At 39.8% G+C, this 144,179-nt stretch overlaps 3 protein-coding genes across 25 annotated transcripts; 1 reads left to right on the forward strand and 2 right to left on the reverse strand.

Annotated features, from left to right (window-relative positions):
* Window positions 1–3,451: 3,451 nt before the first annotated feature.
* PAAF1 (proteasomal ATPase associated factor 1) lies at window positions 3,452–43,222 on the reverse strand. Of its 5 annotated transcripts, XR_009249692.1 has the most exons (13): window positions 43,126–43,219; window positions 39,578–39,618; window positions 36,011–36,114; window positions 31,517–31,606; window positions 23,913–24,011; window positions 23,115–23,265; window positions 21,435–21,629; window positions 18,998–19,089; window positions 17,066–17,181; window positions 16,882–16,937; window positions 15,489–15,571; window positions 13,230–13,312; window positions 8,688–8,742 (listed from the first exon to the last, which is right to left on the reverse strand). XR_009249692.1 is itself a non-coding variant. In XM_058687798.1 (12 exons), exons 1-12 carry the CDS (start codon window positions 43,170–43,172, stop codon window positions 4,945–4,947), a joined length of 1,119 nt encoding a protein of 372 aa, XP_058543781.1. In that variant the 5' UTR covers window positions 43,173–43,218; the 3' UTR covers window positions 3,452–4,944. The 5 variants fall into 5 exon arrangements, 4 of the variants coding, with proteins under 4 accessions (XP_058543781.1, XP_058543780.1, XP_058543779.1 ...); XM_058687798.1 differs by lacking the exons at window positions 8,688–8,742; window positions 16,882–16,937 and adding an exon at window positions 3,452–4,962 and having other exon boundaries at window positions 43,126–43,218; XM_058687797.1 differs by lacking the exon at window positions 18,998–19,089 and having other exon boundaries at window positions 8,309–8,742; window positions 43,126–43,222.
* A 59-nt stretch (window positions 43,223–43,281) lies between these two features.
* On the forward strand, window positions 43,282–46,561 carry LOC131487273 (cytochrome c oxidase assembly factor 4 homolog, mitochondrial). 3 transcript variants are annotated; one of them, XM_058687807.1, is made up of 2 exons: window positions 43,282–43,449; window positions 45,715–46,561. In XM_058687807.1, exons 1-2 carry the CDS (start codon window positions 43,291–43,293, stop codon window positions 45,979–45,981), a joined length of 426 nt encoding a protein of 141 aa, XP_058543790.1. In that variant the 5' UTR covers window positions 43,282–43,290; the 3' UTR covers window positions 45,982–46,561. The 3 variants fall into 3 exon arrangements, with proteins under 3 accessions (XP_058543790.1, XP_058543792.1, XP_058543791.1); XM_058687809.1 differs by lacking the exon at window positions 43,282–43,449 and adding an exon at window positions 43,777–43,824; XM_058687808.1 differs by lacking the exon at window positions 43,282–43,449 and adding an exon at window positions 43,839–44,001.
* An 8,285-nt stretch (window positions 46,562–54,846) lies between these two features.
* On the reverse strand, window positions 54,847–109,680 carry MRPL48 (mitochondrial ribosomal protein L48). Of its 17 annotated transcripts, none has more exons than XM_058687810.1 (12): window positions 108,799–108,815; window positions 103,071–103,152; window positions 102,227–102,413; window positions 99,902–99,954; window positions 96,507–96,544; window positions 92,545–92,598; window positions 83,820–83,908; window positions 73,376–73,435; window positions 69,192–69,361; window positions 58,539–58,641; window positions 56,340–56,429; window positions 54,847–55,169 (listed from the first exon to the last, which is right to left on the reverse strand). In XM_058687810.1, the coding sequence occupies exons 3-12, from the start codon at window positions 102,317–102,319 to the stop codon at window positions 55,095–55,097; spliced, it is 825 nt and encodes a 274-aa protein (XP_058543793.1). In that variant the 5' UTR covers window positions 102,320–102,413; window positions 103,071–103,152; window positions 108,799–108,815; the 3' UTR covers window positions 54,847–55,094. The 17 variants fall into 17 exon arrangements, with proteins under 17 accessions (XP_058543793.1, XP_058543794.1, XP_058543796.1 ...); XM_058687811.1 differs by lacking the exon at window positions 108,799–108,815 and adding an exon at window positions 108,597–108,736; XM_058687813.1 differs by lacking the exons at window positions 102,227–102,413; window positions 108,799–108,815 and adding an exon at window positions 109,314–109,680.
* Between the last annotated feature and the right edge of the window lie 34,499 nt (window positions 109,681–144,179).

Below are 144,179 nucleotides of genomic sequence, written 5' to 3' on the forward strand. Positions count from 1 at the left end.
CAATACAGTGATTCACCGATTCCATACATCCCCCAGTGCTCATCACAAGTACACTACTTAATCCCCTTACCTATTTCACCCATCTACCTACCACCTCCTCTCTGATAACAATCAGTTTCTTCTCTATAGTTAAGAGTCTGTTATGGAGCCTGGGCTCAGTTGGTTAAGTGTCTGACTTCGGCTCAGATCATGATCTCCTGGTTTGTGGGTTCAAGCACTGCATTGGGCTCTGTGCTGACATGACAACTTGGAGCCTGTTTTGGATTCTGTGATCTCTTCTGTCTCTGCCTCCTGCCGGCTCTATCTCAAAAATAAACATTAAAAAAAATTTTTTTAATAAAAAAAAATTAAAAAAAAAAAGTCTGTTTCTTGGTTTGTCGCTTTTTCCTTTGTTCATTTGTTTCTTAAATTCCGCACGAGTGAAATCATACAGTATTTGTCTTTGACTTATTTTGCTTAGCATTATATGCTCTAGTTCCATCCATGTTGTTGCAAATGACAAGATTTTGTTCTTTTTATGGCTGAATAATATTCCATTGTATATATATGCCACCTCTTCTTTATTCATTTATTTACAATGGGCACTTGGGCTGCTTCCATAATTTGCCTATTGTAAATGAAGTTGCTAAAAACATAGGGGTGCATGTATACTTTTGAATTAGTGTTTTTGTATATTTTTGATAGATACCCAGTAGTGCAATTATTGGGATTGTAAGGGAGTTGTATTTTTAACTTTTTGAGCAACCTCCAAACTGTTTTCCACAGTGGCTACACCAGTTTGCACTCCCACCACAGAGCAAAAGTGTTCCTTTTCCTCCACATCCTGGCCAATACTTATTTCTTGTGTTTTTTATTTTAGTTATTCTGACAGATATAAGGTGATATCTCATTGTAGTTTTGATTTGCATTTCCCTGATGATAAATGACACTGAACCATCTCTTCATGTGTCTGTTGGCCATCTGAATGCCTTCTTTGGAGAAATGTCCATGTCTTCTGCCCAATTTTAATTGGATTATTTTGGGGGGGGGTTGACTTGTATCATTCTTTATATATTTCAGATACTGTCCCTTTATCAAATACGTCATTTGAAAATATCTTCTCCCATTTAGTAGGTTGCCTTTTAGTTTTGTTGTTTCTTTTGGTTACAATGTTTATAATGAAAGTCCATACTTTATTCACATTTCCTAGTTTTCAACCTTATGTCTTTTTTTCTGTTCCAGGATCCCACCCAGGATACCACGTTACATTTAGCTGTCATGTTTCTTTAGGCTCCTCCTGGCTAAAACTGTTTCTCAAACTTTTCTTGTATTTTGATGACTTTGATAGTTTAAGGAGTACTGCTCAGGTATTTTGTACAAAGTCTCTTAATGGGATTTGTTTGATGTTTTTCTTATTCTTTTTTTCTTTTTTTAAGTTTATTTATTTTGAGAGAGAGGGAAAGAGAGAGACAGCGCAAGTGGGGGCGGGGCAGAGAGAAAGGGAGAGAGAATCCCAAGCAGGCTCCACACTGTCAGCGTGGAGCCCGATGCAGGGCTCAAACCCACAAACCATTAGATCATGACCTGAGCTGGGGCGCCTGGGTGGCGCAGTCGGTTAAGCGTCCGACTTCAGCCAGGTCACGATCTCGCGGTCCGTGAGTTCGAGCCCCGCGTCAGGCTCTGGGCTGATGGCTCGGAGCCTGGAGCCTGTTTCCGGTTCTGTGTCTCCCTCTCTCTCTGCCCCTCCCCCGTTCATGCTATGTCTCTCTCTGTCCCAAAAATAAATAAAAAACGTTGAAAAAAAAAAATTTAAAAAAAAAGATCATGACCTGAGCTGAAACCAAGAGTTGGATGCTTAACTAAGCCACCCGGGCGCCCTAATTTGATATTTTTCTTATGATTAGACTGAGGCTGGGGGCTTCTGAAAGGAAGACCACAGAAGTGAAGTGCCATTCTCATCCCATCATATCAAAGGTACCTACTATCAACATGACATCACTGGGCATGCTGACCTTCATCTGCTAAGGTAGTATATATCCGGTTTCTCTCCGCGGTAAAGTTACTTTTGTTCGCTCCTTTCTGGATTGTACTCCTTGGAAGTCATTTCACAGTCTGCCCTTAAAGATTGGGGAATTCTGCTCTAGAGGAGGAGAAAAGGAAGGGATATAGTGTGTCACTGGCCTAGGGAAAGACCACTGGAACAATCGTCCAGCTACAAACCCATGCATATATGAAAACTTTATACATAACACAGCAATCAATACAGATTGGTGCAGAAAACAAAAGGACTGTTAAATAAGTGGTTATGGGACAGTAGGATATCTAAAAGGAAAAAATGATACTACCTTATACCATATACCAAAAAAAAAAAAAAAGGTGGATTAAAGATTTAAGAGTGAAATGAGGGGCACCTGGGTGGCTCAGTTGGTTGAGCATCCGACTTCAGCTCAGGTCACGATCTCACAGTCCGTGAGTTCGAGCCCCGCATCGGGCTCTGGGCTGACGGCTCAGAGCCTGGAGCCTGCTTCTGATTCTGTGTCACCCTCTCTCTCTGCCCCTCCCCCGTTCATGCTCTGTCTCTCTCGGTCTCAAAAATAAATAAATGTTAAAAAAAAAAAAAAAAAAAGAGTGAAATGAACTCTTAGAAGAAAGTATAGGTGAAGATCTTTATGACCCGTACAGAGAGTATTTCTTAAACTAGACACAAAAAGCATAACCAAAAAGGAAAAGATTGCTAGGTTCTACCCCACTAAGAAAAATGGTAAAAAGACAAGCTCCAAAGTGAAAGGGATTTGTACTTTATATTTTCTTTTATTTTCGATTTTTAAAAAATGTTTATTTATTTTTGAGAGAGGGGGGCAGAGGGGCAGGGGGAGAGGGAGACAGAGAATCTGAAGTGGGCTCTGTGCTGACAGCAGAAAGCTGGATGCAGGGCTAGAACTCATGAACTGTGAGATCACAACCTGAGCCAAAGTCAGAAGCTTAACCAACTAAGCAACCCAGATGCCCCTGTATTTTATATTTTAAACAAAGAAACATAAAAGAAAACCTGAAAAGTCACACACACAAAAAGCCCCAAAAGAAAAATGGGCAAAAGGCATAAATACGCATTTTACAATGAAAAACAAATAGCCAGTAAATATAAAAAGATGGTCACACAAAAAAATGCAAATTAAAGTTCACAATGAGATGCTATTTCACATCTATACTGGCAAACATTTAAAAACTTGACCTCAGTGGTGCCTGGCTGGTTCAGTGGGTAGAGCATGTGACTCTTGATCTCAGGGTTGTGAGTTCAAGCCCCATGTTGGGCATAGAGCCTAAATGAAATGAAATGAAATGAAATGAAATGAAATAAAAATACACACACACACACACACACACACACACACACACGTACCTTAAAAGAAAATTGAGGGGAGCCTGGGTGGCTCAGTTAGTTAAGTATCAGACTTTGGATCAGGTCATGATCTCAAGGTTCACGGTTCACGAGTTTTAATGTTTAAATAAACATTAAAAAAATTAAAAAAAGAAGAAATTTAAAAGAAAATTGAAATAAAATAAAAACTTGACATCAAGAATTGGTGAGTATGTAAAAGAAAAAGGAACTCTCAGACACTGCTATTTTGTCAGTGTAAATTAGAATAACCACATCAGAAAACTTGCAAAGTTGATGCGCATACCCAAATGTTCAGCATTAACAGTGAATACTATACAGCCTTTGTGCAAATAAGTCACACACACAAATACATACCATTTGCATAAAAGATGCCACTTATATAATGTTCAAAAACATGAAAAGATAAATATGTTGTTAGGAATACATGTAGTGATTGCTCTGCTGGAGCTGGTTGTAACAGCTTGGAACAAACTGGCAAATGCTATCAGGGCCATTTTTTTCCTTCTGGTGAGCTAGTTAAATATTAACAAGTACATGCATAGTAGTGAGTAAGTAAAATAATAAATAAAAGCAAGAGAATACTAAACAGAGAGGGGCACACAGGGGCAACATTCCTTCAATAAAGAATATTCCTTTTTTTTTTTTTTTTTAACATGTTTTATTTATTTTTGAGAGAGAGAGAGAAACAAAGTATGAGCAGGGGAGGGGCAGGGAGAGAGGGAGACACAGAATGGGAAGCAGGCTCCAGGTTCTGAGCTGTCAGCACAGAGCCTGATGCGGGGCTCAAACTCATGAACCATGAGATCATGACCTGAACTGAAGTCGGACACTTAACCAGCTGAGCCACCCAGGCGCCCCTTTAAACTGATTTCTTAGCCACAGTTGCTTCTTTGTAAAGTAAAAATATGGCATTATTTTTTATTTTTTGCATTTCTGAGCTTTCTTGTGGATTTTAATTTCCATTTATTTAACCACTGAAGTTGAGCATCTTTTCATGTGATTGGCCATATTTTACTCTTATTACCAGAAAAAAAGATGTTATTAAAAATTAAACCCAGAGGGTTGGGTGAGAACCTTGCTCAGCCTGGGACTGGCTGAGGTGAATGCAGGGGACTCCATGTAAGGGGCACCAAGTGTGCAGGGGCTGGAGTGAAAGGGGAGGTGGTTTGTGTAGTTGTCAGATTGGTTACTCACAGAAGTATTGAGCAAATAAGTGACATATTGAGGATTATGAGAGCCAAGTTTCTCACTTTTGGAGGAAGGAGGTACGTATGCAGACTAGAATAATCCCAGTGGAGTTGGACTGGAATTGGGAGACATCAATGTGAACTCATGAACTTTAGTGTATATCTAGAATGCTGGATGTAGAAATATAGACATATATATGTACTGTCCACTGGTAGGGACTAGAAGCAATACCCCCAAAACAAAGAATATCCATATAGTGCCCAGACTTGATTTCCAAATCCATTCTCCACTAAAAAGAACTGAAGCCATCTAGACAAATGACTGATTCCAGGACTGGGGTGGGGAAGTATAAGATGAAGCTTGAATATCTTGTAGTATCAGAAAATATGGAAGTGCTAAAAGAAAGATAGAAACATGTCAAAAGGACATAGGATCCAGCTTGAAGGAGCTACCACTGGCTCAGCTGGGACAATTTAACTACCACAAGAAATCATAGTAATAATGGATTATAATCCATAGAATAAAATATGAATCCATGTGTAGTCCACACTAATAGATCTATGATGAATGAGTGAATTAGTAATTAAATAAGTGGGGGAGAAGGGAAAGCTCTACTTTATAGTAGAAAGCAAATTATAAATGAAAAAGAATGATGAAATTATAAAATCACCTTTTGGCAATTGTAGTAGGAATAACTGGCTCAGACAGAAATCAACAAAGGCTGAAACTAAATGATGCAAGTTGTATGAGGAATAGGATATTTATAGTCTCAAAGTAGCTCTCCACAAAATACTAACTTTGCCATGGACAAACCTGGTAGACACCATTTTAACCAACTGATTATAATAAAAAAGATGGACAAACCAAGTGTTGGCAGTGTTGGCAAGGACGTGGAGAAAATAAGAACCTGTATACACCACTGCTGAGAACGTAAAATGGTGCAGCCACTTGGAAAACAGGTGGCGGTCTTAAAATGCTAAACATAGAGTTACTATATCCTTGCAATTTTTCTGAAGGTGTGAAATTACTTCAAAGTGAAAAGTAAATTAGAAAAAAATGTATCCACAAAGAGACGTGTTCAAGAAAAAGAAACCTTTACGGGGCACCCGGGTGGCTCAGTTGGTTAAGCATCCAACTCTTGATCGCGGTTCAGGTCATGATTTCATGGTTTGTGGGACCAAGTCCAGCACTGGGCTCTGCATGGACAGTGCAGAGCCTGCTTGGGATTCTCTCTCTCCCTCTCTCTGTCCTTCCCCAATTGCACTCTCTCTCTCTCTCAAAGTAAATAAATAAAATTTTAAAAAAGAAAAAAGAAAAAGAAACCTTTACTTTGCAAGGCTATTGTGAAGACTGTGCCTGGCACCGAATATACGCTCGGTAGCTGATGCCACTGACAGCTTTCCAGATCTCAGAAAGAGGCACTTCTCACAATTAGTCACAAGGGGGCATCTGAAAGCCAGGAAACAAGATGGTGCTTCCCTGGGCCATCACAGCTGCAGAAGGGAGTTGTCCATCCTTCCTTACCCAGAATGCACTCTTCAACCCAAAAGGGAAAAAAAAAAAAAAAAAAAAAAGCTTTGTCTGCTGCATACTGGGGATATTCCATTCAGAGAAGACAAGGCTTTTGGCACCTGAGAGCTGGCCTCTGCTCTTTCTGTTTGAATCTGGATTTTAGGGCAGCTATCAAGGATCGCTGCATCCATCACAACCAGGATATCAACTCTGGAGACCTATGAAAAGGGGCTTATGGATGTGATGGCAGTGGAAAAGAGTGAATCTTGGAACAGGAACTCAGACACACCTGCTATGTGAACTCAGCCATATCCTCCCTCATCCTGTCTTCTTCATCTGACTTCTTAGAGGTTCCCTTTGAACTTCTTTGGATCCAATGTTTCTGAGCTCCGGAACAGGTCCCTTTGGGTCTACCTGACCTTATCACAAATCACTCCTTAAATGAAACTGGTCTAGTCCCAGAGGTCTTGTGACCATGTGGTATAGTAGAAGGAGCACAGGCCTTGGAGACAGACCAAGCAAGGTCCAAAACAAGGGTTTGGTACTTAATTTTTCTTTATTTCTTTTTTTAAAATGTTTGTTTATTTTTGAGAGAGAGAGACAGAATGTGAGTGAGGAAGGGGCAGAGAGAGAGAGGGAGACAAAGAATCCAAAGCAGGCTCCAGGCTTCAAGCTGTCAGCACAGAGCCCAATGCAGGGCTTGAACTCAAGAACTGTGAGATCATGACCTGAGCTGAAGTTGGACACTTAACTGACTGAGCCACCCAGGTGCCCCAGTACTTAATTTCTTGACTCTCAGTTTCCTTGTCTATATATAAAAAAAAACAATACCATTTCCTTTTTAAGAGTGTTATGAGGATTAAATATATAAATATAGTCCCCAAAATAGAGTAGATACCCAATTATACTCAACAAATAACAGTATTTTATCTTCACAATTTAGGCATACACAACAGGTAGAAAAAAATGGATTTAAAGATAAAACATGTTCAAGTTCCTGTTCTCTATGACTCTTGGCAAATCAATTCATCGGAGTCTCACTACCTTCATGTCACAGTGAAGTTATAAAGATTACATGCTGTGAGCCATACTATTATTCCAGCCAGGAATTGGCTTTTTCCCCTTAAATAAATCCAGATCTTAGCCTACACTGCCCAGCTCAAGTGTCTCTCTTTTTTTTTTTTTTTTTAATTTTTTTTAACGTTTATTGATTTTTGAGACAGAGAGAGACAGAGCATGAACGGGGGAGGGTCAGAGAGAGGGAGACACAGAATCGGAAACAGGCTCCAGGCTCCGAGCTGTCAGCACAGAGCCCGACGCAGGGCTCGAATTCACGGACCGCGAGATTATGACCTGAGCCGAAGTCGGCCGCTTAACCGACTGAGCCACCCAGGCGCCCCAAGTGTCTAATTTCTGAAGCGTAAATGATAAGGTATTCATACTCTGGAAAGTGTTAAAAAGTACAAAGGTCTAAATGTACTAAGTTAAAAAGAACTCAGAGATTCTAAGTGAAAATAAAACATGGAATATATACATTATGACTCCATTTTTATATTTAGGAAAAAAATAAAAAGAGGTGACCATGTTATACCCTTGCTTAAAACTTTTCCATGGGCTTCTCGTGAACCAAATGAAATTAAAGCTTCTTACCTGGCACTCAAGCCCTTTCAATCTGGGTCCTGTCAACCTCTGCAGCCTCATCTCCTAAAGACCAGCCTCACCATCCTACGAGCACCGTGTTCCAGCTATGCCTAAAGTGCCCTTCACTATCTCTTCCTCTACGTTCCAAACTTTAGCATGCATCAGAATCACCTGGCTGGCTCTACCCACAGAATTTCTGATTTAGGGCCGAGGTGGGGCTTAGGAATTTCTATTTCTAACATACTTCCAGATGATACGGATGCAGCTGTTCCAGGGACCACACTTGGACAGCCACTGGCTTTACAATGATAGGATTCAACTTTTATCACCTGTATTTGGGATGATCAACCATGTCAATTTGCCTAGGACTGAAAGTCACATGTAGCAGAAAATCCCTGCCCAAACTGAGACAGTTTCCCTACCTGTGTAAGAATCTTTCCCAGATTGCTGCTTATAGGATATTTACTGCTAACAAGCAGTCTTTCTCTATGGTCAGGTCCACAGGAAGTGCCCAAGACAGGTACTCAATCAACTTGAATGACTCTCTACTGGAGAAAGAATATTTAACCAAGTTTTTCAAATTCAGACTCCTTCAAACACATTCTCTTTATTTCCTTCAGAGAACAGGCTTTAGTCCTCTGGTCACTGTAAACAATTAACACAAATGGTGTTAAGAGCAAACTGTAAGCATCCATACCCTTGCCCTGTGTTGTTGGGGGTGAGTTTATATATGGAGCATATGTGAGCTTCTTACTTAGTTCCCAGTTGGTTTTATCATGGAATGATATTCCATATTCCATGGGCCAATGTAGCTGACTTTCTGTGACTTCCCAAGGGTGCCCAAGACAATAAAGGTCCATGGTCCTTGAGAAGGACTAATGATTATTCTCTTTGTCAACTAGGGCCAATCGTTTTCATTAACTGGGACTCCTCTTTCCAAGGAGTCAGAGGTCAGAGAGCTGATAGCGTCGCACAAGACCATCTCGACAGCATGTGTAGATCTGCTTCTCCCATGTGGCTACCTGGAACACAAGAGTTCAAAGCTCAGAAGAAGCCTGGGATTCTTCCATTTCAAAAACAAAGAACCCTGGGGCACCTGGGTGGCTCAGTCGGTTGAGCATCCGACCTCGGCTCGGGTCATGATCTCGCAGTTCGTGAGTTTGAGCCCCGCGTCGGGCTCTGTGCTAACAGCTCAAAGCCTGGGGCCTGCTTCGGATTCTGTGTCTCCCTCTCTCTGACCCTTCCACGCTCGTGCTCTGTCTCTCTCAAAGATAAATAAATGTTAAAAAAAAATTTTTTTTTAAACTTATTAAAAAATAAAGAGCCCTGTCATTGACCCCCTTTAGTACAAGTGAGTCTAAGAAGCTCTACCAACTCCAAAGACAAGAGGAGAATTATATCCATGATAGGTATTTTAAAAATAGCTGGTGAAGGTTCAGGGTACTTATGACTACAGAACAGAGAAATGAATTATCCAAGTAGAGAGCAAACCTATTAGTGTGGTACATATTTGAGGGCAGAGGGTCTGTACTTGGGAAAGGAGATGATCCATAGGTAGGCCAGGGTATCCCTGAACCTTGTACAACTATATTCAAAGAAGTTCTCAATATGTGTCTGAGGAGGAGTGAGGCACTGCTGGGGCTGTGCAGTGGTACTGGGGGCTATGGTGAGTGCCGCTCAGGCTGTGCAGCTCCCAGTGGGGAGGCTCGGCTGCCCCTGCCACCTCGCTTGGTGTGCGCATGGTGCCAGTAGGCTGCCGGCACCACGGATCGGCCAGTGCAGCATCATCTCCTCCAAGATTTCGGAGCTGCTCATCCTCCTCCAGGACTGGTGTTTCTCAGCCTCATCTTCAGGGGGAGCTGGCATTTTGCGCTATGTGGAAGCCCATGTCTTCATCACTTATGATGACTCTGACCACTACTTTGTTTTTTTTTTTTTTATTTATTTTTGGGACAGAGAGAGACAGAGCATGAACGGGGGAGGGGCAGAGAGAGAGGGAGACACAGAATCGGAAGCAGGCTCCAGGCTCCGAGCCATCAGCCCAGAGCCTGACACGGGGCTCGAACTCACGGACCGCGAGATCGTGACCTGGCTGAAGTCGGACGCTTAACCGACTGCGCCACCCAGGCGCCCCTCTGACCACTACTTTGAAGATGTATATCCTCTCTTCCCTGCGGCAGTGATCACAGCTGTGGAGCCCGACTTTTCATTTTTGGGCTGATTGGCTGCTGCGTCACAATCTAGGAAAGCTGCTGCAGACTTGCCATGTCTGTCATCATCCTACTCTTGGGTTTTTGTCGTAGCAGTTGTAGCAGTTTCGGGATACGATTACAGAGCTAAGGTGGAAAGTGAGGTTGATCACAGGATTCAGTGGAACCCTACAATGGAACAAACCAATCATACTGGAGAAATAGAGACTGGTACAAATAAACCAAAAGACAGCCAGCAGCTATAACGGCAGGTTGGCCCACTCCTCCAACCTCCATGCTGAGGGATGTGAGGCTCCTGCTGTGAAAAAGCTGCAAGAAATCATGGTGCATGTTATCTGGGCAGTGCTGGCACTTCCAGCGATTCAGCTGCTAGGCAGGCTGTGTGCACGCATCATATTGTGCAGGAGTAGAGATCTGGCTTATGAGGTCCTCGTCACTGGTGGAATTATGCACAGCAGGGATCACAAGCCTGAGCTTTTAGTCTTATTTTTCAGATTTGGAAGGTGAATCAAGCAGGTCTACTGCTGTTGGCCTCCTGTGTTCATTTAGTTAAACCACACGTAACACAGGTGTTGGGACACAGAAGCTTGTATGCCGACCTATGACTTTCTTTTCCCTTGTTCTATCTGACTCTCCACATTCCTACATTTTTTTTAAGGTTTTAAAAAATTTGTTTATCTTGAGAGAGAGAGAGCATGTTGGCACATGTGCCTGTAAGCAGGGGAGGGGCAGAGAGAGAGAGGAGAGAGAGAATCCCAAGCAGACTCTGAGCTGACAGCATGGAGCCCCAAGTGGGGCTCAGTCCCACAAACAATGAGATCATGACCTGAGCTGAAATCAAGAGTTGGATGATTGGGGCGCCTGGGTGGCTCAGTTGGTTAAGCATCCAAATTTGGCTCAGGTCATGATCTCAGGTTTGTGAGCCTGAGCCCCGCATTAGGTGAGCTGGAGCCCCACTTCAGGCTCTGCACTCTCACTCTCTCTCTCTCTCTCTGCCCCCTCATGGGTTCTCTCTCTCTTCCTCTATCTCTGCCCCTTGCTCACTCACGGTCTCTCGCTCAAAAATAACAAAATATATAAAATAAAATAGACACTTAACTGTCTGAGCCACCCAGGTGCCCCCCACATCCCTAAGTTTTTAAGTACAACACTGAAGGTTCTAATTTCAGAACCATTTGTGAGCTGAACAGTATGGGAAAATTAAAGGAGGACCTGGGCCTTATGTATTTTTTAGAAAGAAAGAGAATGTGAGTGGGAGAGGGGCAGAGGGGAAGAGAGAGAATCTTAAGCAAGCTCCACACTCTGCATGGAGCCCGATGCAGGGCTCAATCCCACGACCTGAGCCAAAATCAAGAGTCAGATGTTCAACTGACTAAGCCACCCAGGTGCCCCCAGCGTCCTTTTAAAACAACATATATTGTAGTCCAATAAAACAGCAACTGTACAAAATGGCTAAACTAGATTTTAGGATCATACAGTGTGTATCTTGGTTCATCTTCAAAATCAGACTAGGCTTTGAAACCAGTGTTTATTAATGAAAACTGGCCTTATAGGAGGAGCATAACATATGTGCTCTTTTAAAACAACGTGTGTGTCTTTTTTGTTGTATAACTGAGTCCACTCATCATAAATCTAAACTCATTAGGATTAATGTACCCATGCAGACTAGCAAAATAGTTCGTAGATGGGATCTCAGTTGTAAATAGAAAAATATAATCCAAGATGTATCACCCTTCAAAAAAAAAAAGAAGCCTGAAACTCAAAGGTCAAGAACCACTAATTTAGTGGAAATAGCAAGAATTCTGGAGGGAACTTAATCTCAGATTTGCAGATCCATAGCTACAGGACCTAAGGCAACTTTTCAACTACTCTGAATCTCACTTTTCTCACTTGTATAGTATGTTAAATCACAATATAGAACACTACATAGAAATTTTTAAATATGAAGCAGATCTAGGGGCGCTTGGGAGGCCCAGCTGGCTAAATGTCCAACTTCAGCCCAGGTCATGATCTTTCATTTCATGAGTTTGAGCCCCGCATTGGGCTCTGTGCTGACAGCTCAGAGCCCAGAGCCTGCTTTGGATTCTGTGTCTCCCTCTCTCTCCGCCCCCATTCTGCTCATGCTCTGTTTCTGTCTCAAAAATAAATAATAAAACATTAAAAAAAAAAAGGAAGTGGATCTATACGCACTTATCTGAAAAGAGCTCCAAGATGTTAAGTAAAAAAAAAAAGTTACAGAACAATACATATAGAATGATCCCAATTATGTACAAACTAAAAATAAAACTGTATTATTTACATAAATACATAAACACAAGATGTAAGTGCAGATTGTCCAAAAATAGTCTGAAAGAGGGGCGCCTGGGTGGCGCAGTTGGTTAAGCGTCCGACTTCAGCCAGGTCACGATCTTGCGGTCCGTGAGTTCGAGCCCCGCGTCGGGCTCTGGGCTGATGGCTCGGAGCCTGGAGCCTGTTTCCGGTTCTGTGTTTCCCTCTCTCTCTGCCCCTCCCCGTTCATGCTCTGTCTCTCTCTGTCCCAAAAATAAAAAAAATAAAAATAAAAAAATAAAAAAATAAAAATAGTCTGAAAGATACATGCCAAACTATTAACGCTACTTACTTCTGGAAAGAAGAGCGAAACTAAAAAGTTCTTATAAGGGACTTTTAAGTCTGTATAATTTTGTACTGTTTGAACTTTTACAGGTATGTATTAACTGTATAAAAACAAGAGAAATCATAATACCTATACTTTAAGAATAATAGCAACAAAACAAGATGATACACGTAAAACATCCAAACATCCAGCAGAATGTCTGGTCAATAGATATTTCCCCTTTTGTTTTTCTCTTTCTGCTCTAATCAAATGAGTGAACTTTATTATTTCTTTAAAAAACAATTTTTTTAACGTTTATTTATTATTGAGAAACAGAGAGAGACAGAGCATGAGCATGGGAGGGGCAGAGAGAGGAGGAAACACAGAATCCAAAGCAGGCTCCAGGCTCTGAGCTGTCAGCACAGAGCCCGACATGGGGCTCCAACTCACAAAATGCAACATCATGACCTTAGCCGAAGTCAGTCACTTAACCAACTGAGTCGCCCAGGTGCCCCTCAAATGAGTGAACTTTAAATAATAATAATGACAGTTAATATTTATAGATGTAAAACCACTTCTGACTCAAAACTCTTTCTGTGTTCTATCTCACCCCTAAGTATTTTATCATCTTGAATGCCCACCAAGTAGCTGGATTCAATCCCCTCACAAGCCTTAGATCCCAGGTGAGAATCACCCATGCCTGTACCTTGTACACAGGGTCACAGTCAGCCCCAGTGAGCTCAATGAGATAGTCTAGGTCTTGTTGGACAATGAAACAGCTTCCATCACCTAAAAGGCAAAAGAAAAAATCAGATAACTGAAGAGAAAGCTGCATGCAAAGGAGTTTAAGCTCCAGTATTTTAGTTTATTTCTGTACATCACTAGCCGAAAGAAGATTGTCCCAAGACTGAGAATGGCAAATAGATCTCATTATATGGGTCAAATATGAGGACCTACAGTGGTTGCCTAGAATGCTGAGCTAGAGGATTTGAAGGCCAAGTGCAAGCTCAGTGGGAAAAAGGGCCGTCTTTGATTAGCAATACCTGCCAAAGGCACAGAGCAAGCAACTGCAGGGTTATATGTCTGATTACAAACTTATCCTAGACAAGGATTTTTTAACAGAGAATTTGTCTACACAAATATTTTAAGAAAAATCTGTGCTCCCAAATTATTCTTCAATCTATAAATTTGACCACATAAAACTAGGCAAAGGAGCAAAGTTGTTATAACAAGAAAATAAAAGCATATCTAATTTTTAAACTTAATTTTCTCAAAAGAATGTGGACAAATGAGACTTGAGATGATCTATAAACTGCTGAATGAGGTAATTTTTGTTTTGTTTTTTTTTTACTTAATATAAAAATAGTACATGCTAATTGAAGAAAACTTTAAAAATGAAACAGAAGTTGGGGCGCCTGGGTGGCGCAGTCGGTTAAGCGTCCGACTTCAGCCAGGTCACGATCTCGCGGTCCGTGAGTTCGAGCCCCGCGTCAGGCTCTGGGCTGATGGCTCAGAGCCTGGAGCCTGTTTCCGATTCTGTGTCTCCCTCTCTCTCTGCCCCTCCCCCGTTCATGCTCAGTCTCTCTCTGTCCCAAAAATAAATTAAAAACGTTGAAAAAAAAAATTAAAAAAAAAAAAAAAAAAAAAGAAACAGAAGTAAAAAAAAAATCACCCATAATCTACCAAAGATAATCATTGCTAATATTTTAATGTTATTTTCCAATCTTTTCTGTGAAAATTTTTATTTTACATGGTTGAGAGCATATTGCATAAAAGAATACCTTTATGCATGAAGTTTTTCTGAGCAACACTGTGACTTTGTATAGAACCCGGGAAAAAATTTTTTTGATTTAATTAACCTTTTCAAGCTTTTTAAAATTTGAAAAACTGCTGTCCAAAACTATCTGTTAATCAATTTTATTTTAAGTTATTTGTTAATCAATCTATATCCCAACCAACAGCATACAGGAGACTGTATCCTTTCTTATGTTATTATTATAAATCATCTTTTTAATAAAAGAATTATCTTTTAGAGATAAATATCGACAGGTGAAATAATACAATGTTTGTGATACGTTTCAAAATATATTAAGGGTTGGAGATTGTATGGGAATGGGCAAAACAAGATGAAACAGGAATAGCCATAAATTGGTAATAGTTGAAGCTGGATAATCAGGTTCATTATTCTATTCCCTCTACCTTAGTATCTGTTTGACAATTTCTATAATAAAAATTGTTTAATCTGGCAGGAGATTCTAATAACTTTCTTTTATTAGCCTTAGTTTTGTCATCTGAAAACAGAGTTATGTTATGATGAATAAGGTATAGTCATTACTCTCAAGGAACCTGGACTAGAGGGGGATATAGACAATTATAATGTAGAGTGATAAACACTATATGATAAACAAAGTATGCCAAAGAATGGTGGAGGACCATGCCCCTAACCCTGCCATAGACCAGGCATTTAAACCTATATTTATTTATTAAAATTTTTTTTTAATGTTTATTCATTTTTGAATAGACAGAGCATGAGCAGGGGAAGGGCAGAGACAGAGGGAGACACAGAATCTGAAGCAGGCTCCAGGCTCTGAGCTGTTAGCACAGAGTTCAATATGGGGCTTGAACCCACAAACTGTGAGATCATGACCTGAGCCGAAATTGGACACTTAACCGACCAGGTCACCCAAGTGCCCCTATTTATTTATTTTTTAAATGTTTATTTATTTTGGGAGAGAGAGAGAAAGTATGCATGAGTGGGGTAAGGGCAGAGAGAGAGAGAGAATCCCAAGCAGGCTCCATGCTGTCAGCGCAGAGCCCAATGTGGGGCTGGATCCCACAAACATGATATCTTGACCTGAGCCAAAATCGAAGAGTCAGGCATTCAACTGAGGGAGCCACCCAAGTGCCCCTAAATCCATGTTTAAATAAACTACAGGAAACTCTCTCATCTGGCTACTGGACCCACCTTGACTAGCAATGAATCCATCTCTGAAACTTAGCAGGGACAGAACCGGTGCTCCTGACCTGTGGATGACTTGTACTGGAACCCTAGGATTCAAAACAAGGGGCGATTGCACTTTCTTTCTTCAAAAGCAATGCTCGACAGTATTCAACATATAGTACTAACCATACAAAAGCAAACAGGACGAATGTGGACAGAGATTAAACATTCACACAGTTTCTTTCTTGGCAAGATCCTTAAAGGTCATCCATGCAAAACTGCCTTGAAGCGAATCTAAATATGTCACTAACTAAACAAGTCATTGAGCCAAATGAACTAAGCCACCACCAATAACTCCAGTTTTTAGGGGAGCCCTGATAAGAGTTTAAGACAACAATGTTAACAACATGTTAATTATTTTGCTTAGAGACAGAATTAAGACAATTGCAAAATATTAAAAATGTCAGGACTCTTTAAAATGAAAGACAAAGGTGAGAATCAATTTAATATATATGTAAGGCTGATTTTCTAATAATGATCAGAGATTCCCTATCTCCACAGGGCAAAAACAAGTAAAAAAGTAAAGTAACTTAAATTATGGGAGAAAAGGTATAAGGTGATCACTCCTTCGTTGGAATTTCTTCACTACTCTTGGAATAAAGTCCAAACTCCTCTGGATGGCTTGCAAGTTCTTTCTAAACAAACTCCTGCTTTCCTGTCTGGCATCACTCCTCCCTCCTACCCAGTCTGTATCATACATATTTGTCATATTTTAGAGATCCCTGAAAGTGCCATACGTGTCTTCACTCTGCTCTATATGTTATTCTATCAAGGCAGGCCCCTTCTTCTTTATTTGTTAACTTCCTACTGGACAAAATCCAACAAAATCCTCATTTCCTTGGAGAAGAGGTGCTTTCTCAAATTCCTGTGTAGAGCACTGATCACACCTGCATCACAAGTCTTTTACCTGCCCATTTTTACTGCCAGACTCCAACTGCCTCAAAGGCAGAGTCTGTATCTTTTATTTCTGTTTTTCAGTGCCCACAAAAGCCATTCATTTAATGTCAACTGAACAAAGAAAAGAAATGAAAGGAAGAAAGGACAGAAATTGGAGAAACTGTTAAATCCTGGGGCAGAGGGGTTGCTTGATTTTCTCTGGGTATCTGTAAGACCAGAATAAGGCCTGTTTCAGACAGGTTATGATCCAAGCTAAACAAAGAAACACAGCTGGCTTGCATGAACTAAAAATGATCAATCTTAGGCCAACCCAGATTTAATACCACTGAGAAAAATACTGAGCTCCTTAAAATTACAAGTTCTACACAATCATTTAAGTGAAATGTTAGTTCATTATTTAAGCTTAGATTCCACAGTAATCACTACAATAGAACAATCATGACAGCATGAATCAAATTACCTTTTAATATGATTCCAGGAATAATAAGAACAATCAGACAACTCAAACCGGAAAACCTTTATAAATGGAAAAATACACCCTTGATTCAACAGTCATCTCCATGCTATCCTAAATCAATGTTAAAGCTAATAAAAATTTCCACTCTGTAAGAAGACCCGCATCATGCAAATGAGTGGTGACTCACCTCGGACTCCTCACGTCCAGCTGATAAATGTTTCCATCTTGTGTCCCAGCCAATAACAAGAAGCCAGAGAGAAAAGTGCAGCAGTTGAAGGCATCTGAGCCAACAAAGAGGAACACCTGGGAACAAGCAGGAGCCAAAACTGCTGTTTAAAGATTAATTTGTTTTCAGGAATAAACAGCCACCAAAAAAAGAAAATTCTCCTATTTTTAGAGAAATTTTCTTTCTTCTCCCTTTTAATATTCTCGATCTAAATTCACCAACAATGGAGGAGGAACAACTCTCGTGATTTCAGGAACCTGAGGCTCCCTGAGTACTTCAGCAGTTTATGTAATACCATACCCTAAGGTGGCAGTTTTCAAACTATTACCCCTCAATACATTGACTCATAGGATCCTCAATACCCCAAATCCTTCTTCTCCTGCTTTTCATTAGAACCTTCCATTTGAGAAACACTTGAAATTCACACATTTAAATTTTGCTTCGTGTCACTTCTAACAACCTTTTGAAGGGAGACACTATGTAGGAAAAGAAACAAGCTTAAATGAAGTGGCAACCTAAAGAATTACAGGGGCACGCGGGTGGCTCAGTTGGTTGGGTGTCCGATTCTTGGTTTTGGCTCAGGTCACGGTCTCACAGTTGTGGGATCGAGCCCCATGTTGGGCTCAGCACTGGGCATGGAGACTGCTTGAGATTCTCTCTCTCCCTATCTGCCCCTCCCCTGCTCACTCACTCACTCACTCTCTCTCTCAAAAAAATGCTAAAAAATAAAAATAAAAAATAAAAAATTATAATTCTCCCCATGTGCCTGAAAAAAGAAATTAAAAGATTTTTATGTATTCTGTACTATTAGTTCAATGTGATCATTTCTCCTTCAAATGTTCTAAAAAGGAAGAAAGAAACAAACCCAGCCAAGCAAACAAAACCTGTGATTTCTCATTGGAAGGAAAAGTCAACATGGAAATTCAGAGTGCAAAAGCAATATGATAAAAAAGAGTGATGTTCCTGGAACGTCATTTCTGAAAATGGAAACATCACTAGCACAATGAAGTAATGAGAAGAAATGAAATACAAAACCTGGGGGTGTCTGGGTGGCTCAGTCAGTTAGGTGTCTGACTTTGGCTCAGGTCTTGATCTCATGGTTCGTGAGTTCGAGCCCTGCATTAGGCTCTGTACCAACAGCTCTGAGCCTGGAGACCGCTTCTCTCTCTGCAACCCGCCCCCCTACCCCGCCACGCTCTGTTTCTTTTTCTCAAAAATAAATAAACATTAAAAACAAAAAACAAAAAAACCTGTGGCCAAACCAAATCATTAAAGTTGTTTGGGTGATGTTGATAGGAACTGGAAAGAAACTTTAAAAGTTGAATCCCAGGGAACTCAGAGCTTAATGAAGAGCAGTCCTGCCCAGCAAAACCTCAGAGCCTGAAGGAAGAAAACTAAACTAATTCTTCCATAAAAGACATTCTGGCCATTACTTGATCAAAAGCCCTGAACGTATGAGTCCTTTACTCAGAATTTCTTCACATTACTTTGGACACAGAAGGGAATCTACACAACCTCATCATTTTATATATAGCATACTAAGGCCCAGAGAGAAAGTGACTAAACAAAGCTCACAGTGCAGTAGAGCATTTAATCCTTATCACATAACCCTAGAAGGTGAGTACTACTATGCCTAGTTTGGTGACAAGGAAACTGAGGCTCAGTTAAGTAACCTGTTCAATGTCACAGCCATTGTGGAGGAGCTACGATGTGAATGTTGCCCTTAACCCAAAACCTCTGTTCTTAATCATTACACTTTACTGTTCCTTACTCCTGCAGCTTCCTCAAAAGGTGAACACAGGGAGCAAACAGAAATGTTTCCAAAACAGCCTTTCAAAAATCAGAGTGACCCAGGTTGCGCCAGAGTTCAAAAGTCTTAGAGGAACCACTTGCCGGCTGCCTGCTCTGCAGTCCCAAGCACTGAAGTTTCTTATCTTCCCGTGCCAACAGCAGCATTTTCGACTCTGTTCCAACCTCCCGTTCACCTGCATGACAGATGAGCCAAGTTAACAGTGGGCAAAGCTGATCAGTTGGCTGTGCCCAGAAAGCAGATACTGATGGCTGTCTACTGAATTACTGTTAGTGATTAACTTACTAACTTAAAAAAACAATTATGGGGGCGCCTGGGTGGCTTGGTTGGTTAAGCGTCCGACTTCGGCTCAGGTCATGATCTCACGGTCCGTGAGTTCGAGCCCCACGTCGGGCTCTGTGCTGACAGCTCAGAGCCTGGAGCCTGTTTCAGATTCTGTGTCTCCCTCTCTCTCTGACCCTCCCCTGTTCATGCTCTGTCTCTCTCTGTCTCAAAAATAAATAAATGTTAAAAAAAAAAATTAAAAAAAAAAACAATTATGTTCTGTATCTGGACTTTTGATATTGTTTATATGACTGTACACATATGTCAAAATTCACAGAACTGACATTTTAAAAAGAGTGACTTTTGGGGTGCCTGGCTGGCTCAGTCAGTAGCGCATGCAACTTTTGATCTTGGCCATATAAGTTGGAGCCCCATGTTGGGGGTAGAGATTACTTAATAAATAAATAAGTTAATCTGAACAAAATAGTCTCTGCCCTCAAGGCTCTTATGGTCTGTAGTCAATGAAATTTATTCATTCACTAAACAAATCTTTATTGAGGGTCTACTACATATCAGACACTATCCTAGTAATATACAAATAGCATACACAAATAATAACATAGTAACAGTAATATATAAACAGACAAGGTCCTTACTCTCAAGAATTCTAGTGGAAAGAGGAAATAGTGGAGTAGGTAAATAAACAAATAGGATATTTTCAGACAGTGATGAGTTCCACAAAGGAAACAAAACAGAAAAGTTGATCAAAAGTGAGTAGACAGTGGAAGGAGAGTGAGGAAGGTAACTTTAAATTTAAACTTCAACTTTAAAAAAACTCCAGGGAGGCCATTTTTCAACTGAGACCTGAATGGTAACCAAAAGGTAGTCATGCAAAGAACTTTTGGAAGTACATTCCAGACTAAGGGAAGAACAAGGCAGAGACCAAGAGGCTGGCAAAGTTTGTAGTGATGAAAGAACAGACAGAAGGCCTGTGGCTGGAACGTGGTGGGTCTGGCAGAGGGCAGTATGACATGAGGCTAGAGAGGAACGAGGTTAGAAAGTGTAAGGGTTTGTGATAAGTCAAAGAAGGGGCTAGGATTTTAATATATGTATAAAAGGAGGCTACTGGAGGAGAGTAGGAACAAAGGAGAGAGACATAACTTATGTTTTTTTAAATGACCACAAAAGTTGCTCTCAGGAGAATGGATTACAGGAGATGAGTACAGGCAACAGATGATGACAGACCAGAACACGATGCTAGGAGGAAGGGAGAAGAAGAGGGCAGGTGGAAAAATCAGAAACAATCTGTAGACTGTAGGTAGAGATGACAGAGTCTGCTAACATAGGACATGAGAAAAGGTGGGATGGATTGTGGATGATCATTCAAATAGGTAGATGGTAGTGCCATTTACTGAGACGGGACAAAATACAGATTTGGGGTGGAGGGAAATAAAATATTCCATGCTAGGTAAGGTTAAGTTTGAGCTGTCTATCAGACATCTAAAGAGTCTGAAACTCAGGAAAGAGGTCTATACATTAGACCTAGAGCTCAATCTCACAAACTGAACCATGAGATCATAACCTAAGCCTGTTTGGGATTCTTTGCCTTCCCCTCTCTGCCTCTCCCCTGAGCATGCTTGCTCTCTCTCTCTCTCTCAAAAATAAAAATAAAAACTTAAAAAAAATTAATTTTTAAGTAATCTCTACACCCAATGTGGAGCTTGAACCCACAACCCCAAGATCAAGAGTTGCACGTTCCACTAAGCCAGCCAGGCGCCCCTAAAGATTTTTTTAAGTAATCTCTACACCTAACATGGGGCTCGAACTTACAACTCTGAGGTCAAGAGTCACATGCTCTATCAACTGAGCCAGCCAGGGGCCCCCCACTACTACTACTCTTAATCAAACCTCTGCCCTGGCCATGCATATCTTTCTACCCAAGTCAATTTTACCTCCAAACCGTCTTAATGTGAACTGCCCCTATTCCTCCCCCCCATCTTGTTCTATTTTATAGGCATCAGTCTCGTCTGCTAAGCTAGACTGTACTCACTCAAATGTAGTTAACAATGACATATACTTCTTTTGTAGATTCCAAAGCAACAGGAACATAGTAGGTACGCAATAAATATTAACCTTATGGTGAGAATAATCAAATACCAGCCAAAGACCAGGAAAGGATGAGGAAGGAGGAACTAAGGCAAACACTGAAGGTGCCTAAGGTAACAAAATAAGCTCAACATATCATTATCAACTTACTGGGCATCTGCTCAGGGGAGCCAAGATTTATGGAGTTGTCAGCAGCACCCACAGCCACTCCATTGATGGAAGAACCACAGTCTGCGATGACTCCCAGACAGGCTGAGCGCCCACAATCCCAAAGTCGTGCTGTTCCGTCTCGAGAACCAGACACCACATTCCTGCCCCGATCAACAATGGCTGTATCCAGAATACCTGGCAAGGAAAAAAAAAAAAAAAATGACCCTGTGATGGAGTGGGTAGAAAAGGAATTACAGGGCAGAGAAGATGGATCTGCATAATGACTCCATTCCTTCACAAACACACACTGGATACGTACTACAGGCTGGGCAAGTTCAAGTGCTACAAAACAGAAATAAATAAAAGAGTCCCTGCTTCCCAGTGGTTCAAAGACTAGCCCTTAGAGACAGACATGGAAAAAGGTTTGGATTTAATTCTTAGTGTAGTATCCTAGAACAGTGGTTTTGAAGCTTCAAGTTTGGCTTTAAAACATGTGTTTTAAATAAAAATTAAGAAGACAGCTTAGTTCAGTTTGAAAATCACGGTCTTACCGCTTCCATTGAGAACTAACTGAAAGGATTAATCTCCCCATTTTACAAAAAGATGTGACTTCCAGTCTGGACAAGATAGAGTAGCCCCATCTCCCTCAGGTTGTTCCCCTTGTAAATGAAAAAAACCTGGACATAAGACAGAAAGTATAAGAAGACTGAAAGATGGGGGCACCTTGGTAGCTCAGTAAGTTGAGCGACTGACTTTTGATTTGGGCTCAAATCATGCACAATCTCATGGTTGTGAGACTGAACCCTCAGTGTGAAGCCTGCTTAAGATTTTCTCTTTCTCTCCCGATCTCTCTCTCTCTCTCTCTCTCTCTCTCTCTCTTTCCCCCTCCTTCCCTCCCTCCCTCCCTCCATCTCTCTCTGTACCCACCCCCATCACTCTCAAAACGAAAATAAAACAAAAAACCATACACAAATCTTACCTCTGCTTTTAAAAAAAAAATGTTTATTTTGAGAGCGAGAGCGAGAGAGAGAGAGAGGAGGGGAAGGGTATACAGAGACAGGGAGAGAGAGAATCCCAAGCAGGCTCTGCCCTGTCAGCACAGAGCCAGATGTGGGGCTTGATCCCATGAAGCTTTTTAACATTCTGATTAAGGATAAAACATTTCTAAATTATCATTTTTTCCAACAAACTAACCAGTTACAAGGGGAAAATGTTCTCACTCTGTCTCTATAACCTGATATCAACTGGCTGTATGGCTAATCCATTTTTAGTATCTGAACTGTGACTTAAATCCATGGGACCTGACAAGTACCACGCTCTATCTTTGTTGTCTAGTGATGCAGCCATTGCCACCCAGCTTTTATTATCACCTCAGCCAAAGGATTAATGAGAAAATGTTGGCACACATCTCTGTCTCTCCCAGCACACAAGCTGATGACCTCCTGGGGAGGATTTTTTTTCACTTGTCTATTGTGGAAAACAACTATCTGTGTAAGGCAGTTAGTAATAACAAGACTCAGTGTCAAAGTAATGTCTAATCCTTGAGGAAATAGCTCATTTAAATGGCCAGTTGGAGGAATTATTTGTGTTTCTGTAGATAACTAGCTTCTGTTTCTACCTTTTGGTGATTCGTCTCCAGGGATCATTAGAGAAGCCTTTTGGAGAAATTACCCTTCATACCTCCTTTGTGACCTTTGAAGGTCACCACACAGCTAGCATCTTCAGCTGACCAGATCTTCAACTGGGCATCCATTCCCCCACTCAGAACCACAAGGCCTGATGGGAAAAACCTGCAACAATTCACATCAAACACATGTCCTTCCAATACTCTCTGGAAAAACAAAAGAAAATTCCATGCTAGTTCTCTTGTCCATCCCCTGATTTTCTCTTACCTCTTATATCCTCGGTCCCGTTAATGAAATATCTACCTGCTATACCTACATGCTGGGTTTTAGAACTATGGGGGTCAAAAAGGAACCCTTTAGCTCATTTGTATACCAGGTAGTGTTCTAAGAGCTGCTGACTCCCTTTCCTGTAGCTCTGGCTACAGATGTTGTGGATTTGAAGTCCGAGGTTCTCACAGCCATCTTTAAGTCTACTTCTACATACATGGAGGCTTGAGGACTCTTACCTCTTCTTAAAATCCTCTGTATGGGTTAGAGGGGCTCAGCCATATAATTAGTAATAATAGTCTAGTTACTTTGTCTTAGAAACTGACCACTGAAGGAAGTTAATACCAAGGGACCACCCATTTAGACATTCACAGTGGCTCCTCCACTGTTATAGCCCCAATTTGTGCTGGAAAATCACCAAGATTGAGGATGGTTCCGAGATTAACATATGGGAGAACAAAGGTCAACTGAAGTGCAGTGGTCCTACAAATTTAGAATGTGCCACTCTTCCACCCATGACCCAGTCAAAGGTTTCTCAGACCACCCTTCAGGCATGAGACCCAAAAAGCATATTCAAAGCCTTTACTCTGAGCTCGCCATTGGAAGCCTGCCAGATCTTCATGCTCCCATCAGCACTAGAAGACACACCAAGGCCGCCTCCACTGGAAATGTCCAGGCACGTTATCTATTCAAAAAACAAAACAACTGGTGTTATAAATAATGAAATGCTCTTATTCTCTTGAAATATGTTAAAGATTTCCCTGTTTCACATTCCCCCAAGACTTCTTCAAGCCTACACTTCCCAGCACAAAGGACATCACCTGTCTCCTAACAAGGCTAGTGCCAATACCTTTTATTTCTCAAAACAAAAAGATGTTCTTCTAATCATCTATATAGTCTCCTGCTTCAGCTTTTTAAACAGTTTTTCCTATCTCCATACCATTTCCATCATTTGCTATTTTAGAATTAAGATACCTAATTCTTAGGAACCTATTTACACAAAATAAAGTCAACTAAAATGTACCAGAAGGATTCAAGGAAAAGCAAAGATGCTTCCAATTTACTATTTTACATTCTCTCTGTAAAATCCTAATTGTGTGTATATGTCTATTTCAGAATAAGTAACAAAAAATTCTGATTCATTTATGCAGTTTCAACATTAACAATGACTTCATGCATAAGCAATGACCATACACATGTATACATACATACCCTTTTTATTAAAAAACACCCAGGTGCAAACATTCCAGAAATGTAGGACTAAGATATATAATCCCAGATATATTCCCGGCAACAGTGATTCCCATGTGACCTAAATTATTAAGGAGAAAGTAGGGACTTTGGCTTTAAATTATCCAACCTTCCATTTTACTTTTTTCTATGCCATTCGAGCCATAATGAGTAAATCTGGCAAGAACTGAAGGGATACATCTATCAACTCTAACACAATCTAAGACTTTTCCTTCATGTTTTGAGAGAGAGACTTTGAGCATATGTGCAAGTGGGTGAGGGGCAGAGAGAGAGGGAGAGAGAATCTCAGGCAGTCTCCATGCTCAGTGTGGAGTCTAATGGGGCTCAATCACATGACCACAAAACCATGAATTGAGCCAAAATCAAGAGCTGGACGTTTAACTGACTGAGCCACCCAGGTGCCCTTTTCTTTACTTTGGTTCCTTGGAATAAAAGTACTGTTAACTTAATTGTGGATCCTTTAATTTTAAGGATTATGACAACAATTAACCTTTATATCATGTTTTATCATTTATAAAACATTTTCAAATACATTATACTATTTGATCTTCATAATAATCCCATTCTGCTCCTAGTTTCTTATTGCTGGTAATAGCAACACAGAGGTAAATCGGACAGCCCTGCCTTCACATTCTAGTGCAGGAGAACTATCTCCCAGATCTATCTTTCTTCTCCAAGACCACTGCTACCACCCTAATCTTGGGCCTTAAGCCCAACTACTGGTATTGCCAATTAACTTCTTTCAACTCCATGTCTGGCTCCCCAGCTACACAAGCTCTGTAAGTGTCAGAACAATGTCCAGCACTTTCTTTCTTTTTTTTACTTCCTTGAAAGATTTTTAAAAAATTTTTATAACTTTTCCAATTTTTTAATGTTTGTTAATTATTTATTTATTTATTTTTTATTTTTTATTTTTTTTGAGGGGCACCTAGGTGGCTCAGTCGGTTGAGTGTCTGCCAAGCTCAGCTCACGATCTCGCAGTCCATGAGTTCGAGCTCTGCATTGGGCTCTGTGCTGACAACTCAGAGCCTGAAACCTGCTTCAGATTCTGTCTCCCTCTCTCTCTGCCCCTTCCCCGCTCATGCTCGCTCTCTCTTTCTCTCCTTCTCTCTCTCAAAAGTAAATAAACATTAAAAAATTAACATAAGTGGAATCAATATTGTTAAAAAATAACTTATTAAAAAATTTTTACGTTTATTATTTTTCTGGTGGGGGAGAGAAAGACAGAATCCCATGAGGGGCAGAGAGAGATAGCCAGAGGGAGAGAGAGAGAAAAGCAGGGCTTACCTGAAGTGGGGCTCATGTTCACCTGAAGCGGGGCTTGAGCTCACCCAATGTGAGACTCAAACTCACAAACCATAAGATCATGACCTGGGCCAAAGTCAGATGCTTAACCAACTGAACCCCTCAGGTGCTCTTTTTATTTATTTATTTTGAGAGAGAGAGAGAGAGTGCGCACGCAGTTGGGGGGGGGGGGCAGAAAGCGAGGAAGAGAGAGATAGGGTCCGCACTGTCAGTGCAGAGCCCAACATGGGGCTCAATCACAAACCATGAGACCATGACCTGAGCCAAAATCAAGAGTCGGACACTCAACCAAATGAACCACTCAGGTGCCCCTGAAAGATTTTATTTTTAAGTAATCTCTGCACCCAATGTGGGGCTCCAAACTTACTTCCCTGAGATCAAGAATCACATGCTCTACCAACTGAGCCAGCCAGGCGTCCGTGTCCAGCACCTTCTTAACACAATCATAGACTATGTACATAGTAACAACTCAACAAATACCACCAACAGCAGTGTGGTAATAAGAGTGAAGTACCTCAGGGGCACCTGGGTGGCCCATTTGGTTAAGCATCTGACTTCGACTCAGGTCATGATCTCTTGGTTCGTGAGTTCAAGCCCCTGCATTAAGGCTCTGTGCTGACAGCTCAGAGCTTGGAGCCTGTTTCAAATTCTGTATGTCCCTCTCTTTCTCTGCCTTTCCCCCACTTGCACTCTGTCTCTCTCTCTCGAAAATAAACATTGAAAAAAAAAAAAAAAAAAAAAAGGAATGAAGTACCTAAACAACACTAGGTAGGCAAGTGAAGCCATCTGACCTATATCCATAAGAGCAACCACAGTCCTCATTTGTAGGCCCCAAGAAACAAAGACATTTAAACACTCTCCTACTCACTCTCTGAAATAGAATTAATCCCTAAAGCAACAAAGCGCAACCCCTTTCCTGACTCAGGTAGTCTATCCAACTGCCAGCTAGGCATCCGTCCACTTTTGGCTTTATAGTGGTCACCTCAAACTTAACATGTTCAGAACAGAACTCTCATTTCTCCCTGCTCCACACCAATACAACTACTTGACCTCATTAGTAAATGGCACCACTATTTACCCACTTCTTTGGAAATTTTTGGAAACTTCCCTTCTCCTCATTTTCTCTCACATCTCACACCCACATCATTAACAAATCATGTCTAGTTCTACACCCCAAGAAGGTAAGCTCTACATCACAGTTTTATTCACTGCTATAGTCTCAGTGCCCAGAGAAGTACCTGGAATATAGCAGGTGATTAATAATTGGATAAATTACCTACTGATGAACTCAAATAAGAGAAAAGGAGAGTAAGAAATAGAAAAAGAATAAGAAATAGCATAAGAAATAGAAAAATTAATAATTTTTTTAAATGACCTTCTTTCAACTATACTCAAATAAAAATAAGTAAATTTGGAGCACTTGGGTGGCTGAGTCAATACAGCACATGACCCTTGATCTCAGACTTGTGAGTTCAAGCCCCACATTGGACACAGAGCTTACTTTAAAAAAAAAAAAAGTAGGGGCGCCTGGGTGGCGCAGTCGGTTAAGCGTCCGACTTCAGCCAGGTCACGATCTCGCGGTCCGTGAGTTCGAGCCCCGCGTCAGGCTCTGGGCTGATGGCTCGGAGCCTGGAGCCTGTTTCTGATTCTGTGTCTCCCTCTCTCTCTGCCCCTCCCCCGTTCATGCTCTGTCTCTCTCTGTCCCAAAAATAAATAAAAAACGTTGAAAAAAAAATTTAAAAAAAAAAAAAAAAAAAAAAAAAAAAAAAAAAAAGTAGGGGCGCCTGGGTGGCTTGGTCGGTTAAGCGTCCGACTTCGGCTCAGGTCATGATCTCACGGTCCGTGGGTTCGAGCCCCGCGTCGGGCTCTGTGGTGACAGCTCAGAGCCTGGAGCCTGTTTCAGATTCTGTGTCTCCCTCTCTCTCTGCTCCTCCCCTGTTCATGCTCTGTCTCTCTCTGTCTCAAAAATAAATAAACGTTAAAAAAAAAAAAAAAATTGTCTCATAAAAAAAAAAAAGTAAATTTAATTTAATTACAAATATATATTTTTACAAATGTTTTATATTATATGTATTATACACTGTATTCTTACAATAACGTAAGCTAGAGAAAAGGAAAAAAAAAATTACCTACTTCTCAAAGGTTATCCCAACTCTGCCAAAAAGTTTATCACTTCCTCCTTTAGTAAGTCTGCAGCACTATGTTCGTATATTGTAGTGGTCAACCGTGGGCAAATTACCTCATCACATTTGATGATGTCTGGAAACATTTTTACTTGTCACATTTGGGGAATAGCTCACTACAATAAAGAATCATTGAGCTCAAAATGTCAATAGTGCCATGATTGAGAAACTTTGATATATTCTATTGTATCTTCTCAGTTAATATACTGTCCCTGGAAGGGACAGGGATATTGTTACCTTACGTGTGTTACATATCTCTGGGGACCTAGTTCCCTGATATAAAAACTAGTTGAATCTGAATTACTCAGTTCTTCCAAAGTGAGAGAACATTGAAGAGTCGATTATAGGTCATACCAACTGTCTCCTTTCTCCAAACTTTTGTTAAAGAGGAAAGGGAACTAACATTACTGAATAGCTATTATGTACCAGACATGTAACAGACACTACCCAAATCTAGTATGCTCAAAAATCTCTAAGATCGGTATTATTTGTATTTTTCAGCTGAGAAATCTGGGGTTTAAGAAGGGATTAAATAATATTGCCAAGGTGAAACAACAGAGCCAGGATGTAAACGTAGGTCCGGGTCTAAAGCTAAAGATCTATTTCTTAGTCATGGCAAAAAAACCCAGATGAATTGGATAATTCTAAATATTGGATAAATATGACAATTCAAGCGAGTGAGATAAAGGATGGATTACTTTATAGTGCTGTGATATGCTAATCACTTCAAAAAGAATTAAGTTAGATCCCTACTTTAAACTAAGTAACAGGAGCACCTGGCTGGCTCAATTGGTAGAGTCTGCAACTCTTGATCTCAGGGTCATGAGTTTGAGCCCCACGCTGGGCATGGAGCCTACTTAAAAAAAAATTTTTAATTAAATAACAAAAGTAAAGTTTGAAATGTAAAAAAATAAAACATTCAAAGAAAATACTATATAATTGTATTTAACACTTATATCGTGCTTGCTATGTTTCAGACCAAATTCTAACTGTTTCAATCCTCATAACACCCCTATGAGATATTACTTTTACCCCTATTTTACAAATAAAGCATCTGTGGCACACAGAGGTTAAGTACCTGGCCTAAGGTCACAGTTAGTAAGTGGCAGAACCAACATTCAATGCCAAAGAAGCAAATCAAATGAGTCTATCCCTAAAGTCGGTGCTCTTACCCATTATGCTTACCATTACACCCAAAGTGAATATATAAAAATCATGGACTACCATAAGCAGGACCCCAAAAGTGTTACCATAAAGGAATAAGTTGCTGGGTTTTATTATCTAGAGATATTAAATATCTGTATGTCAAAAGACACCATAAATAAACAATAATAAGAAGCAACTATCTGAAAAATATGTGGCAAAGGTCAATACCCTTAATATAAGAGCTCTTATCCTCAACATCATTATCAGGGAAATACAAATCAAAACCACAATGAGATACCACCTCACACCTGTCAGAATTGCTAAAATCTGTAACACAAGTAACAACAGGTACTGGAGAGGATGCGGAGAAAGGGCAACCCTCTTGCACCGCTGACTGGGACGAAAAGTGGTGCAGCCACTCTGAAAAACAGTATGGAGGTTCCTCAAAAAAAACTAAAAACAGAGGGTGCCTGGGTGGCTCAGTGGGTTAAGCATCCGACCTCAGCTCAGGTCATGACCTCACAGTTTGTGAGTTTGAGCCCCGAGTCGAGCTCTGTGCTGACAGCATGAAGACTTCTTGGGATCCACTGTCTCTCCTCTCTCTCTCTCTCTCTCCCCCTTTCTCTCTTGCTCTCAAAATAAATAAATTATAAAGAAAAAAAAATCTTTTCCCTAACACTTTGCATTTATTTTGCTTACACATATCATTACAGCAGTTTTTTAAAAATCCTCTCCTTTATCAAGTGTTTATAATGCAATCAACTTAGTTTCCAAAGTTTTCACACTTATATTACATTGGTTGGACATATTTAATTCATTAACATAATTTCAGAAACAATATAACTGGAATTATAACTGATCCTTGGTAAGCATTCAACTTAATCAGTAGTGTCAACAATATGCAGATCTCAGGAACGAGCTCATAAATCATGAATATGCTGTGAGCATCAGTCACTATGTTTTATATGGGAAATGCAGAGAAACAGTTAGCTCAATAAATTAGTTAAGTGGAAGTCAGTTAAAACATACCAAAAGCTTTATAATTTGCATTTCCTGTGACTCGACAAGTCTGTTTTACCAATGTATTCTAATTTCTTCCTATCTTTGTGAGTAAAGGGTTAGCTCTAAGTATACTATCAAAATATGAAATCAGGAAATCAAAGATACCTGAAAGTCCAGTAAGATTGGAAAAAATAAACTGTGGTAAAATCATACAGCAGAATACTATGCAGTTCTTAACAGAATATATAAAAAGGTGACGTACAATGACGTACATAACATATTATTAAGGAATATAAAGCAAGTTATAAAACAGCATATACTGTAAAAACCTATTTTGATAAAGTATTTAAAGAAAAGACAGGGAGAATCAAGTAAAATAATACATAAAGCTTAGCATGGTACAGACACATAGTAGGCAAATGTTGGCTATTACTACTAAAATTATTATTAATACAGGCTTTGTGCCAAAAGTTCGCATTAGTTATCTTTAAGTAGTAGAATGTGAGTGATTTTTCACCTTTTTTACATTTCCTAAATTTTCATTACTAAATCTATGTTCGTTTTATAATATGGGTAAAAACTAGCTATTTTTAAAATAAGAAATGGAAGGTTTTAATATAATCAGTTTATCCACATATTTCTCATTTATGCTTCCATGGTAGTTAGCATTATCACAACGACCTCTGAAAACTATCCCTCAATATGCTGTACTTGGAATTTTGAGAAAATGTCCCTGCCTTGTCGGCAATGAGACAGAAATATGAACAGTGACAAATTATACAAACACAGTTACCAGCATTACCCAAAAACCACTAAGCAGCTCTGCTAAAACATATATAAATAAACTTCAGACAATTCCTTTCTCTAAGATTAACAGTGAGTGGATTTATGTACATATTCTATGTGGACCCAAATACCGGTTTTGCCAAACATCACACTTCAGCTGTGTTATCTTAACAATGCACAATAAATGAAAGGCACATTAATTATGGATGTCTATAAGCACTCAAGCAGATAAAATGAAAAAATAACATGCCATTATATTTTCTCCTCATTGTTTAACTTTTTTTTTTTTTTTTACGTTTATTTATTTTTGAGACAGAGAGAGACAGAGCATGAACGGGGGAGGGTCAGAGAGAGGGAGACACAGAACCCGAAACAGGCTCTGAGCTGTCAGCACAGAGCCCGACGCGGGGCTCGAACTCACAGACCGTGAGATCATGACCTGAGCTGAAGTCGGCCGCTCAACTGACTGAGTCACCCAGGCGCCCCTATTTTCTCCTCATTTTATCAAAATACTTACACTCTTGGAATGAATTCTGGAAAAAGTAGTGTATGGTGCCAAAAACTTCGAGGATGCATTTTCCTCCGGACAAGAAATATGAATGCTTTTCTAAATAGAGAGGGAAAGATGAAATTCATCAATAAAGTTACTCCAGTGAAATTAAAGCCTCTTAAAGAAAACATCAGGATGATAGGAAATTTTCATCTTTTAAATGTACCTGCTCTTATCGCCCTTTCCCAGCTCACAACACAACCACTCCCCTATAGATCAGCAGCCCTTATACTGCAAAGGGGTGCAATGTAATTTTGTATTGCTTAGATGCCATTATCTTTTTATGGTGAAGTAAACTCCCACAGAAGACAAACCAACAGTAAGTACAAATGACAAACACGAGGGGTGTTTAGGTGGCTCAGTCACTCAAGCTTCTGACTCCTGCTTTTGGCTCAGGTCATGATCTCACGGTTCACGAGATCAATACCCGCGTGGGGCTCTACACAAGACAGCATAAGAGCCTGCTGGGGATTCTCTCTCTCCCTCTCTCTGCCCCTCCCCTGCTCCCAGGCATGTGTGTGCTCTCTCTCTCAAAATAAATAAACACTTAAAAACACTTTAAAAAAATGACAAACATGAAAGCATTAATTTTTATGAGAAAATCTAATACCAGTACTCTCAATTAGCAATGGGGCAAGGAACAGGATTAACAGGAGGAAACAGCACCAGATTCCAAGTCTAGGGCCTAAACAATCAGTCTAAAAGTAAACTTACCGCCTTTAAGAACTTTTAGATAAAATGTTAGACTACTGATATCTATAGTTACCAGAGAAAATTAGCAAATTATGGTATACTTATACAATGTGTATGCCTGGTCAGGACTTCAGCTCATTCCTACCTAGGACTTAAACTGACTACACATGTTCACTGACTGCTCATCGCCCCATAGCTGTATTAATTCCCCATGTATTTTTGCTTAGTCATTACCACATATCTTTCAGCTGTTGTAGCAAGAAAACTGGTGACATAGTGGGAAACCACACCTAGAACTAGATGTTAGATCCAGGTGACATAACTTGCAAAGGCAGCCTTTGTAACCATTTAAGATTTCAAGGTAGCATGTATACAGGTATAAAAGGCTTGGTAAACGTTTCAAGGATTCTTGCAAATAGGACAGCCCTTTATTCTAACTGCCAGAATACCAGCACCACCATCTAAGTGTGTATCTCCTACAGGGAAGCTGAGGAGCCACACTCACCCAATGGTTCCTAACCTGTTATCGCTTTTGCAGCAGTACTTCAAAGTTTCTGGAAATTCTGCTGAACAATGAAAATGTCTTCAAAAATCAAGATTTTCCAAACCTTTTTCTAAGGTTAATCTATATACAACAAACACAGGTCCTCACAGTTCATTAGAAAGAAGAGTTTCAGGGGTGCCTGGGGGGCTCATTCGGTTGAAAGCCCAACTCTTGATTTCAGCTCAGGGCATGATCCCAGGGTCGTGGGATCAAGCCCCGCATCAGACTCTGTGCTGCATGTGGAGCCTGCTTAAGATTCTTGCTCTCTCTCTTTCTCTCTGTCCCTCTCCCCTGCTTGTACACCCTCTCTCTCTCTCTCTCAAGTAAAAACAAAAAATTAAAATAGAAGGGATGAAAAATAAAATATTTTCTTAAAAAGTTTCAAAATTATAATATTCTCATCACTAAAAATCAAAATACTCTTGTTACAAGTATTCTACTCCTTTAAAAACACCATCAGAATATCTACCTATACAAACAGCACTTTCTTAGCCAGCATATCCATATGTGGTTGCCCGCAGGTTTTTCATTAAATTAGTTTTTGCTTCTAACCACATGACAAAGCCCATACGGCAGCAAGAGAGCTGACCTGGATTTGGAATTGCCTCCTGTATCCAAAATTAAAGCGTCAGCTAAACTCTCCTGGTTTAAACATTCCTATCAGCAAGGATTCAAGGAACTCCATGAACTCAGTGTTCAGGCATCTGTAAGAACTGGGTTTGCTCTCAGAAGACTTCACTTCTTTGAGACTAATTATATGAAAGATTTCACCAATCAGTGGTATTCTCTCACTTATCAATCAAGCAATTCAGCCTTTAATCCGTAAACAAACTATGGAGGAAAAGAAATGTTAAGCTACCTTCCAATATCAGCAGTAGAAAATCATGCTGTTAATGAAAATATTTTATTTATTTATTTATTTATTTATTTTTTTTTTTTTTTAACGTTTATTTATTTTTGAGACAGAGAGAGACAGAGCATGAACGGGGGAGGGGCAGAGAGAGAGGGAGACACAGAATCCGAGACAGGCTCCAGGCTCTGAGCCATCAGCCCAGAGCCTGACGCGGGGCTCGAACTCACGGACCGCGAGATCGTGACCTGGCTGAAGTCGGACGCCCAACCGACTGAGCCACCCAGGCGCCCCTAATGAAAATATTTTAACAAAAAGCTGCAGGATATCAAAACATAAAATTCAGGGCAAGGTTTGGGGGAAGAGTGTGAGCATTCCATGCTAAGATAAAATTCAAAGTCAAACTTTTTTATACTCCAGGATTATGTATTTAAGCATAATCTACCGTTTAATAGAATGATGTAGCAACTGCAAAAGTTGACTGCAAAGTGACTCAGGGCAATTAGGAAACAAATGAATGTTCAACTATAACCACTTACTGTCTTACCTAGCAGGTACACTGGCAGAAATTAGCAATGAGGTTGGAAGAGATAAGGATTGTATCAGGGCCTACGTATGAAGGGAAGAAAGGAAATCAGAACTGACGCTGTGGCTGGCAAAACACCTGGGAAAAATGTAGGCTTGCAAGCTGGTGTTCGTATTTGGAAGTTTATAGAACTGGTTTCAATTCTGGCATACAGTCTAACTAGATTTGATTACTAGGGTTAATTAACCTCTCAATCTGTTTGCTTATGTGCAAAATGGGAATTTAAAATATCAATCCCATGGGATTGTTATGACAAGCAAAAACTCACTTTTGTAATATTTTATAGTTTCATTCATATGCAGTCTCCCTCCCCATTAACCAGCCTATAGGTAGAATATCATCTCCATTTAATTACACATTAAAAGAAAGGCTGGTTTCCCCTTTGGGAATCAGGTTACCCACCAGAGCATACTGACTACAGCCATCAGAATGAGTAAGGAAAGTCAGATCTTAGGTTCTGCAATACAGTAAAACCCCAAGCATAACTCATTACAGAAACATGCTTTTAATCCAAAGCATTCATTTATCAAGGCAAATTTTAAGAACCATTGGCTCAGTTGTGATTATGTGATATTGGGCGTCATATTCTACTCGTATTGCAAGACATTGCTAGTTTAACAAGTTAAAATTTATTAGAAATGATTAATCATCTTGCAGAATACTCACAGAAAAGGTTACTCGCAATCCAAGGTTTTACTGTACTTAGTTTGGCCATCTACTCACTTCAAAGACCAATGTGAAAAACTATTAAGTACTATTAACGTAGGTCTTCATCAAAGCCTAGCCAGATAAATGCTATGCTGTCCAATATGGTAGATACTGGCCACATGAGGTTACTGAGCATTTGAAATACGGCCAGTGCAAATGAAGAGCTGCATTTTTATTTTATTTAAAATTTAATTTAGGGCGCCTGGGTGGCGCAGTCGGTTAAGCGTCCGACTTCAACCAGGTCACGATCTCGCGGTCCGTGAGTTCGAGCCCCGCGTCAGGCTCTGGGCTGATGGCTCAGAGCCTGGAGCCTGTTTCCGATTCTGTGTCTCCCTCTCTCTCTGCCCCTCCCCCGTTCATGCTCTGTCTCTCTCTGTCCCAAAAATAAATAAAAAACGTTGAAAAAAAAAATTTAAAAAAATAAATAAATAAATAAATAAAATAAAATTTAATTTAAAAACTAATACTTGACTCAGTTTTTGGAAAACTTTTTAAGTATATTTGGAACTACTTGGGTATGTGAATCTGTGTTCTCACCTGTAAATTTTATAGAACCTAAATACATTTATCAAGTATTTTCAGTAAAAAATTATAGAGTCTGAATTGAGATGTGTGGTAAATGTAAAATATACACAGGATCTCAAGAACTCAGTAAGAAAAACGGAATGTATAATATCTCATTAACAATTTCTTAATATTAATTATAAGTTGAAATAATATTTTAGATCTACTGGGTTAAATAAAATATATTATTAAAATTAATTTCACCTGTTTCTTTTTACCTTTTTTATGTGGTTCCTAGAAAGTTTTAAATTACATATGGGGTTTACATTATTTTACCTACTGAATAGCGCTGATACAAGGGAAGTAAGAATAAGTATATGTAACTAAAAGTATCTAAAAGTATATGTAACTACAAAAGAAAAAAAAAACTTTTGACATTCAAAGGCGTAAAAACTGTGATTATTATACAAGTAAAGATAACACAGATATACAAATAACAGTATAAATATTTACAGTAGATATATAGGTACTACCCAGTTTTGGACTCGGTGTCATCTAGAAGACATAAAAACCTACCTTATTTATTTCATTCACAATAAATCCTTCTGAAGCTGTAACTTCTGGGATGCCATCGAGGCCAATTCCTTGACAAGTCAGGCTACCATACAAAGTTGGTTTCCCTACATAGCACAAAAGAAGCATGTCTCAAGAAAATAATAAGAACTCAACATTGTTCTCCTTGAAGACCCAATTCAGGCATTTGTACTTATGGCAGGAAATTGGCTCATGGAAGAATAGAAGGTACTTGTGTTAAAGTGACGTGAAGTGGAAAGAGCACTGTCCTAAGTGAACCTAATTTGGGAGGGAGTACACTCACGAGCTAAAACCTAGGACAAAGATTTAAAGATGTGATACGGCATTTGTAAGAAAACTACTAGAGTGATCTCAAATTCAGTTTTACGGACTGTGAAATGGAATTCTTTCAGAATGAAAGATAAAGACCAACATGCACAGATGTATTTATCTACAGTATATATCTCTATATATATATATCTACATATATATATATGTAGATATATATATATAATACATAGCAAAGAATTAAGCTTCAGTAACCTAGAAAATTTGCCTAAGTAGACCACTGTTTTTGCAGTGATGAGGGCTAAATAAGACATCCTACACATAAACATAAGCAGATGGTAGAATGGAGTTAAAAACATTCTCTTCTATTCTTCTTCTGCACTTTATATATACACTTCTGTAAGAGCCCATAATACACTTTATATGTCTGACCTCCCTATTAGACTATAAACTCCTTGAGTTCAGAAATGATCAGGGTCTACAAATTATTCAGTAAATAATTATTGCACTAAACTGCAATTCTAGGAGTAAGAGGGGAGTAGAAAACATCAAGGATTCACACAGAGTAGGAGTGCTTCCTAGAGAGGGTGGGATTTAAGTAGAACCTTGAAAGATTACACCTAGACAGAGGATAGAAAGATAGGGCTAGGCAGAATATAAGGGAAAGAAAACTCCAAGTCAGGGAGGAGCATGTCAAGAATAAAAGAAAATTAGAAAGAACAAGATAGGGAGAAGGCATCAATTAATGTAACAGTTTGGTTAGGGACGCCTGGGTGGCTTAGTTGGCTAGGTCATGGAGTCAAGATTGTGAGATCAAGCCCAACGTCAGGCTCCACACTGAACATGGAGCCTGCTTAGGATATTCTCTGTCTCTCTTCCCCTCTCCCTCCATCCCCCCACTCCCCACGCTCTATATATAATTTTTCAAAAATTGTTTTGAAATACCAGTTTGGTGGGGTGCCAGGGTAACTCAGTTATTAAGCATCCAAATTCGGCTCGGGTCATGGTCTCGTGGGTCATGAGTCTGAGCCCCATGGGGGTTCCGTGCTGACAGCTCAGAGCCTGGAGCCTACTTTGGATTCTGTGTCTCCCTCTCTTTCTGCCTCTCCCCCACTCATGCTCTGTTTCTCTCACTCTCTCTCAAAAATAAATAAATATTAAAAACAAAAAATGTTTTAAATAAGTTTCTTTGCCATTAACATTAAAAAAAATACCAGTTTGGGGCACCTGGGTGGCTCAGTTGGTTAAGCCTCTGACTTCAGCTCAGGTCATGATCTCCTAGTTTGTGGGTTCGAGCCTTGCATCGGGCTCTGTGCTAGCAGCTCAGAGCCTGGAACCTGTTTCGGATTCTGTGCCTTCCTCTCTCTCTGCCCCTCCCCTGCACACACTCTGTCTCTCTCTCTCTCAAAAATAAATAGACATTGGGGCGCCTGGGTGGCGCAGTCGGTTAAGCGGCCGACTTCAGCCAGGTCACAATCTCGTGGTCCGTGAGTTTGAGCCCCGCGTCGGGCTCTGTGCTGACGGCTCGGAGCCTGGAGCCTGTTTCCGATTCTGTGTCTCCCTCTCTCTCTGCCCCTCCCCCGTTCATGCTCTGTCTCTCTCTGTCCCAAAAATAAATAAAAAACGTTGAAAAAAAAAAAATTAAAAAAAAAATTAAAATAAAAAAAAAAATAAATAGACATTAAAATTTTTTTTTAAAAATACTAGTTTGGAAAAAAATAAATTAAAAAAACAAAAAAACAAAACACAACAACAAAATACCAGTTTGGTTAAAACAGTCATAAAAAGGTAGTTGAAGGATATTAATGGAGGAACTTACAATCTGGGATAAAGGTCTGGAATAGAGAAAATCTAGCAAAGAAGCTTTGGGAAGGAAAGTGGTGTGAAGTGCTAGTTCAGAAAGAAGCCACAAAAATAGGATCAAGGGAACTGTGCTTTTTGTCCACCTCCACAATTCCCTCCTGGCTTCATCCACTGCCCCATGATGCCTGGTCCACAGAGTGTATCATTTTAACCAATCTTCTGTCAACACCCTCAAAATGACCTTTCTACATCTGTAGTCACTGAAATGATCTCAGTCTTGGTTTTCTGTTTATAAAATAGAATTGGTTCAGTCAGTAGAACATAGGAATTTTGATCTCAAGGTCATGAGTTTAAGCCAAGCCCCACATTAAGGCATAGAGCTTACAGGAAGGAAGTGAGGGAGGGAGGGAGGGAGGGAGGAAGGAAGGAAGGAAGGAAGGAAGGAAGGAAGGAAGGAAGGAAGGGTAAGGAAAGGAGGAAGGAAGACACTCTTAAATGTCTATGTCCACACCAATGCATTTATCTACATCTGCACTTACCCTCACCTTCTTTCATCTTAGTCTTTTAGAGTTAATTGAATCTCTCTCTCCTTTAAGACACTAGCTTTTCAGTTAGCCCTTCTCTCCTCTACATATAACCTGTATTTTAATTGCTCTACAATTAGTTCTCATCTTTAAAAACAAAATCCTTGACTATGAGACCTAGCTACTATCTTCCATACAGCATCATTTTCCTCAAAAGACTGTTTAAAATTCTATTTCTCAGAGAAATAGAATATAGTTATATAAAGAATCAAAGGTATCTGAGGTTAAGGATAATCAGTAAAACAAAACTCACAAATTTATTAAAAAGTTTGATTTTTTTTTAATAGTACCACAATAACTACAAACAAATGGATAAGACTAATACAGAAGTGCCATTCAAAGAAATAACTGATAGGATTTGGGAGCTATCTGGATGTGACATGGTGAAGTGACTAGGTTTTTCATTCTGATGCCTAGAATGGTGGTAACTTAAATTTGAAAATCAAGAAAGAAAGCCTGTTTGACAAGAGAAGTGCTCAGCTTGGTTTTAGATTTGATAAAATCAAGAGAACAGTGAGAGCTTCAAGAATTAATGTCTAGCAGATAATTGTTCAATTTCTGCTTGAACTTGAAGAGAGTTCAGGGCTGGAGCCATACATCTAGGAATCATCATCAGGAAATCACAAATGAAACTACAGAACTCCTTAGAATACAATAATATATAGCTAAGGGACTTAATCACTCCCTGAGTAAGTCTGTGGCCTCCAAATGGAAAACTAATCTTAAGGCCTTCCCCTGAAATGGAGGAGTTGGTGTGAATGGTCAAGAACATTTGAAGACTATGAGCGTTATGCAAGGAGTTTGGGTCAAGAGAAAGTATGAAGCTCTCTTCTAGGGGTAGTAAATCCCCTTTCTCTAAAGGGAAGGCATATAGTTTTGGGAATATGGACATTACCTGGGGGGTGACAACTCAGCCAGGCTTCCCCTTCATCCTTCCTATGAAGAGAAACAAAAGATTAATTAGGCTCATTCAATGCTGAAAAGGATGCCACTGGTGCAAGGGGGAAAGAAGATCATATAATTTTCAGTTTGGACATAGTACTGAGGTATGATCCAGTATAACATCTCATCCAGGCATAGATTATTCTAAGACAAACTTTATTTACTGAAGAAATATTCATGGATTAAGCACTTAATGCACAGATATCTACGGGTTAAATGAATACTCAAATATTTCATCAATAGGGAGTTCACTATCCATACAGCTGACAGCTTTGAAAAATCAAGAATACTTTCAAAACTGAACTACTGGGACCTCATCAAAATAAAAAGCTTCTGCACAGCGAAGGAAACAATCAGCAAAACTAAAAGGCAACCAACAGAATGGAAGAAGATATTTGCAAATGACATATCAGATAAAGGGTTAGTATCCAAAATCTATAGGGAACTTATCAAACTTAACATCCCAAACCCAAATAATCCAGTGAAGAAATGGGCAAAAGACATGAATAGACACTTCTCCAAGGAAGACATCCAGATGGCCAACCGACACATGAAAAAATGCTCCACATCACTCAGCATCAGGGAAATACAAATCAAAACCACAACGAAATACCACCTCACCCCTGTCAGAATGGCTAACATTAACAACTCAGGCAACAACAGATGTTGGCGAGGATGTGGAGAAAGAGGATCTCTTTTGCATTGTTGGTGGCAATGCAAGCTGGTACAGCCACTCTGGAAAACAGTATGGAGGTTCCTCAAAAAACTAAAAATAGAACTAACCTATGACCCAGCAATTGCACTACTAGGCATTTATCCATGGGATACAGGTGTGCTGTTTCGAAGGGACACATGCACCCCAATGTTTATAGCAGCACTATTAACAATAGCCAAAATATGGAAAGAGCCCAAATGTCCATCAATGGATGAATGGATAAAGAAAATGTGGTGTATATATATATATACACATACATACAATGGAGTACTACTCGGCAATCAAAAAGAATGAAATCTTGCCATTTGCAACTACGTGGATGGAACTGGAGGGTATTATGCTAAGTGAAATTAGTCGGAGAAAGACAAAAATCATATTACTTCACTCATATGAGGACTTTAAGAGACAAAACAGATGAACATAAGGGAAGGGAAACAAAAATAAAAACAGGGAGGGGGAGAAAACAGAAGAGATTCATAAATATGGAGAACAAACTGACAGTTGCTGGAGGGGTTGTGGGAGGGGGGATGGGCTAAATGAGTAAGGGGCATTAAGGAATCTACTCCTGAAATCATTGTTTTACTATATGCTAACTAATTTGGATGTAAATTTTAAAAAATAAAAAATAAAATTAAAAAAATACTTTATATGTAGATATTTATTGGGATTACTGGAAACCAAGCCCTGTGCCAGACACTTTGCAAACAGTGTAATTAATCCTCACAATTTAACAAAATACCTTTTATTATTCCCATGTTAAAGATTAAAAACAAACAAACAAAAAACCTGAAGCTCAGGGGCACCTGGATGGCTCAGTCATTTAAACATCTGACTCTTGGGGCGCCTGGATAGCTCAGTCGGTTGAGCATCCAACTTCAGCTCAGGTCATAATCTCGCAGTTGTGGGTTCAGGCCCCACGTCAGAGTCTGTGCTGACAGCTCAGAGCCTGGAGCCCGCTTTGGATTCTTTGTTTCCCTCTGTCTCTGCCCCTCCCCCACTCACACTCTATCTCTCTGAGTCTCTCAAAAATAAATAAACATTAAAAAAATAATAATAAACATCTGACTCTTGCTTTTAGCTTGGGTCATGATTTCCCAGTTCCTAGAATTGAGCTCCACGTCCTGCTCCACGCTAACAGAGCAGAGCCTGCTTGGGATTCTCTCTCTCCCTCTCTGCCCCTCCCTTGCTCTGTCTCTCTGTCTCAAAATAAACTTAAAAAAATTTTATAGGGGCACCTGGGTGGCTCAGTCGGTTGAGCATCTGATTACTGATTTCAGCTGAGGTCATAATCTCACAGTTCATGGGTTCAAGCCCGGCAATGGGCTCTGTGCTGACAGCACGGAACCTGCTTGGAATTCTCTCTCTCTGCCCCTCTCCCACTTGTGTGTGCTCTCTCTCTCTCTCTCTCTCTCAAAAGAAATAAAACATTTTGGGGGGAGGAGAAGGAAAAAAAAAAGTTAGAGAGGGGGGAGCCAAACCATAACAGACTCTTAAAAACTGAGAATAAACTTAGGGTTGATGGGGGGGTGGGAGGGAGGGGAAAGTGGGTGATTGGCATTGAGGAGGGCACCTGTTGGGATGAGCACTGGGTGTTGTATGGAAACCAGTTTGACAATAAATTTCATATTAAAAAATAAAAATAAATAAACATTTATTAAGAAAACTGACTTTAAAAAAAAACCCTAAAGCTCAGGAAAAAGTGACTTGCTCAAGGTCACCTAGCTATCTGGAAAACGAATTGAAACAAGGGACTAGTACACAATGTCTGCATTCTAACAGGTCACTGACTTTTTACACGTTTTAGAATGCTCCCCTCCAATCATCCAAATCCTTACCTCATCACTCTTAACACTTTTAGGATATAATGAAAAAGACTTACACTTTTGAGACAGAAAAATCTAGGTTGATACTAAGTAACTCTCTGTCACTTACTGGATGCAAAATCTGAAGCAAGTTACTTCTTTATTCCTCTCCTGCATTCTCTCCTGATTGGCCCTCAGTAAAGGTTAGTGTTCTTCCTTTATTACTTGTCACACATTCTGTGTTGTAGTAAGTAATTTAGTCCACATAGTAAAGTGTAAGTTTCTTAAATGCAAAAACCTATGTTTTATTCATCTTCACCACTGTTCCGATTTGAAAAACCCTTAGTAGTAACAGTTGCCATTCATGGCACTGCTGTACTCATCATGGTGCACGCAGTAATAACTTGCACAGTATACCATGAATAAATAGATATTGAATGAATGGTTTGCTGTGCATTACCAATTAAGCTGTCAGCTTCTTGAAGGAAGGAACCACTGTTTAAAACTCCACTACACTCACAGGGTCTGGACATAGTGGTTGTTACACTGTTTCCTGAATAGAACTGCCCAATATGTCTAACATAGCACTGGGGGTCTGAGAATACAAGGATTCCATCATACACTCAAAGACAATGTGGAGGTAGGTGGTTGAGTACTAGGACTTTTGCAAATACAGTAAATATTTGCTAAATGACTAGGACTACTTGGCTAAGAGTTTCCCTGCCTCCCAGTTGCCTGTCTTTGTCCACTCATTGATCCTAATCCTGGTGCTGGGATCACACAGCACGTACGTGTTGCCTTGGCCTCAGGACAGCTCTTCTGAGAATGAAAACCTATGACCACGTGTGACTTCTTTTTCTACACCCAGGGATCCCTTAAGAATCGATGAGGTAATCCCTATCCTGGACTGACTACAGCGCTCCTTAACGCAAAGACAACATGCGTTACCCGCCTCGTCCGTCCCGGGCCTGGGCCTTTGTTCACCTGAGGGCTTGGGCCCAGTCGCTCTGAATCCTCAAAGGCGCCGCCATCTTAACCCCGCCTCCACCTGCCCGCCTCTTCCGCTCTTCGCCGGAAGTGGGTCCCAGAAGGGGCTGCGACGGGGCTGCGACGAGATTGGAGGGCGGAATCTCTACTGAGAGGCCGCTAATGATTATGCGCGGCGGGTCCCTCTTCCCCACTTCCGCTCTCAAGCTCCTTTACAGGCTGGTTTCCGGTCGGAGTGTGGGGAGAGTTACAACTGCCAACCAGACGGACGGCGACGTGCAGGAACGCGCGTCCAAATTCTCGTGTTCCACCTGTTGCTCGGTGAGCACTCTGTACCGCGTCCTTGCACTGTAAGGCTTAGCCGGCACAGCGGGGCTGCGGTTGGCTGCCACGCTCGCGCTTGAGTCTTCTTTCTTTTTTTTTTTTTTTTAAATTTTTTTTTTCAACATTTTTAATTTATTTTTGGGACAGAGAGAGACAGAGCATGAACGGGGGAGGGGCAGAGAGAGAGGGAGACACAGAATCGGAAACAGGCTCCAGGCTCCGAGCCATCAGCCCAGAGCCTGACGCGGGGCTCGAACTCACGGAGCGCGAGATCGTGACCTGGCTGAAGTCGGACGCTTAACCGACTGCGCCACCCAGGCGCCCCGCGCTTGAGTCTTCTTAAAGTGGGAGACTTTAAAGTGGAAGCTGCAGGTGCCTTGGACTCATGAATTTCTCTGCTTTCCTATGACTTCCTAGTCCAGGCCAGTCTCAGCCATCCCGCTGCCGACCATTTGCTTGCCCTGATCTCCAACCATGGGTCTTCCTCTTTTTCCTTCAGGGAAGACTGAAGCCAGGATGTGGTGGGGAAAGAGTACCGTTGCATTTACTGTGAGCCCAGTTGTCGCGCATGCATTTCTCGTCCATTATCATATTAATCCTTATATTAGTTGTATGAGTTCAGTATTATTAAGGAGGAAGCTAAGAAGATTGTATGGTAAAACGTGGTGTCAGGATTCGAACCTAGTTCTCTTGGCTTAGAATCCAGGGCACTTTTTCCGTACAGTAATAAAAACTTATTTATTGAAGTCTTTGGACATGCCAGGCTTATGTGCATTATGTCATTTAGTCTTCAACAGTCTTGTGAGGTAGATGTGAACTCTTTTTCAAGAGAGATTATGAAGTGATTTTCTTAAGGTCACCCAGTGAGTCAGTAACAAAGCTAGGTTTCCAATCTTAGTCTCTTCAAAACCTATTACCCACCTCCTTCCTTAAGTTATACTGCCTCCAAAGCAAATGAGTTTTGGGTAGGCTATGTTGGCTTAACGTGGCCAACAAGACCTTGCTATGATCAGATATTTTCTCATAGTGCCGATTTCATTTGCTATTCCCTAGTCATACAGAACTTTGAGTTCCTCTCCTGTGTCAAATTCTGTCTCAACCCCTGACCCTGCTCTTCCATTGACTACCCGTATTATTTCTCCCCATCCTTGGCTAACTCCTATTCATCTTTCAAGTCTCAGTTTAGAAATCACTTCTTCCAGGAAGCCTACTCAGCCTGTTCCTGCCATGTCTGGATTAGGTGTTCCTCTAGTGTGTTCCCAATCTTAGCTATCTGTACACACTGTGTAGTAACCTGTTTATTGTCTAGATTGTAAACTCCATTAAGGCAGGAACTATATCCGTCTTGGTCACTTCTGTATCCTCAACTCTAGCATAGTGCCTGGTACATGATAGGTTCTCATTGATCATTTGTTGAATGAATCAGAGACACAGGAAAGGCACTGAAAGGTAAATTCCAATAAGGCAGGAACTACATCTGTCTTGGTCACTCCTGTATCCTCAATTCTTGCGTTGTACCTGGTACATGATAGGTACTCAATAATCATTTGTTGAATGAATCAGAGAAACAGGAAAGGCATTGAAGAGTGCTAGTTCCTTTAAAGCCTGTCATGGTGAAATTTGTTCAAAGGCGGAGGTTATTTCCCTTCAAAGCTTTCTCAGGTTCCTTCTGTAGGCTGCTTTCTGCTGGGTGCTCTGAGGCAGATGATCTTGGGAAGACAGTCTGGGCAAATCTACCTCACATTAAGTACTCTCATCTCACAGACTTATGCGCCCATGCACACTCTATGCTACAGCTAAACTGAACTCTCCATTCCTCCTGTATGTCAAACGCTACCCATATTTGGGTAATCTCCCAAGTGTTAAACTATGTTCTTTTCCAGCCATAGGAAAAGGCTAATAGGAGGAAAGGAGAGATTCATTCTTTTGGGAAGACATCTGCTGCAAAAAGGTGACATTTCACCTAATTCAAATTCTGTTAGCAAAATCCATTCAAGCTTATTTAGTGCTGTGCTAAACTTTCTCATATACTTTATGTCATTCTATTGAGTTCAAACCGTTTTACAGATCTGCTCTCTTGCCAGGCCTACTACTGATGGCACTAATGAATCAGGCCCAATATCTGTTCTCAAATAAGCTTACACTCTGCAAGGGGAGACAGATGCACAGATAGGCTATAACAGTGCAGTTTGGTCAATGTTATTAGTAGTAATGGAACCTCATAATCACATTCCTACTCTAACTTTCCCTCCATTATTCCAGAGACTCTCAAAGATGTCAACTCAAGGCCATGCTTGGGCCCGACAGGTGAAGAAGGAGGATGAGGAAGAGGATCCGCTGGACCAGCTGATTTCCCGCTCTGGTTGTGCTGCTTCCCACTATGCAGTACAGGAGTGCATGGCCCAACACCAGGACTGGCGACAGTGTCAGCCACAGGTACAGGCCTTCAGGGACTGCATGAGTGAACATCAGGCAAGGCGGCGGGAGGAGCTGCAGAGGAGGAAAGAGCAAGGCAGTGCTCACCACTGAGACCCCAAACCACCTATCCCCAGAGGATGTCCCTGAAGAAACGAGCCCAGAGAGATCATAGGAGGAAGAAGTCCTGAACAGTGGAAGTTTGGGCCGAAAGGTGTAAAACATGGGGATTGTCTGGCCAAGACTGACTTTGAGAGCCAGACAGCCATGGGTTTGGACATGACTGCTGTAAAGAGCTGTCATATTTTCATTGTGCAATCCCACACATCCTCACCTACCATGTTACACCGATATTAAATGTCAACTGATATTGCCAAGTAAAACAAAGAGTTGGGTTAAGGGATGCTCTCTTACCTTACATCTTGGGTCAGTGTGCCAGGTACCAAGCCGATTACATGGATGTTTAATTTTAAAAGTAAATTCACAATCTAAATGTAAACTGATTACCTAATCAGGTCTTCATTTATTGAGTAATTGGTTCAACACAGCAAGTTTTTCTGAGACCTTCCCATGTGCCAGGTACTGTGTGAATGAATAATATGATCTGATGTGATAAATAATAGGATCTCTTCTTTCATGTTTCTTAGTCTGGTTTGAGAGATAGAAATAAATAAAACAGCATTAGAACAACTAATTACTGGCCATTATATAAGTGCCTTTATCTTTCATTAGTTGTTCTGGACGTTTCATTCAGTCTAAGGAAGGAAGAAAACATGGGAAAATAAACATAGAGTGCCTCTTATGTGCAGACAGATACAGTCTGACCTCAGCGTGCTTCCAGCCCAGGAAACACACAATGTTGGCCTGACATTTAAAAGGCACATTTAACATAAAATACAGATTTTCAGATTTTAAAAACTGGAGAAGCTATCAACATGGAGCTTATATTCCTACTTGACAGTAATTTGCTGGAGCTGAATATGGATGCTTCTTTTAGGTGGTTATGTTCTCCAGTTGTTAACAGTTGCCATTGATTTTCATTTCCTTCCATGAAACTACATTACCCATTCTATTACTTTCTGCCTAGCCCTATGAGGCATTTGGAAGTGGGAAGGGAGTTAGAAGAGTGACTCTTGCCACAGAAGCTGGAATGCAAAGGGGCATATGCTCTCATCATCAGTTAACATTTCTTGAGCATCTATATATTGGAAGCACAAATCTGAAGTATTGTAGGCCCTAAAACTACTTTGAGTCTTTGTTGGTGACTGAGGACGAAAGAGAAGAGGGTAGAAGACAGGAGGAATACGAGTTTAAAGAACAATAAAATCCAATTAGAATGGGATGACTGGGCATATAGAGAGAGATGAATCTCTTTGGGGTGCATGTCTGCTCAATGCTGAGTCATCAGAGGGAGCAGTGTGGACTGCAGCTGTCAGCAAGAATCTCAAGGGAGTTAGTTGAGTTGAACCTTTAATGATAAAGGAGACATTACCTATTTGTAACATATGTAACAGAATACCATCTGCACAAGTAAAAAGTACCTAGAAATCAGTGAGAAAAAGCAAACAACCCAATTGAAACATAAAAAAGTTAAAGTGGTTATTAGCTATTTCTATTGACAAAAATTAAAAGTATTTATAATGACCAGTACTGGTGAGGATGAAGAACAGGCACAATCACACTTAAAGGGATAATAAATTAGTAAAGCTTTTGGAGGACAATTTGATGGGATCTATAAATACTTTAAATATTTCAGGAGCGCCTGGGTGGCTCAGTTGGTTAAGCGTCCGACTTCAGCTCAGGTCATGATCTCGCGGTCCGTGAGTTTGAGCCCCGCGTCGGGCTCTGTGCTGACAGCTTGGAGCCTGGAGCCTGTTTCAGATTCTGTGTCTCCCTCTCTCTCTGACCCTCCCCCATTCATGCTGTCTCTCCCTGTCTCAAAAATAAACGTTAAAAAAAAAAAAATTAAAAAAAAAATAAATAGGGGCGCCTGGGTGGCTCAGTCGGTTGAGCGGCCGACTTCGGCTCAGGTCACGATCTCACGGTCCGTGAGTTCGAGCCCCGCGACGGGCTCTGTGCTGACGGCTCGGAGCCTGGAGCCTGTTTCAGATTCTGTGTCTCCCTCTCTCTGACCCTCCCCATTCATGCTCTGTCTCTCTCTGTCTCAAAAATAAATAAAAAATAAATGTTAAAAAAAAAAAAAATTTCAACAGTGGGGTACCTGGCTGGCTCATTCAGAAGAGCATGTAACTCTTAATCTCAGGGTCATGAATTCAGGCCCCACTTTAGGTGCAGAGATTACTTAAAATAAAAACTTAGAAAAAATTAAAATATTTCAATAGAAATTCCTTTTTTAGGAGCCCTCTTAAATATATTTTTACAAGATGTATATATACTGTTACGTTATTGCAGCATTGTTTAAAGAGTGGATAAATGGTCACAATGTAAAACTCCAATAAGAACTATATTTGCTTATATATTCAAGTCTTTTACAACAGGAATGTATGTGTTAATTTGTGTAATTAAAATAGAAATGAGAGACTGTGGGTAAGGTAGGTGGGATTCTAGCAAAGGGGAAGGTTAGAAGGACCTCCTTAGCAGGAGGAAACTAAACCAGCTAAGTGTAACTTTTTTAGGACTCCAGCTCTACCAGGGAGCTAACACTGGGTGGGTCACAGGATATATCTGGGTAAAGAGGGCTCTGTTGCCACCCAAATCTGTTTCCTCAAAGTAAATGGGGATAATTCCTGTTTAATACACATACTTAGAGAATTAAATGAGGGACAATATATAAATAGCAAATAATAAAAATTACTAGTGTATTTTGAACTATTAAAACTCTTATAAATATTATATTTATGTACATTATATATGTGTGTCATATGTAATATAAATGTTATGTTATATATTATAACAGTTATGAAGCATTTAACCCAGGCTGTTTGGTTCCATCATTTTCTCTCAATCCCTATGATACAATGCTTTCAAATCCCACTATGCCACTTAAGCTGTGTGATTTGGGGCAAATTAGTTAACATCTCAGGATCTGTTTTTTTCTTCTGTAAAATACACACCATAGGCCTTAAAACTAATAAATGTAGACCTTCCTTACAAAGTTGTTGAATGAGTTAGAAACTGTGTGGTACACAGGAAGCATTCACTAAATGTTGCCTATTATTGTGATTATTATTGTGTGCTAGGCACTCTCCTGAGTCACATTTTCTCATTTAATCCCCATAATTCCATTAGCTCCCATTTACAGAGGAGGAAATAAACGTCAGTTTGGGGGTCAGACTTTCAAGTCTTATTCTAAAGTCTATGCTGTTCTCTGTTCTGTGGTCTCATAGTCATCCAGTGCTTAGTATAATGTTTAACAAATAGTAACTACATAGACTATGTAAATACTACCTTTTCTTTCTTTCTTTTTCTTTTTTTAGTGTTTTACTTAAAGATTAACCAGTACACATGATGCATAGGGGCACTTGTACCCCAATGTTTATAGCAGCACTCTCAACAATAGCCAAATTATGGAAAGAGCCTAAATGTCCATCAACTGATGAATGGATAAAGAAATTGTGGTTTATATACACAATGGAATACTACGTGGCAATGAGAAAGAATGAAATATGGCCTTTTGTAGCAACGTGGATGGAACTGGAGAGTGTGATGCTAAGTGAAATAAGCCATACAGAGAAAGACAGATACCATATGGTTTCACTCTTATGTGGATCCTGAGAAACGTAACAGAAACCCATGGGGGAGGGGAAGGGAAAAAAAAAAAAAAAAAAAAAAGAGGTTAGAGTGGGAGAGAGCCAAAGCATAAGAGACTGTTAAAAACTGAGAACAAACTGAGGGTTGATGGGGGGTGGGAGGGAGGGCAGGGTGGGTGATGGGTATTGAGGAGGGCACCTTTTGGGATGAGCACTGGGTGTTGTATGGAAACCAATTTGACAGTAAATTTCATATACTAAAAAATAAATAAATAAATAAATAAATAAATAAATAAATAAATAAATAAATAAAAAGATTAACCAGTACACATTGCCCACAGGGTTATAGATTGGCACGTTTTTTAAGTCTCTAAGCTCTGGAGCCCATAGCCATGGAGCTGTAATTTAAGGTGGTCCGTGCTTATCCCTATATAACCTATACTTACCTGTGTACAGAGGCTTGGTGCCAGGGATGAGTGGAGAGACCTCTTGGCTGGGTGGATGCCACCCTTGGCTAGGCCTAGGGCAGACTCAAGAGTTGGCCCTTCCCTGCAAGGTCTTTAGCTGGGGACTTGGCCTGTGCTCAGGACAAAGGTGCACTGTAATGGCATTTTACTAGATGAGTAATAAGAGATGCCTCCCACTCCCTTCCTCAGGTAAAGTTGCGAGGCTAAGTCCTTGGGCTGCTGACTAGAAATCTAAAGAGAACTGGAGCCAGTCCAGGTTGAAACCTTACACTGTCCGCTGTATAGAATGATAGAGTTCCCTATTCTGCTCCAGCAGGGACTTAAAGCTGGCAGAAGTGGGAGGGATTCTTTTCCAGCAGCTTTCTTCTGAAGAGTTTTCATTCTCTGGAGCTCAGGCATCTTTCAGAGCCTGGGCATTCTGTCTAAATGGTGAGCTAAATCTGAAATGACTGGGAATGAAAGTCATTCCAGGGGGATTTATAAGAACTAAATGAGTCATTTCAGATTCTCCAGGGAAACCAGACATCTGAAGACAAAAATGGCACAAAGATATCAAAGCACAGATTAAACCAGCACAAGACACATTGGCCAATTCTGTGTGCACTGCATTTTCCAACAGGTCTAGTTCTAGACATACCTAGTGCTTGCGCAGAGAGCTTTCTTTCCTTAGGTACAATTTACACCCTAGAAATAGGGGTCTCTGAGCATTGCTACAGTGTTTGAATGCCCAAAATGTCCAGATTCCATTTCTTTACCTGCAACTAAAACACTCTCAGAATCCACAGCTGCCAATTTCCAGCTGCCAATTTCTGTGGTAGCAGAACAAGGCATCCTTAGCTAGAAGAAAGGGACTAAAACATGAAGCTAAGGAATTTGCTGGCCTTACTTAGGAAGACTGCCCATTCAATCCAGGCATTCAGTCCTTCTTGAAAGTTACTGATCTACATAAAGATTCATTTCTGGAAATCTCAGTGATATGCACTGACCAGGAATTGAGTAAACTGGAGCTATCTCTGGCTCTCACTGGCTAACACAGTGACCTTGGACAAGTCGGTTTCCCTGCTGGGTCAATTATCTCATCTTTCAAATGACCAAAACGGGTCATCCCGAAGGTTATGTATTGATGGAGCCAAAACTAGCACCCAGATGTTCTGAATCCCAATCCATTGATCTTCCGTCTTGTCTCTTCTGCCTACCCCTCATGTTTTCATGGTGGTTCTGGGCACAGTTTAACGCTAACCAGGACATTGAAAACTAAAAGTATGCTGAAGGGATGAACTATTGATACACACAACAACATGGATAAAACAGGGTAAATGAAATCAGACACAAAAGGGTATATACTGTGATATTTATATGTAATACTAGAAAAGCAAAACTAATCTGTGGCACTAGAAATGATATTAATGGTTGCTTCTGAGGAAGAATGAATGAATGCCAAGGAACTTTCTGGGGTTATGGAAGTATTCTTTATCTGGCTAGAAGTGTACTTCTAGGGGTGACTATTTTTTAAAACTGATCAAATACACACTTAAGATAGGTTGTTTTACTATATATTTTTTAAGTTATACTTAAAAAAACTCTTTAAAAAACTCTTTAAAAAGTATGCTGAAGAAGTTTAGAAGGGAAGGTAATCCAACATTTACTGAGCACTTGCTAGCCCATTGTATACATTATCTCTATCTCAAACTGCTAAAGGGATTCTTTCCACTTTACAGATCAGAAAACTGAGGTTTATGAGGTGAAAATAATTCACCTGAGGCCTTAAGACTAATAAGTGCAGAAACTAGGAATAGCCCAAGTTTGTCTGACTCTTTCCTTTATAATAAGTTGTCTCAGGGAGGGTGGCCAAGGTATTTTCAACCTAGAGCCAGAAGACTTGCATTCCATTTGATTTCACTGCCATGTGATTCTAGGAAAGTCCATTTCCTTATGGGCCTCACTCTAGAGAGTCAAATGAAGCTTGTCATTGTAACTCTGAGGTTCTAGCAATCAGAATATCTCCCATCCTTCTTGCCAGGATAAGACATTAGGAGCAATTTCCACTTATTTCAGGGCAGATTAATGAGTAACAAAAGCTCTTCGACTCTGGCAAGAGGAAAAATCAACGAGGTCAGTGACACAAGACTCCAAGGTGACAGAACCCAGCTGCCTCCTATTTACGAGATAAGCCTGACTCATCCCTCCATGATGTAATGGAAAGGGATGGACTGGGAATCAAGAGATCTAAATCCTGCTCCCAGCTCTGCCAATGAGGTGCCCAGTGACCTTGGGTAAAGCACTGCCTTTCCTTGGCCCCTAACCCACACCTGCTAAAAGAGAGGGTTAGGCTAGCTGGGTCCTAATGTTCTTCAGCTCTAATATCTTCTCAATTTATGAAATCCTGTGTCCTGCTTCCACAAATCAATAACAAGGAAAAGTGGGAAACTGAAAAGAAATGCTGTTTTCCAGGTTCCTAAATGGAGTCCATATGATAGATATGGGGACAGTGTGTGTGTGTTTGCAAACATGTGTTTATTCATCTTCTTATCTTCATGTCACTATACATCCCCCAAATTTACACTCATCGTTAGCAACTTCTCTTTTATCTTCTCTAAAGGAGACTCAGCAATGAATAATTCTACAACCAAAATATCAGTCTTCACCTAAAAAATTCTGCCCACACTCCCAGTGGGGTTCACTTGGAAGTACTAGCCTGCTGAACCTCCAATGGGAATTCAGTGAAACATTTTAATTGAGGGTATCTGCTCTCTTGACAGCCCTCCCTTAGGGTTATACCTTGGAAGGAAATCTTGAGTTTCTTCTTACTGCCTTTAGAGACCAAGGCAAAGAAACCATAATAACATCAGGACTGAAACTGTTGAGTTTCAGAAAAGTACCTGCAATGCTAAGACTGCTCTGGGCTCCCACAGATCTCTGTGTAGGAGTATCCCACAGAAGCGAGGAGAAAGATCTGCCACTTATTAGCTATGTGACCCTTCAGGAAAAGGAAGTCACTTCATCTCTCCAAACCTCAGTTTCTCCATGTATAAAACTGGAATACTATCAATCTCAAGGATAATCTTTATAAAGTACATAGATATAATGAGGGCTCAGTAAATGTGAGATACACCCATGCATACTCAGACACACCACTCACACATAACCTTTTCACATACACAGATACCCATCCACATGCACACTCCTATACACACCCTAAAAGACTGGTGTAAGGATTAGCGCTCATTTAGTACCTTGAGCAGGGTCTAGCTCAATAAATGATAAGCTATTATGTACAAAAGTATGAACGAACTAATGTTCAAAATAGGAAAAACATTAGAGGTCACTTAGACGAATGGTTCTCAAAGAGGTAATCCTGGGGGGGCCTGGGTGGCTCAGTCAGTTAAGCATCCAACTTCGGCCCAGGTCATGATCTCATGGTTCATGAGTTCAAGCCCTGCGTCAGGCTCTGTGCTTACAGCTCAGAGCCCAGAGCCTCCTTTGGATTCCGTGTCTTCCTCTCTCTGCCCCTCTCCGGCTCATCTCCTGCTCAGTCTCTCAAAAATGAATGTTAAAACAAAAAGTTAACCCTGGACCAGTAGCATCAGCATCACCTAGGAATGTGTAAGAAATTCAAATTATAGGCCCTCATTCAAGATCTACTAAGTCAGAAAATCTGGGGGTAAGAGCAGCAATTTATGTTTAAAAAAGCCCTCCAGGTGATCCTGATACACACTTAAGTTTGAGAATCAGTGACTTAGATCAGGGATTGACTGTTTTTATAAAGGACACATAATGAATGTTTTGGTTTTACAGTCTGTGTCGCAACTACTCAGCTGCCAGTGTGAAAGCAACCATAGATGACATGTAAATGAGTGACCATGGCTCTGTTCCAATAAATAGGCAATGGGGTTTTAGAACTAGATATAGGTGGTAGTTGTATAACATTGTGAATGCATTAAATACCACTGAATTGTTTGCTTTAAAATGGTTAATTTTGTGGTTTGTGAATTTCACCTCAATGAATTACTTAAAAAAAAAAAAAAAAAAGCGCGGGGTGCCGGGGTGGCTCAGTCGGTTAATCATCCAACTCTTGATTTCAGCTCAAGCCATGATCTCACAGTTCATGAGACTGAGCCCCTGTGTCAGACGCACTCACAGCACAGAGCCTGCTTGGGATTCCCACTCTTCCTCTCTCTCTCTTTCTCTCTCTGCCCCTACCCCGCTCATGCTCTCTAAATAAATAAATAAGTAAATAAATAAATAAATAAACAAACATTAAAACAAATAAACAAGCAGGCAGTCAGTGGGGCTTGGCTCACAAGCAGTAGTTTTCTGACCCCTGACCAAAATCAACTTTAATTCTTTGTTTAAACCCACTCCAGGTAACCCTAATTAGCAGTTATGTAACATCTGCCTGAATATGACAAGTCACTGCCCCACAAAGCAATTTTTTTCACTATGGACAGACCTTGTTTCTATCTGGAGAGCTTTTTTCATAAGCAAAACCAAAAGCCCCGTCCCTATTCCTTCTACCCAAGTTTACTTATGATCCTCTGTTTCACTAAAAGACTCAATGCCAGATTGCTTTAAAGAATGAGATCACTGTAACTGGAGAAATATTGAAGGGAAGTATGTTTTTGTGCTAAAGAGAAAATAGAATCCCTTAAAGATACTCCACAGGGCAGCTGGCTGGCTCAGTCGGTGGAGCATATGACTCTTGATCTTGGGGTTGTGAGTTCAAGCCCCACGCTGCTGGGTGGGTGTAGAGATTACTTAAAAATAAAATCTTAAAATAAAAAAATAAAAGATACTCCACAGGATGGACGGACTTCTCACATACGCACATGTCCACCAGCTGCAGATTTTTATTAGATGAAGGATGTCTTAGGTTGGCTCAAAGGAAAGTGGTAATCGGCAACACTCCTCCATATAAGAGAGGAGGCATTCCTGGTTAATGGGGATGGGTAGTTACAATATCTAAAGGATCTTCTTAATTTTGACCACCCAGGAAGCTCTTCCCCTTGGCACTCAATATCACCAGTCCTGGCTTGAAAGGGTTTGCAATGAGCTAGTTCAACTTAGCCAACAGTTCTTCCAGTTCTGGCCGAGCTTTGAACCTTCCTTTGAAGTCTTCTTCAGTGTGCTGGGGAGAAGAAAAAGAAAGTACGTGGGAATTACTACAGAGCTTTCAGTTATTCATACATACACAGCATTAAAAAAAAAAGCAGGGCATCTGGGTGGCTCACTCGGTTAAGCATATGACTCTTGATTTTGGTTCAGGTCATGATCTCACAGTTTGTGGGATCAAGCCCTGAGTCAGGCTCTGTGCTGAGCATGAAGCCTGCTTGGGATCCTCTCCCACTCTTCCTGTCCCTCTCCCCTGCTCGCACTCTCTCTCTCTCTCTCTCAAAAATAAATAAATACACGTTTAAAAAAGCCATCAGACAGCTCTGTAGAGAATGATTCAGATTCAACTAACTTTTCATGAGACTTATATTAGATACTAGGGATTCTAAGTTGAATCGGACTTCCTCCCTGCCTTAAATGAACTTAAGTCTGGTGAGAGAAGACAGACATATAAAGAATTAATGTCAGAATGCTGAGTATCTCATTAGAAGCATTTAAAGAGAGGCAATGCCCAAATTCTCCATCTACAATAGGAAAGACATAAGGACTGGAATATTTAAGTCAGCATGACCAGCACATTTTCTCCTGTATACAGATCTGTGTGAAACCTGAATAACAAGAAAAGAATTAACAAGCATGGACTCAGAACAAGGAGAGCTGGATGCAGCAAATTGCATCAGTCTAAAATGACCTGATGTATCTGTGTCATAACAAGGCTTGTCTTGGCATATGGACCCAAATACTCAGTATTTAGGCTGAAGTTCCTAATGTTTTCTAAGTTTTGCATGCCAAATTTCCTTCTGATTGGCATTCTCTCTTCAGTCAGGCTACAGTCAAGCCTTAAAGGTCCAGGAAACTCTTCTTTAAAGTACATTTCCTAATTTGTGTTCTGATTAATTAGACTGTATGTAATCTTAAATCATGTTATTTCTGCACACAACTATGGGTTCACCCCTAACACCAGGATACTGTGATGGAGTTCTGCTCCTGTGGTCCATAAAGGATCATCCCTGATCCATTGGAAGAGGCAGGATAATGACCACAGTTTTACCAGTCTGCAAACCTTTCCTGTTTATTATCTGGGCTAAATTACCCACATTTCTGTCTTGTTTCTAAAGCCAGATGCTCTTATCTATATTGAACACAGGTGGGCCACCAGGGGGCCTCTTCTCAAACTAGCACATACCTCCTTCACTGACAATCTGACTCCTTCAGGAAGATTGCTTTGGATTATTTCCAAGAAAATCTCTGCAAATGTAGCACTCAAACCGCTGATCTGCAAAGGAAAGAAGATGCTCTAAGAGAGGGCACTGAAAGCCAGGTGATTGGACAGACATGGCAGGGGCTCAGATGTCAGCTTCAGCAGAGCTACAGGGCCCTTGGGTAGAGGATTAACACCCAGAGCCAGTTTCAGAGCCAGCCTCTACAGGATTCCTCTTGCCATCAAAGTGTCTGCTTGCCAACATAGTAGTCATGGCTAGTATCTGCTCCTGCAGACAATGGATATCATAACTGGACCAAGAGGTTATCAAGTCCAGGATGACTTTCTGATTCAACTCAGGTGTACCCACATAGACTGGACTAGTGTCAGACCCTGTGCAGAGAATCCAGAGGCAAATCAGATGTGTAGGAGAAGGGCATGCAGGGGGCTGCAGGAACCCACAAGACAAATATCTCCTGACCTAAGGAGGTCAAAGACAGCTTCCAAAAAAAGGTAACTTCTAGGTGGAGACTTGAAGAAAAACAGGAGTAAACTAGGAGAATTCAGCAGTAATAGGGAGGGTTTTCAAAGCAGAAGAAATCAGTAAAGTGTGGTTGCATCACACAGTACTAGGGAATTAAAATGAGTTCCATGTATGGCTGGAATGAATGGGGTGAGAAGAGGAAAAGCAGGAAGAGAATCATAAAGGTATTTAGGCACTAAAGAGATCAAACTTTATCCTATGGGCCTCAGTGGCAAGATAGATCTTTCTTAAGATCTGTATCTCAAATAATTTATTTCTGATAATATTTAAAGAACTAAAGATTGTTAAGTACTTAATTTTTAAAGTTAGCATAATAGATTTAAGGTGTTACTACCTTAACATTCTGTTACGGAATGTTATTTTACGGAACATATATTACGGAATATATACGTCTTGATATACTTCTTGAGTGGGTCAGAAAGGGGTGATGTCCATACACTGGAATATTATTTGGCAATAAAAAGGAATGAAGCATTAATACCTGCTACAACATGGATGAACCTTGAAAACATGCTAAGTGGAAGTAGCCAGACAGAAAAGGCCACATATTGTATAATTCCATTTAAATGAAATGTCCAGAAGAGGTAAGATCATAGAGGCAGAAACAGATTTGTGGTTGCCAGGAGCTGGGGGGGACAGGAAAAGAGGAGTGACTGCAAATGGGTAGAGTTTCCTTTCGGGGTAATGAAATTGTTCTAAAATTGTGGTGATGGTTGCCTAACTGTGAATATATTAAAATCCATTTAATTGTACATGTTAAATGGGTAAATTGTATATGAATAAAATTCTCAATAAAGCTGTCAGGGGGCATCTGGGTGGCTCAGTTGGTTAAGTCTCCAACTTTTGATTTCGGCTCAGGTCATGATGTCACTATTTGAGATCAAGCCCCACATCAGGCCCTGCACTGACAGCAGGGAGCCTACTTGGAATTCCCTCTCTCCCGGTCTCTCGGTCTCTCGCCCTCCCTCTCCTCCCCCTGCTCACAAGCTCCCTCTCTCTCGCTCTCAAAATAAATTAAAAAAAATAAACTTAATAAAATTTTTTAGTGTTTACTTTTGAGAGAGAGAGATAGAGTGTGACAGAGGAGGGGCAGAGGGAGAGGGAAACACAGAATTGGAAGCAGGGATCAAACCCCCAAACCGCAAGATCATAACCTGAGCCAAAGTCACAGATTCAACCAACTGAGCCACCCAGGCACCCCTAAAAAAACAAACTTTAAAAAGCAAAACGTCAGTTCCTCTACAACTGGTTTTATATATGCTGAGTGTAGGACACCTGTGGAATATCCCAGTGGAGAAGTCCAGTAAATAAGTGGATATCAGGTTTGAAGCTCAACGGAGAGATCAGGACTGGAGATGTTATCTAGGGGTTATTAGTATATAACCCATCAGGACTGGGAGATATGTATCAGGGGGTTGTCGGTATATTATGATGGCCACTGAGACCCGGGGAATGAGTGAGATTGCATAGAGGGAAGGTATTACACAAGGAGAGATGGAAGGATCAAGAACTAAAGCCTGGAGAACATCATCATTTCAGGGGGCAGGCAACAGGAAGAGAAGGGCATGGCAGAAGGAGAAAAAAATAGAAGAAGAACCAGGAGAGGCAAATACATTTCAAGTTTCTCCCAGAGTGCCTACCTGAACCACTCGCTCATGGGTGGTAAGAACTGAGTCCAAGAACATTTTGCTGCCTTGGTCTTGCAGCCGCAATACCTCCATGGTTTTGGTGGGCATCGCATAACTATGGGAAGGAAGAGTCAGCTATGAGGAGGGTTCCTTTAAGTCAGCAGCACTACTTGAATCAGGGTGGTCCCTGAGTACAGCCACTCCTGCAATGCAGTGACTCCTGGGATCTAGGGCAGTTTATCTGCAACCAGGGTAAAGTAAGCAGATCCTCTTAAACCTCCTCCAGAAAACTCTAAACTCCCTGAAGGAACAGATCATGTCTAATGTCTTTTGCATCCCCAGTTCTTGCCTGATAGAACATTGAATAAAATCTGGTGATTAATAACTATTCACTGCTACTAAAGAAAAGCCAATTCTAAAAGAATTAATCTCATCACTTTGGAGGCTAACCTTGGGTATTTCACCTCTTCTGGAGAAATGAGGCATGAAACCCAACTGTTTTAAAAGAGCAAAATTTTGGGGCGCCTGGGTGGCGCAGTCGGTTGGGCGTCCGACTTCAGCCAGGTCACGATCTCGCGGTCCGTGAGTTCGAGCCCCGCGTCAGGCTCTGGGCTGATGGCTCGGAGACTGGAGCCTGTTTCCGATTCTGTGTCTCCCTCTCTCTCTGCCCCTCCCCCGTTCATGCTCTGTCTCTCTCTGTCCCAAAAATAAATAAAAAAACGTTGAAAAAAAAAAAAAAATTAAAAAATAAAAGAGCAAAATTTCTCAACCTCAGCACTATTGACATTTTAGACCAAATAATTCTTTGTTGCGGGGGGGCTGGCCTATGTATCCCTAATCTCTACCCACAAGATGCCAACAGTACCCCCCTGAAATGGTGACAATAAAAATTATCTCCAGGGGTACCTGGGTGGCTCAGTTGGCTAAACGTCTGACTTTGGCTCAGGTCATGATCTCACGGTTTGTGAGTCCTGCGTCGAGCTCTGTGCTGACAGCTCAGAGCCTGGAGCCTGCTTCAGATTCTGTGTCTCCCTTTCTGTCTGCCCCTCCCCTGCTTGCTCTCTGTCTCTCCCTCAAAAATAAACATTAAAAAAATTTTTTTAATAAAAAAAATTATCTCCAGACATTATTAAATGTCCCCAGCTTGAGAAATACTGTTGTAGAGACTATGCTGGCTATAATCAGCTTCAGCAGATCTACATGCTGCAGTGAAAAGAACACTGGATTTAGGGTCAAATCTTGGCCCTCTAGCTTATTAGCAATATTTACTAAGGCAAGTTACTTGTCTCTGTCGGCCTCAGTTTATTCCACAATAAAGGGGATTATAATCTAGGTCTAAATTAATAGACGTGTGAAGATCAGGTGTGGTGATAAAATAGAATCGATGGCTACACAGAAATATGGTATTAGTGTTATCTTGTCAAAAAGGTCATCAAAATGAAGATAAATGGAATAATAACAATAGAATTCCTGAATTTTCATGCCAAACAAAGCTTCATCAATTGATAGCAAGGGGCATGGCTCTCTACGAAATGAATAATGGAAATAATGGAAGTGGATCAGAGACATGATAGTCCTGGATTTAAATGTTGGCTCTGCCCCTTATTACCTATTTGACCTTGGACAATTAATTCAGTTTTCTGAGTCTCAGATTCTTCAGCTACAAAATGAGAATAATGATACCTAGTTCATACAGTTGTTGCAATGATTAAATAAGATTATATAAGTAATTTGCCCGGCATAATATGACTACAAATGCCAATTCCCTTGCCCTTATAAAGAGTAAATGCTAGGTACTGCAAACTTCCAGGTAACCTCCCTAAATAACATTCCTTACCACTTTCTAGCACAATCTCTGACTTCCTCTTCCAAAAGCTTTCAGGAAAGTAAAAAGTATTCTAAAACACTAGTTTTCTTTCTTGACATTCTGCAAATAAGACTGACTAACTAAAGTGGGAGTTGTCCATTCCTGCCACTGAGTATGCATTCTATTCAACACTTACTTTCACAAGATTTTGTTCATTTGTTCATTCACTCATTCACTCATTCATTCATTCATTCAACAAACATTTACTCAAAGCCTCTTTTGTCCTAGGCACACTACTGGGCAATATGTAGCCTATCCTTTAAAGGAGCTCACTAAGGGGTGCCTGAGTGGCTCAAATGATTAAGCGTCCAACTTCGGCTCATGATCTCACGGTTCGTGAGTTCAAGCCCCGCGTTGGGATCTGTGCTGACAGCTCAGAGCCTGGAGCCTGCCTCGGATTCTGTGTCTCCCTCTCTCTCTGCCCCTCCCCTGCTTGCACTCTGTCTCTTGCTCTGTCTCAAAAATAAATATACATTAAAAAATAATAATAAATAAATAAAGGAGCTCACTAAGAGTGTTTTGGAGAGACAAGAAAGTACACAAACATCTTCACTACAGTAAGAAAAAGGCAGTAATAGTCACATACTGAATATTACAGGGACAAGAGAGAGAAAGGGAGCTCAGGGAAGACTTCACAGGTGAGGTAGCATTTTATCAAGTTATAAAGAACGAACATATAGGCATTTGCCTAGGCAGCATTCCAAAAAAGTGAAGCAGCTATTGATAAGCCCTCAGAGAAAACCAACAGAAAAACCATAGTTTGACGTAGTTTGACAAAGAAATACTGGGAACTCTGGTCATTTCAAGGCAGAATAGGCCTTTGAGTAGTAAGAACACATGTAATTTTTCTTCAGTGTCTACACTTTTCTGTATTTTACAAATTTTCTGCAATAAACATAACTTGAACGATCAGACAGGGAAAGCAGAAGGGAAGAAATGAAATAATTGTCAAAAGTCAATCTAAAATGACAAAATAATGCTACCTTCAGGATAACATTCTTACTGCCTGAGACAGGACACAAGGGAGCCTGTTGGGGTATTAGGGAACTTAGAATCCATGGATTCCACTAAATATAAATCATACCTCCATTTTAAGCAATGTAAGTGGACTTCAAGGAAAAAAAAAAAAAAAGAAAAAAAAGTAGCGTTAGAGAGAGTGATGCTGAGTGATGCTTTTAGTCTCCACAAAGCACAGGGGCTACATCAGCTTCAGGCTTGGAAGCTGCTCCCAGATGAATAAGATTTCCATCTCCAGGCAGCTGCTCAGCAAGGGAGGCAGGCAGATTAAGAAACCTGCAGGACCTTCTTCCTCTCCCCTCCTGGGTGAGTTGCAGCTGCAGCAGTGCAGACCATTTATAGAACAAAAGCCAGCACTTTGCTCCCCTGCCCAATTCCATCTCAAGGTCAGAGCCCTACCCCACCACTCCCAGAGGAAAAATGGATCATGATGAAATGAAAATCAGAAGAAAAGAAAATCATTTTATCTCTGAAAAGCTGGGCAGTGAGAATGCCTAACAATACAATGGTCTGAAAACCTCAATCAATGCAGAGAAGGGAGTTGCTGAAAACGAACATCTCTTTATGCTCTGTGCTATTTGGAGAAACGAGCTAGAAAAGAGGCAAAAAGCAGCACATCATTCATTCTGCTGTTCTAAGAATCATGCCAATGACTATTAAAACTCAATCCAAGTCAATGAATATTTATTCAGTGCTTACTATGTGTCAGGTACTGGGAAAGGTCTTAGGGTTATACTGCTAATGGAGATCGAAAGTCCTTGCCTTATAGATCTTAGAGTCTAAGAAGGAAGACCAATAAGAGACAAGTAATTACGAGGGTAAGGAATGAGTGCCATGAAAGGGAAGTTATATAATCTTTACTTCTCCCAAATATTTAACATAAAGACTTAATTTAATGAGGTTCTCTGAAGAAGCTAAGAAAAAAGCAGGGGTTAGTTAAGTAAAGGGGAAAGAGTATTCTAAGCTTTAGAGAGCAAGCATATGCACAGGTCCTGAGGTGGAAAGGGATAAAATCAAAGCCTCTGTTAATTGGAGGGAGAGGAAGAAGGAACGGGAAATATGAGTTAAGGCAACAGAAGCAAGCCCAGGCCATAGAGCACCTAGCAAGCCATGTGAGGAACTTTCATTTTGATCCTAAAGGAATGGGAAGCCATAGAAGGTTTGAAGCATGGTAGTAACATGATAATATTTCCATTCTAGAAAGATCACACTAAAAGCTGCATGTAGAACCAATTACAAAGAATTGAGAATTTGAAAAAAACGTGGATTCAAATCCAGACCTTGCCTTTTATTAGATGTATGACCATAGGCAAACTTCTATTATATTAATAAATAATAATAATACTAGCAGCCAACTCTCGTTGGGAACAGTTATAAGCACTTTAAATATATTATCTCCCTTAATTTTCACTATAGCCTTTGTATGTAGGAACTTGTATTAACTCCATTTTACAGATGAGGAAACCAAGATACAGAGTTTAAGTAAACTGCCCAACGCCACACAATAAGAATGCTGCAGAACCAGAGCAAAACCCTAGCAGTCTGGCCACAGAGTTGATACTTTGATTCACTATGTGTTAGGTGCTTAGGTGCTTCTTGGAATCAAGCAACATTATACAAAAAAAGCCAGAATGGTTGGTTGATAGTAGGTGTTCAACAAATGCTACTGCGTTCCTGCCTTTACTCAAAAGAAGCCAGAGCTTTCCACAGCCAGGTTTTAAAAACAGCACCTTTTATTTTTTTATTTTTAAATTTTTTTTTTTTCCAACGTTTTTTATTTATTTTTGGGACAGAGAGAGACAGAGCATGAACGGGGGAGGGTCAGAGAGAGGGAGACACAGAATCGGAAACAGGCTCCAGGCTCCGAGCTATCAGCCCAGAGCCTGACGTGGGGCTCGAACTCACGGACCGCGAGATCGTGACCTGGCTGAAGTCAGACGCTTAACCGACTGCGCCACCCAGGCGCCCCTAAAAACAGCACCTTTTAAAAAGTCCTTCTAAAAATGTAAAACACTATTTCAGGGAATTAACCCACTATAGGTATAACATTCTGTAAATGACACTTAATGCCTCTTTGCCACCACAACCTCTGAGAAGCTACCCCTAATCCCTGCCAGCTAAAAAAATATATATTCTCAGTAGCTGTTAATAACAATATTATTTACAGAGTGTTTACAATGTTCTGGCCTCTCTGCTGAGTGCTATCATACACTTTCTTATTTAATTTTCAGAACTTAAAGGAATAAGAAAATTATCATCCCAGTTAGATAGAGGAGGAAACTAAGGTTTAGAATTTCCGAAGGTCATATTGCCAACAACTGATAGAACTAGAATTTGGACACAAGCCGTTTGATTCCAGAGCCTGTGCTCTTAACCAATTGTTACTCAAAGTATGGTCCATAGGCAAGTTAAGTTGCTGGTGAACAAACTGCTTGTTATCAGTCCGTTACAAGATAAGAAGCATGCAACAGTCATTAAACACACCGACATTTAATTCAACCAACATTTTTTTTTTCAATAGTGAGACTTTCTGGATGAAGGAAGCAAAGCACTAATGTACATTTTGGCATTAGCTTCTGATATCTTTGCAGAGTGGCACTTTCAGGAAGCATTGTTCTAAATTATTATGCTGTTCAGCCTCCTTGAACTGACATTGCATTTCATCCTTCACTTACCACCTTCCACATTACGTTGTACACGCGCACACACACACACACACGTGCGCACACACACACACTCCCTAAAATCAGGGACATTCTCCTTGGTATCCTCCAGTCAGGATGTCTAGTACAATACCAACCATACAGCAGGAATAGACTCGATCAGTATTTTAATTCATTAATTAAAGACACTTTCAGGGGCGCCTGGGTGGCGCAGTCGGTTAAGCGTCCGACTTCAGCCAGGTCACGATCTCGCGGTCTGTGAGTTCGAGCCCCGCGTCAGGCTCTGGGCTGACGGCTCGGAGCCTGGAGCCTGTTTCCGATTCTGTGTCTCCCTCTCTCTCTGCCCCTCCCCCGTTCATGCTCTGTCTCTCTCTGTCCCAAAAATAAATAAAAAACGTTTAAAAAAAAAAAAAAAGACACTTTCATTAAACTTTAGGAAATGTATACCATATACACCACACCCTTGCGTTGTTCAGTCACATTCAAGAACCTGTCATTCTTTCACCAACGGCTTAATGTCCCCCATGTGGCAGGTCCTGTGCTAGATGCTAAAGAAATAAAAAAGAACACGGTTCCCACTAGTCAGTAGGGAGGGCAGCTGACACATGAATAGATTATTACGGCCCAAAGCACTAAGTGACATGATAGAAGTATGCGTCAAGTGCTGAAAGAGCAACCAACTCTCTGGGGCATCAGGAAAAGATAAAGCACATCTTTAGGCCTAAAACAATTGAAGTACTATTAGCTGTGAGAGCTTAAGTCACAGGCTATTATCCAATCTTTTCAAGTGCATGTTTAGCACAGTTATATTCCAAGTTACCAAGGTTTAAAAGTTCAAATTTAGCTTAGGAACTTAAAATAAGACCCTATAGGATTAAAAATACTGGGAGTCAGGCAGAAATGAGTTAAATCTAGGCCACTTATTGGTTTTGTGACTTTTGGGCCTTCTGGGCCTTGGTTTCCTCATTTGTAAAATGGGAATATACTGCTATCTAATGAGTAAGAAAGTGTAATTTTTACCATATCCACACACTGTGCCACGTATTACTTGCCACAGTGGCAAACCACCAAAATGATTATTCTTTAAATAATATGGCAATAAATGGCAAACCACCAAAATGATTTTTCTTTAAACCAGTTCACTTAAAAAGTTATTTAAAAAATAAACTTGAGGGGCACCTGGGTGGTTCAGTTGGTTAAGCATCCAACTCTTGATTTCTGCTCCGGTCATGATCTCACAGTCATAAGATTGAGCCCTGTGTTTAGCTCCACAGTGAGCGTGGAGCCTACTTGGGATTCTCTCTCTCCCTCTCCCTCGGCCCCTCCCTGCTCACATTTTTTCTCTCTTTCAATAAATAAATAAACTTAAAAAAAAAAATAAAAGAGAGACTTGAGATGTAGAACAATTGGAATTCAAGTTGCTGATGTGAAAGAAAATGGTAAAGCCACTTTGGAAAACAGTTTGGCAGTTTCTTATAAATTTAAACATCCACTGCCCTTACCATTCGACCCAGCAATCAAATTCCTAGAGAAATGAAAACATGTTCTCACAAAAAGCTGTACATGTTTATAGTGGCTTTATTTATAACTGCCCAAAACAGGAAACAATATAAATGTCCTTCAACTGTTGGATGGATAAACAAACAATCATCCACTCAATGAAATGCTAATTGGCAGCAAAAAGGAACAAACTACCTGATATGGGCAACAGCATAGATCAATCTCAAATACATTATCCTAAGTGAAAGAAGCAGACTCAAAAGGAAAAATAGTGTATAATCCCACTTATATGACATTCTGGAAAAGGCAAAAACTATAGGGGCATCTGGGTGGCTCAGATGGTTAAGCCTCCAACATCAGCTCGGGTCATGATCTTGCAGTTCATGGGTTAAAGTCCTATGTTGGCTCTGTGCTGACAGTTCAGAGCCTGGAGCCTGCTTTGGATTCTGTGTCTCCCTCTCTCTCTCTCTCTGCCCCTCCCTCACTTGTTCTCTCTCTCTCTCTCTCAAAAATAAGTAAACTTAAAAAAAATTTTTTTTAACATTTATTTATTTTTGAGACAGAGAGAGACAGAGCATGAACAGGGGAGGGACAGAGAGAGAGGGAGACACAGAATCCGAAGCAAGGCTCCAGGCTCCGAGCTGTCAGCACAGAGCCCAACGCGGGGCTCGAACTCACGGACTGCGAGATTGTGACCTGAGCTGAAGTCGGACGCTCAACCGACTGAGCCACCCAGGTGCCCCAAGTAAACATTTTTTTTTTAAAGTATTAAAAAAAAAACTATAGGGGCAGAAAACAGATCATTAGTTGTGAGGGACTAGGGCTAAGAGGAGGGACTGACTACAAACGTGGGAGGGAACTTCTTGGGATAATGTAAATGTCCTACATCTGGATGATGATAGTACATACTGTCATTTGTCAAAACTCAGAAATTGTTCACTAAAGGGGTGAATTTTACTGAATTTAAACTATATCTCAGTAAGCCTGACTTTATATCACTATTGTAAATGGAAGACCAGTATCAGCTGCCATCCATAGAAGTTAAAAAAAAAATTACAATGGGGGTGCCTGGCTGGCTCAGTCCGTAGAATATACGACACTTTTTTTTTTTTTTTTTAAGTTTATTTATTTTGCGGAGGGAAGGGCAGAGAGAGGGAGAGAGAGAATCCCAAGCAGGCTTCATGCTGTCAGTGCAGAGCCCCACGTGGGGCTCCAACTCACGAACCATGAGATCATGACCTGAGCTGAAATCAAGAGTCAGACACTCAACCAACTGAACCACAGAACACATGACAGGTGCCCCAGAACACATGACTCTTAATCTCAGGATCATGAGTTCAAGTCCCATGCTGAGCCCAGAGCTTACTTTTAAAAAGTACAACAGAAACAAAATAATGGTATAAAATTCTAGTTAGACATGATTGCTAGCCAAAGACTCTTGAGTCTGAGGTCCTTTCTCTGCTATAAAGATTAGGAGGTGCTAGAGTGGTGTTAAGGACATACCAGAACCACACTAAAAAATCTCTCCTTGACATAATTAGGATGAATGAGAGTTAAAAAGGGAAGAAATCTCTCACCATGTGATTTAATGTTATTTAAAGCAAACTACAGGGCATCTCACACCTTCCGAAACCCTGAGAGATAAGATATGTAAAGTGCCTGGCCTGGAGTAGATAGCCAGTAATTGTTAGTTCTCTTCCCCTACAGTTTTCCAACAAATCCAAAGAGTAAATGAAAACCAGAGCAGGCGAAGAAAGCCTAAATAAATGGGGAGATATACCTCGTTAAAGGATCAGAGGAATCAAAATAGTTGTCAATTCTCTTCAAATTGACCTACAGATTCAACACAATCCCAATAAAATCCCATCAGGTTCCTTTCTGTAGAAATCGACAAACTATAATTATAAAACATTTAAGGAAAACCAAATGACCTAGCATAGCCAAAATAATTTTGAAAAAAAAAAGTTGTAGTTTCAGTAATCCAGCTACAGTAATCAAGACAGTCTGGTATTGGTATAAGTATAGATACATACATCGCTGTAACAGAAGAGAGTCCGGAAATATACCCACACATACATGGTTAACTGACTTTCAAAAAGTGCTAAGACAATTTGATAAAAGCTAGAAAATCTTTTTAACAAATGGTGCTGGAACAACTGGTTATTTACATGAAAAAAAAACAAAAACAAAAACACTTTGATTCATATCTCATACCATATACAAAAATAACTCAAAATGGATCATGGACCTAAAAGTAAAACTTAAAAATATAGAACCTTTAGAAGAAAACACAGGAGAATATCTTTGTGATCTTGGGTTAGACAATATTTTCTTAGGACACCAAAAGCATGAATAAAAAAAAAAATTAATAGGGGCGCCTGGGTGGCTCAGTCGGTTAAGCGTCCGACTTCGGCTCAGGTCACGATCTCGCGGTCCGTGAGTTCGAGCCCCGCGTCGGGCTCTGGGCTGATGGCTCAGAGCCTGGAGCCTGCTTCAGATTCTGTGTCTCCCGCTCTCTCTGACCCTCCCCCGTTCATGCTCTGTCTCTCTCTGTCTCAAAAATAAATAAACTTAAAAAAAAAATTAAAAAAAAAATTAATAAACTGAACTTCATCAAACTTGAAAAAGTCTGCCTTCCAAAGGACTCGGCTAAGAAGATGACAAGATAAGTCACAGACAGGAAGAAAATATTTGCAAAGCATACTGAAAAAGAACTGGTATCCAAAAATAGATAAAGAATTTTCATAACTTAATTATAAGAAAACAAACAACCCAATTTTAAAAATGGACAAAAGATCTGAACAGTCATCAAAGCAAATATACACCAAATTAGCACATGAAAAGACATCAAAATCATTATTTATTAGGGAAATGAAAATTAAGACCACTCACTATGAAATACCACTATATATCTATTAGATATATCTTTAGGGAGGAAAATGACAATACCAAGTGCTGCCCAGGAAAAGGAGTTACTGTAACTCTCATACATTGTTGGTGGGAAAACAAAATGGTGCAGCCACTTTGGAAAACAGACGTCAGTTTCTTATGAAGTTAAACATACATTCACCATACAATCTCCAAATCCCAGGTTTAGGTAGCTATCCAGGAGAAAAGATATATGCATGAGAATGCTTATGACAGCTTTATTTATAATTACCAATAAACTAGAGAACAATGAAAATGTACATCAACTGGTGAATGGATAAACCAATTAAGGTCCAGCATTTAATGGAATACTACTCAGCAATAAAATACTTGCAAAAACATAGATGAATATTAAACGTATTATGCTAAGTGAAAGAGGACAGACACAAAAAGCTACATACTGTATGATTCCATTTACATGATGTTCTGGAGAAACTAAAACAACAGGGACAGCAAATCAATTGTTGGTTGGGATTTGACTACACCTGGGCACTGGGGAAATTTGGGGGTTAATAGAACTGTTCTATATTCTGATTGTGGTAAACTATATAAAAAAAAAAAATATATATATATATATATAAAAAGGATGAATTTTACTAAATGTAAATTATACCTCAAAACCTCATTTAACGACAAAGCAGAGCATGCCACTCACACCAAAAACATCCCATGCAAAGGCATCCTTCATACCTTTCCTCAACTTTAATGGATAGATGGTTGCAGAGGTTGTGAACATATTGGGCATAACTCTCTGCCAGGGCCATGTCGTATGCAGTCAGGTGAATGTTTAAAACCCCATATTCATAATCTGTTCCCAAATTAATGGGTCTCACTTCCACTTTTCCTCTCTTCTTCTTGGGCTGAACCAAAAACAAAAGGAGAAAGAAAATAAAGTATTACACAAAAAATTCTAATCATCCCATCTTGTTATCAAAGAAATCAATCTTTCAAATAAATTTACCATTTTTGTCTTAGGTTACCCTACCTTCAAACTGAAGTTTCTTTGGGAAGGAAAGAGTAACTTCCCTTACCAGTCTGGGCTATGACATCAGCCAACAAAAGGAGAGGGAATATTGCTGGCATTCCTTTAACACAAATACAAGTGACTATCTTCTGCAATTAACTTGATATGAAACCCATCTCTCATCTCTGGCCCTCAGTTTCCCAATTTTCAAATTGGTGGGTTTTTTGATTCTTAATCTAGAATCCATGGAGGAATTTCAAATGGTCTATCAACCCCAAAATTTATATGCAAAATTTTACCAGCATGCATATTTTTCTGAAGGAAAGAATCCTTAGCTTTCATTAGAATCTTAAATCAATTGCAAGGAAACCCAGGATTAGTTCTCTTCCAGCCCCTGCAGCTTTCAATTTCTGCAGTCATTTAGTCTTCCTTTTTTTTTTTTAAGTTTATTTATTTTGAGAGAGAGAGTGTGTGTGCACACAGGGAGGAGCAGAGAGAGAGAGAGAGAGACAGAATCCCAAGCAGGCTCCCCACCATCAGCTCAGAGCCCTACGCAGGGCTAGATCTCATGAACTGCGAGATCATGACCTGGGCCGAAACCAAGAGTCAGATGCTTAACCAACTGAGCCACCCAGGAGCCCCCAATCTTTCTTTAAAAAATTGAGAAATAGACAAATTACTTCTTTTTTTTCATTAAAAAAAAAATTTAACATTCGTTCATTTTTGAGAGACAGAAGGAGACAGAGCATGAGTTGGGGACGGGAACAGAGAGAAAGGGAGACACAGAATCCAAAGCAGGCTCCAGGCTCTGAGCTGTCAGCACAGAGCCCAACGCAGGGCTTGAATCCACAAACCATGAGATAATAACCTGAGCTGAAGTCAGACTCTTAACCAACTGAACCACATAGGCGCCCCAAGAAATAGACAAATTATTTCTACTTTACCATTTCATATTGCTTCACTACATATCAACCTGTGCAGGCTGTGGTAAAAAGTTAAAATGAGGCCTGGGAAAATAGATATTTAACCCAACATAGATCAGGATCAAGAAATCTTCTCAACCAGAAATAATCTAACCTGAATCCCCATCAAGAGGGGGGGACTTGTTAAATAAATCATGGAACATTCATACAATAGTATACATTATGCAGCTTTAAGAAGGAATAGGAATTTCTTTCTGTACTATATGGAAAAGTCTCTAAAATAAATGATAAAAGCAAACTGTAGGATAACATGCTCAGAATATTGCCATGCATACCAAAAAAGTGTGTGTGTGTGTGCACGCACATGTGTGTGTAATTACATACGTATTTAATCATATATTAAAAATATGTCTGGAAGGATGCACAAAAATACTAATATCATTGGCTCCCTGTGAGGGAACTGGATAGCTTGGGCATAGGAGTGGGAAGGAGACTTTTTTAGCTATTTCTCTTGTATATTTTTTGAATTTTTAATAAAGTTAATCTTTTGTCAGTTCAAAACTAGAATCTTAAACTCTACTATATTTTTAAGAAAATTTTTTTAGTAAAAGTTTTATTGCAATATAATACGCATACTAAAGTGGTGCCTGGGTGGCCTAGTTGGTTAAGCATCCAGCTTCAGCTCAGGTCATGATCTCTCGGTTCATGAGTTCGAGCCCCACATTGGGCTCTGTGCTGACAGCTCAGAGCCTGGAGCCTGCTTTGGATTCTGTGTCTCCTTCTCTCTCTGCCCCTCCCCTGCTTGTGCTCTGTCTCTCTGTCTCTCTGTCTCTCTCTCAAAAAATGAATAAAACATTAAAAAAAAAATTTTAAATACACATACTGAAAACAATGCATAAGTAAGTACACAACTCAATGAATTTTCACAAAGTGAAAATATCTGTAAAATCAGTATCCTGAATAACACATAGACGACTACTAGCACCCCAAAAGCTCGTGCTCCTCAAATAAATGACCACTATTCTTACTTCTAAAACCACAGAATGATTTTGCCTGTTCTTGAAATTAATGTAAATGGAATGATACGCTATGCTATCTTTTACGTCTGCCTTCTTTCATTCATTATATTTGTAAGATTCATCATGTATTTGGTGAAATAGCAGTTCTTTCCTTCTCATTGCTCTAGTAGTCTATTGTATGAGTATGCAACAATTTATCCTTTTTACAGCTGATGGAAATTTGGATTGTTTCTAACATATGTCCATAATTAATAGTACATCATGAATACCTACAATCTGAACTATTGAATTATAGAGTATGCATATGTTCATCTTTAATAAGTACTCTCAGTTTTACAAAGATGTTTCCAATTTCTTCTCCCACCAGGATGAATGAGAGTTCTAACTGCTCTACATTCTTGCCAACACAAAACTTAGTGTAGTTGAGTTTTCTGGTTTGCTTTAGCCGTCCTGGTTGGTATTAAATGGTAATGAATTAGGGTTTTAACTTGCAGTTCTTTTGGGTCTATTGAGCCTGAGCACCTTTCCATTTGGATATTCTCTTTTGTAACATGCCTATTCAAGTATTTTGCCCATTTTTTAGATTAGGTTGTCTGCCTTTCTCTTACTGATGTGTAGATTCTTTCTATATTCTAAATATGATCCTTTGTTAAATATACATACTGCAAATATCTGCTCCCTCCCTATAGCTTTCCTTTCATATTTTAATAGTGTACCTTGATGAGTAGAAGTTCTTATTTTTTATGTAATTCAATTTACTCATTCTTTCTTTCGCAGTTATAGTGATTTGTGTGTCCTGTTTAAGAAATCTCTACCTTAATATTGTGAAGATATTCTCATATGTCATCTTCTAGTTGTAGATTATTTTAATATTTACATTTAGATCTACAATCCATCTTGAAGTAATTTTTGTGTATTGTATGAAATAGGCATCAAGAGTAATTTTTTTCGGGGTGCCTGGGTGGCTCAGTCAGTTGAGCATCCGACTTCGGCTCAGGTCATGGTCTTGCAGTTCGTGAGTTCGAGCCCCGTGTCGGGCTCTGTGCTAACAAACAGCTCAGAGCCTAGAGCCTGCTTCGGATTCTGTGTGTGTCTCTCTCTCCCCCTCCCCTGCTCATGCTATGCCTCTCTCTGTCTCTCAAAAACAAATATTTAAAAAAAATTTTTTTTTAAAGAGTAATTTTTTTTCACAGTCATCCAGTCCAGTTGACTTAGCACCATTGGACGGTAGTGTCACTTTTGTCATCTAAGTGCCCACAGATATATGGATCAGTTTCTATACTCTTTATTCTGTTCTGTTGGGCTATTTGTCTGTCCTTGAGCCAATACCACATCTTAACTATTGAACATTTATGATAAGTCCTACTATTTGGTAGAAATAGATTTTTTAAGGGGCACCTGGGTGGCTCAGTAGGTCAAATGTCTGACTTCGGCTCAGGTCATGATCTCACAGTTTGTAAGTTCGAGCCCCATTATCAGCCTCTCTGCTGTCAGCACGGAGCCCACTTGGGATCCTGCCTCCCTCTCTTTCTGCCCCTCCCCCACTCACAGGTGTGCACACTTGCATGTGGCATGTGCTCTCTCTCAAAAATATAAACATTTAGGGGCGCCTGGGTGGCGCAGTCGGTTGGGCGTCCGACTTCAACCAGGTCACGATCTCGCGGTCAGTGAGTTCGAGCCCCGCGTCAGGCTCTGGGCTGATGGCTCAGAGCCTGGAGCCTGTTTCCGATTCTGTGTCTCCCTCTCTCTCTGCCCCTCCCCCGTTCATGCTCTGTCTCTCTCTGTCCCAAAAATAAATAAATGTTGAAAAAAAAAATTAAAAAAAATATATAAACATTTAAAAAAAAAGAAATAGTTTTTTGAAGAAAAAGGTCAAAAACCTATCTCTATTTACATGTCTTAAGTCACCCCTATCTAACAGCCAACAGCCTAGTAGCTGCTACAGCAGAACTGTTCCTGGCGAAGCACCTGGAATGATTCTCTCCCATCACTGCTCCCTGGGTCAGTCCAAGATAGCAGAGGCCCAATCTAGGAGAGTAGGAGGAAGACCAAGAAATGATCCTTTCACAAGACCAGTAATACTGATGACAGACCTGATCTCACAGGGATGTTCTGAAAACTGAACAAAACATTATGTAAGGTGGTTAATACAATCTGTGCCACATAATTAAACACTGAATATATATAAACTTTTATTGCTATTTCCACTTTTATATTCCAATCTAGCACAGGGCCTGGCAAAGAGAAAACATGCAATGAATCACAGGTTTAGAATTTTAGAACTGGACAGCATTTAGAGACAATTGTGTCCCAATTCTTCATCTTTGCAGGGGAAGAATACGAAGCCCAGAGAAATTAAACATGTCCCCCATAGCCACACAGCCAGACAAGCAGATCCTAGGTACTAAAACCCAGAACTCCTGACCCCCAATACAGGGATTTTTCCACTGCAGCCTCTGCATTGCTAAAATTCTTTTTATAGCCTTTATAGTTTCTGGATTTCCTATCTTTATGATGAGAGTCTTCCCCACTTCTTTATTATGTATATAGTCTCTTATAATTTCTCATTGCTAAAATTCTTAACAGTCGTGGCCACCCCAGGGTCCTAGACTTTGCTATGAGTGAGAAGCCAACCTCTAGAGACCAACCATCAAAGAACAGGAGCTTGTCTCTCTCTTTTTCAGAGCCTACCACATTCGTGGCCAAATGCAATGATCCAGACTTCTCATCAAGACATTCAGCACTGCAGTCAGAGCTGTGAAGAATGTTAACGTAGGAATGCAATGAGGAGCTGCTAAAATTTTCCAGCAGAGAGGGGAGGAGCTTCTCTGAAGCCTTTAGAAAGCTTTTATAACCAGGGAAAATGCCAGGCTCTTCAAAGGTGTCACTTTAGGGGAACAAAACAAAACCAAAAAAGCTGATTCCAGTATCCTTCTTGGCATCTCACTTGCTTTTCTGTGTTGGCCTAGATATGCCTGGACCGATCCACACTATCAGGAGCCCACTGTGACATTATATTTCAGTTCTGAGCCAGGGCACAGCATAACCAGCAAGACCTTCCCTTCATATAATATCAGTCACCAGTTCCTATAATTTTACCTGTACAATCTTTCTCATATCCATCCCCTCCTTTCTAACCCTACTGCCTGAGTTTATGCTCTTATGACCACCATGGGGAGTTATTAAAGATATTGTGCAGGGGCGCGTGGGTGGCTCAGTTGGTTGAGTGTCCAACTTTGGCTCAGGTCATGATCTCACAGTTCGTGGGTTCGAGCCTCACATCGGGCTCTGTGCTGACAGCTCAGAGCCTAGAGCATGCTTCTGATTCTGTGTCTCCCCATCTCTCTGCCCCTTCCCCACTCATACTCTGTCTCTCCCTCTCTCAAAAATAAATATTTTTTTTTTATTTTTTAAATTTTTTTTTTCAACGTTTTTTATTTATTTTTGGACAGAGAGAGACAGAGCATGAACAGGGGAGGGGCAGAGAGAGAGGGAGACACAGAATCGGAAACAGGCTCCAGGCTCCGAGCCATCAGCCCAGAGCCTGACGCGGGGCTCGAACTCACGGACCGCGAGATCGTGACCTGGCTGAAGTCGGACGCTTAACCGACTGCGCCACCCAGGCGCCCCAAAAATAAATATTTTTTAAAAATTAAAAAAACAAAGATATTGTGCAAAGGATGTACATGAGCTGTGTTTGGGGAAGCCCACCCTAATTGCACATGGAGGAGAGTCAGGCAGGAAAGAAAGAGAAGATAGGAGAAAGGCAGCAGGGACAATGGACTACTAGTATCCACCATCAAACTTCGGCATTCCTGTGACTGACCTGTATTCAGTGTGTGATGGCCCAGGGTGGCCATTCTTAGATCCCTATAGGATTGTACTATGACCTTCCAAATAGGCCATGGGATATATTACTAAACCATTTTTGTAAAAAAAAAAAGTCTACATTATTATCCCCATTTTACAGAGAGAAAACTGAGATCCTCTGAAAGTACCTCACTTGCCCAAGGTTACTAGGAAGCTTTGCTGGGAACAGGCAGATAGAGAAAGGAGTCAGATTAGAATGACAGGCTGCTGTAACTGCAAGGGATCTCAGAAACAATATAGTCTCTCTTTCTTTCCCTCCCTAATTTTAACCAAGGGGAAAGCTGAAACCCAGAAGGGGGAAATGACTTGTTTACAGTCACAATAGTAAGGACATGACAAAGATAACCACTTTATGTCTAACCATGGCTGGAAGCTGGGTCTGTGGCCCCAAGCCCAGGCTCTCTCCTCTAGATTCTGTGAAAGTGATAATATCTGCCTAATAGGTGGCATTTTCCAGGTGGGAAAATTGGGAAGGAATAGTACCATCCTAATCCTCAAATGAAAAGGCAAATATGCCTGCAGCATATTTAGCTTCCAAAAATTCTGGTGATGAAAATTTAAAAATTTACACCTGAGGGGGCACTTGGGTGGCTCAGTCGGTTAAGGGTCCGACTTTGGCTCAGGTCATGATCTCATCAGTTCGTGGGTCCGAGCCCTGAGTTGTGCTCTGGGCTGACAGCTCAGAGCCTAGAGCCTGCTTCAGATTCTGTGTCTCCCTCTCTCTCTGCCCCTCCCCCACTTGCGCTCTGTCTCTGTCTCTCAAAAATAAATAAACGTTAAAGAAATTTTTTTTTAAATTTATACCTGGGGACCTGAATGATTTGGTGATGGTACTCTGAACAGTCCATACTGAGTTTATGAGGTGCACAGAAATCAAGTGACTATATTTATAACTCAATGTGACATACTCAAGAGACATACACCAGACAGAAGTCCTGGCCCTGACTAGGATGGCCAAAAGTCACAGTCTGGTACTGCATAAAGAACACTATACTTAGATGGAAGCCAAAGAAAATCTGGACTCAAATCCTGTCTGCTTAGTCACTAAATGACATTGAATGACCTCTCTAGGTGTCAGTTTCTTCACCTGTAACACCTAAAGTTCTTGTGACGCTTGAAATAGTAAATTTATATGAAATGGAAATAGCATAGACATCACATAGGTTCTGACCACCTTGGTTCAAATGCTGGCTCTGGAAATAACTAGCCAATTAGGCAAGTTATTTAATCTCTCTGAGTCTTAGAGTCCTCAGACAGGGTCTTTAATAACTAGGATATCCGAGGATTGAATAAAATACACTATTTATAATGTTATAAAATGGTATAACACTTTTATTTTATTTTTTTACTTTCTTTTTTTTTATTAAGTTTTTAAATTTCAATTCCAATATAGTTAACATACAGTGTTATGTTAGTTTCAGGTGAACAATTCTATACATTACTCAGTGCTCACTGTGTTAAGTATACTATGATATTATAAAATAGAATAATGCTTTTAAAGCCTGTTACATAGTAGTTACAGCATCTGGTATACAGCAGTTACTCAATAAATGGTATCTTTAAAAAAGGTTGAGTAATGCATACCAATAGAGCATTATTATACTATAAATTGGAGGTAATCATGCTCCTGGTATCCTACTGGCATGCTTTACAGAATGAAACACTTATTAAGCACCTGCTGCATGCAAAGTACTAATTCAATCACTCTCAGCAAAGACACCAACAAAACAGAAAACACAGTCCCAGCCCTCAAGGAATTTACAGTTCAGAGAGAGAGAAGAGACACGTGAAAGACCAAATCTCAATTTAAACATAAAGAGCAGCCCAACTCAATGGCAAGTTCAGCACAAGCTACTTTGCTGGACCATGCTGATTAACTCCCCAAGCTGCTGGTTGCAGTTGAAAGGGCAGTAAGCAGACACACTTAAGGGTATATAGTAGTTACTTAATAAACGGTATCTTTTTTTAATGTTTATTTATTTTTAGGGAGAGAGAGATAGAGCACAAATAAAGGAGGGGCAAGGAGAGAGAGGAAGACACAGAACCTGAAACAGGCTCCAGGCTCCGAGCTGTCAGCATAGAGCCCAACGCGGGGCTCAAACCCACAAACCATGAGATCACAACCTGAGCCAAAGTCAACCGCCTAACCAACTAAGCCACCCAGGTGCTCCAATAAATGGTATCTTTTAAAAAGGATTGATTTAGACCTACCTACTTCTCAGGTCTTATGGTCCCTCATCCCCTACCTTAGACCCCATGATTAAAAAACTCCTAAGTTTCCCAGTTGCATCTCAGTGTCTTCCTACCTTCACCCAGGAGGTTTCCCCTCCTTGCAGAGTCTTTGAATCTTCACCCCACATGATTAATGTGAGCAACTCCTACTTATTTTTAAGACTGAGCTCATGTTCTTCCAGGAAGCCCTCCCTGATTCCTCAGGTTAAATTAAGTACCACTCTTATGTGTTCCCATAGCAAACCTTCCCCCATATATACCACTACCAATCACATGTATGCCTCTGCATTTATTCAACAAATATTTACTGACCACTAGTGATGAGCAAGACCATGGTTAGCATTAGGGATATGATAAGTAATAAGACAGCCATTGTCTCTGCTCACTAACACTTACAATCTATAAGGAAAGGCATATATAGAACAAGTAATTTTAAGGAGATGCATGTTTTACGAGAGGAAAATAGAATGCTATGGGATTGTAAAAAGGCAGACTAATGCTATCACCATCATCATTACCACTTATGGGCTCTATGTTTCAAACACTGTGCTAAGTACTTAAAGTTTTCTTAATTTATTTCTCACAACAACATTGGGAAGTATAATTCCTACATAAAGTCTAGGAAACTCTGGCTTGGAAAAGTTAAATGATGTATCCAAGGACATACAACTAGTAAGCATCAGAGCTGAATCTTTAACTCAGGTCTGCCTAATTCCAAAACATTTCTCTTAACCTCTGTCTTTCCCTTTAGGCAAAGTGTGCAGAGGCTGCCAGTTTCCTCAATATCTATTCTCCATTTCTCCTTTAATAAGATAACTGCTGAAACACAACAGTTGGCAGATGGCAAACTTTATTCATGAAAGAATAATTAAGGAAATCAAAGTAAAAAAAAAATAACAGAACTGCTGGATTTTAGCAGGGTATATGACCATTTATAATAAAAATTGCATGTCCCAAGCAATCTTGTAGCTAGGTATGGTTATATGACTCACTTCCGGCCAGTGGGACAAGAGCTTATGTACACTACTTTCCCTTTCTCCAGCCTGCTTGACGGAATGTGGACATGATGGCTGAAGAGGGAGTGGCCATCTCAGGACTATGGGTTAGAAGCAGTATGATAAGTGTGGCAAAGCCAAAAACTGGAATATCTACTTATACTTTTTTTTTTTTTTAATTTTTTTTTCAACGTTTTTTATTTATTTTTGGGACAGAGAGACAGAGCATGAACGGGGGAGGGGCAGAGAGAGAGGGAGACACAGAAACGGAAACAGGCTCCAGGCTCTGAGCCATCAGCCCAGAGCCTGACGCGGGGCTCGAACTCACGGACCGTGAGATCGTGACCTGGCTGAAGTCGGACGCTTAACCGACTGCGCCACCCAGGCGCCCCGCTACTTATACTTTTATGTGAGAGAGAAGTAAGCTTCTATCTTGTTTATGCCTCTAGATTAAGTGGATCTCTCTATTATGGCAACAAAACTACTATCTCAATTCCTATAAGAAGCTACTACATCTCATTCATTTCTCTATTCCTTGAGCCCAGAAACATTAAATGTTGAGTTGGACTGAACTGAATTCTTGTTTGGGTTCCGTCATTCACTAGACATATGTCATAGAGAAAAAATCATTAATGCCCTTCAATCAGTTTCCTTTTCCACCCTGCCTATCTCACAGGATAGTTGGTGAATCAAATGGCATGGTTTTCAAATTTGTTGGTTGCAAAGGGCCTAACAAAACCATGTTTTTCTTTGTGAAACACCATAAAATGTTTGTCAAGATACGTGGATCATATACAAGAATGACTTTACTAGCAGAAAATATGGTTGTATTATATAAATGGAGTTCTCTGCATCTCAAAAAATATGAAAAAAAAAAGAAAACATATCTGAGTTTCTCTGTTAATATTTGTTTTCATCAAGTAAAACTGGGGGAAAAAACCTGAAATTTAGGTTCTAAATTGTGGAAACTAAAATGCGGAAGATTGCCATTAGTACACTTGAGGAGAGGTTTGGCTCTAGGATCACTAGCGTTCCAAAAGCACATGGCTTGAGAGGAACTGAGATAATGGATGTGAAAGCACTTTGAAAATGGAAAGGGATCATTACTACTATTCATATCAAATATGACTCCCTCTAAAACTCTGACATTATTGTAATTCAGCAGAACAGGCAAGGCAGAATGAGACTGGTGGGCTAGAGACCAGGGCACTCTAATGGCACAGGCTAAGAGTCAGGTCATCATTAATAATCACTCAGAAAAGTTCTGGGGAACTCTATCATGTTCTTTATAGCCCCAGTGTTTCCCAGTGTATCCCAAGCAGCTGGTTATTCCTAGGGTCAGTTCACTTTAAATACTCAGTGTATGATGTAGGTGGCATTTAGTAAATATCTGTAGAGCTGACTTCCATAACACCTTCACTGACCCTTTCAGGGAGAATTGCTTCCTTAATTTTGTTCTCTTGTCAGTTCATTCTGCTAGTAAAGCACTTACCATGTACGGTTAGTTACATTTTTGAGCACTACCTTTCCTAGCCTGCTGTATGCTTTGGGTAAGAAGCGACTGTGTCCCATTCACCCAAGCATCTCTTGTGTTCACACAGTGCCTGGCACATAGTAGATGCTCAATGATGGTTTTACTTTTCAGTGAGTTACAAGAGGCAGACTTGAGGAAAAACATAGATGCTAATTTAAAACAACTCTTCCCTAAGCCAGTCCTAAATCCAAGTCTAGCCCTATGGTTACTGCACTGGCAAAACCAATCTTTCTGTTCCCAGGAAGCTAGGACTGTCACTATCAAGTGATTCTGATTTGCTGATTTTTCTGGGAACGATGCCACAGTCTCCTCACAGCCTTGTGGCTGTGGGAGCTAATCTATCTATGGGTGTTACAATAAACTAAATAGGTGTCATAAATGACAGACACCTCCTGTATGTCAACAGTGCAAACAGTTTCCAAGACAGAAGACATCTTGACTCCTAGGGGGCCATTCTAGAAAGGGGAAGTAAATTGCCTACATTACAAAAGATACATATTACTCTCTTGCCCCAGGGCCTAGAAAATAGAACACAGAACAATTACAAACTGACAGCAATTTATGTTGCCTCCATTTCATCCTCCCATACCTTCCTCTTAGCAGTTCTCTGAATCTTGGATTAATACCCCAATTAATAACAGCTGAGGGCAAGTCTGTGGTCTTGGGAGAAATCACCTAGTGCTACACCAATATGAAGGACTACATTATTTTCATTTCATAGAAATAAACATTCCAAACAATCCAAAGCCTTTTAAATTCAATAGAATGATTCAGGGCCTTGAGGAAATAATGAGATCTATACATTCAGACACAGTGTTAGGCCTGGAGATTATCTCTGGATGTGATCTCTCACTGCCACAGTCAAGCTGGGTCTTACAGGATGTGAGATTACACCAGCAGAAATAGGACAAGATCTGGGCACTTTGTACATGAGAATTAACTCTTGTCTTAAGGATGGGGGCTCAAGAGAGTAGAGGGCCCAGCCTGGATACTAGAGAGGGAAGGAAGGAACTTTGGCTGCTTATTGTTTTTTCTAGGTGCTATGCTTAGGGAAAGAAAGGGGACCACAAGATCCCTTCTAGCTTTTCTAGTCAAATTCACCAGGGGGGGGGGGGGGGCGGTGGCAAAAGAGACAGGGACCTGGGACAGAGCCTCTGCAAGTTGGCAGACAAGAGCTTTCATGTGCTGTCCTGTGTCGGAAGCAAGGGGATTGCATCAGTGACCACTACTATCTGGCTAGACACTGAGGGATGATGAAGGACATCACAGAAAAGCCTACAGCACTAACCAAAGAGAGCATCACTCCCTTCAAGCAACTAAGGTCATCTGGAGCCAGCTGTTTGCAAATAGTGGGTTGTGTTTGCCAGCTTTGATTGACAAAACCTCGGGGCAGTTCCAATAACCACATTTCAGTTCAGCTCAATCAATATTTCCTGTCCTCTACTTGATACCTGGCCCTCTGCTACACACTGAGGGTGCAGAGAAAAACGAGACACGGCCTCTACCCTTAGAGAGCTCACCATCTGGAAGGGGAGATGGTCATCAAACAGATCATTACAACAAAGCAGTAAGTCCTAAGACAGAGGAAGCACAAGGAATTCTGGCAGCTCATGGTAGGACAAGTAGCCCAGGTACAGGGAACCCAGGAAGGCTTCTCACAAGGGGAGATTCATTGTTTTCCTCCTCACCCCATTTCCCCACAAGAATTTAAAGGTTTGATGACGTATTAACCAAGTGAAAAGGGAAAGACCTTCCAAGTAGATAGAACAGCCTTGAAACGGTATGATGATTTGGATGAAAAGCGAGAGGTCCAATGCAGTTAAAGCATGGTATCCCTGAGATGGGAGAAGAGAGCAGGGAGAAAGACAGGGACAGATGGCACTAATGTGGCATTGAGCTTCCTTTTATACCAAACTAGGGAGAAGGTCAGAGCATGGCACATGCAGAAAATTATCTTTTAGAGGAAAAAAATCCCAAGAAATTAACAAAAAAACAAAGAACACAGGCTCAAACAAAATGAATTTTATTTCCTACTAATTTACGTGGGACTTTTAGAAGAGGGATATCCCAAAATAAAACAACTCCAACAACTACTTTAAGGTGTCACAACTCAAAGAGGGTGTAAGTCACTCCTTTTAAATTTTAATAGCACCTTGTTATCTTCCTTTTAGCACCTGTCGCTTTCTGCTTAGGAGCATAAGTATCTGTGTCTTATCTCTAATGGTTTATCAGCCCTCTGAGCATGAACCAGGTCTTGTTCATTCATCCTATAAAATTTTATTACAACCCAGTCTGAATAGGCAAGGCACCCTCAACAATGCCTAGCACATAACAGACATTCAACAATTGTTTCAGAACACCAGAGATACATGATATCAGAACTAAAAGACTCTTTTTAATTTTTTAAAGTTTATTTATTTATTTATTTATTCATTTATTTATTTATTTATTTATTTTGAGAGAGAGAGCAAGCACAAGCGGGGGAGGGACAGAGAGAAAGAGAGACAGAATCTCAAGCAGCCTCTGCACTGATGGTGCAGAGCCCGATGCGGGGCTTGACCCACGACCTGTGAATCATGACCTGAGCCAAGACCAAGAGTCGGACATTTAACCAACTATGCCACCCAGGGTTCCCTCAGAGCTGAAAGAGTCTTAAAGATAATTCTAATCCAGTTCCTCAGCCTTTATGAAGACTCATAAAAGCTATGGACTCTCTTCCCAGAAAAAAACCACACACAGAAAACATTTTACGTATAATTTCAGGGACTATAATGCCCAGAGGGGTAAAGTTAACTTATCCGGAGTTGTGAAGGTGTAATAAGTAGCATAACCAAGCCTAGAACACAAGTTTCCTGGTTCCCAATTAAGGTCTCTTCCCACTACAAACTACAAATGAACAATTTATTTGGGTTGCTCCCTGCCGGGAGGCTGCCAAATGTGGCAATGTTCCCCTGAAATTCCTTACTACAAAGATGACGCTCAGGAGAACATGCAAGTTTAGCAGCTTCTGAGACCCAAAGACAGTGGTGGACCTCTGCCAAGGAGAAAGAGGGGCAGCAGGAGATGTTCAGGGTTACATGGAAACATTACAATAAACCAAAGAACCAAAAGTGATATTGAAGTCTCCCCAAGTAGAAGAGCAAAATCCTTCTTAACTGCACTGTTTACAGGAAGTGCTAGAATCATGACTCAAAGCCAGACCTTCTGACTTTCAGGCCGGTGTTGTGTCCACCTCACCAACAAAATTCTCTGCACATCCACAGAAATCTAACCACCACTGAAGCAATCCTGTTGCTATGGGAATCCTAAGAAATGGGCTAAGTAATCTTAGAATGCTTGGAACTAACTCCCAGTTATCTGTGATAATGGATTCAAGGAACATCAACGTATTTTCAATCTGCAAATACTATAAAACTATTTGGCTGAAAATGTAATCTGCCTCTACTTGCCACAAACCATTCAAGTCAAGTGCATATCATTTAATGTGAGGTCCATACTGAAATAAGTACTAAGAAGATACTCTTTTAAAGTACCACAAGTAATGAAGCCAAATCATTTGCGTTTCCCTGTGATAACCTGGTATATGGACAAGATCAAGAGCTGGCAGAAACAGCCCCACCGTAGATAATATCCAAATGAAATAACTGGAGACGACTAAAGGATGACCCCCCCCCCCATCCTTTCTACCTCCAATAGTATCCAACCAGTGTGTGTCTGATCTTTAGTTCTTGGCAAAAGTTGTACACTGTCCTTTTCTAAAATGGACCCCTGTTCCCTTTACCTCCTGGGCTTTAACTAGGTGCTTATATCTTCCAATGCCATGGGTAGGCTTTGTCTTGTAGTGTCGACTGGTGCTCAACAGAATGCCACCTAAAAGACAGAAAATAAGACAAACAGGTTTCAAAACTCTTCCAGGGCAGACAGATCACACACGAAGAGACAAATTTTCCACCACAAGACTGGGAATATTTGAGGACAGCAGGCCACTTACTGATTAAAGAACTAGAGCTACTTCTTAATCCTGGACTGACTCTCAGTTTACCCCTTTTTTTCTCAACTTTTGGGCCCTGGACTATATCCAATCCCCACTACCTATCTTTCCTTGAGAAATTATCTCCTGCTACAGCCACTGGTGGCAGGAGGACAAAATACTTTCTCACAGTGTTCTTGTTTTCTCTTGTCCCCCAACAGGCAATAATCCTTTTAAAGTTTCTCATATGGGCCATACAGAGAAGGAGATGGGTGACAAATATGGCCAGGTAAGAGGACAATCACAAATTTCCACAAAGTTTTACAAACCATCTATTTATTTGTGCTAATATAGAACAACTTCCAACACACATTGCCAAGTGAATAACAACAAAAACAAAAACCTAAGATAAAGAACAGTGTGTATGTATACTAAGCATAAACCAGGATCTCCATACACATATTTATTGTGGTAGGCCCAGAGATGCACCACTTGGATCTACCTTCAGGGAAGCCCTTTAATCCTAATTATTTTTATCCCTGTTTACAAATAAACTGTAGCTTGACACATGAAAAGATGCTTAACATCACTCATCATCAGGGAAATGCAAGTCAAAACCTATCAGAATGGCCAAGATCAAAAAAACGAGAAACAAGTGTTGCAAGGATATGGAGAAAAAGGAACCCTCTTGCACCGTTGGTGGGAATGCAAACTGGTGCAGCCACTGTAGAAAACAGTATGGAGGTTCCTCAAAAAAGTTAAAGATAAGGGGCTCCTGGGTGGCTCAGTTGGCTAAGCATGCAACTCTTGATTTTGGCTCAGGTCATGATCTCCCAGTTGTGAGATAGAGCCCCACGTCAAGCTCCACACTGGGCATAGAGCCTGCTTAAGATTCTCTCTCTCTCTTTCTCTTTCTCTCTCTCCCTCTCTCTCCCTCTGCCTCTCCCCTCCACACACTCTCTCAAAAATAAAATAAAATAAAATTTTTACAAAAAGCTAAAAATAGAACTACCCTACAATCCAATAATTGCACTTCTGGGTATTTACCAAAAAAAAAAAAAAATACAAAAACACTAATGCAAAGAGATACATCCATCCTATTTATAGCAGCATTATTATGGAAGCAGCCCAAATGTCCATTGATAGATGAAAGGAAGTAGTGTGTGTATATATACAAAGGAATATTATTCAGCCATAAAAAAAGAACGAAATCCTGCCATTTGCAACAGCATGGATGGATCTAGGGAGTATAATGTTAAGTGAAATAAGTCAGTCAGAGAAAGACAAATACCATATGATTTTGGTCATATGTAGAATTTCAGAAACAAAACAAATAAGCAAAGAAAAAAAAGAGAGACAAAGAAACAGATTTTTAACTTTAGAGAACAAACTGATGGCTATCAGAGGGGAGGTGCGTGGGGGAGGGGTAAAATAGGTGATGGGGATTAAAGAGTATACTTACCATGATGAGCACAGGGTAATGTATGGAATTGTTGAATTACGATACTATAGACCTAAAACTAACATAACACTGTATGGTAGCTATACTGGAACTATTTATTTATTTATTTTTTTAATGTTTATTTATTTTTGAGACAGAGAGAGACAGAGCATGAACGGGGGAGGGTCAGAGAAAGGGAGACACAGAATCCGAAGCAGGCTCCAGGCTCTGAGCACGGGGCACGAACCCACAAACCATGAGATCATGACCTGAGCCAAAGTCGGACGCCCAACCCACTGAGCCACCCAGGCGCCCCAAGGAACTATTTATTTTTTAAAAAGCATGAGTAGAGCAGGGGCAGAGAGAGAGGGGGACAGAGGATCTGAAGCAGGCTCTGCACTGAGAGTAGTGAGCCCAATGCGGGGCTAGAACTCATGAACTGTGAGATCATGGCCTGAGCCGAAGTCAGACGCTCAACTGACCAAGCCACCCAGGAGCCCTGGAATTGGAATTAAAATTAAAAACTTAATTTAAAAAGAAAAAAGAGGGGCGCCTGGGTGACTCAGTCAGTTAAGCGGCCAACTTCAGCTCAGGTCATGATCTCGCAGTTTGTGGCTTCAAGCTCCGCGTCGGGCTCTGTGCTGACAGGTCAGAGCCTGGAGCCTGCTTTGGATTCTGTGTCTCCCTCTCTTTCTGCCCCTCCCCAACTCGCACTGTGTCTCTGTCTCTCTCAAAAAATAAAAAATGTTAAAAAAAATTAAAAAGAAAAAAGAAACTATAGTTCAAAAGATATAGTGAATTGGCTGAGGTCATCCAGCAAGTGAAAGGCAGAACTGCAACTTAAACCCAGGTCTATCTCACTGAACAGCCTGTACTCAGATGGGTTATTATAACGTCTGAATTTCTGGAATATAAATTCTGGCTAGATATGATCTTTCCTAGCTCAGATATCAGTTTCTTATCTCTACTCTTTCACTAGAACCAGCCCTCCACAGCTCTTCTCTGTCTTTCTTACTCACTGTCTACCTTCTGGAGAAGTGTTAGTCCTAGGTTCTGCTCCCTTTCCTCCTAGTTCCTGTGGTCCTGCCCTCATCTTCCCCAGGGCCACCATTCTACAGGGAGGTTAAAAAGAAAATGGTGTGGAGAAGTGAAATGTTTCTTAGGCTTCTCTTTTCTAAAATGGACTTCCAAGCAGGTCTGCTCTATGCCAGGCCAATCAGAGATTGGTTTCAGAGCCAATCCTGCATTTACAACCCACACTATTTCATCAAGACAAACCCTAGATATCATGAGTCCCTTCCATGATATGCATTACTCCACATTTACTAGTACATGCCAAAAACTGTATAGACACTGGGACAAAGATGACTAGAATATGCCCCTTTCCCTGGAGACACTCAATGGGTACTAGGGAAAGATGATAGGAAAGCAGATAATTACCTTATGGTGCACAAATTACTTTAATAGAGATGAGAACAAGGTAGTGAGCGCCTAGAGGAAGGAACAATGAATCTACTTTGGTGGGGGGAGGTGGTGGGAGTAGGGGAGGGTAATGGGAATAGGTTCAGAAGAGGTAACAAATGCATTCTTTAAAGAGGAGTAAGAATTTACCATTCAAGGAAGAAGGAGGTATTTTTGACAGAGGTTCCAAAGGAGCACTGAACACAACTGAGGTATCTTCTTGGCTACTATCCCAATTCTGTCTCTCTGAATCTAAGACCTTTGACCCTTTGAGTCTTCAAGTTCCAGAGCTGTAGTATGAAGCTTACTGTCTAGTGGGAGGAGGGAATCATTAACGGAATAGTCACAAAATAAATATAAAATTACAAATTGTGATACTGAAAAAAAAAAAAAGCACAGAAGGCTATGGCCATACAACTGGTGGATCTATTTTAGACTGGAAGATCAGAGAAGCCCTCTCTGAAAAAAATGACATGTGAACTGAGACCAGAATTCAGAGGAAAATAGTGGTTATCCACAAGGATGGGAAGTGATTAGAAAGCAGGAGGAGTGGGAGACTTACTGCTTATTTTATATTCTTTTGTATCTTTATTGTAGATAAAGATATACACATATTATCTATTCAAAAAAAAATAAATAAAACAAATTGAGACCTGAAAGGAATTTATTAGGCAAAAGAAAGAGGATAAATGTCCCAGGGAGAGGGAGCAGCATGTGCAAAGGCCCCATTGTGGGACACCACTTGGCACATTCAAGGAAGAGAAATGCTGTCAGTGTGCCTGAAGCAAAGTGAAAAGGGCACAGAAGACACCAGAGACTAGAGCAGGGGTGGGAACACACCACTCTCGGCCTTGTGAAGGGTTTGGATTTCAAGCTGAACAGCCTAAAGCAGGGAAAGTATATGACTGGTATGTTTTTAAAAGATCTCTTTGGTTGATGTATGGACAAGGGGGTGGGGAAAGAGAACGTGGGTAGGTTAGGAGATTCAAGCAGTAGCCTTGGCTAAGTTGTTGTTGATCTCACTGTATCTACATCCCCCCCATTCCATCCTCTAGAGCTTGCTCCTCAGCCACAGAAAGAACGCTTGCCATTCTGTATAAGCCACACAGTTGTCGTGCCTCTGTGCCATGCTGGGCGGCCCCCCTGCAGGGACTACACCTCTCAGACTAGTGAAATCCTAGCCAGCCTCCAGCGCCAGCTCAAATATCACCATCTCCATGAACCTACTCTGTTGCCCTAAACATACAAAGACCATCGAATTTACTTCGTGGTTATAATTCTTGGATACTTCCGCTTTATAGTGAAACGTTCTGTGTAAATAAAGAAGAAAACTCAGATTCCAACCACCATCTTTAAGTACACAGAAACTGAATCACCGCCACCTCCCCCCCCCACCCCCGCCCCCCACTGGTTTCAAAAAGGTGATCTTTGAGATGGTGACACATCTTAGGCGAAAGCGCCACACTGCCTGCCTCAGCCTCTCATCCGCTGGAATTCCTTGGCGAATAAGCATTTTCAAATTCAGTTTAGGGCAATTCCTATAATTAGAGCAGCTGGTTAATTAAAAAGCTGGTTCAAGCTACTGTTAAATTAACCATTTTCCCCCTTAAATGAAAGGTTTTGGTCAAATTACCAGTGTTTAAACAGCTTAATTAGCCAGTTGTTTACGTTATAAAGTGTACCAGTTTGAAAGCCTCTGATTTCTAATAAGTTCAACTGAATTCTTCCCCTGCTCCTAGTCATCAAACTGGCTTTCCTGCTGTCACATTAACATTGCAGCCTCCTAAGAGGAAAGGCAACTCTTTTCACTGAAGACACAGAACCCCAGGGTTTCAAAAGGAGGCTCTGAAGATCTTTCAATTAGCACAATTATAGGATGTAATCAGTACTGACTTCTCCCACATCACATCCCTTTACTTTATATATGACAGCGTGACTGTCCTTCAGTGTCCTTGCTTATTAAACTGAAAACTAAACCCATTAATCTAGGATGGGGTAAACAATGTCATTTTACTTATTTCTCTTTCAAAATTAGCACAAGTAATTTTAGCAGGGCTATGCTGGAGAGAAAGAGAAAATTACTGGGGTAGCCCCAGTCAGGATTAATTACAGGATATTCTCTCTCCATTCAGATCCTTACACAACACAAGGGCAGGTATACCTCAGCACCTGACAAATAGTATGTGCTCAGAAATTGCTCTTTTTTTTTTTTTTAAGGTTTTTAAGATATTTTACCAAGACAAACTACAATGAAAAACTTTTCCAGTTTTTCTAATTATAGTACACTGAACTACCTGGATTTGAATGTGCCATGTTTCTCTGATTCCATCTTTTTGCTCATGCTGTAATGAGAGGACTCTGAATTCTCTTTATTTAAGCTCCTTAGACTTCTTTTTATGTATTACTTCTACCTCTCTATGTACATTTAAATCAGTAAGAAAAAGACAATCACTACAACCATGCCCATCTCTTGGAGAGAGCAGCCGGGATGGTACCCAAGCCTACAGAGAGAATGACGGGTAAAGGTAAGAATAGGGCACTGCTCCCCACTCTTTTCTGAAAATCGTTATAATTCAATCTTGGAATTTCTGACGTTAGGATATCTCAAAGAACTCGTGAAAAATGTCAACAAAACTATGTCCTTTCAAGTAGAATTATCTTGGCATGCCAGCATTGGTGAGCTTCTCTGGGCCTTCTAGGCACTAGGATTCCCTGACAACAATTATAAAATGGGCAAAGGAAAAGAAAAATGGCAGGTAAATATATGAAAATACAGTCAACCAACTAGTAATCAAACACATGCAAACTACAAATACGAAGGATGGCATTTTTTAACTTATAATATTAACAAATATTAACAAAAAATTTTTTAACGTTTATTCATTTTTGGGAGACACAGAGAGACAGAGTGTGAATGGGGAAAGGACAGAGAGGCAGACGCAGAATCCAAAGCAGGATCCAGGCCCTGAGCTGTCACCACAGAGCCTGACGTGGGGCTTGAACTCATGCGCCATGAGATCATGACCTGAGCCGAAGTCGGACACTTACCCAACTGAGCCACCCAGGCACCCCATAATATTTCCAAATATTAAAAAAAAAAAATAGTAGCATTCAACATTGATGAGTGTAAAAAAAGGGGATTCTCAAATACCAAATAAGTATAAAATAGCACAATCTTTCTGGAGACCAATTTGGTAATGCACATTAATAGCTGTAAAATGTGCATTTTCTGGTGCACCTGGGTGGCTCACTTGGTTAAGCATTTGACTCTAGATTTCAGCTTGGGTCATAATCTCATGGCTCATGGGTTCAAGCCCTGTGATGGACTCTGGCAGCACAGAGCCTGCTTGGGATTCTCTCCTTTCTCTCTCTCTCTGCCCCTCCCCTGCTCTCATTCTCTTGAAATAAATAAGTAAACATTAAAAAAAAGAATGCACACTTCCTTGATCCAACCAGTTTGACTTTTAGAAATGTATTCTAAGGGGCGTCTGGGTGGCTCAGTCGGTTAAGCATCCAACTTTGGCTCAGGTCATGACCTCGCGGTTCATGAGTTCAAGCCCCACATCGGGCTCTGTGCTGAGAGTTCGGGTCCTGGAGCCTGCTTCAGATTCTGTGTCTTCCTCTCTCTCTGGCCCTTCCCGTTTCGAGCTCTGTCTCTCTCTCTCTCTCTCTCAAAAATAAATAAACATTAAAAATTCTTGAAAAAAAATGTATTCTAAGTTAATAATCAGACAAGAATACAAATACTGATGTACATGGATGTTTATCATAGTGTTCTTTACATTGAAAAATCCTATGGGAATGCAAGCTGGTGTGGAAAACAGTATAGAGGTTCCTCAAAAAACTAAAAATAGAACTATCCTATGACCCAGCAATTGCACTACTAGGTATTTATCCAAGGGATACAGGTGTGCTATTTCGAAGGGACACATGCACCCCAATGTTTATAGCAGTGCTATCAACAATAGCCAAAGTATGGAAAGAACCCAAATGTCCATCGATGGATGAATGGATAAAGAAGATGTGGTATATATATATATATATATATATAATGGAGTATTACTCGGCAATCAAAAAGAATGAAATCTTGCCTTTTGCAACTACGTGGATGGAACACTGGAGGGTATCATGCTAAGTGAAATTAGTCAGAGAAAGACAAATATCATATGACTTCACTCATATGAGGACTTTAAGAGACAAAACAGATGAACATAAGGGAAGGGAAGCAAAAATAATATAAAAACAGGGAGGGGGACAAAACATAAGAGACTCTTAAATATGGAAAACAAACTGAGGGTTACTAGAGGGGTTGTGGGAGGGGGGATGGGCTTAATGGGTAAGGGGTACTAAGGAATCTACTCCTGAAATCATTGTTGCACTATATGCTAACTAATTTGGATGTAAATTTTAAATAGGTAAATAAATAAATAAATAAATAAATAAATAAAATTAAGTAGTAGAACAATAACAACAACAAAAATCCTAGAGACAGCTTAAATTTCTCTAAATAGAAAACTGTTTGAGTAAATTATGTTTACTCAAAAGGATCCCTACAGGATCTTTTTCAATAGATTTTAACATACCCTATTTGATCCTAGCTTTAAAAACAAAATAAAACCCCCAAAAGCCTCAGATTTAAGTACCTTTCAAATACTAAAATATACTATAAAACTATAGTAACCAGTAGTATTAAGAAGGGTTAGTAGAGGGGCGCCTGCGTGGCTCAGTCGGTTAAGCGGCCGACTTCGGCTCAGGTCATGATCTCGAGGTCCATGAGTTCAAGCCCCGCGTCGGGCTCTGTGCTGACAGCTCAGAGCCTGGAGCCTGTTTCAGATTCTGTGTCTCCCTCTCTCTGACCCTCCCCCATTCACGCTGTGTCTCTCTCTGTCTCAAAAATAAATAAATGTTAAAAAAAAAAATTAAAAAAAAAAAAAAAGAAGGGTTAGTAGTGGCATCAAATATACAGACAAATCAATGGAACAAAGTTAAAATAATGCCAGATCTATATGGAAACTTAGTATATGAGTTCAACCTATGGATTTTTCAATCAATGGATGTTTTGATAAATGTTGAAACAACTGACTACCCATTTTTTTTTGGGAGGGGGTGGGATTGCATCCCTATTCACTTCTAATTCCAGATGGATTACATATATAAAGGGGAAAAAAATACCAGAAGATAACATGAAGATTAAACTAATCCTGGAACAGATATCTTTCTAAGCAAGTATCAAAATCTAGAAATCAAAGATTAATAAACTTAGGTATATAAAAACGTAAAACTTCTTTCCAACAAAAAACACAAAAAGTCAAGAAACAGATAACTAGAAGCAATGCAAAGCACAGATGACAGAAAAATGCTAATTTCCTTAATATATTAAAACTATGTAAAATGAAAAAGCAAACAATCCAATAAAAAAATGGGCAAAAAATATAGACAGGCAGTTCATAAGGAAAGAAATACAAATAGACAATAAAAATATGGAAAGATGATAAACTCTCTCAAGAAATGTAAATTATGAGACATAATTTTTTACTATCAAAAAAATAAGATTTTTTTTAAACCCAGTTTTGACCAGAGAATAGAAATGTAAATTAATACAGCTTCTCTGAAGGGCAATCTGATGATACTTACCAAAAATTTTAATCACAGTCCATTGACTCAGCAATTTCAATTCCAGGAATTTATCTTACAAATGTACAGGAACAAGTTCACAAAGAAGTATAAAGATTGTTGCTGCAGCATTTTTTTGAAATAGCAAAAACTAAGAACAACCTAAATGTCCAGCATTAAGACACAGTTATACACACATAAAATATATATGCTCGTATATGAACACAACTTCTTGAAAAATGTATAAGAAATTGTGATCAGTAGATACCACTGGGAAGTAAGACTGGGAAACAGAAAATTCAACTTTTCATCATGCACCTTTTTGTACAGTTTATATTTACGTTTATCCTATGCATCCATATAAGTGCATTTACAATTCTTAGTTGATAATTTTAATTGTAATTAAAAAAAAAAAACTTTACTCAGAACACATACCAGTTCAAAATGAATTTTGCCTCTAATTGACAGGTAAGAGAAGAGACCAAAGCTAGGAAATAAGTGCACTTGATCATAATCTCTTTTTAAAACAAAACGAAACAAAATAAAATGAACATCTAGCAAAATGTTAGTAATTGCCCAATCTGGGTTTATGTGATATATTATCTTTTTTTTCTCTCCCGTATTTTTTTAATCTTTCAAAATAAAAAGTGTAAAAGAGAAAAAAAACACGTTAAAAAAACAAATACAACACCTTTCCTGGACCCCACATTCCTCTCCACCTCCTTCTAATTCTCTCTGCTCCTGCTCAGAGGTCATAAAAACATTGTGACAGCTTTCTCTATCTCTCCAACCCCTATTCACTTGTCAACTCACAGTTGACTTCCACACCTAGCCCCACCCCACCTACACAACACACTGCTTTCCTAAGATCACCAATGACCTCCATGTTGCTAAAGACAAAGAATGTTAGGGTCTTATCTTTCATGATCTCTCAGCAGCACCCAGTGCTAACTCCAACATACTTGACCACTCTTTCCTTCTTGAAACATTCTCCTTGTGTCTGACATGAAATTATACTATGCTGGTTTTCTCCTACCAGTTTGGCCTCCTTTTTTCAACCTCATTAGCCATCTCTTTCACCCTGTACCCAGTTTTTAAATGTTGGAGTTCCTAAGGGCCTGATTCTTGGGCCTTTTCTCCACTTATTCTCCTCACATGATCCCATTCACTGCCATGACGTCAATTAACATTGACAATATGATGGTTTCCAAATGTACAGTTTCAATCCAGACCTATAATTTGAATTCAGTATCAATGTATCCAATGGGCTACTATCCTCCCCATAGGCACTCCAATTCAACATGTTGAAAGCCAGACTCAAAATCTTCCCTTGAGGCACCTGGGTAGCTCAGTCAGTTGAGCATCCCAACTTTGGCTCAGGTCATGATCTTGCTGCTTGTGGGTTCAGGCCCTGCCTCCAGGCTTTGTGCTGACAGCTTAGAGCCTGGAGCCTGCTTCGGATTCTGTGCCTACTCCTCTCTCTGCCCCTGCCCCACTCACGATCTGTCTCTCTCTCAAAAATAAATAAACGTTAAAAAAAATTAAAAAACAAAATCTTCCCCTTCGAACTGTCCAATATAAGGCAGTACATTCAAAATAACTATACGTATATCTTCAAGGTAGTAGAGACATATTCACTATGGATTAAGAAAAAAAAAGATTATAAAACATTACATCATTTGTTCCCATCACTGCAAAACAAACAAAATCCATCCCTCTATCCACCTACTTATGTATGTATGTATGTATATATCTATGGAGAAAGAGATATAAACGCCTAGAAAAAGACCTGTTAGGATACATAACAAAATGTTAAACAATAACTTTTTTTTTAAACAATAATTTCTGAATAGTATTATTTTTATTTTCTGTCTACTTCAGCTTCTTGTGTATATGTATGTTTATTTCCCATATTCTTTAAATGCATGTCTTTCAATTTTATAATTAGATATTCTTAGTTATTTTTTTAAATCTCCTGAGAGGATGCCATATGAAGTTCAGGGCACCTGAATCGGGGCACCTGGGTGGCTCAGTTGGTTAAGCGTCCGACTTGGGCTCAGGTCATGATCTCATGGTTGGTTCATGAGTTCTAGTCCTGCATCCATCTCTCTGCTGTCAGCAGGGAACCTGCTTCAGATCTTCTGTCTTCTTCTCTCTCTACCCCTCCCCCATTTGTACTCTCTCTCTCAAAAATAAATAAACATTTTTTTAAAAATGAAGTTCAGGGCATCTGTTATGAAATTTTCTTGCTTAAATGGTTTAATTTAAATCTTGTCAAGCTTTTAGATCTAACTTCCAGGTTGTAGGAAGGAGACAGAACATGTTCTACAACACCAGTAGGAAACAATCAGACAAATCAAGAAGGGAGGACATTCTATAAGACAGATGGTCTGACCTAGTCAAAAAGTTACTGTTATGTAAGTGATGAATCATGGGAATCTACTCCCGTAGCCAAAAGCACACTGTATGCACTGTATGTTAGCTAACTTGACAATAAATTATTTTTTTTAATGTTACTATTAGAGAGAAATAAAAAAAAAAGTGGTAGAACTGCTCTAGATTAAAAGTGACATAACAGTGAAATACAAAGTGGGAAATTTCACAGGCTTATGGTTATAAACAATGCCCAGAAAAGACATTTTGCAGGTAGTTACGGAAATGGATAGAGTATTAGATGATATGGGAGCATTACTATTAATTTTCCTGAGTGAGATGATAGTATTGCAGTTCTTTAACAGAATGTAGAGAATGTTCTTACTTCTAGAAATGCTGAGCTGTTTAAGAGTGAAGTGTCATGATGCCTGATAGAGAAAGCAAAATGTTAACAACAAATTATTCTAAATGATGGGTAGAGAGGCACCTGGGTGGCTCAGTCGGTTAAGTGTCCGACTTCGGCTCAGGTCATGATCTCACTGTTCATGGGTTTGAGCCCCACGTTGGGCTCTGTGCTGACAGCTCAGAGCCTGGAGCCTGCTTCAGATTCTGTGTCTCCCTCTCTCTCTGCCCCTCTCCTGCTCACACTGTCTCTCTTCAAAAAAATGAATAATAATTAAAAATAAATAAATAATTGGTGGGTAGAAAAGTGTTCACTGTATGTTCTTAGGGAAAAAATTCTTTCAAGACTGTAAGCTTTCCAAATGGCAAGGACTGTATCCTCTCAACGTTGTATCCCAGCACCTGAAACACATCTTGGTACAATAAATGTTTGTTGAGAGAATGAATAAATAAAAATAAGCCCATATTTTGAGATGCTGGGCAGTGGGGCTGGTAGAAATGGTGATGCTCTACATACTGCTGCCATCTTCTGAAAAAAAATAATAGATGTAAAACCTCTTTATGTACTGCTGACATATGTGAGGCGCTCAGTAAACGTTAGTTCCCTTCTTTTCTCCCTTTCCTTTGCCTCTGACTCTTTAGGCAGATGACAGATGTCATTAAAATCAAACAGCTACTTTGAAACTTCTCACATAATAGACAAAGCAAAAAGGGCAAGTAATTGGGTTGAAGCAGACTGAAATTTATTGAGTTAATCAGATTGAATGGACATTTATTTTGGACAAAATACTGTAAGAAAAGCCCTTGCCTGGTAGATGATAGACATGAAATACAGGTCTGAAATAGTAGCAATTACAATTATAATAATTAATTTTAGGTATTTTATCTCATTGAATCTTCAAATAATTCACTGTAGTTTGTACTATAATTATCCTCATTGTTTTAAGTGAAGAAAGTAAGCTATGGCGAGGTAGCCAAAGGTCACAGAGTAAGTATGCGGTAGAGCTGGAATCCAAACTTCCTATAGAGCTCTTGCTCTTAACCGCTACTTTAGATTCTTGCCCATTGCCCAATTCCACGTGAGGGGTGGAATGTGGTCCCAGCCACTCTTCTCAAAGATATGTTAGGAATCTTTCTAGACAAAATTATTACAGATCATTAGAGGGTCACTTAAAGCAGGCAGACTATATCAGGAAATAACCACATACCTGCAGAACAGATGGGATTTTCTCCTGAAGTTCTGAATCTAAAAAGAGGGAAAGAGTATGCTGAATAAAATTGGATACCCACATTTAATCTATACCATTACCAAAACGTGTATGCCTCTCATTAAGGATAAGTCAATGCTAGAAATTCCCTTATTCCCTCTTTCCCGTCTTTCCACAAACATTATTAAGTGCCTATTGTGTGCCAGACATCCTGAGGATATAAAAATAAGTAAAATGTCTCTCTCTATAGTCTAGTTGGGAGAGAGACATGTAAACAAATGTGAGCCACAATACATTGCTGATCCAGAATGAAAACTTATACAAGATTTGGTGGAACATGAAGGAAAATGTGGTCATTTCTGCTGGGGGGGGCGGTAAAACTGTTTCACTGGAGTTTTAAAAATGAAGAACTGTGGGGCGCCTGGGTGGCGCAGTCGGTTAAGCGTCCGACTTCAGCCAGGTCACGATCTCGCGGTCCGTGAGTTCGAGCCCCGCGTCGGGCTCTGGGCTGATGGCTCGGAGCCTGGAGCCTGTTTCCGATTCTGTGTCTCCCTCTCTCTCTGCCCCTCCCCCGTTCATGCTCTGTCTCGCTCTGTCCCAAAAATAAATAAAAAACGTTGAAAAAAAAAAATTAAAAAAAAAAATAAAATAAAAATGAAGAACTGTTCTCAACTATTTAGCCTTAAGGAAAAGCATTCCAGGCAGAGGTATGAAAGTGGTACGTTTGGGGAACAGCAAGCAGCTGGATATGGGCAGAACTTAAGCAGCAGGGAAAAAGGGAGTTGGTGAAAGAGGTTCTCCTGGGCCAGGTGAGGAAGAACCTCGTACGCTGTGATAAGGAGTTTGGTCTTTACTCTGTATAGGCAGTGGGAAGCTCCTAGCCGAGTTTAAGCACAGGAGTGACATGATCAAGTTTAAGCTTTGGAAAGTTAACCTTGGCAGCAGGTGAGCAATGAATGGGAAGAGGTGAGACTGAAGCAAAAGAACTAGTGAGGTGGTAGTCTTGCATTATTAGAACATGCTCAGGGAGTGGAGAGGAAAGGACAGCAATGACTGCAGACTGAATACAGAAACCAAAGAACATGGAAGAGAATAATACGGCTCTGTCAGCTCACTAGGTTATCAGGTTCAGCATCCTGCGAAGTTTTGAAACTAAATTGCGGAACAAGTTGGGAGACCAGCAGATCTGTGATTAAATGCTGACTCTACCATGTTCAAACTGTGACCTTCAACAAGTTTTTTAGATCTCTGTAACTCAGTTATCTCCTCTTTAAAATGCAGATAATAATAGTATAATCCCATGAGACTGAAAATCTATCTTAAACTCTCTGAGCCAGTTTCCTCTTTTGTAAAATGACAATATTTATATTTGTCCTGTCATGTTTTTGTAAAGATTAGAGAGAACATGTAAAATGGTTCTATAGTAACTACTTATTGAAGAGTTGACTGATTAATGATGGAAAAATAGATTAAGATGGAAAGGGAATAATAGGAGAGAGGCCTCAATAAATGTAAAGGATTAAAGAAATCATTCAGGCTCATGACTGTCATGTGGTCCAGGGAGATACACAATTCATTGTTTTATATTATATGGCCACCACACATAAAACACTCAGTGAATATCTCTACTGAATAGAGAAATAAACCACCAAATGCCATTCATTATCATCTAGAGAAGATGGGAGGTAGCAAACTATATATGCAAGGCAGTGAAAAAAGAACTTGGGTTTGAATCCTAACTCCAACAACATATTAGTTATGTCATCTTAGAGCAATTAATTTACCTCTCTGTACCTAAGTTATTTATGTATAAAATTAAGATAATATGACCTGTTTCACGAGATCACTATAAGGATCTATTCGTTCATTAAACAAATATTTATTAAATGCCTACTATGTGCAAGACACCATTCTAGGCTCTAAGGATACAGCAGGAAACAACACTAACAAAATCCTTATCTACATGATACTTATATTCTAGGGGACAGATAGGGAAGACAATTTAAATATCTGGTATCTGTACACATACAATATATATAAAATGTGTCAGGTGGTGATACCTGCAATGAAGAAAAACAAAGCAAGGTAAGGAAATAAAGTCTGATTGGGGTGGAGGGAGCTATTTTACATAGGGTAGTCATTGCAGACCTCTCTGATAAGATGACATCTGGGCACAAACCTGAATAAGGTAAGGGGGTCAAGCCATATGGATATCTAAGGGAAGAATGGGCAAAGATCCTGGGGTTCAGGAGAGTGCTTAGATCATCAAGGACTAGAAAGGAAGCCACCAGTGTGGCTAAAACTGAGTAAGTAGTAGTATGCAGATGAGGGAACAGATTATGTAAAGCCTTGCAGGATATGGTGGAGTGTAGATTTTATTTTGAGTATGATGGGATACCATTGGAGAGTTCTGAGAGAGAAACTTGATTTTAATTTTTTTTTTCAACGTTTTTTATTTATTTTTGGGACAGAGACAGAGCATGAACGGGGGAGGGGCAGAGAGAGAGGGAGACACAGAATTGGAAACAGGCTCCAGGCTCCGAGCCATCGGCCCAGAGCCCGACGCGGGGCTCGAACTCACGGACCGCGAGATCGTGTCCTGGCTAAAGTCGGACGCTTAACCGACTGCGCCACCCAGGCGCCCCGAGAAACTTGATTTTAAAAAGAACCACTCTGGGGGCACCTGGGTGGCTCAGCTGGTTAAGCCTCCGATTCGAGTTTGGCTCAGGTCATGATTTCCCTGGTCATAAGTTCAAGCCCCACATCGGGTTCTGCACTGACAGCTCAGAGCTTGCTTGGGATTCTCTCTCTCTCTCTCTCTCTCTCTCTCTCTCTCTCTCTCTCTCTCTCTCCCCCTCTCTCTCTTCCTCTATCAAAATAAATAAAAAACATTAATAAATAAATGGACCACTCCGATTAGAAGACAAAACTAAGTTTTGTCAAATACAAACTAAGTTTTGTCTTCTATCCTTCATGCTAAAATCAAAAAGAAGGAGGAACAGTTAGGAGGCAGGATGATGGTAATAAAGAAGATTAGAAGGAACTGGTCCCTAGTAGTTTAGCAAAACAGAAAGCATGAGACCTGAAACTGGAGGTGAGAAATGGTCTGATTCTGTATATATTTCATAAGTAGAGCCGAGAGGATTTGTTAAAGAATTGGATGTACAGTGAGAAAAATAACAGTGTCAAGACTGACTGCAAGAACTTTGGCCTGGGCAACTACATGAATGGAGTTGTCATTTACTGAGAATGGGGAAAGAGAAAAATGGCAGGAGAGTTAATACTTGAGATGTTTAGCAGACACACAAGTGGAGATGATGAAAGACAAATGATGGGTAAACCCTAGCCAAGTGCAAATATTGGCTATATTTAACCACTGTTATTAATATCCTTACCTTAAGAGAGAAAAGCCTTGCTTAAAAATGGTATCATTCCTTGGACACAGCACCTACAGCAAAATAGCCATGTTAGGACAACCTTAACCATTCATAGCCTTCCAAGCACTTCTTCAAAAAGATGCTAGAAACTCAAAGCACACAAACCAAAAAGAACCCAAAGGCTCTTGTCTAGCAAAGATGATGTCCTTCAGTTGACAACAAATATGTAGGCAAAGTCATCTTCTTTCTTATTCCACCCACTATAGAAAATGCTAAAACAAAACAAAACAAAACACCCAGAAGTTCTCTTCCCATGCTGCTCTTTTTTTTTTTTACCTTATTTTCCCTTTCCAATTTAATCTAATTTTTTTCTAATATCAATCAACAACTATGCATCTGCCAAGCACAGGCACCATGCAAGGGACTTTCTTAATTCTTCCTTAATTTTCAACACACTGCAAGGCAATTTTACAGGTGGGATAGCTGAGGCCCACAGAATTTATATTCTAAGAAATTACAGCTAATAAGGGCCTAACAGGACTGTTTTACTCCAGAGGCTATGCCTCTGTTACAGCACAGTCTCAATAATAATAATAATAATAATAATAATAATAAATGCCAATATCAACAAAACAATGACAGGAGACAGTAGCAGTGGCAACTTCCCTGAGTTTCCACCCTCCCCAGTTATTTCAAGCTCACTCTGCCCTACTGGCATCCACTTGAAAGATCAGTGGTATAACTTTACTAAGGGAGTGTTTAACATAGAGGTCTTTTTATAAAGTAACTAGATAATAAATACTAAATGTCCTAAGACTCTCTAATGTAAAGAGACAGTCCTGTCCTCTACGGGTAACAATTTAAATCCCTTCAACATGTACATGTTAAAAACCTATTACACAAGGAAAGTCTGAGAAACTGTCATAGATAAGAGAAGCCTAAGGAGACGTGGTGACTAAATGTAATGACTAAATGTAATATAATATCCTGGATGGAATCCTGGAACAGAAAAATGACATTAGATTTAAAAAAAAATGAAAGAAATAGGAAAAAATATGGACTTCAGTTAATAATATATCAATATCAGTTAATTTATGAAAAGTGTAAGATATTAATAGTCAAAACTGGATGTGTGGTATGTGGAAATTCTCTGTACTATCGTTGCAACTTTTCTGTAATTCTAAAACTATTCTAAAATAAATTTTATTTTGGGGTGCCTAGATGGCTCAGTTGGTTAAGCTTCCGACTCTTGATCTTAGCTCAGGTCATGATCTCATGACTCGTGAGATCGAGCCCGGTATCAAGCTTTGTGCTGACAGCACAGAGCCTGCTTGGGATTCTCTCTCTCCCTCTCTCTCTGCCCCTCCCCTGCTCACACACACTCTCTCTCTCTCAAAATAAACAACAAAAAAATAGTTTTTTTAATATAATAAAATAAATTTTGTTTTTTAAAAGGCTGTTATATGCCAACTACTGTGCTAAGTATTAAAGGGAATATAAAAACAAATGTAACAACATAGACAGACTTTGAAAATATTACACTAAGTGAAAGAAGCCAGTCACAAAGAGCCAGATATTGTATGACTCCATTTATATGAAATACCCAAAACAGGCAAACCTATTGAGAAAGAAAGTAGATTAGTGGTTGCCTACAGCTAGAGTCTGAGATGGTGGGGATGACACCTAAGGGATATGGGGTTTCTTTTTGGGGTGACCAAAATGTTCTAGAATAGATTGTAGTGAAGGATGCACACTCTGTGTGTGTGTGTGTGTGTGTGTGTGTGTGTGTGTGTGTGTGTGTGTGTGTTTTAAAGTAATCTCTAAGCCCAACGTAGGGCTTGAACACATGCTCTTCCATACTCTACTGGATGAGCCAGCCAGGCACCCCATACTCTGAATATATTAAAAGCCATTGAATTGTACACTTTAAATGGGTGAATTGTATGGTATATGAATTGTATCTCAACAGAGCTGCTAAAAAAATGTAAGCACAATCCCTGTCCTGTAGGAGTTTGAATGGCTGGAGATACAGACATACATCTATATTAAACATCTAAGTGGGCACCTGGGTGGCTTGGTTGGTTGAGCTTCTGTCTGACTTTGGCTCAGGTCAGGATCTCATGGTTCATGACTTTGAGCCCGGCATCCAGCTGGCTGCAGTCAGTGCAGAGCCTACCTGGGATCCTGTCTCCCTCTCTCTCTCTGCCCCTCCCCCTCTTCCACTCTCTCTCTAAAAAATAAATAAGCCTTAAAAAATAAAATAAAATAAAAATAAACAGCTAAGCAATATACCACAAGCATTATATGATTTAAGACAAAATAGGTGATATGAATAATAAGCACCTCTGGCAGGAAATTCAGGTGGAGATGGCCAGGAGAAGTTCTTAGCGTTTGGGGTGATACAGACACTGAGAATCTACTCAAAGTCATGAACATTCTCCCCAGAAGATTCACCCATACACCACTATGCTAAACTAAGAGCTCCTCAGGGGCAGAGGTCATGTTGTATTCTTCTCAGGCACGTTGTAGACTTTCAGTCAAGGTTTGTTTTTGTGAATAAATAAATGATTAGAAAGTGAATGAATGCCATTTATTAAGCACCCACATCTATTTTGTTGAGTACCTACCATGCATCTGAATCAGAATAAGTATTATTACCTCATTTTACAGTTGAAGAAATGGAGGTTAAGTAATCTACCCAAAGTCAAACAGCCACTATCAGAACTAGCATACGATCTTAGAATTCTCTGACTCTAAAGTCCATAATTTTCCCACCATTCTATATCCTCTCTCATATGTGTTAGTGCTTAAGAAATTGGGCTGGGGGTGATCAAATTTAGGAAAAGTCTCTCAGAGAATGTGAGGTCATGAAGATTGGAAAGGATATGAATAGATGGAAGGAAAGGCAAAATGCATAGGCAATCCTTAAAACTGCAATTAACCAGATACTAAAAGACTTTGTAATTATGTGCACAATATGCTTAATCTATTATTAGCCAGCATAAAAAGCAGGTAGGCAACGGGGAGCCTTGGGAGACAGGAGCTCCAGCTCCACCATCACACCTTGGCCAGTACTTCCCCTCTGTGAAGCTGGAGCAGATTAGCCTAAGATTCCTCCAGGCCCAAGGTCTATCAACCGTGACAAACAGAATAGAAATGAGTGAAGAAAATATATTAAGTGGGTTACCTCATACAGAAGAATTGGATGGGAAGAAAGATCTAGAGGACACTGATTTTTCCTCACTTTAATCATTCAGATTTCTGAGTCTCTACAAAAGCAAAGGATTTAATTATCTAAAAGCCAGGATTAAGGGTTGACAACTTTCTGGAAGACATTCAAATTGTAGCGTGAACTCTCCCTTTCAGCTCTGGGAAATGTGATTCCTCTTCCCTGCGATGCTCGGCATTATTTATCAGAACAAAAGTAATCTATTTTGGGACTGTATCCACAAATACCCACTCCCCCCCAATCAGCAAATGAAAAGCAGCGATAGCTCCACAGCAAATGGGAGAGGAGGTGGTGACGCTAGTGAATGAATGAATGAATGAGGACACAGCTGCTGCAGTGGGTTACAAAAATACTTGTGCCATGAGCTCAGGAGCCAAGAACCAGGGGACTGCGCAGCTACAGAGAACTGAAGTCATGGGGAGAAATCTATACGGAATGAGTATCTTCACACACCCAGAACCCCAGGGTGAGTGGTGACAACAGTGAGTCAGGGGCCCATGAAAGCAACTGAAAGTTGTTTTACAAATACTAACAGAATACATTTCTATATCAACAAATATTTAAAGTAGCAGTTACATCACGTATTGAGTACCTTCTTTGTGGTAAGCACTTTGCATATACTATTTCAGTTCATCTTTACACTAATCCTCTGATAGAGGCATAATTGAGATAATTGCATCCATTTTATAGAGGAAAAACCAAAGGTTTAGGAAAATTGCCCAAAGTTATAGGTTTGATAAGAGGCACCAAAAATTCAAACCCAAGTCTGAGTGAATCTAAAGTCCACGCCTTCCATTCTACCACACTACCTCTCAAAAGAATGATACTAATTTATATTAGTATGAAATTCGTATGCTAATAATAATGGCATCAATAATCCCACCATTTGCTGAGCACCTGCTATATGCCAAACATCATTTCCCTTAATCCTCACAACTATTCTGTGAGGTAGGTATTTCTACCCCCATTTAACTGTGAGGAAACCAAAGCTCAGAAAGGTGAATTCATGTGCCTAAAGCACACAGCTGGCAAGTGGTGTTCTGGCCAACTTTTTCCTAAGTTCTTTCAAAATTGCTTTTGTTTGTAGTTTTCCCTTTGGCCAAGTCTCTTCCTCATATATTTAATATGTTGACTGTCCAAGTCCATCTTTGCACTGAGTCTTTATGGCTATTAGGAGCACAGATTATAGATTCACACAAACCTGGGTTTAAATACTGAAACTTCCATTTTAATAGCTAGCTGTCTGATCTTTGGCAAGTCACTTAAGAAATATTTGGCCTCTGGGGCGTCTGGGTGGCTCAGTCGGTTAAGTGTCCAACTTTGGCTCAAATCATTTCTTAGTTTGTGGGTTCGAGCCCTGCATCGGGCTCCATGCTGCCGGTTCAGAGCCTGGAGCACGCTTCAGATTCTGTCTCCCTCTCTCTCTGCCCCTCCCTACTCATGCTCTGTCTCTTTGCCTCTCAAAAATAAACATTAATTTTTTTTTCTTTTTTTTAGGAAGAAATACATTGCTTCAGGGTACCTGGGTGGCTCAGTTGGTTAAGCATCTGACTCTTGGTTTTGGCTCAGGTCATGATCTCATGGTTCATGAATTCAAGCCCCGCATCAGGCTCTGTGCTGATGGTGCACAGACTGCTTGGGATTCTCTTTCTCACTCTCTTTGCCCCTCCCCTGCTCGTGCTTGCATGTGCACACTCTCTGTCTCTCTCTCAAATAAATAAATAAATAAATAAATAAATAAATGTTAAAAAATATACTTGGCTCTGCATACTTATGATTTACTTACATGAAATGACCAGAACAGACAAATCCATACAGACAGAAAGCAGATCAGTGATTACATGGGGATGGGCAGAGGGGTGAATGAGGAATGACTGCTTATGGGTACAGAGTTTCTTCTTGCAGAGAAGAAAATGTTCTGGAATTAGATTTTGATAATAGCTGCACAACTGTGTAAATATACTAAACACCACTCAATTGTCCATCTTAAAAGGGCAAATATTATGGTATATGAATGATATCTCAATTTTTTTAAAAAGAAAGAAACGTCTGGCCTTCCACCATAACTGCTGGATGGTACTTCTAGGCCATAGGTGACCTTTTTTTTTTTTTTTTTAATTTTTTTTTCAACGTTTTTTATTTATTTTTGGGACAGAGAGAGACAGAGCATGAACGGGGAAGGGGCAGAGAGAGAGGGAGACACACAGAATTGGAAACAGGCTCCAGGCTCCGAGCCATCAGCCCAGAGCCTGACGCGGGGCTCGAACTCACAGACCGCGAGATCGTGACCTGGCTGAAGTCGGACGCTTAACCGACTGCGCCACCCAGGCGCCCCTAGGTGACCTTTATTAAGCCCAATTTCCTACCTTCCTCCAGGGCTAAACTGTTTCAAAATACCTATGGTTACCTGAAATTTAAGTCCAATCCCCTACCATCTCCTCAAGTCTCATCCCCACATTTCTCTGCACATTCTCCCTTGGTTCAAGTCCCACTGCTTCTCTCATTCCCAATATCTTCTGGGCCCTCTGGAACTCCAAACGTGTTCTCATTTCAGGGCCTTTGCACATACTCTCTCTGTCTGTCTGAATTCTAGCATTCTTTAAGTCTTAGTCATGTAACATCCTCAAGAAAACTTTCCTTACTGCTCAGATGTACCTGGATCCTGCTGTTATACACTCACATAGCACCCAGAATCTCTTTTGGGGCATTTATCACAATTAATTAAGTAGTTACATGCTTAATTGGCCTGTCTATTTTGCTAAGAATATAAGCTCCATGAAGACAGGAAACTGCTACATCCCAACACCTACCATACTCTGGCACATTGTGGGTGGTCAGTAAACATCTGCTGATTAAATTAATAAATCCATCCAAACCTCATTTCCTTATCTTTAAAGAGGTTATAAAAATATTTATCTCATAAGAGTTGTTGATACGATTAAATTAGATAATATATAAAAAGGACTTAGCAAGTGCAAGGCACGTTGTTAATGATCAAATTGGTAGCAGTGATGATGATGTGGTGATTGTTCAGCTCCTCATTTATTAAACAATATGTACTTTAGTGTGTGACAGGTGTTAAGGAGAAAACCATGAACAAAATAGTATAATATCCCTGTCCTGCAGAGCTTACAGTCTAATAGTAACCAGAAAATAGCCAACTTCCTGGCCACGTTCCTGGGCTTTGGGACTCCCTGCCTTTCTAGGCACCCTGAAACTTGTGCCCTCCTGTGTCACATCTTATGTCCTCCCAATTCATGTCTGTTGGTTTGTCATTTGCTTCAGTCCTCACTGCTCTTTGTTTACATGAACTCTACCCCACGTTAGACTTCAATGTTTTTAGTTGAAAACACCTTACAATGAGATCAGTACCCAAGGTTGCTCCTTCTGGCATACCTTTTGTGATCACCACACCTCACCTAACCATATCCTTGTGGTTCAGAGGTATGGTAATCCCAGAGGGAAGAACAGTAATCTCAGGGTGAGTGACATTCAGACCTAAGCCTGATATTCCAGGACCATCCATTTTATGTGGAAAGTAACTCCGCAGGTGAGTCATTACTCATTCGCTGGTATGTTCTGACTTCCACAGACATCATCCTGCCATCTTGATCAATCAGTATGTTTTCTGGGGTTTGATGAATATCGGCATTATGGTCTTAACACTACTTCTACTTACTACTTCTATTGACCCAAAGAGGTATGTAATCCCACCCTGTTTTATTCCACTAAAGCAGGGCTTTTCACTCATCTCAAATGTGAGATGACTGTAAGCTAAAAACTCCTTGGGCTCCTAAGGAAAGAACACTGAGCTAAGAGTCTGAAGTTCTAGTCCCAGCTCTACCATTTACTTGCATGTAATGTCAATTTTTGCACAGTCACTTATTCACTCAATATTTATCAGGAGCTACTTTAGGCCAAGTACACTGTGGGCTGGGTACATATAGACATAAAGAAAATACAGTTGGGGGCGCCTGGGTGGCTCAGTCGGTTAAGCGTCCGACTTCAGCTCAGGTCACCATCTCACAGTCCGTGAGTTCGAGCCCCGCGTTGGGCTCTGGGCTGATGGCTCAGAGCCTGGAGCCTGCTTCCAATTCTGTGTCTCCCTCTCTCTCTGCCCCTCCCCCGTTCATGCTCTGTCTCTCTCTGTCTCAAAAATAAATAAACGTTAAAAAAAAAAATACAGTTGCCTACTCTCAAATCTTTCTAGTTAAGGCAGGAGATGTGCAAATTATTTATTACACTGCAATGTGAGAGCAGTGTAATGGGCTGTACAGGTCACAAAGATGGAAAGGACTGGGAAGGTTAAGGAAGGTTTTGGTTCTCCTCATCTGTGAAATGAGGAATGAAAAAGGAAAAGTAGTTGGGTCTTAGGAGAGGTAGAAAATCTTGGCTCCAGTCTCAGCTCCACCACTTAAATGGCTGTTGACCTATTTAAAAAAAGAGCATTCATTCATTCAGGCATTCAGTAGAATATTTGAGAACTATTATGTACCAGACACTGTGCCAGTAGCTTGCTTCCATTTCCTGATTTGTTGTGCCTGCCAAGATTATCCCATAATACTGTGAAAATCAAATGAAACTATGCAAATGAAAGCAGTATATAAACTGTGAAATAATATCAATATTCCTGCATATATTCCTTCACACCTTACAAACTAATCTTATTTACATTATCTTGTATAATCTTTACAACAATTCCATATGGTGGGCATTATCATCTGCATTCTATAGATATGAAACTGAAGCACAGAGACCTCAAATAACCCACCTAAGGTCATATACCTCACAAGAGATAGAATCTGGGTGTGATGCAAGTCGCATGGCTTTTCCTTACAAACGTAAAGTATTAACTAACACTTCCAGACAGGCTGAGACAAAGATGGTCACAAGACTACATATGATTAGATGCCAAAAGATAACACTAGCTAGTTGAGGCATTTTAGACAGTGTGGTCAGAAAGGTTTTATGGAAAAGACGAGACCTGAGCTGGGTGCTGAGGGATGGAGCATTTGGATGGGTGGTGAGAAGGTGAGGACACTCCAAGTGAAGACTCTCTGGCCAAAGCAATAGAGTGGAAGAACAAAATCAATAACAAAGGTGTCTGAAAGGTAACAGTGGCATCAGACTTAGAGAGGTCCTATCTGCCCTTGAATCTTTAGGTGATGCCCTAATGACAGATTTCCATGGGGTCTCCTGTAGTAGAGAATGGTAGAAAACAATATTCCTTGAAAAATTATCCCTCCCTTTCAGCAGTCCTCAGAATAAAAAGAAATACAGCAGGAGCACAGAGTCACCAATCTATCTTTAACAATGGAATTTTGAAACTTCCTGATTTTTTTCTATTATCCTTTCACCAGATCTGGCCAAATTCTCACAATTAGGCTGAGGTGAACATCAGTGAGTTATTTCATAAAGAAGCAAGGTGTGCACCATTAAGGAAACAAGCCTAAAGACATTCAGGGCCCACCTGAAGATACCTACTGGTAGTTCCATGAACAGCAAAGATCATGCTGATCTGTACATCATGGAGACATAATCTCTACAATTAACGGCTAAAATACAATTTTAACAAAAATTGCTAAAAGTAAGACATCATTCTAAGCATCATGATATATCTAAAACAACACACCTGTAATCTGTTCGTCTGTTAAAAGGGCAAGAGAAGACCAAGGACTGCCTTTACCGTGATTCAGACGGTTTTACTGAAGTCATTTAAATAGGGTTTTGTTAGGTAAAATTTTAGCTTATTATCCTTTTCTTATCGTCAAGTAGCCTCACATCCTAATCAGGTCACCAAGTTAAAACACTCTGGAAGTTGATTACTTAACGCAAAAATAAAAATGACCTGCTCAAGGTCACAGACATTGTCGGAACCAGCATAGGTTCCGACAATCTCTAAGAGTTTTCCTTTGTGCGGCTCTTCCCTTTCCAGGCCAATGGGTGGCGAGGGTGGCTAGCGGAGGGGGCGTGGCTAGCGGAGGGGCGTGGCCCACGGGTAATCGCAGCTGTGTTCGCCCGGGGAGGAGTGGATGAAACACAACCCTTTGACCGCAAGAAGCCGCGGGTGCTGCCGGGAGAACCTTGTTCTCGCCAGTGTTTCATACCCGGATGTCTGCAGAGGCCGTGATAGCCAGGCGGCCACCACCCACCTCTAGTCTCCCCACCACCTCCGCCGCACCCAGCGTGCGTGGAACCTACCTTTCCTAGAGCTCCGTTCATCCTTTGCTGCTGCGGCCGGTAGTTGTGCAAGCTGAAGACCCGCCCAAGCTGCAGCGATCTCCCGGCGTCTGGAAACGCTGACGGAACACCTCGCCTGGGTCCAGTATCAATATCCGACCGAGACACATTCAATCCCTGCAGCACCTTGGTTCCGGTAGCTTCTGAGACTCAGTATCTAGAAATCCCTTCAAGACTGCCCTAACCACGGCTTAAATGTCACCTTCACTGCAATTTTTCCAGGCAGAATTCATTGCCACATCTATGTTGTCCCAGTGTTTTGCACACAATTCTGATATTTCATCCAACATACAATGTATTAATTAATTGTTACTGTCTCTTTCACATATTTGTGAGTTCCTCAAGGACTGAGATCCTGTATGATTCATTCATTCCAGTGATTAGCACAGGACATGGAGAACTGACTTCTAACATTGATTTAAAAGCTGATTGGCCCTAAGCGAGTTTTTCTGACGTTCAGTTGCCTTGTAATTAATAATTGATAATAACTTTCTTTTTTTATTACTTAAAAAAAAATTTTTTAGTGTTTATTTTTGAGAGAGAGACAGAGCACAAGCAGGGGAGGGTCAGTGAGAGGGAGACACAGAATCCGAAGCAGGTTCCAGGCTTTGAGCTGTCAGCACAGAGCCCTACTTGGGACTGGAACCCATGAACCGTGAGATCATGACCTGAGCCTATGCTCAACTGGGTGAGCCACCCAGGCACCCCAATAATAACTACTTTCTACTGAGTGACAATTATGTGCAATGCATTGTGCTCAGAGCATCACTTAATTTATTCCCCACAAGACTGTTAGTGAAATATTATCACTTGATTTTAGATATAAGGATATTCCAAGAGGTTAAGAGACTTCTTCCAGGCCAACCAACTGAAGCAGAACTGAGTTTCAAACTCAGTCTCCTTATTCAAAGTGTTTTCCCTCTTATATAAGCCTTCTCACATGAGATAATGATGACACTGCACATTCATTTACTTCACACACATTAACCATTTACTTAACATAGTGCCAGTCCTTTTATTGAATCTTGGGAATACAGAGATGAATATTACATGGTCCCTGAACTTAAGTAGCTCATAGGAAATTTCATCAAACTAAAAAGCTTCTGTGCAGCAAGGGAAAAAATCAACAGAGTGAAAAGACAACCTACAGAATGGGAGAAAACATCTGCAAACCATACCTCTGCTAAGGGGTTAAAACCCAAAGTATATAAGGAATTCAACTCAATAGCACTCAATTTTTTTTTTTTAAGTTTACTTATTTATTTTGAGAGAGAGAGAGAGAGCACGCATGCACGTGCTCGAGCAGGGGAGGGACAGAAAGAGAGGGAGAGGGGGAATCCCAAGCAGGCTTAGTGCTGTCAGGGCACAACTGGATGTGGGTCTTGAACCCATGAACCGTGAGATCATGACCTCAGCCAAAATCAAAAACCAACACTCAACCGACTGAGCCACCCAGGCACCCCAGTGGCACTCTATTTTAAATGGACAAAGGCAATTGCCACAACATGGATGGGCCTAGAGGATATTATGCTAAGTGAAATAGGTCAGAAAGAGAAAGACAATTACCATATGATTTCACTTATCTGTAGAATCTAAAAAACAAAATAAACAGATTCTTAAATACAGAGAACGAATCAGTGGTCCAGAGGGGAGATGGGTGGGGGTAGGCAAAATAGATGAAGAGGATTAACAGGTACCAACTTAAGTTATAAAATAGGTCATGGAGATGAAAAGTACAGCATAGGGAACACAGGCAATAATATCGTAATAACCTTGTATGGTGACAGATGGTAACTACACTTATCATAGTGACCACTGAGTAGTACATAGAAGTGTTAAATCAATATATATGTTGTACACTTGAAACTAATATAACATGGTATGTCAGTTATAAATCAAGAATTTTTTAAATGGGCAGAGGACCTGAATAGACATTTCTCAGAAGAAGACACACAAATGGCCAACAGTACGTAAAAAGATGCTGAACATCACTACTCATCAGGGAAATGCAAAACAAAACCACAATGAGATATTATCTCACACCTGTTAGAATGGCTATTATCAAAAAGACAAAAGCTAAGTTTCAGCAAGGATGTGGAGAAAAGGAAACCCTCGCACACTGTTGGTGAGAACGTAAATTGGTATATCCACAATGGAAAACAGTATAAATAGTGAATATATAATGAAATATTATACCAGCCTTTCAAAAGAAGGAAATCCTGTCATTTGTTAAAACATAGATGAAACTGGAGGATATTATGCTGAATGAAATAAGATGGGCACAGAAAGACAGATACTCCATGATCTCACTTATACTTGGAATTTAAAATAGTTGGACTCATAGAAGCAGAGTAGAGAATGGTGGTTACCAGGGGCTTGAGCAGGACCAGGGGGCAGAATGGAGAAATCTTGATCAAAGGGTACAAAGTTCCAGTTACGCAGGATAAATTAAGTTTAAAGATCTAAAGTACTACATGATAACTATAATTAATAATACTGTATTGAATACTGCAAATATGCTAAGAGTAAATTTTAGGTGCCCTCATCACAAAAGATAACTATATGAGGAAATGGTATGTTAACTAGTTGAACCACAATAATCATTTCATTATGTATATATATCAAATCATCATATTGCACACCCTAAATATTTGTAATTTTTTAAGTGGCTGGTAGAGATCAGTAGGGAAGTCAAATTATAAACAATTATAAAGCAATAAGGGATTCTAACTACAGAGATATGCACATAAACTCTGTGTATGAAGGGAGTACATGGTCACATAAAGTCAACGTCAAGTGAAGTAATAAATATGCAATTATTTTTATTGTTGCTGTTATTGCTGCTACTGATTTTGTTGTTATTGTTTTCCTTAACAAGGAAAAGATGTAAAACCTGGTAAATATGAATGGGGCTTCAGTGATAGGGAGTTTGCTTTGGTGTCAGAAACCCTGTCAAGATCCCTTAACCTATTGTTTTATCAATTTTTCCTATGATGAAATTCCAAGGAGCTGCAAAGGGCTAAGTAGGTAAATCTATGCCCCCCAAAGGTAGCCCTTAATCTCTTAGGGGCAGAGTTGCTAAGAGATCATCTAAAGGGACAAATTCATAGTTAAGTGATGCTCTGAGCATACAGCATTGCACATAGTAGTCACTTAATAGAAGGCAGTTATCAATTATTATGAAGCAAACAGGGTGCCTGGGTGGCTCAGTCGGTTGAGTGTCTGACTTCGGCTCAGGTCATGATCTCGCGGTCTGTGAGTTCGAGCCCTGCGTCGGGCTCTGTGCTGACAGCTCAGAGCCTGGAGCCTGCCTTGGATTCTGTGTCTCCCTCTCTCTCTGCCCCTCCCTCACTCATGCTCTGTCTCTCTCTGTCAAAAATAAAATAAACCTTAAAAAAATTATTATGAAGCAATTGAATGTCAGAAAGCCTCACTTAGAGTCAATCAGCTTTTACCTATTTTTTTTTAAGTTTACTTCTTTTTTTTAGTAATCTCTAAACCCAACATCAGGCTCAAACTCACAACCCCAAGATCGAGCGTTGCATGGTCTACCGAATGAGCCAGCAGGCACCCCTCAATCAGCTTTTAAATCAAGGCTAGAAGTCAGATCTCCATGTCTTGTGCTAGCCACTAGAATAAATTAATCAGATAGGATCTCAGTTCTTGAGGAACTCACAGTTTAATATGTGGAGGAGATAGTAACAAATAATATATAGTATAGTAAATGAAATAGCAGAATTACGTGCAAAATATTGGGACCACACAGAGATGGCAATTAATTCTGCCTGGAGAAATAGCAGATAAGTCATCCCTCCTCCACCACAGTGACTGTTTTTTTTGTTTTGTTTTGTTTTTTGCCTGCACGGGGTATCTAAAAGCTGTTGAGATTTTAGAAAAAAAACAAAACAAAACTATTGAGTTCTTAGTTTGTGCCAGGTCAGGTCTTTCCAGGTATATAGGTTCATTCAACTCCCCCAATGCCTGTGTGAAGTTGAGAATCACTCACTCGTTTCATAGATGAGGAACAAAGAAACAAAGAAGTTACCTAGTTAACATAAGTCACACTGCAGGTGATGACCTACCTGATTTCAGCACCTGTGCTCCTTCTGTTCCACCGGATGGTGACTATAGGTTTCCAAAAGGGCAGATTGGCTAGGCCAGAGAGTTTCCTTCCTTGTCTAGCCCAGGCAAATGTAACCTGGAAGATACAAAACCTATCTTTGTACTGTTCATACACTCTGAGGAGGGAGAAAGCTGAGGGGAAGAGGGATAAGAAGGAAGAAAGGGACAATTAATTCTGTTGGCAAAGCACAAGGATTTTTCAAGACAACTAGAATACTTTAAAAGGTCAGGAATCTAGGACCCGAAAGGAAGGTGAAATCAGCATATATGGATGTAAAGACACCATAGCAGCAATATCTATTAATGTGTTGGAATGGATATTATTGTTTCCAAGCTCAGTTGATGATGTCATGTGTTATAAAGGAATATGAGCTTGCTGAGTTTGCCAGAAAGACACTTGCATACAGATGTGGCCAGAAATCCTTGTATCTGCAGCTATTCTGTAATTTCTCTGGCTTATTTTGTCTCTAGCCTCTAAAAACTAAGACTCCCTTAGAGAAACCAAGATAGCTCAACACAGGCCAACTTTCCAGGTACCAAGGCTCCTGCTTTCTTGCTTTATCCTCCTACAGACTATGAGCTGCCCAAGGTAAAGGATGTACCTTATTCATCTTTGTATGTCCAACATCTAGTCCAGGGCCTGGCCCATAGTAATATGCATCTGGTGAACTGAAATGAAAGCTTCCTATTCTTCTTTCTCTTTTTTCTCCTACCTCTATGACATCGTTCTTGTCTGTACATCCATAAGTGGCATAGTAGACACATAAAGATGGGAGAATGTGCAGAGAATATGGGCTCAGATCCAACCCTGCTTCCATCATTTACCCACTGTGTGATTTGTTATTATTATTATTGTTGATAATAATAATAATAATAATAATATTATTATTATTATTTTAAGTAGGCTCCACACTCAATGTGGGGCTTGCACTCATGACCTGGAGATCAAGAGTTGCACCCTCTACCAATTGAGCCAAGCTGGGTGCCCCACTCATGGTGTGACTTTGAAAAAGAGAGACTAGTGAATGTTTCAGGGACTTCAAGTTTCACTGAAATGTGTATATAAAGAAATATTCTCCCTGGCATGTGACCTGCTGCCACCCCCCCCCCTCTTTATTTCCTGAAGCTCCTTGGGCCATCATCCTAGAGTGGGAAATAGATTGAGGCTCACCAAATTCCTCCTGACCTCCCCAGTGGGAGAAATAGAAGAAAAGGGGTAGAACATTTGAATGCCACCTGTAAAGGTTGCCTGAAACAAATCCTTTTGGGTCCATGTTCTGGATAGTTTTGCCTTCATGATGAGTGGATATTATAAGAGAGGCAGCTAAGATAGTAGGGCTAAGGATAACAGAACCAAATAGTAATTTGTAATCACTTAACTTTAAAAAATGATTACGGGGCACCTGAGTGGTTCAGTTGGTTGAGCATCCGATGCTTGATTTTAGCTCAGGTCACGATCTCAAGGTTTGTGGGATCAAGCCCTGCATTAGGCTCTGTGTTTGTGGAGCCTGCTTGGGATTCTCTCTCTCCCTCTCTCTCTCTAGGCCCTTCCCTGTGCATGCTCTCTCTCTCAAAATAAATAAATAAACTTAAAAAAAATTATTGGGGCGAGGTGCCTAGGTAGCTCAGTTGGTTAAGCATCTGACTGATCCTCCCAGCTGGGGTCATGATCTCATGGTTCCTGAGTTCAAGCCCTGCCTTGGGCTCTGTGCTGACAGCACAGAGCCTGTTTGAGATTCTCTCTCTCCCTGTCTCTCTGCCTCTCCCCTGCTCTCTCTCTCTCTCCCTCTCAAAATAAATAAACAAACAAACAAACAAACAAACAAACTTTAAAAAATTATTGGGGCACCTGGGTGGCTCAGTCAATTAAGCCTCCAATTCTTGGTTTATGCTCAGGTCATGATCTTTCAGGTTTGTGAGATCAAGTCCCACACTGGGGTCTGCATGGTCAGCATGGAGCCTGCTTGGGATTCTCTCTCTCTCCTCTCTCTCTCTGCCCCTCCCCCACATCGAGGTCACTTTCTCTCAACACACTATTTGCATTGTGAGAATTTTTAAAGGAGTAATTTTTTTCACCTAAAAGATTAACACAGATATTATTGTGTTTATTGTTTTGTACTTTTCAAACAACTTACATGAACATTATGCAATTTTATCAAAGTTACGATAGGTAAGTTTTCTCACTTTGTAGATAAAAAACCAAAGGGAAGAAGATAGGTGGCTTGCCTAAGCTTAAACAACTTGGACGTGGCAAAAAACAGGGTAATGACAATATATTTCTAGCTCTGGATGTTGCTTCTAATGGTCAACAACACCAACACCAAAAGCAAACTACAAGTGCTGAGATCCTCCCATTGCCAATCTCAAAAAACACTTGGTGAACTGGTGTCTATGCAGTACACATGAATTTGGGCCACAAGCAACTTTACTGAGGGACTCACAGTGAGGTCTTTTCCCAGATAAGAATGGAGGCTAAGTGCACTGAAGCACCCACTTCTTTAGCCTTGTAAATTCCCCTCCCGCTCCAGACAGAGGTCTCCTAATATTCGTCCACTTTATCTTTTTTTTTTTTAAGATTTTTTTTTTTAAGTAATCTCTACACCCAGTGTGGGGCAGGAACTCACAACCCTGAGATCAAGAGTCACGTGCTCTACCAACTGAGCCAGCCAGGAGCCCCAACTCCATCTCATACTTAGTCCTGAGCAGTGTATTCTTAAAGGAGTGTTCTTCATTTTTCTTCGTATCCCAATAATTTAGCACAGGTCATAGAACATAATGAGGCTCCAACAAATATTGAATGAAGTAATGAATGAAAGAATATTTAAAAGTTCTTAGTGAGGGGCGCCTGGGTGGCGCAGTCGGTTAAGCGTCCGACTTCAGCCAGGTCACGATCTCACGGTCCGTGAGTTTGAGCCCCGCGTCAGGCTCTGGGCTGATGGCTCAGAGCCTGGAGCCTGTTTCCGATTCTGTGTCTCCCTCTCTCTCTCTCCCTCCCCCGTTCATGCTCTGTCTCTCTCTGTCCCAAAAATAAATAAAAAACGTTGAAAAAAAAAAAAAGTTCTTAGTGATAATTATGGAGTTTAGATTTCTCCAAGATCTTGCAACACCAAAAAAACATGGAGGAACTTTGCCTTTCTGGTTTTATTTTTACAAGTCAACCTTCTGTAAAAGCCTAATTTCTTTTTAATGTTTATTTATTTTTGAGAGAGAGACAGAGACAGAGCGTGAGCAGGGGAGGGACAGAGAGAGAAGGAGACATAGAATCCAAAGCAGGCTCCAGGCTCTGAGCTGTCATCACAGAGCGTGACATGGGACTTGAACTCGTGAACCATGAGATCGTGACCTGAGCCGAAGTTGGACACTTTACCAACTGAGCTACCCAGGTACCCCCTCTATAAAAGCTTTAAAAAAACCCTGCTCCAGTCCTCAGCACAGCCACATCAGAGAAAGCCTTAGGGAAGAAGAGAGAATAAAGGGAGGCCCTTTTGAAGAATATGTTTGATCTCAAATTAAACTTCCTTTAAAGTAATAATTCTATGGTACCTGTTATAAAAAATTTCCCAACGTTGCCAAATAGCTCTAGTTTATGGCTAAAGTAAAAATATATGCATTAAGCTACCTCCAATTGAGAACTATTTTAGCTTCGGTAGAACTTCTCAGCTTCTATTCTTTGGAATGGTTTTGGTACAAAGAAAATCATACTTACAAGAAAAAATCAAAAGATAAAAGGCCAGAGGCGAAAGAGAGCTGGCTACCAGAAGGAAAGCCGGAAGGGAATGATGCTGACTCACCAGCCGACACTTTACCAGGAATTTTCTGCTTGTGCAGGTCTAGGCCCAGTGAGAAGGGATTACCTAACCCTGGAGAAAGGGAGAAAGGATGATGAAAGAGGCTGCAAGAGGGAAGCTCGAGTGGTTAGTGAGATCATAGAAGGCTGTAAGAAGGAAGGGTACAAAGAACCATTTATCAGGCAGCTAGGTGTGCCACTCAGTCAATCCTTCCAGAAACCCAGAACCTGTGCTCAGGTTAGTTCAGCCCAGCCTCTAGCACAGGGATACTGGGAGAGTACCTGGTGCACAAAGCTCGCCAGCACAGGGCTACTAGGATACTTGGACACCTGAGAGGCCATCCTCCTCCTCTCCTTCTGTACCTTGCACCAGATACCAAATGTATACTGAAAAACAAAACAAAACAAAAAACAGAAAGAACATCATTTCACTCTAGCAAACTATTCATAACCTCTAGTGCAATTCTCCTGCCTGGTAGCTTGGGATGAGGAGACACAGGTGCAGATTTTACACGATCATGGTGTGGAGGCAGATTTTGAAATAAATTCCTCATAGAATAATACTACCTCCTTGAACTACTGAGATAGGAGTTTCTAACTTTCATCTCCAGCTATCCTCTATCTTTATTTGAATGATCATTTTCTTTACCTCCATACTGCCCAAGGTCCACTTTCACAGTCTTCTACCTGGATTATTGTGCTGGCCTTCTCATTGATCTGCAAACCTTCAGTCTCATCCCCACCCCAGTTCATTTCCAAAAGCAGTCATTTGAAGCACATATAATGGAGATTATGATTTAACAAACAAAATAAAAATGGGGTGCCTGAGTGGCTCAGTTGATTAAGCATCTGACTTCAGCTCAGGTCATGATCTCATGGTTCCTGAGCTCGAGCCCTGCATTGGGCTGGACAGCTCAGGGCCTGGGACTTGCTTCAGAGTCTGTCTCCCTCTCTCCCTGCCCCTCCCCCTCCCCCACTGCTCTGTCTCTCTCACTCAGAAATCAATAAACATTAAAAGAAAAAATTTAAACAAAATAAATCAAACAAAACTTTCAATAGCTCCTTACAGTTCTCTAATTTAACAACACACTCCTTACCTTGGCATTCATTGCTCTCATGATCCATCTCCAATTTACCATTCTTTATTTATTTATTTGTTTGTTTATTTATTTATTTATTTATTTATTTATTTATTTATTTATTTATTTATTTTAAGGGGCGTCTAGGTGGCTCAGTCGGTTGAGCATCCGACTTCGGCTCAGGTCATGATCTCCCGGTCTGTGAGTTCGAGCCCCGCATCGGGCTCTGTGCTGACAGCTCAGAGCCTGGATCCTGCTTCGGATTCTGTGTCCCCCTCTCTCTGACCCTCCCCCGTTCATGCTCTGTCTCTGTCTCAAAAATAAATATTACAGGGGCGCCTGGGTGGCTCAGTCTGTTAAGCGGCCGACTTCGGCTCAGGTCATGATCTCGCAGTCTGTGAGTTGGAGCCCCGCGTCGGGCTCTGTGCTGACAGATCAGAGCCTGGAGCCTGTTTCAGATTCTGTGTCTCCCTCTCTCTGACCCTCCCCCATTCATGCTCTGTCTCTCTCTGTCTCAAAAATAAATAAACGTTAAAAAAATAAGCATTAAAAATTTTTTTTAATTTATTTATTTTTGAGACAGAGAGAGAACAAGCAGAGGAAGGGCAGACAGAGAGGGAGAGAGAATTCTAAGCAGGCTGCGCAGAGTCCAAAAACTGTGAGATCATGACCTGAGCCAAAATTAAGAATCAGACGCTTAACCAACTGAACCACCCAAGTGCTCCTCCAATTTACCATTCTAACCACTTCTGTTACATACCCATTACTCCTAGTACACTGATAACGGTGCAACATATTTTCCTATACTCTCTTTATGGACTTTATTATCTATTTTATAGCTTTTACAGATTTTTTTGTGTGTCTGACTACCAGACCATGCTGCCTGATTTAGAATCCTTGTCTGATTCAGCATGTGTTTCTCCCAGCATCTTTATAGCATTTACACATCAGAGGCACCCCCAAAAATACTTGTGGACAAAAATTGAGCTTGCTGTAGAACTTTAACACCTTTGTTTCCAAGGTTTGCTAACCAAAATGTAAATGGCTCTTATAATAATCTACACTTCCTTGAGCCTTTGAGAGCCTTTTCTTAAAAAGGGTAGGGGTGGGGCATACTTACTGTAAAGCATTTGGAGAAGACAGAAAAGAAAAAAATTTTTTAATCTACACTACCCAAAGATAGCTGATATCTTAACATTTTATTGTATTTTTCTTTTATCCATGTCTTTAAAAAATAGTTTTAACTCAGTCTTCATACAATTTTAGGGGCAGTTTTGTTTCCAGTACATTATGACATAAACATTTTCCCTAGGTTATTAAAAATTCATGGGGTGCCTGGGCGGCTCAGTCGGTTGAGTGTCCGACCTCAGCTCAGGTCATGATCTCACAGTCTGTGAGTTCGAGCCCTGGTCGGGCTCAGTGCTGACAGCTCGGAGCCTGGAGCCTGCTTCCGATTCTGTCTCCCTCTCTCTCTGCCCCTCCCCCACTAATGCTCTGTCTCTCTCTGTCAAAAATAAAAATAAACATTAAAAAAAATATTTAAAAAAAAACTCATTGCAGGGGCACCTGGCTGGCTCAGTCAGTGGAGCATGGGACTCTTGATCCCCAGGTTGACTTTGAGTCCCATGTTGAGTGTAAAGATTACTTAAAAATAAAATCCTAAAGGGGCTCCTGCATGGCTCAGTAAGTTGAGCATCTGACTTTGGCTCAGGCCATGATCTCACAGTTTGTGAGTTCAAGCTCATCAGGCCCACCTCTGTCAGCACAGAACCTGCTTCAGATCCTCTGTCCTTCCCCCCCACCCCCCAGCCCATCCCCTGCTCATGCTCTCTCTCTCAAAAATAAATAAACATTAAAGAATAAATAAGTAAAATTCAAAAAAAATTAAAATTAAAAACTCATTCCAAATATCACTTTGTAGCTGCATAATATTCTATCATAAAAATGTATCATTAGAGGGGCACCTGGGTGGCTCAGTCAGTTAAGGCTGTAACTTAGGCTCAGCTAGGGTCATGATCTTATGTTTGTGAGTCAAGACCCCCATTGGGCTCCTCCCTCACAGTGCTGGGCCTGCTTGGGATTCTTCCTCTCTCCTTCTCTCTCTCTGCCCCTTCTCCTTCCTCACTCCCCCCCCCCCCCCCCGTCTCTCTCTCTCTCTCTCAAAATAAATAAACAAACTTAAAAAAATGTATCATTAGAGGGGCACCTGGGTAGCTCAGTCAATTAAACCTTTGACTTCGGCTCAGGTCATGATCTCATGGTTTGTGAGTTCGAGCCCCAAATGGGGCTGTCTGCTGTCAGCACAGAGACTGCTTCAGATCCTCTGTTCACCTCTCTCTCTGCCCCTCCCCCACTTGCACTGTCTCTCTCAAAATGAATGAATAAACTTAAAAAAAAAAAAGAAAATGCATATCTTTAAAAAAATGTATCCTTGAATCCTAAATTGTTTACTTTCAATACTGCAGATCATTATCATTATTATTTAAGTTTATTTACTTATTTTGAGAAAGAGTGTGCACATGCGCACACACACGCACACGTGTGCAAACAAGGGGAGAGGCAGAGAGAGAGAGGGAGAGAGAGAATCCCAAGCCGGCTCCATGCTGACAGAGCCCTATGCAGGGGTTGATCCCAGGAACCATGAGATCATGACCTGAGCCAAAATCAAGAGTTGGACGTTTAAGTTTAACCGTGTCACCCAGGTGCCCTAGTACTGCAGATTATACTAAATCTTCATATTTAAGATTACTTTCTTATGATAGCTATCATGATAAGCAGAATTAGTTCTAGACAGATTCATTTTGAGACTTTTGATGCGTTTTGCCAAACTTTATTTCAGAGGCACCAAATCCTGTTTTTGCCACATCTTCACAAGCATTGAATATTAATATATTTGAAAACTTTCCAAATTTGGTAAGTAAAAATCAAAAATATTTGTGAATGTATAGTTCGTGGAAGTATATCAAAAATCTTTTTGAATGGGGGTGCCCATTCGCTGATCTGCTGATAGCATAGAGCCTGCTTGGGATTCTCTCTCTTCCTCTCTCTGCCCTTCCCCCACTAGTGCCAGAGCGTGCACACACACACACACACACACACTCAAAATATATAAATAAACATAAAAAAATACACTCCAGTTACAAAATAAGTAAGTCCTAGGGTTGTAATGTAATGTAATGTAATGTAATGTATTAACTCTAGTTAATAATGCTTTTGGTATATCTGAAAGTTGCTAAGAGAGTATATCTTAAAAGTTCTCATTACAAGGAAAAAAATTTATAATTAGGTGTGGTGATGGATGCTAACTAAACTTATTACGGTGATCATTTCACAATATATACATATATTGAATCATTATGTTATGTATCTGAAACTAATATAATGTTATATATCAGTTGTATCTCAATAAAATTAGATCTTTGAGAATTGGTTGTTCATAAATCATGTTTTCTTTTTCAGTTTTTAGTATGGTTGAACCTTTCCTCCACTCTTCGTTATTCAATTGTATTTCCTTTGTGAATTGCCTGTTCATGTCTGTAACCTATTTTTCCTTTGGTGTTAATGCTTTTATTCCTGCAATCTCAGTCTTTTATACACATTCTTATGTTTTAGGAAATAGTTCATGTTCAGGAAAAGACCACCCTACTGGAGATCATGAAAAACTAGGGGTGCCTGGGTGGCTCAGTTGGTTAAGTGTCCGACTTCAGCTCAGGTCATGATCTCACAGTATGTAAGTTCGAGCCCGCATCAGGCTCTGGGCTGTCAGCGCAGAATGACAGAGGAAATGACTGTTTCCTCTATCTCTCTCTCTTTCAAAAATAGATAAAAATTAAGAAAAACTACCAGTATGTGACATGGAGAAAGTCATTTCCACTGTATACACCTCAAATCTGTACCCAAATCTATGTACTGAAATCTATAAAAGGAGGGTGATGCATTAGAAGCTCTAAGATGAGGAAAAGGCCAAGTGAATGGCGCTACCCTCCCAAACTCTTGCTTTCTTCTTTATCTAGAAGTGGTTCCTTTTTATCCATTGTTTTACATATAATACAATAAATACACTATACAGACACACACATACACACACACACACACACACACACACACACACATTCCTAAAGTCCTTACATCTCTAATGACCATGGATTCCTTTATTCTGCCATAGTAGACTATAACCAGTTAAAGAAAAATTCTGTGGTTGTTATTTCCATTTTATAGATGAAGAAACTAAGGCTTAGTCCAAGTGAATAAATGATTCAAGTCTGGCTAAGAGGAAGCCAGGCCTTCCAACTCTGGATACTTCTGCCTTGGTGAAAGTTTGGATTTGTTTCTTCCGCACTCTTACCACTCTGAGATTTAATGGTTCTGAGTTTCTCAAAACTGTAATACTCTAGAACCCTAAGACTGTAACATCTCTGAACGCTCTAAAATCTAATTCTTGTGGAACTTACATCTTGTGGAGATTGAAGTTGTGGAATAGCTCAGCTCTTAGCTATCTCTCCTCTACCTGCCCCACCTCCAACTGACTATTCACTTAAAGTTCCAAGTGTTTAAAAAGCCATTGGGGAAGGAGTGCCTGGGTGGCTCAGTCAGTTGTGACTTGGCGGGACTTGGGCTCAGGTCATGATCTCGTGGTTCACGAGTTTGAGCCTCAAATTGGGCTATGTGCTGACAGCTCAGAGCCTGGAGCCTGTTTAGGATTCTGTCTCCCTCTCTCTTTGCCCCTCCCTGCTCACACTTTCTCTCTCTCTCTCTCAAAAATAAACATTTAAAAAAATTTAAAAAGCTCATTGGGGGAATATGAAAATTATGGCTCATTCATCCATGCAATAGTTTATACTATGCATATAATTAAAACGACAAAGAAAAATAGTATGTAACAACAATAGATAATTTTATGCAGCATTGTCCCAATTGTGTTAAAACAGATACACAGTTGAACAAAAAAAGGAAGAATGACAAACTGTAATCTTGATCGAGTTTGGTTGGTGGAGTAATAAATCATTTTTGTTTTATCACAATCTTTTGAATTATGCGTATATTTTTATAATCAGGAAAAAATTGTTTTAAGTTAAAAAGCGTCAGGCCACACCTGGAGTCGTCAATTTGTCTCAGAGATGGGATGTTGAGATGAGTCATCTTAAAGGAGCGGGAGGGGACAGCTGGGCTTTGAGTAGGGCTGGCTTTGCAGGGGAGGGACAGGCACTGAATAGGGTGGAGACAGATCAACTCAGCTGGAATTCAAACCGGAAGCTCTGACGGTGGCATCCAACAGGGCAAAATCCAGCAGCAAAAGCTGGGGATAACGTGGCAACCACAATACGCGCTCAAGTCCCGCCTGGCCCAAGAACCACCCCCCCCCCGCCCCCGCCCCCCATCCCTCACTGCCCTGCAGCCGACGCCCTCGCTAGTTCCGGCCCCTTGTCTCTCCCCACTGGTCCGTTGAAGCCCTTTGGTTTCCGGGGCCCGCCCCTCTGGGGCCCGAGGGAGGTGGGCCGCTCCCTCGCCCACTTCCACAGGGGCAGCCATGCTGAGAGTGGCGGGGCAGAGGAGGGTGGGGCCGTTGGCTCTATCCACTATCGCCGTACTCTCCCAGTGTTTCTCTGCCGTGCGCTTTGGGAACCCAAAGGAAAGAGTTGATTGATCGCTTGGGAGCTAGGCGCTTGTATGAAGTGCTCACGGCTCCCGCACTGCCTCCAGTTGCCAGGAGGCCGGTGGGTTTTAGTTTTCTAGAGATGATGTCATCATGAAGCCTTTCCAAGGTCCTAATGCCCGTGGTTAGGATCTCAGAACCATTGAAAATTAGAGATCCTTAGAGATAGGATGACCATATAATTTATTATCCAAACTAGACAGCTTTCAGAGCCTAAGAGGATACCATTAATAATTAACGATTGGTACAACAGTTGTAAGTGTGGGCTGTTCTGGAACTTAAATAAGCCACCCTACTTAGAGATTAACTGATCCTAGGACCAACTCTTTTTATTTTTATTTTTTCTTAATTGTGGAAAAATGTAAATAACGAAATTTTCCATTTTAACCCTTTTTAAAAAAGATTTTATTCTTTTGTAATCCCTACACCCAATGTGGGGCCTTAACTCACAATCCAGAGAACAAGAGTCGCCACTGACTGAGCCTGCCAGGCACCCTCCATTTTAACCATTTTTAAGCATACAATCCAGTGGCATTAAATTGATGGCGTTCACTTCACCATTATCTATTTCCAAAATGTTTCATCACCCTAAATGGAAACCACCCATTAAGTGATAACTCCCCATTGCCCCCTCCTATTAATCACTTTTCTGTTTCTTTGAATTTGCCTATTGATATTTCACATGTCCTAAGTGGAATTACGCGCTTTTGTCCTTTTGTTTTTGGCTTCTTTTAGAATAATGTTTTCCAGTTTCACCCATGTTGTAGCTCATATCAGTACTTCATTCTGTTTCATGGCTGAATAATTCTACATTGTATGGATATACCATATTTGTTTATTCGTTCATCAGTTAATGAACATTTGGTTGTTTCTACCTTTTGGCTATTATGAACGCAACTATAAACACTTTCATTCAGGTATTTGACTTTGTGCTTTCAATACTTTGGAGTATATAACTTGGGAATGGAATTGCTCGATCATATGGTAATTCTATGATTCAAAGTTTTGAGGAACTGCCATGCTGTTTTCCATGGTAGCTGGACCACTTTATATTACCACCAGCAATGTTTGAGGGTTCCAATTTCTCCATATCTTTACCAACACTTCTTATTTTCTGATTTTGTCTTTAATTTTTATGGCTATCCTGGTAGGTGTGAAATATTATCTCATTGTAGTTTTGTTTTGTATTTACCTTATGACCAACGATGTTGAGCGTCTTTTCATGTGCTTATTAGTCATTTTTTATATCTTTTCGGGAGAAATTTCCATTCAAGTCCTTTGCTCATCTTTAAACTGTTGAGTTGTAGGAGTTTTTTAAATTTTTTAAAAAATTTATTTATTATTATTATTGAAGTGTATGTAGGACTTCTTTCTTTATTTTTTTTTTAATTTTTCTTAACGTTTATTTATTTTTGAGACAGAGAGAGACACAGCATGAACGGGGGAGGGGCAGAGAGAGAGGGAGACACAGAATCGGAAGCAAGCTCCAGGCTCTGAGCCATCAGCCCAGAGCCCGATGCGGGGCTCGGACCGTGAGATCCTGACCTGAGCTGAAGTCGGATGCTTAACCGACTGAGCCACCCAGGCGCCCCTGTAGGACTTCTTTATATACCCTGGATATATGGCTAGAAAATATTTTCTCCCATTCTGTGGATTGTCTTTTTACTCATTTGATAGTGGTTTTTTTAAGCTTATTTATTATTTTGAGAGAGAGAAAGAGAGAGAGACAGAGTGTGAGTGGGGGAGGGGCAGGGAGAGAGGGAAACAGAATCTGAAGTAGGATCCAGGTTCCCAGCTGTCAGCACAGAGCCCAACTCAGAGCTCAAACTCACGAACTGTGAGATCATGACCTGAGCCGAAGTCAGATGCTTAACCAACTGAGCCACCCAGGTGCCCCTGATAGTGTTTTTTTTTTTTATGCACAAAAGTGTTTTATTTTAGTCAAGTCCAATTTATCTATTTATTCTTTTCTTGTCTGTGCTTTTGGTGTCATATTTAAGAAACTTTTGCCAAATGCAAGATCATGTGGCCCATCTCATTTTACAGATGGAGAAAATTGACATGTACAGGGAGAAAGCCTGAGCACACAAGGTCACTGGAAGTTAATAACAGCTAGGCCTGAACTCTAGCGTTCTATTCACAACCAGTGATAAATAAAAGAAAACACACACTTAAAGTTATTTAGTGGAGTTTTGTCTTCAGTAAGACAACATAATAGATTAGAATCTTCAGAACAACTTTGCTCCTAGTCTAAACAGAGAAGGCTGTATGTAAAGATCAAATTATTATGACAGTACACAACTCTGAGTGGATAATATAGGGGTTAGTATTAAACAAAGAAATGAAAGTTGATGTCTTTGATAAAGAAACAAATAGGATCCTGGCTCACTTCAGGACATAACATCTGTAGAATGCACTTTACTTCATAGCCTGGAATACTAAGATTTTAGAAATCTAAATCTTTCCTGGCTGAGCTACCTGAGGGGCTTTCTACTGAAGCCAAAAGCCAAAACGTCAATTTCACTTTAATTTTTTCACCAGTGTATATTAAAAGAAATTCCCTTCTAAAAGTTGACTTTTTATTTATTTATTTTTAAGTTTATTTATTTTCAGAGAGAGAAAGAGAGAGACTGGAGATCTCACGAACTGTGAGATCATGACCTGAGCAGAAATCAAGTATCTGATACTTAACTAACTGAATCACCCAGGCACTACCACAAGTTGTCTTTTTAAAAATATTAGGCACACATGTCTGAAGTTTAAATTCCTTTTATTCAACAAATATCTACAGATCACTTTAAATCTATTAGCTTCTTTATTCTTATATTATCAATTAATTTGTAAAGTGAGTACTGGCAATGTCTCTTTCTCTGACATTTACATGGTATACCCTGTTAGAACTTGAACAAGGCTAGTCCCATCATATATCCAAGTCAGGATGAATGTGGTGTGTATGTAATGCCCATATGCTTCCCCATAACATTCATTTCTGGACATTTTTAAATAGCATCATTTTTTTCCTTCAAGACTATAAGCTTTGGTAGAGGAGCAATTAATTAGAAATCAGAAAGGGAGGAGGGAGGAATTCTCAGAACGTGTCCTAATCAAAGTAAGTGGTAATGGTGGTGGGGTCACTGACATGTTATGATGTGCTTTTAAAAAGAATATGGACGCTTTTACTTTTGGAAACTTAAAAAAATATTTGTGTCTAAAATAGAAGCTGCATTCACTCAGCATTTAGTTTTATAAGTGGAGAAATTACCAATAATAATATCTCCCTCTTTTAAATCTTTTTACCAATCTTCCTATCTCAAGCCAATTTTCTATTAGAATCAGCTTTAAAAATAAACTAATCTGAAAGAAAAGTGTATATAAATATGATTTTTTACCTGCAGAGCATATCTCTTCGCAGGAACATAAAAAGACATAATAATTATCTGTAGGGAATTTTTCTGCAGAGAATTATAGGGAATATTTTATTCTATCCTCTCTATAAAATGAGACCATTATAGTATAACATGTTTTCTAGTTCACTCTCGGATGACCATGTGGGATCCCTTGGTTTTCAGACTAGAGCAGTTTCACTACTAAGGAGAGAAGCCCTTAGCTAGTCTATGTGGCTGCAAAATCTGATTTCTTACTAAAGGTTTGTCAAAAACAAGACAACAGGCCCCAATGGAGTCACTTAATGCTAAGCTCTGTGCCACCAAACTGAGGCTTAACTTAGAGTGTTGGCTCTCCCCAAAATGGAATCTTAAACCAGTCAATCAAACATTTGCCTAATCAGCAGTAGTTAAGTCATCTACCTGGTAGACCCTTGCCATCCCCTAAAGGAAAGTGGCCTTGTCATAACCAGTCCTCTTTTTTGTCTAGTATAACTTCCTTTTCTCCACTCTTATAAAAGTCTTTCATTTTGGGGGCGCCTGGGTGGCGCAGTCGGTTAAGCGTCCGACTTCAGCCAGGTCACGATCTCGCGGTCCATGAGTTCGAGCCCCGCGTCGGGCTCTGGGCTGATGGCTCGGAGCCTGGAGCCTGTTTCCGATTCTGTGTCTCCCTCTCTCTCTGCCCCTCCCCCGTTCATGCTCTGTCTCTCTCTGTCCCAAAAATAAATAAAAAACGTTGAAAAAAAATTTTTTTTGAAAAAAAAAAAAGTCTTTCATTTTGTACAGCTCCTCAGAGCTACTTTCTGTGTGCCAGATTGGATGCTGCATGATTCATGAATCATTGAATAAAGCCAATAAAGTCTTTAAAATTTACTCAGTGAAATTTTGTTTTTCAACAGGTTACCCATATTTAGAGTTGCCAGAATTAGCAAATAAAAATAAGGATGCCCTGTTAAATTTGAATATAAAATTTTAAGTCACATTTAATTTGGCATATTATATTTTATCTGGCAATGCAATCTATAATATACCAATATTACACATTTATTATTTCAATGTCTTTTTGTTTCAACGTTTTTAATTTATTTTTGGGACAGAGAGAGACAGAGCATGAACGGGGGAGGGGCAGAGAGAGAGGGAGACACAGAATTGGAAACAGGCTGCAGCCTCTGAGCTGTCAGCCCAGAGCCCAATGTGGGGCTAAAACCCACAAACCTTGAGATCATGACCTGGGCTGAAGTCTGGCACTTAACTGACTGAGCCACCCAGGTACCCCTATTTCAATGTCTTTATTGAACACCACTACAGTAAAACATTGGATTAGGCTTTGTAGGTCAAATGAAGGTAAAATTTGTGTCCTCAAAAATTTATAATTATTGGAAGATATAAGTCAGGACACTAAAATTACATATAAGCAAACAAATACTACATGTATAATAATATTTCTACAAAGTGCTGTTAATCTGTGTGTAGTTTGTTTCTTTGAATTTTGAATACTGATCCCTTCCAGCGTTTGTATTTATAAGGGCAAGAGAGTGCACTGTCTGTAGTCAAGCTCTGTCTTGGAATCAGCATGGCTTTTGCCTGTTCCTTGCTATTGAAGCATAAATATCTGGTATTAAACAGGATTGATCAATATTTTAATTCTCTGTATAGTAAAATGGAAAGCTAGAGAGCGACTTACTCTTTTTTCATTTAAATCTCAAATGTGCTTTATCTTAATTTGTGATTGATATTTAATCAATAGTAGTTTGTTATACTTGAACTTTTGTTTTTCTTTCGGGTAGAAATTTAATGGAATTTAGTGATCCCTAAACAAATACTTAAGAAGGTGGTGCTTAAAGAAACCTTGTTAAAAATCTTTTTGGGGGCATTTGTGCTCTCTCTCTCTCAAAAATAATAAGCATTAAAAATTTTTTTAACTTAAAAAAACTTTTTGTTTTTAATATATGTTTTTAAAAGTTTATTTACTTTGAGAGAGAAAGAGAGCACATGTGGGGAAGGGGTAGAGAAAGGAGAAAGAGAATCTCAAGCAGGCTCAGTGCATTCAGCACAGAGCCTGATGCTGGGCTCGAACTCACAAACTGTAAGATTATGACCTGAGCTGAAACCAAGAGGGGGATGCTTAACTGACTGAGCCACCCAGGCACTCCAAAACCTTGTTAAAAGTCTTAAAGGGGCACCTGGGTGGCTCAGTCGGTTAAGCATCTGACTTTTGATTTCAGTTCAGGGCATGATCTCACAGTTGGGTTTTGTGGGATGGAGCCCTGGGTGGGGCTCTGTGCTGATGGCATGGATCCTGCTTGGGATTCTCTCTCTCCCTCTCTCTTTCTGCCCCTCCCTAACTCACACATGCAGGTATGTGTGCTCTCTCTCTCTCTCTCTCTCAAAATAAACATGCAAAAAATCTTAGAAAACAGCAGGGGGAGGGGGCATCTGGATGGTTCAGTAGGTAGTATGACTCAGTCTCGGGGTTGTGAGTTTGAACCCCATGTTGAGTATAGAGATTACTTAAAAATAAAATCTTGGGGCGCCTGAGTGGCTCAGTCGGTTAAGTGTCAGACTTTGGCTCTGGTCATGATCTCACAGTTCATGAGTTCAAGTCCCACATCAGGCTCTGTGCTGACAGCTTGAAGCCTGGAGCCTGCTTCAGATTCTGTGTCTTCCTCTCTCTCTGCCCCTCCCCTGCTCACTCTCAGACTTTCTCCATCTCTCTCAAAAAATAAATATTTAAAAATAATAATAAAAAGTAGGGGCACCTGGCTGGCTCAGCCGGTTAAATGTACAACTTTGGCTCAGGTCATGATCTCGAAGCTTGTGTGTTCCAGCCCCATGTCAGGCTCAGTGCTGACAGCTCAGAGCCTAGAGCCTGCTTCGCATTCTGTGTCTCCCTGTCTCCCCCTCCCCGTTTGTGCTCTATCTCTCAGTCCTAAAAATAAATAAATTAAACATTAAAAAAATAATAATGATAATAAAGTCTTAAGGGGTGCCTGGGTGGCTCAGTTGGTTAGGCATCAATTCTTCATTTCGGCTCAAATCATGATTTCGGCTCAGGTCATGATCTCACAGTTCATGAGTTCAAGTCCCTCATTGGGCTCTGCGCTGACAGTGGGGAGCCTGCTTGAATTTCTCTCTCTGTCCCTCACTCCCACATGCATGCTTTCTGTCTCTCTCTCATAAATAAATAAAGAAACATTAAAAATTTTTTTAAGAATAGAATCTTTAAAAAAAAAAAAAGAAACCTTGTAAGTCCTTGGCAACTGATGGATTGTTTTGTAATGTGAGTAATTTAATTCCCTAATTTATGAATTTATAAGGAAAATGGGTTAGTAGTTTAGATACTAATGTTAAGTTTTCCATAAAATACTATAAAAGTGATGGTATTCCAAGGTGGGAGAGAGTGACATCTGTAATGGTTTTTTCTTTATTTTTTTCATCTCTCTCCTCCAAATGATAGTAACTATCTATTGAGTTTTTTCTCTGTATAGGCTAAATGCTCTACAGGCATTACTAATTTAATTCTTATGGAGAAAACAAGGCTAGAGAGATTAGAGATGTGATCTAGTATTTTCGGAGGATATCTGGTGACCTTGTAAACATTGACAACAGAAAGCACAACAGCATACATTTTTTCCCCCTTAGGTGAACAGTTTTATTTTATTTTTTTAATATTTATTTTTAAGAGAAAGAGAGAGAGAGGGTGCATGAGCAGGGGAGGGTCAGAGACAGAGGCTCTGAAGCAGGCTCTGTGAGACCGGACAGACAGCCTGACGTAGGGCATGAACCCACAAATCGTGAGTTCATGACCTAAGCCTAAGTCCGACACTCAACCAAGTGAGCCACCCAGGATATGCCTTAGATGAACAGTTTTAAAGCACTCTATTCTGAGTGGAGAGATTTGGGTTAAATATTAGGAAAAACTTCCTCATACTGAGGAACTGGAATGAGAGTGGAGAGATTTTCTTCACTATATATACTGAAAAATCAGCTGAATCATATATGCCTAGAGGCTGATAGAGATGAAAAAGCCCTATTGATACTCTCATGGCTCAGTAATTCTGGAAAAAGAGTTTGCCTAGGACCAAAGAGGGGAACTTAATCTGCTGTGTGTTGCTTTCTTTGTAGCTTCAGCTCTATCTCCACTTACTGTGGAAACTTGTACTAAATTTCTACTACTTCAATTTCTACTTCTAAAACAAAAAGTAGTCATTATGTACCTATAATTATTTGGATTCTTACTTCAAATGGAATATGCCTACAACTAAACTCACTATCTTTCTCTTTTTCTTGATCTGTATGCCTCTTTAGTTGCTGCCTGTTTGTTTTCTTTCCTCCTCTTAAAAACCAAATTCCTTCAATGAGTCTTCACTTCTTGCTGCTATTACTTAATCTCCCATGTCCTCTTAAATCCAAATCTGGTTTTTGTTTTTCTCACGCCATTGAAACTTCTCTGACTTAGGCCACTGGTGACTCTTTAAAAAAAAAAATCCACTTTACTAATATATAATTTACATATGATAAAAATCACTCATGTTGAGTGCACAGTAATCCACTGCTTTTTAGTCAAAGAATTGTACAATCATCATCACAATCCAATTTTAGTACATTTTTATCACCCCAAAAGACTCCTGTGCCCATTTGCAGCCATTCATCTTTTGAGAGCAGTTTCAAAGAATGATTTTCAGTCTACAACATATGTTTTTGCTCTGATGCATTTGGTGTTGCTGACCACACCTTTCTTTTTGCAACTTTCTCTTCCCTTCTTTTCTGATCACCACTCTCTCCTGGTTTTCCACCTAACTTTCTGGTATTTCTTCACAGGTTAGTTTCTCTGGCTTTATCTTATTTTTATTTTTATTTTTTAAGTTTTTAGTTATTTTAGAGAAGGAGAGACAGAGAGAGACAGACCATGAGTAGGGGAGGAGCAGAGAGAGAGGGAGATACAGAATCTGAAGCAGGCTCCAGGCTCTGAACTATCAGCACAGAGCCCGACATGGGGCTTGAACTCACGAATCAAGAGACCTGAGCCGAGGGGCGCCTGGGTGGCGCAGTCGGTTAAGCGTCCAACTTCAGCCAGGTCACGATCTCGCGGTCCGTGAGTTCGAGCCCCGCGTCAGGCTCTGAGCTGATGGCTCGGAGCCTGGAGCCTGTTTCCGATTCTGTGTCTCCCTCTCTCTCTGCCCCTCCCCCGTTCATGCTCTGTCTCTCTCTGTCCCAAAAATAAATAAAAAACGTTGAAAAAAAAAATTAAAAAAAAAAAAAGAGACCTGAGCCGAAGCTGGATTCTTAATCGACTGAGCCACCCAGGCACTCCATTTTCTCTGCCTTTAAATACTGTTATTCCAGAGGATTCTCTCCTGAACTCTCAGCGTATACTCTACTTAGGTAATCACATCCATCCTCATGACTACAATCACCACCTGTAAAGTGATGACTCCTAAATCTGTACTTCTAGCTCGGACTTGAGTTCTGAACTCCAGACTAGTATAGTATAGTGTAGTGTAGTATAGTATAGTATAGTAGCAAAAAGACTTATCACCAACAGTGAGTCTTTTCTTGGGCTCGGGTTATAATAAAATGTACATAGAAAAGTCATCAAAATAGGACATAAATCCTATTCTTCTTGGAGGAGGAAATTACAATTCACCCATATGTAATTAAGTTTCAAAGTGGTCGATGAAATATGAAATATATGTATGATCTCTGAAGTCTATAAACAGTAATACACTCTTCTTAGCAGATCTTGTAAATTAGTTTTAACGTACCTGCATCTCTATTACTTACTTTATTCTAACTTATTTTATTTTATAGTTTAGTTTAGTTTAGTTCAGTTTTACATAGCTTTCTGACCAGGAGATTGATATAAACCTGAGAGCAGGAACCAAATGTTTTAATGCTGTGTCCTTCCAGTAGGAAAACACAGTGCTTGGTACATAGTGCTTTGGTACAGGCAAAAGTGTTTGTAGAATAAATGAACAAATGAACGTATGGGAAACGAGCATACCTGAAACTGAACTGATGTGTTAGTGTAGTGAACATTGGTGGTCGGCTGCAAAATGTCATTTTCAATCTTTTCCCCTTTATAACAAAATTATAGTTTTATTACAATAATCTGTCTCCTTCCACAAAGTCATATACTTTTGTATTTGTCATAGTAATCTCTTGCCAGTGACAGATTTAGGATAAGTATATGAAGATATTCTGGTCAGTGAGCTGTAATAGGGAATCTGCTGGGGGGATTCTGGGGAAAGTTTTTCACTTCTAAATAGAGATACATCAAGCCATCTTCTCTCTTTGGACTTTGTAGTGTCTAGATGTGTCAACCTGAACTATGACATCCATCTTGTCATTATTGGAGAAGCCAGTATCTAAAGAAAAAGTCCATATACTGAAGAAAACAGAGCAAAGACAGAAGAACCTCATCACTGCAGACATTGCTAGGCAGAAATTAACCAAATCTGAAGCTTCCCTAGCTTGGAACCTCTTAATGTGATTTGCCCTATTATTTAAGCTATTTACAGTTGGATTTTCTTTCCGCTGAAGGATTCCTAACTGACAATGTTAGTAAATGAATAACAAAGCAAACAACCTGTGCCTTTTTTTTTTTTTTCCTCTCTCATCAGACTACAGTGGAGTGTGGACAAAGGGCACATATCAACCCTGTTGTCTGTATTGGAATACAGCTGCAGTGTAGATGTTCTTTCAAGCCTCTTCTGGAAAGACTGTTTATACACTAACCTTGATAATCTCAGATCTGGGCAACAAAAACAACAATTTAGGATCTTACTTTTTCTGATGAAAATAATGAGACTTTTCAGCCTGGCTCTACTATGCAATGCTGACATTTTCAGCACAAGGGAACAGTCTTAATAGTAATAATTTTCAGGAGACTTGAAGACATATATTGACACTGGTTATATATATAGTATATATAGTATATAATTATACACGTCTTTATATATAAAAGATAATTATATATAACATATAATATTATTATAATATTTTTATACAAGTTTCAGAACTTTTACCTTTTCTACTCCCCTTCCATCTACTCAAATTTTGCTATCATGCCGAGATGCAGCTGAGATTTCATCCTTGTCATAAATATAATGCATCATGAGGTAACCTCTCTTTTCTCTAATCTCTTAATTGCCTTAGTACTTTATTTGGACATGCAATGCTTTGTGAGATCTCTGTTTATTGTTTAAAATGTTCGAATCTTTATTAAACTTTTATTTTGTTAATTGAAATTTAAAAAACTATTTTATTTTTATTCCAGTATAGTTAACATTTAAGCTTTTCATATGTCTTTCCTTTTCAACTTCATTTTAAGTTCCACAATGGCTGAATACATGTCAAAGTATCCTCACACAAGTACCTCATCTATTAGTTAATAAATTGTCGAATTATTTTTTGACGATTATAATAAATTGTCAATTTAATTTTATTCTTAATAATTATTTATTTTTGAGAGACAGACAGAGAAATAGAGCACGAGTGGAGAAGGGCAGAAAGACACAGAATCCGAAGTAGGCTTCAGGCTCTGAACTTGTCTGCACAGAGACTGACATGGGGCTCAAACTCACAAACCGTGAGATCATGACCTGAGCTAAAGTCGGTGGCTTCACTGACTGGGCCACCCAGTTGCCTCTAAATTGTCAATTTATCAAATTATCAAATAAACAAAATGATTGTTTATTTTTTATTGTCAACTTTTAATTTAAAATGTTAAGAATGTGTAGAGAGAAGAGATTTGGCAAAGGAGTTAGAAATCTCATTAGAAATGTTCTTTGTATTTTGTTGCTAAGAACTAAACAGATTTCTTTGATTACAAAAATATCCCTCCTTTATATCCTAAAGTATATAATAATTCAGTGGTAATACATATAGGGAATCAAATAAAATAGGATTTGTTTAATTTTTGTAATTTATATATATGCATATATATGTATATATATATGTATATATACATATTTTTTTTTTTACATTTATTTATTTTTTGAGAGACATAGACAGACTTAGCACAAGCTGGGGAGGGGCAGAGAGAGAAGAAGACACAGAATCCGAAGCAAGCTCCAGACTCCGAGCTGTCAGCACAGAGCCTGACACGGGGCTTGAACTCACAAACCGTGAGATTGTGATCTGAGCCAAAGTTGGACGCTTAGCCAACTGAGTCACCCAGGCATCCCCAATTTTTGTTATTTTTAACAAGTTTTTATTTATTTATTTATTTATTTATTTATTTATTTATTTATTTCTGAGAGAGAGAGGGAAAGAGAGAGCAGGGGAGGGGCAAAGAGCGCGGGAGAGAGAGAGAATCCCAAGCAGGCTCTGCACTGTCAGCACAGAGCCCAATGTGAGGCTCAAACTCATGAACTATGAGAACATGACCTAAGCGGAAACTGGATGCTAAACCGACTGAGCCACCCAGGTGCCCCTGTTTCAGTGTTTACATGAAGTTGATATCCAAACTTTGTTTTCTCTCCCCCCTCCTCAGCACAAGGCACATTGCTTTGTGTTTCATTTGTACATAGTAAATGTTGAAACACATTAAACAATGTATACAGACTTGGGATTAGGTTCATGGGTATTTATTGTACTGTTATTTTTTTAATAGACTATTTTTTAGAGCACATTTATGTTCATAGCAAAAGTGAGATGAAGATACAAAAGTTCTTTAAGAATCTCCTGTCCCAACCCATGCATAGCTTCCCCCATTATCAATACTCTCCACTAGAATGGTACATATGTTGGTATTGATGAACCCATATTGATACATTATTGTCACCCAAAGACCATGGTTTACACTAGTGTTCACTCTTGGTGTTGTACATTTTCTGAATTTGGACAAATGTATAATGATATATATCTACCATTTTAATATCATACAGAGTAATTTCAGTGCCCTAAAATTATCTCTTCAACCCTTCCTCTCTGAACCCCTGACAACCACTGATCCTTTTACTGTCTCCATAGAAAAAATATTCATGTTTTTTTCCAGAAACATGAATATTTAACATAAACATCAGTTAACATGAACATTAAAACCCCTTTTTCATCCTACCTTCGATTAGCATAAAGAAGAAGGGTTGCATAGATGGCTTCGTCAGTGGAGCATACAACTCTTGATCTCGGGGTTGTGAGTTTGAGCCCCCCGTTGTGTGTAGAGGTTACTTAAAAAAAATTTTTTTAATAAAGAAATAAGAAATAAAGAAGAAACCATACCTGTGACAATACTTCTGTATAACATAAACTATTGTACTTATGTTTACTTTTTTAATTGAAAGATGATTCACATATCATAACATTCACCCTTCTAAAGTGTATATAGTTCAGCGGTTTGTATTGATTCACAATGTTGCACAGCCATCACCACTATCTAATTCCAGATCTTTTCATCATCCCCAAAAGGAAAAGCTAATATGAGGCCTTTTGCATCCAGGTTCTTAGCATGTTTTCAAGGTTTATCCATGTTGTTTTATGTATCAGCACTTCATTCCTTTTTGTGGCTAAATAATACTCCATCATATGGATATATCTGATTTTGTTTACCCATTCATCAATTGATAGAAATTTGAGTTGTTTCTGCTTTTTGGATATTAAGAATAATGCTCCTGTGAACCTTAGTGTGAAAGTTTTTGTGTGGACATATGTTTCCAATTCTCTTGGATGTATACCTAGAAGTACAATTGTTGAGTCATATGGTAACCATATGTTTAAGATTGTGGGGAAGTACCAAACTGATTTCCAAAGTGGTTGCACCCTTTTATATTCCCAAAAGTAATGTATGAAAGTTTGAATTTCTCTACATTAATTCTAATTCTTGTTTTCTGTTTTTTTTATTATTATAGCCACTTGTAAGGTGGTATCTCATTATATTTTTTATTTGCATTTCTCCAATAGCTAATTATATTGAATGTATTTTCATGTGGTTATTTGCCATTTATATGTCTTCTTTGGAGAAGTGTGTGTTCAATTCTTTGTCCATTTTTAATTGGGTTGTCTTTTTATTGTTGACTTATAAAAGTTCTTTATATATTCTTGGGGCACCTGGATGGCTAAGTCAGTGGAGCATGTGATCCTGACCTTGGGGTTGTGAGTTCCAGTCCCATGTTGGGTATAGAAATTACTCAAAACATAAAATAAAATCTTTTTTAAAAAAATTCTTTAGGGGTGCCTGGGTGTCTCAGTCGGTTAAGCGTCCGACTTCACCTCAGGTCATGATCTCACAGTTTGTGAGTTCGAGCCCTGTGTCAGGCTCTGTGCTGACATCTTGGAGCCTGGAGCCTACTTCGGATTCTGTGTCTCCCTCTCTCTCTGTCTCTCTGTGTCTCAAAAATAAACATTAAAAAAAAAGTTTAAAAAAGTTCTTTATATATTCTGGATACTAGACCTTTATCAGATCTATGATTTGTAAATATTTTCTCCATTCTGAGTGTTATCTTTTCACTTTCATGATAGTACTCTTTGGTGCATAAAAGTTTTAAATTTTAATGTTAATTTATCTATTCTTTCTTCATTGCTTGTGCTTTTGGTGTCAGATCTAAAATATCATTCTAAATCTAAGATCATACAGATTTACACCTATATTTTCTTCTAAGAGTTTTATAATTTTAGCTCTTACTTTTAAGTCTTTGATCTGTTTTTAATTAATCAATTATTTATTTGTTTATTTTAAAGTAATCTCTACTCCCAACATGGGGCTTGAACTCACAACCCTGAGATTAAGAGTCACATGCTCTACCAACTGAACCAGCCAGGGGCCCCTTTTTAATTTTTTTGATTATATATATGTACAATCTGTATATAATGGATATACAGTTGTCCAAGCACCAATTTTTGAAAAGACCATACTCTTTTCCTGTAAGTTGTCTTGGCACCATGTTGTAAATTAATTGACCAGAAATGTGTAGGTTTATTTCTGGATTTTCAGTTTGATTCCATTGATTTATGTGTGTATCCTTATGCCAGTACTACAGTCTTGATTGTTTTGGCTATTCTGGGTCCTTTGAATTTCTGTGTGAGTTGCAGCATTAGCTCATCAATTTCTACCAAAAAACCCAGCTGATATTTGGCTAGGGAATGCATTGAATCTGTGGATCAATTTGGAGAGTATTTCCATCTTAACAGTATTGAGTATTCCAATCCATGAACATGGGAACTCTTTCCATTTATTTAGGTCTTTAATTTTTTTTCAGTTCTTTAATTATTGTGTCATTTTCAATGTAAATATCATGCACTTCTTTTGTAAATTTGTTCCTAAATATTTTATTCTTTTTTGGTGCTATTATAAGTAGAATTGTTTTCTTAATTTCACTTTCTATTGCTCATTGCTATCTATAGAAATACAATTGATTTTTGTATATTTATTTAGTATTCTGCAACCTTATGGAACTAACTTACTATTAGGTCTAGTTGTGTGTGTGTGTATGTGTGAAGCCTTAGGATTTGTATATACAAGATGATGTCATCTGCAAAAGGGATATTTTCTCCTTTCCAATCTCTATGCATTTTATTTCTTTTCCTTCTCTAATTGGTCTGACTAGAACCTCAAATACAAAGTTGAATACAAGTGGTGAGAGTGGATATTCTTGTTCCTGATCTTAGGTTGAAAGCGTTCCATTTTTCAGTATGTATGATGTTAACTTTGGGGTTTTCATAGATGCACTTTGCCAGGATGAGGAAGTTCCTTCCTTTACTAGTTGAGTATTTTTTTCATTACAGGGTGTTGGATTTTGTCAAATGTTTTTTCTGTATCTGTTGAGATGATAACGCATTTTTGTGTTTTGTTCGGTTCGTACGGTATAATATAGTCATTGATTCTCATAGGATAAATATCACTTGGTCATGGTGCATAATCCTTTTTATATGCTTTTGGATTAGGTATGTTAGTATACTCTTGAGGAATTTTGTGTCTATATTCATAAGGAGTATTGGTCTGTAGTTTACTTTTTTTTCTTTTGGTGTCTTTGTGTAGTTTCAGTAACAGGTTAATACTGGCCTCATAGAATGAGTTGGGAAGCGTTACCTTATCTACTTTTTGGAAGAATTTTTAAAGGATTAGTATTAATTCAAATTTAAATGTTTCGTATAATTCACCAGTGTAGACATCCAGTTCCTGGAAAGTTTTTTTTTAATTATTATATTTTTATTTTGGATGAATGATAATCAAGTTTGTTTTTTTTTTTACTTTTTTTTTTAATGTTTATTTATTTTGAGACAGACAGACAGACAGACAGAGAGCAAGATGGATAAGGGCAGAGAGAGCCGGAGACACAGAATCCGAAGCAGGCTCCAGGCTCTGAGCTGTCAGCACAGACCCCAACTTGGGGCTGGAACTCATGCACCATGAGATCATGACATGAGCTGACATCAGGCACTTAACCGACTGAGGTCTCCAGTGCCCTGATAATCAAGTATTTTTAATCAGATACACAATTTTTTTTAAGTTTATTTATATATTTTTCAAGAAAGAGAGAGAGTGCGAGGGAGGGGAAGAGAGAGAGGGAAAAAGAGAGAATCTCGAACAGGCTCCACACTTCTAGTGCAGAGCCTAATGTGGAGCTCAAACCCAGGAACTGTGAGATCATGACTCCAGCTGAAACCAAGAGTTGAACATTTAACCGACTGTGCCATCCAGGTGCCCCTGGAAAGTGTTTTGATTACCAATTCTTTCTTTTTACTTGTTATAGATGTATTCAGATTTCTTTTTGGGTCAGTTTTGGTAGTTTATGGGTTTTTTGTTTGTATGGTTGTTGTTGTTCCTGGAATTTGATCATGTCGTCTGGGTTATCTAATTTGTAGTCATTTAATTCTTCATAGTATTCCTGTATAATCACTTTTATTTCTCTATTTTTGGTAATAATGTCCCCTCTTTCACCCTGATTTTAGTAATTTGAGTCTTTGCTTCCTCTCTCTGTTTCTCTCTGGTTCAATCTAGCTGAAGGTTTATAAATTTTGTTAAACTTTTCAAAGATTAACTTTTGGTTTACATTGATTTTCTCTGTGGTTTTGCTATTCTTTATCTAATATGTTTCTGCTCTAATCTTCGTTATATTCTTTCTTCTGCTTTTTTGTTTGTTCTTTTAGTTTATTAAGGTGGAGGTTTAGGTCATTGATTTGTGGTCCTCTTTCTTTTCAACATACGCATTTATAGTTTAAAATTTTTCTTTAAGTACTGCTTTTGCTGAATCCCAGAAGGTTTGGTGTGTTGTGTTTTTCTTTAATTCATTTGAAAATATTTTCTAATTTCCCTTGTGCTTTCTTCTTTGACCTATTGATTACCTAGGAGTGTAGTGTTTAACTTCCACATATGTGTGGATTTCCCAAATTTCCTTCTGTTATTGATGTTTAAAGTTTTTTTTTAAGTTTATTTATTTATTTAAGCAATCTCTACAACCAACATGGAGCTTGAACTCATGACTCATATCAAGAGTCGCACACTCTTCCTACTGCGCCAGCCAGACACCCCTGTTAATTGATTTTTAATTTCATTACATTGTAGTTAGAGAACATATTTTGTATGATTTTAATACTTGCAATTTATTGAGACTTGTTTTATGGCCTAAGATATGATGATAGACCATATCTTAGGCCATAAAGATAGGCCTATCTTAGGCCATTTGTATTTGTTGCATCCATGTTGAAAGTAGGGTATTAAAGTCCAACTATTATCGTTGAATTGTCTATTTCTCCCTCAATTCTGTCAGTTTTTGCTTCATATATTATTAAATCTTCGTGTCTTATTAGGTCTATATATCTTTATTAGTGTTATGTCTTCTTGATGGGCTGATGCTTTTACCATTATAAAATATGCTTCTTTGTCTCTAGTAACATTTTTTATCTTAATTAGTAATAATTTATGTAAATATTTAATATACATTCAACTCTACATTTAAATGTATGCCCTCTTAATATAGAAGTAAATGATGCAGTCAAGTAAAAATTATAAGTTCCTTTTTTTAAAAATGTTTATTTATTTATTTTAAGAGAGAGAGAGAACAGCAAGAGAGGGGCAGAAAGAAATGGAGAGAGAGAATCCAAGCAGGCTCCACACTGTCAGTGCAAAGCCCAATGTGGGGCTTGATCTCATGTAGCATGAGATCATGACTGAGCTGAAATCAAGAGTCAGAAGCTTACCTGACTGAGCCACTCAGGGGCCACAGAAATTATAAGTTCTAAAGATTATTGATGGTATTTGCTCATTTTATTATTTTTTATGCATTTATTTTTTATTTTTAAATATTTATTTATTTTGAGAGAGCGAGAGTGCAAGCAACCAGGGGAGGGGCAGAGAGAAAGAGAGAATCCTAAGCAGCCTCCACACTATCAGCACAGAGTCCAATGTGGGGCTCGATCTCACGAACCATGACATCAGGACCCAAGCCGAAATCAAGTTGGACACTTAACCAACTGAGCCACCCAGGCACCCTTTGCTTAACTTATTTTATATATATTGCCATGCACATAGATTCAATATTCGGTTCTTAGCATATTTTTCTGAGCACCAAATACATATAAGACCCAGGAAGTACATTATATGCATCAGGCACACTCCTACCTTAAAAAGCTTATAATCAAATTGACAAACCAGGACACAAAGAAAGTGTGGAGTAATAGACTGATTCTCAAACTTAAAGTGCATAAAATTCCACTTGCTAGACCCGTTAAAAATCAGTTTCCAAGGCCATACTTTCAGAGATTTTGACTTAGTAGCTTCAGTTTAGAGCTTTATAATCTTAATTTTTGACAAGTTCTTCAGATTGATCCTGATCGTAGATATAATGAAAGTCTCTACTGGAGAACATTGTGGAGTGCAGAGAGTGACATTTTTGTGTTCCTTTGGACTCTAGTGCCATGAGAAATGGGCCTGTGGTAGGAGCATGAAAGCCCAGATTCATTCAAATTATCCTACTAATGGTAACAGTGAATATGGAGACAATTAAATAGAAGGATGTTAAAGAGTAGCTTTCATAGGGTTTGGTGACTGATTAGATGGTGGATGATACAGAAGAAAAAGTCAAGGACGACAGTAACTTTCCTGATTTAAGTGATTCCCATCTCCTGTTAGCTCTATTACTGATTTTCTAAATTCCACATTTTTTAAGTGAAGATAATGGTATCTAACTCATTGCATTGTAATGAAGTGTAAATAAATTAGGGTAGTTAATAGATACTCAATAAATAGTTTTCTGAAAGAAGTTTAACAACAATAGAAGGTAGCATATGGTTAGTGTTTAATGAGGGACTGGCAAACTATAAGAATTAGAGAAGAGCTTTAAAACTTAAAAGAGTTAATTGTTTAATCAAGAAAATATATGTATCTTTGTATAATAACATACATATTTGTGTATATATGACTCGTTTAAGAAAGTCTTAAAATAGTGGGGGCGTGCCTGGGTGGCTCAGTCAGTTACTCTTGATCTCAGCTCAGGTCTTGATTTCAGGCTCATGAGTTCAAAACCCTTTATTCACATGCTGGGTGTGAAGCCTACTTAAAACAAACAAACAAATTAATTAATTAAATTTAAAAAGAAAGTCTAATAGTGCGGAGCACCTGGTTGGCTCAGTTGGTAGAATTGTGACTGTTGGTCTCAGGGTTGTAAGTTCAAGCCCTACATTGGTGTAGAGATTCCTTTAAAATAAAATCTTTAAAAAAAAGTCTGATAGTGCTAAGATGCTATTTCCATTTGCCTAGTTTTTGTTGCACTTGTTGGCAGCTTTTCCTCTAGTTGTCTCAACTCCATTTCCTATGTGGTTAAATTTAACTTCCATTTTTCTGCTCCATCTCTACTGGTTACTCTCTAGGCCTGCTGTACAACTGTTGCCCTGTGACTACTCTTTGCATTTCCTGAGAATACCTTTTACTTTTTTCCTGTATAAGATTTATGATTCCTGGATCTGTAACTTTTCTTTCATTTAGCTCCTTGTTTGGGTCTTCCAATAGCTTTTTGGAAAAGTGTGAATTTTTGAGACCTTGCATAGCTGGGAAAATCCTTTCACTTAGAAGAAATTGCTTCATTGTTTCCCAATTTCCAGTGTTATTACTGAGAAGGTTGATGCCATTCTGGTTTTCAATCTTTTCAATATGTCCTGCTTTTAATTTCTGGGAACTTTTAAGATCTCCTTTTGTCTTTGATGCTGTGGAATTTCATGATATAAGCTGATGTGGTTTTCTTTTATTTTTGCTGGGCAACTGACATACACTTCAATCTGTAAACTCATGCCCCCCGGGTGTGAGAACTTTATTTATATAATTTATTTTATAATTTTTTTATACTACAGTTTTCTTTGTTTTCTCTCCATATAATTCCTGTTATTTGTATGTCCCATCTCCTGGATTAATCTTAAAGACTCCTCAAATTATCTAGTGTCCATCTCTTAGCTTTTTGCTGTGCTGTCTGGAACATTTCCTTAATGTTATCTTCCAATTCTTTTTTCTTTTCTTTTCTTTTTTCTTCAGGTTTTATCTTTATTTAAGTAATCTCTATGCCCAATGTGGGGCTTGAACTCATGACTCTGAGATCAAGAGTCATATGCTCTTCTGACTGCCCCTCTTTTATTGTATTTTTAAAATTTGGTTGTTATAATTTTAACTTCTAAGAAAGCCTGTTTTTGTTTCAGTGTTCCTTTTTAAAAAATATGATCTTGGGGTACCTTGGTGGCTCAGTCGGTTAAGTGTCAGACTTCAGCTCAGGTCATGATCTCGAAGTCCGCGAATTCGAGCCCTGTATCAGGCTCTGTGCTGACAGCTCAGAGCCTGGAGTCTGCTTCAGATTCTGTGTCTCCCTCTGTCTCTGCTCC

The sequence above is a fragment of the Neofelis nebulosa genome, chromosome 10 (assembly GCF_028018385.1).
Source record: "Neofelis nebulosa isolate mNeoNeb1 chromosome 10, mNeoNeb1.pri, whole genome shotgun sequence".
Taxonomy (NCBI): Eukaryota; Metazoa; Chordata; class Mammalia; order Carnivora; family Felidae; genus Neofelis; species Neofelis nebulosa.

Excerpts from the sequence above, each read along its gene's own strand:
- MRPL48 (XM_058687810.1), bottom strand. The coding sequence starts at position 102,319 with ATGTTCATGACTTTGAGTAGATTCTCAGTGTCTGTATCACCCCAAACG. Across the intron at positions 92,599-96,506 it reads AAATCCCATCTGTTCTGCAG|ATAAATTCCTGGAATTGAAA; the intron begins GTATGTGGTTAT and ends TACATTTGTAAG. Across the intron at positions 69,362-73,375 it reads ATGGGAGAGAATCATTCCAG|CCCAAGAAGAAGAGAGGAAA; the intron begins GTGCTTCGCCAG and ends TTTTTGGTTCAG.
- PAAF1 (XM_058687796.1), bottom strand. The coding sequence starts at position 43,172 with ATGGCGGCGCCTTTGAGGATTCAGAGCGACTGGGCCCAAGCCCTCAG. Across the intron at positions 19,090-21,434 it reads CTCCCCTGAGCAGATGCCCA|GTGAACGGGAGGTTGGAACA; the intron begins GTAAGTTGATAA and ends TCTGTCATGCAG. Across the intron at positions 15,572-17,065 it reads CTGGACGTGAGGAGTCCGAG|GGTTCCAGTACAAGTCATCC; the intron begins GTGAGTCACCAC and ends TTTGAATCCTAG.
- LOC131487273 (XM_058687807.1), top strand. The coding sequence starts at position 43,291 with ATGATTATGCGCGGCGGGTCCCTCTTCCCCACTTCCGCTCTCAAGCTC. Across the intron at positions 43,450-45,714 it reads CGTGTTCCACCTGTTGCTCG|AGACTCTCAAAGATGTCAAC; the intron begins GTGAGCACTCTG and ends CCATTATTCCAG.